This window comes from Vulpes lagopus, chromosome 5 (genome assembly GCF_018345385.1).
Source record: "Vulpes lagopus strain Blue_001 chromosome 5, ASM1834538v1, whole genome shotgun sequence".
Classification (NCBI taxonomy): Eukaryota; Metazoa; Chordata; class Mammalia; order Carnivora; family Canidae; genus Vulpes; species Vulpes lagopus.
In genome coordinates this window covers 13,338,701-13,482,879 of record NC_054828.1, presented here as the reverse complement: position 1 = coordinate 13,482,879, position 144,179 = coordinate 13,338,701, and positions in this window count along the sequence as shown.

Genomic DNA, 144,179 nt, shown 5'->3' with positions numbered 1-144,179 from the left:
ATACATTCTTTATGAATTTCTCTTGGTAGCAAATACTTTTTTTTTTTGGTTTCTGTCTGCAAATGTCTTATTTCACTATTGTTCTGGAAGAAAATGGTTTTTCTGAATATGCATATTCAAGATTGACAAGGCTTTTATTTTACTACCTTTAAAAAAAAGATTTTATTTATTTATTTGACAGAGAGAGAGAGCACAAGCAGGGGGAGCAGCAGGGGAAGAGGGAGAAGCAGGCTCCCCGCTGGGCAGAAAGCTTGATACAGGACTCCCGGGACTCTGGGATCATGACCTGAGTCAAAGGCAGACACCCAACTGACTGAACCACCCAGGCGCCCCTATTTCACTACTTTTAAGATATTATTCCATTGACTTCTGGCTTCCATTTTTGTGGATGGGAAGTCAGCTTACAGTCCACAGCTTCTTTGATAGTAACATGCATTCTTGTTTTCCGGGGTTCATTAGATTGGGTGCACCTATGAAATTATGCCTTTCAGTGATTCTGAAAATTTCTCAGACAATAATCTTTTTTTTTTAATTTTTATTTATTTATGATAGTCACAGAGAGATAGAGAGAGAGGCAGAGACACAGGCAGAGGGAGAAGCAGGCTCCATGCACCGGGAGCCCGACGTGGGATTCGATCCTGGGTCTCCAGGATCGCGCCCTGGGCCAAAGGCAGGCGCCAAACCGCTGCGCCACCCAGGGATCCCAATAATCCTTTTTTTTTTTTTTTTAAAGATTTTATTTATTTATTTGAGAGGGAGAGTGAGAGAGAACTAGAGAGAACACAAGCAGGGGGCGGGGAGAAGGAGAAGCTGACTCCCCACTGAGCAAGGAGCCCAACACCAGGCTTGATCTCAGGACCTGAGTCAAAGGTAGATGCTTGACTGACTGAGCCAACCAGATGCCCCTCCAACAGTAATCTTAATAAGGCTTCCATCTCTCTGGTCTTTCTGTCCTTTCCTATGCATGGGCACCAGTTGGTTGTTTCTTAGACCTTCTTGCTTTGTCCTCTGTGAATCTTTTTTCATATTTCCTTTCTTCCATCTTTATTGACTGCAATCTTGGTAATTGATTAAAATTATTTCAGCAAGACTTTCTTCATCTTTATATAATCTGCCGCTTAATCTATTCAGAGTTTCTAATTTTCATTTGTTTATTATTTTCAAAAGTTCCATTTGATAATTTTTCAACATTTTCTGGTCAGCTTTGATAGCATTTGGGGGGGGGGATGGTCTTTTGTCATAGTTTCAATAACTTATTTCTTTAAATATATTATTTATACTTATTTTTATCTCCTTATGTAAGTTCCAACACTGAGAGTCTTTATGAGTCTAGTTCTGCAATTTGTGGTTTTGGTGTTGTTTGTGATTTTAATCTTAATCATAGGGACTTGGGATCCCTGGGTGGCGCAGCGGTTTGGCGCCTGCCTTTGGCCCAGGGCGCGATCCTGGAGACCCGGAATCGAATCCCACATCAGGCTCCCGGCGCATGGGGAGTGTCTCCGCCTGTGTCTCTGCCTCTCTCTTTCTCTCTGTATGACTATCATAAATAAATAAAAATTAAAAAAAATTTAATCATAGGGACTTGCTTCTACATATTATGTAATTTGTCATTATCAGTGACTGTTCCTCAAAACATCATTCCTCAGGGGCCTTTCAGAAGAGGATTTGACTTCTCTTTGGCTAAGACCCTGGGGTACTACAACATTGGACTACTTTCAGCTACATTTTTGGTTTGGGCTATTTTTTGGACTATGTATCAGATATGGATTCTGGACCCAAACCCCTGTGTAGATTAGGCATATGGATAGAGAGCCTTGAGGAGGTTTTAATCTGCTTTACTCTGAGATAAATAAACATTCCAACCTTGCTTTCTGGAAAGCAATTTTTTTAAAAAATATTTTTTCTATATCATTTTTGAGAGTCTTGTCTTTAGATAAGGTTCCAGTTCATCTCCCCCAGTACTCTTCCTCCAATTGCAAGTCCTATGTGTTGTCTACTGTCCCTTGGGATTGTTAAAATCTAAGTTCTTGGTTGCCAAAAATTGACAGGTAATCCTAGAGAAAGCAATACTTTCTCTTCTAGACCCTCTTTCTTTATTTTCTTATCATTTCTAACCCTGGAAAATTAACTCTTTTTCTATGAATTCTGTGCCAGGAAGGTTTCTGTAGTCACCCAGGAATGAGTGTTTCAGTCCCTGTTCCTGGATGAATATCACAACCCAAGGCCCAGATCCTAAGTCTCATCTTTTGTTTTAATACCAATTTGGATGTTGACCTCAGTCCCTGATCACTTCTTGGTTTTAAATCCACTTTTTTTTTTTTTTTTTGGCAGCTGAGGATTATCCCTATGCTTTCAAATGCCACTCCATTTTTGGTTTTGTTATCATTATTTTTACCCAAGAATTCTTTATGAGAGGCTGTGAAGTGTAGTAGTTAACAGCTGCCTGTCTCATGCTGGACTGCCAGGCTGTCCTGGCTCTATGGCCTCCAGCTGTGAAAATTTGGAAAAGTAACCTCTCTGTGCCCTAAATCTCCTCAGGAATGGAGTAGACATAACATTGTGCTTACCACATAGAGTTTCTGTGAGGGTTCAGTGAGTCAGTCTACATAAAGCACTTAGAACAGTCTCTGGCATATGATTTGTGCTGCATAATTGTTAACTAGTAGTACATTTAGACCAGGAGCCAGTCTTCCTGCTTCACTTCAGGTTTTCCCAAGCAAACCTAACTCCTTCCAAAGCCCATGTTCTTTCCATCACACAGTGATGTCTACCCAGGGCTGGGAGATGAGCTATGTGAATCTGGTGAGACAGGATGGAGACCTGTTTGCTAAATTGGGGATGTAAGGTAGAGAGAGGATTGGCTGTTAAATAATGAAACAAAATACCACTTCATATAATTAGGGGAATAAAATTGAAAGCAAGAGGCTAGGTATGTTTGGAGGGATTTTTGTGATGGACCACTTACTTGGGTAATAAAAACTGGTCTTCATGTTCGAAGCAGAGTGGACCTGTGGGTAGGAGTTAATTGCCTACAAATTTAGGTTAATTTAGGTTGGAGGGAGAGCAGAATCTCAGGAGCTCAGCACATGTGCCCTCATGTCTTTCATAAAGATGTGCACAGTGCCTCATACATCATATCAGTGAGTACTCGCTAATCAGATATCAAACACTATTTGAACCTATTCCTCTATTCCAGGGACCAGACGGATTTTTTCTAGACTCAGATTCTTGCAATTAACTAAAAGAACATAGGCTAAGTTAGATGAACTGTCTTGTGAAATTCCCCTGGGTGTAGAAAAGGACTCTGCTACTCCATTTCCTCAACGTTTACCATACAGGAAATGTAAACCAAGTAGCAGACAACAAAGGTATCCAGTAGGGAGACACCTCTCGTGGAGTGCCACCAGGGAGGCATTGGGTAATGCTCTATTTTAGATTTTTAATTAGTTATCTGAAGGAGAGATTCGGTAGTGCTATAGGGCCTTGCAGGTATATTTTACAGGAAGGATGGCACATGGCACAGGGGAGGAATGGAACAAAAGGGGCTGCAGTCATGGGTGGGAGTGACAGTAAACCAGGGGAGGGGAAGTGGATAGATGCCTTCTACCAGCTGTGGTCAACATGCAACCCTTAATGGATGAGCACTCAGTGAGATAGAGTCTTGTTCCTTCAAGATGTCTGGTCTACCAGTTGGTCCTAGCTCTTTGGTGAGACCTCCACTCTATTTCCATGGTATTTGCATCACTCACACTTGAGGGAGCATTATCCAGTGTTTAAGGGTGAGTCTGACAAACTGGGTTTAATGTCAATTTTCAGGAATGTAATTTTAGATAAGTTGCACCCTCTGTGATTGTCTCATCTATACAATCATGGTGATGATCATGGCTGGGAGGAGGCAGAGGTGAATGAGGAGCCTAGTGGGTAAAATTTAAGGAGGCACTCACTCTCTGTGTTACATCGGTACAAGAATACCACTGGCTCAGCGCTGAGGATGGGTGCCTCCTTAAATTTTTAGTCCTAGGAACCCTACTTCCTCACCCCTGCTCCCCAGCCGTGGTGATGATGTATCTGTGTCACAGCCCTGCAGTGAGAATTAAATAAAATCACACACAAAAAGTAATTAACAGAGTGCCTGATTCATAAGAAGTGTGAACATTCAGGTCTCTTCCTTTCGTAGCTCTAGTGTGCCAGTCTCACCAGACTCTGGGAAAGTGACCCTAGGAATCTTAGAAATTTCAAGCCTTTTGAAGGGAAAAAAATATCATCCTAGAGAAAATAGATGCCTGTCCTTCTGCAAGCAAAGAGGAAAATAGACTCACAACATGGACCTCTGATTAGCTGACATTTGTAAACAAGAGTATACATTGTTGGATCTAGAAATGGGGTATTTTATTGTATGTTTTTAACTAGTAGTAACTACATATGGCGAATACTGATTGCTTCTGCTCAGTAATCGTTCCCTGTTCACTTCCTTCTGAAAGAGACCATGTCTCACAACAGAAGCTCAAAATTATAGATGCTCACTTCCTCCGATTCCCTTGCAGCTTTAGTAGGAGTATATGAACCTATTTTAGGGTGTTTCTGGGGAGAATTTTCTTCCCTAATGAAGAAAGATGCCTCCTTGTCACATGCCTGGTAGGTGGCCCTGAGTTAGGTTTGTTAAACACAGTACCTGTTAATACCATAGCATCGCTCTGCAGAATAATAGAATATCTGAGTTGGAATCTAATTTAGAAATTAAGTATTACTCTCTAGGAAACAAAATAGACTCAAAACCTATTTTTTTCTTTATACTTTTGCATTTGTTTTATTCCTCACTCTAGTTTCTGAGTTTTTCTTAAGAGAGAACTTTGTTATATGCAACTGAAGAATTATTGAAAACTGTATCTGAAACTGGTGATGCACTATATGCTGACAAGTTGAATTTAAATTTAAAAATGAGAGAATTTTGTCCTACTATAACTGGTTAGGACAGAGAAGAGTTTTGACCACTGGTGAGTAGCATGAAGGTGCCTACAGGAGACCAGCCAAATCTGTAGCCACCAGCAAGGAAGGAAGGAGGGGAAGTGAAGGTGGGAGGATTTGGCCCAGTTGTGGGCCTGCCTGAATCTATTTCCCTTATTCCCTTTGAATGTGAGTCTGGTGATTACATGGTCAAAAAGCTTCAGAGGGCAGTCCTTGGAAGCAACATTGAACAAGCACCGGGGGGTTTGTCAGCAGAAGCTCATGCTAGAAGCAGTCATGGACACCTACATATGGACAATGTGAGAAATGATGAATTTTTTTAAAGATTTTATTTATTTATTTGAGAGAGAGAGAGAGAGAGAGAGAGAGAAAGGGAATGCATGAACAGAGGAAGGGGTAGAGGGAGATGCAGACTTCCCACTGAGCAGGGAGCCCCAGGTGGGGCTCAATCCCAGGACACTGGGATCATGATTTGAGCCAAAGGCAGATGCTTAACCAACTGAGCCATCCAGGCACCTGGAGATGGTGAAAATTAACAGCATGGTGCCTTCATTTGAGGGTGCAAGGCGGATGAGGAAATAATCAACAAAACCTGAGCTGGATGAAGTCAGTTACAGAAGGTAACACAGAAGAGGTGAATTTAAATTATTTATTTATTTATTTATTTATTTATTTATTTATTTATTTATGATAGTCACACACACACAGAGAGAGAGAGAGAGAGAGAGAGGCAGAGACACACGCAGAGGGAGAAGCAGGCTCCATGCACCGGGAGCCCGATGTGGGATTCGATCCCGGGTCTCCAGGATTGCGCCCTGGGCCAAAGGCAGGCGCTAAACCACTGCACCACCCAGGGATCCCCAGAAGAGGTGAATTTAGAGCTGGGAATCCAGAAAAATCACAGAATGTGTTTGAGCCAAGAAAGGATATGAAAGATCTTCACATTTAGTGTTTTCTAATTTAAATTATACCTTAGAGATAGGCAGTCATTTTCTGAAAAAGGCCCAATAGTGAACTTTGGGCTTCGTGGACCTCTGTCTCTGTTGACTACTCAGCTGTGCCCTTGTAGCATGAAAGCAGTCAGAAACAATGAATAAAGGAGCAGGCATGGCTGTGTTCCGATAAAACTTTATTAACAAAAAAGATGGTGGGCCAGATTGGCCTGGGGCTCCAGTTTGCCAACTCATGCTCCAGTATCCCAGAAAGACAGAGGTGTAGCCAATACTTTCTGCCAGTCACTGTCTGGGCCCTGGGAATATACAGAAGAAAAAAAATCACTGACTTTTTCTAGGATTTTACAGTGTCTCCTCAACTGCTTTTAAAATTCCTTCTCTTTTATCTCAACCACTACCATCATCAGCCTCCTTCATTAAACGTTTTCAATGGGTCAGATCCAATTTTAGGAGCTTTATGTATGTATTATTTTTAAGCTTCAAACAATCCCTCAATATAGGTATTATTATTTATATTTTGCTGACTAAGGAAATTGGGGGTGCACCTTGTCCAAAGCTCTGGAGCTTTTAGGTGTCAGAGCTGAAATGTAAGCTTAGATCTTTCATATTTCAAAGTACCTGCTGATTCTAAGACACATTATGGATTCAGAAGAGGGAATCTGGAGACACGCTACCTTGAAGTGAATTCTCACTGTGACTTTGGGCAATTTATTCAATTAGTCTGTGTCTCATTTTCCTCATCTATAAAATGGGGACAAAAAAGCATGTCCTTCATGGGCTAGGTGATGAAAATGAGCTAATATAAGTGAATCTTGTACGGATATGCTGGGTATGTAATGAGTGCTACCTAAGTATTAGGTATGATTGTTCTTATTAATAGGGGATCTGGACTGTGGAGCAGAAAGTTACAGCATCATCCACTTGGGTGGATATCCCAAAGGCTCTTATAGTTAATGTAAGGAAATACTTCTTCACTGTAGGCAATTTTGCTCCCCAGGGGGGCATTTGAAAATGTCTGGATACATTTCTTTATTGTCATCACTGGGGGAAAGGGGACAGCTACTGGCATCTAATGGGTAAGGTCCAGGATACTCCTAAAAATACTACAATGTACAGGGCAGCACCCCCTCACACTAACAACAAAGAATTATCTTGCCCCTAGATGTCAATGGTGTCAAGGTTCAGGAACACTGCTGTAATATTTTGAACAGTGAAAAAGAACAGATGGACCATGCACTGATGTATCTGGGCTCAGTCCAAGAATTGTTTTGGGGCGGGGGGAATGGGATAAGATCCTCTATCTATACAATCCATGTCGTGAGTGCTTTCTCCAGGGAGAATTGTGGAATGATCAGTGCCAAGCCAGGCTGTAGGAACCCTATGTTCAAAAGCTTAGAAGCAGGGAAAATAGACCACAAACTTTTGGTCTGGGACAGACAATTCATTTGATGTAGACAATCTCTGTGTGTGTGGGAGGAGTCATGAGAGGCAAGGGGGAAGATGGGAAGGGTCCCTGGTGAAGAGCTCAGAGTTGGTAGAAGAGGCAGTAGGGAGCCCTGCTGGGCATTTGAGTAGAGGAGTGATGCCTAGCTATTAGGACCAAAGAAGTTCTGTGCAAGAAGATACTAGAATCTGGTGGACCGGATGGCAAGTGATACAGTACTCTTTCTGGAAGGTCCAGGGCCCCAAACAAGGTGGACAAGAGGGAAGAGATGACCAAGAGACCTGGACGATGGGCTACTGTGGAGCTGGGACATGATGTGTGCTCTGCCTTCAATCAGAGACAAATGGGAGCTAAAGGCCTCTGGCCATGCATACAAACGTTTTCCTGCACAGCCTTGATTCGGTGCCTGCTAATGAGGTTTTCTGGAGGGCTGTTAAAGATCATTAAAAAGCAGTTTTTGCAAACTCAATATTAGTTTTTAAGTGGTTAGCAGGAGTGAGCCCTTACTGCTCAATGTTAACCAAAGCAAGTGATGAGTTGCCATTCAGGAAAACAGAAGGAGGCAGGGTAATCCCTCAGGTCTCGTGGGCAGTGGGGGTGGGAGGCATGCTTCAGAATCAGTGCTCCACCATTTATTTCTATTTGAGTCACAAAAAGCTTTTTAAGCACCCTCTCCATTTCTAGAACTCTGCTAATCATTATACAGTAATACTAATAGTGATAATAGGATAACAATAATTATAGTAATGGAAATTTATTGAGCACCTACTGTAGTTTAGGAACTGTGCAAAATCCTTTGTAGAAACATAAAACATTCTCCCTAATCCTGCAACTCTGCTGCAAAATAAATATTATTAATCCCATTTTACATGGGGATTTTGAGATGATAAAAAATCAAGGTCCTTAGTCTCTCATGATCTAATAAGACAAAATGCTTAAACAAATCAATGTTATGTCATATAAGGCTAGAAATCAATGTTCTATCATATAAGACTACAAATTATCATAATTGCCAAATCACTCTCAGTGTGCCAGGTACTGTTCTATTCTCATTCCAGAAAGATGCTCATTTATTACTCACAAAACACTAGGATGTAGCTACTACATCCATTTTCCAGATCAGGAAGCTGAGGCAGAGGACTTTTAAGGAAACTTGCCTAAAGGTAGATAATGAGTCAGAGAAAGAGCCAGATATAAGCTCAGGTATCGAGTTAGTTCATCTAACCAACACTTACCTTATTCACCTTTATAAGGACTTAACAACAATATTGATCTTGAAGACTTGTTGCAAGGACCCAACCAACCTATTGTCATAAAATCTTTAGTGGAGCACCTGGCATATATTGCATGCTCCATAACAGCCTCATCCGGTGTTTTGTTTACACCTTTATCCCCAGTGTCTAGGACTTGCCCCACACAAAATAGGCAATCATAAACATTTGTTGAATGCATGTCACAACATCAGCTGTCAAACTATCCATTATCGTTCCTGTGGAGAGACAAAGGGTGGTTTTACATCATCGTGTCTGGAAGAGTTTGAGATGGCTACGAGGAGTAAGGTGGTTCAGAGAAGGCAAGGACAAAGTGGAGAAACTCCTCTGACATATAATTGTAGGCTGGCTGAGACACTACAGGTGCAAGCCACGCCCCAACCTTGGGAAAGGTCAAGGGGGAAGAGATTGTGTGTTTAGAGGAAGTGGTTGCCATAGAAGCCGATGCATCCCCAGCTGGGGAGGTGGACACTTGGGGAAGAAGACATCTCTGTGCTAGAACAAAGGCCAGGGTTCCTCTACAGCAACCACTCCCTGTGTCCTTAGGTAGAAGACAGCCCATGAAGGGGAAGAATAGGGAGTTTTGTCAGAAAATGGGGAGGTCATCTCAGAAGCCCAAGGTAAAGGCGGTAGGAGGTCATCAACAGTGTCAGATGCTGTGAAATTCTGTTTCAGTACTCTGCTGGATAAGGGCTAACCCACAATGCATAGTCCAGAATAGGCATATGTACATGTTGAGCAAACTTGCTGAAGATCAGAGTAAGTGAGTGTCCGGGACTTGGACTCCGGTGTGTGACTGCAAGCCTGAACGACCATGCTCTCCATAAGTCACCTCTTAACACTTCTTTGCAAACACGCCAAAATTCACCTCGCATATCTCCTGAGTGTATCTGTGTCCCTGTCCTTAATTTTTCCCAGTGTACCCATCATCTACCCATATCAATCAACATTTCTGCATTTTGTTTTAAAGGATTCAATATTCTTTCATCATAAGTCATATCTAATTCTTCCCAGCTCTAAGTCATCACAGATTTTTCTCTTGATTTTTCTTCTCCAAAATTGTCTCGTGATACTGAGCTTCTTCTACTTTTATTACACAATTAATTGTTGTTTTTTCAACCTGCTTGGGGCCCTTTAGGGTAGGATAGTTTTCTTTAGTATCCCCCTTGACACTTAGCACTGTGCTTTTGACACAACACAGGATCGATACCCTTGTAAATTGAAATAAGACATAAATGGGATGTATTCCTCTCCATGTATTACCTCCAAACTGGTCTTTTGAGATTCCCATTGTCTATAGAGCCAAAGTTTTCATAAAATTTACAGGAGGATCTAAAAATGCCCTTGGGCAAAAGGAAAGGTGTTCAAAAGAGTGGAAAAAGCTCAATGTACATCAATAGGGCACTAGTTAAATAAACCTTGAGATATCCACACAGATTCAACATGGAATATGTTTTCAGACAACTGTGGAGAGGTCTCTGGAATGTATTCTGGACCAAAGCAAGTAAATTAAGCAAAGTGGAGAAAAGCATGTGCAATTTAAGAAAATGGGAGTGAGGATATAGATTTTATATGTGTATATGTATATAACAATAATGATGATAGGAAGAATAACCAAAAACAGATAAGATGATCACACATACCTATAAGGTCAGTGAAGAAACAAGATGAGGGAAACAGGTGAATCGTGGAACCAGGAAGACATTTACATAATTATGAAGCAAAATCAAATTTAGAAAACAGCAGTCTCTGAAGATTGAAGGCAAAGTGAAAGCAATGAATTTGTGTTAAACAATCAAATAGAAAATTGTTTCAAGTGACTTCAAAACAACAGTTTGACTGCATCTCTAGCGGCATATACTCTACAGATAAAAACACTGGTAAAAATAAATGTAAACACCTGTAGTGGTCCTAATGTTGGTGTAGTGTGGATGTGGTTCTTCTGGGAGTTGTGAGTGTATGCCGTGCAATAAATTAAGTGCTCATTTTTGTAACCTTGAGAACCAGAATTATTTGAGTGGCAGAAAGGATGTGAAGAGATTAAGTCAAAGCTGCTTGGTCCTGAATTTGATTTGGAAGTTCGTGACTCATAATGAACTTCTTCCTATGAGAAAAGAAAACAAACACCCTGTTTTTCCAGCGTGGCCCACTGGAAACATCTAGATACAATAACCCTGCAGCAATGAGCACCCCAAGTCCCTGTCGTGTGGTCTCCACATACTACTTTCCAAAAGAACAGAGTAGGGCTCTCTATCACCATATAGCATATTCTATATTTTATTCACTAAAAAAAAAAGTCTACCTTCTTCCGCTGATACCTGAGCTCCTAGAAGGCAGGCATATTTTGTCTCTCATTCACTGCTGTATCGGTAGTTCTACTAGGCACTTAATAAAAATATGTTGAATGAACAAAAGGATGGTGTGGAAAGCTAAGTGTTCTGGCCACAGATGCCAGCTTTGTTTCTCTGGGTTCTTTGCAGATTCATATTAACCTAAGCACAGTTTCTCCTACCTGAGAAAAATGTCTGAGTCCCCACAAATAGTAAAATTACTTTCTATTTCTTCTCTCAGGTCAGTGTGTTTGGTTCCTGCCTAGCCACTGTTGTGTTCTCAATTAGTTTTCCCCACAAGTTTTAGTTGTCTTAGTGCATTCACACTGACACTTCATACAAAGAATGAGAGGATCATCACTGAGACTGGAGGAGGAAAGGGGTCTCATCATTTTGTTTTTCTGATTGATAACAGTCACTAGTTCTCACTGGAAAGAAGAAAAACCCAAGCTTTTTCGATTCTTGACTACCTTGATTTCTACTACCACCACTGCCCCCAATTCCTCACACCAGTGCTTTTGGCAGGTAGAGGCACCAAGATGCTCACATGTGGCTAGGATTCACTAAAATATATATATATATATATATATATATATATATATATATAATAACAGAAGATGTTCAAATTATGTCAGAAAGTTTCAGTAGGTATTGATTCCTAAAATTTTTGTTTTGGAGTTTGATTTGTCAACATATAGTATAACACCCAGTACTCATCCCATCAAATGCCCCCCTCAGTGCCTGTCACCCAGTCACTCCATCCCAACTCCTGGTTTTGTTGATCTGTTCTACAGTTCTTCTGGTCTCTATTTCATTGTGTTCTGCTTGAATCTTTATTAACTCTCTTCTTCTGCTTGGTGTAGGTTTTATTTGCTATTCTTTCTCCAGTTCCTTTAGGTGTGAGGTTAGCTTGTGTATTTGAGTTTTTTCCAATTTTTTGAGGGATGCTTGTATTGCGATGTATTTCCCTCTCAGGACTGCTTTTGCTGTATCCCAAAGATTTTGAATGGTTGTACCTTCATTTTCATTAGTTTCCATGAATCTTTTAAATTCTTCTCTAATATCCTGGTTGACCCATTCATCTTTTAACAGGATGTTCTTTAACCTCCATGTGTTTGAGTTTCTTCCAAATTTCTTCTTGTGATTGAGTTCTAGTTTCAAAGCATTGTGGTCAGAAAATGTGTAGGGGACAATCCCAATCTTTTGGTATCAGTTGAGACTTGATTTGTGACCCAGTATGTGGTCTATACTGGAGAAAGTTCCATGTGCACTTGAGAAGAATGTGTATTCCGTTGTGTTCAGATGCAAAGTTATGTATATATCTGTGAAATTCATCTGGTCCAGTGTATCATTTAAATCTCTTCTTTCTTTGGTCATGTGCTTAGAATATCTGTCATTTGCAGAAAGTTCCATGTTGAAGTCTCCTACTATTAGTGTATTATTATCTAAGTATGTCTTTACTTTGGTCATTAATTGATTGAAATACTTGGCAGTTCCCACATTAAGGGCATAAATATTCATGATTGTTAGGTCTTCTTGTTGGACAGACCCTTTAAGTATGATATAGTGTCCCTCTTCATCTCTTACTGCAGTCTTTGGGATAAACTTTAATTTATCTGATATGAGGATTGGTACCCCAGGTTTCTTTTGAGGACCATTTGAATGGTAAATGGTTCTCCATCCTTTCATTGTCAGTCTGGAGGTGTCCTTAGGTCTCAAACGAGTCTCTTGCAGATAGCAAATAGATGGGTCTTACTTTTTTTATCCAGTCTGAAATCCTGCATCTCTTGGTGGGATCATTTAGCCCATTCACATTCAGAGTTACTATTGAAAGATATGAATTTAGTGTCATCATAATACCTATTCAGTCACCGTTTTTGTGGATTATTTCTTTGGGCTTCCTCTTTCTTTTCCAAGGTACCCCCCCCCTTAATATTTCTTGCAGAGCTGGTTTGATGGTCACATATTCTTTCAGTTTCTGCCTATCTTGGAAGCTCTTTATCCCTCCTTCTATTCTGAATGAGAGTCTTGCTGGATAGAGTATTCTTGGCTGCATGTTCTGTCATTTAGGACCCTGAATATATCTTGCCAGCCCTTTCTGGCCTGCCAGGTCTCTGTGGAGAGGTTTGCTGTTAATCTAATATTTCTCCTCATATAAGTTTAGGGATCTCTTGTCTCTTGCTGCTTTAAGGATTTTCTCTTTATCTTTGGAACTTGCAAGTTTCACTATTAAATGTCTAGGTGTTAAACGGTTTTTCTTGATTTTGGGTGGGGCAGAACCTCTCTATCTCCTGGATCTGAATGCCTGTTTCCCTCCCCAAATTAGGGAAGTTCTCAGTTATGATTTGTTCAAATATGCTTTCTGGCCCTCTTTCCCTCTTGGCACCCTCTGGAACCCTAATTATACATAGATTTTTTCCTTCCGAAGCTATCATTTATTTCCCTTAACCTTTCCTCATGGTCTTTTAATTGTTTTTCTTTTTTCTTCAGCTTCCTTGCCATCAACTTGTCTTCTATGTCACTCACTCTTTTTTCTACCTCATTAACCCTCATTGTCAGGACCTCCAGTTTGGAGTGCATCTCATCTAATTGATTTTTAATTTCAGCCTGGTTAGATCTAAACTCTGCAGCCATGAAGTTTCTTGAATCCTTTATGCTTTTTTCCAGAGCCAATTGTGCTTCTGAATGGCTTCTGACATCGAATTGTAATCCAAATTCTGTAACTCTGTGGCAGAGAGTACTGTTTCTGATTCTTTCTTTTGTGGTGAGTTCTTCTTTCTAGTCATTTTGCTCAGTGCAGAGTGGCTATAAGAGTGGGCTGAGTCAAGAATATCAAACAGGACCTAAGTGAGTTTCACCCTAGATGATTCTGCCAAGGTCAGAGACCAGAAATTGAAAACAAAGATCAGAACAAAATAAAACAAAAGGACCACTAAAGTGAAAAACAAATTTTAAAACAAAGTAGTAAAAAATAAAAGGCCAAGAATCCCAAAGAAGAAGAGAAAGAGCAAAAGAAAAAAGTAAAAACAGAGAGAAGAAAAAGGGGAGAGACGGTGGTGGTGACAAAGTTGTAGTGAAAGGAGAATGTAACCTGCCTGAGGGGTCCTAGAGGGTGATCCCCTTGGTCTTGAGTTTATTAAGTTCTGTTAGAAGATGCTCAGTCCCAAATTTATATAAACCAGAAATACTTGTAGAGGGCCCCAACACTGACCACCAAAACATAAATGAGATAAAAGAGGGGGGCAGAATAAGAATGAAGAGAGAATATAATCTCACAGAATGAACTAGCACGATATACCACTTGGTTCTGGGTGCATGCTGGTCGTGTTTTAGAAGGTATTAACTTCCGCCGTTGTAGAACAAAATGAGGCAGAGAAAACAAAACACAAAACAAAACAAAACAAAACATATCTTGTATATCTCCCAAAATTAAGTTGAGTATGTTGAAGGGAATCTAGAAGTGGAAAATATATCTAGGACCTGTAATTGTAGAAATGTGAAAGTCAAAAAGGAAGAAACTTAAAAATGAAGAGGTGGTAAAATATTGTAGTTAAGGTGGGAAAAGAGAAAAAAATTGGAAATTTACGGTCTGATATAAAAATGAGTTGTACTGGAAAAAGGAAGAGAATAAAGTAGGAGGGGTACCCTCTGGTTCTATATACTGTAAATCCCTCAACTTCCCCTGGAGCTTTCCAGCGCTGCTCGGCCAAGAGCCTGCCCTTCCCCTGTCCTTCCAGCTGGTCTCTGGGGGCGGGGCCTGCTGTGCTGCTTCTCAGGTGTGTGCACCTGGGGAGCTGCCCCGCCCCCTGCCAGGTGCCGGGCTCAGTGGGAGCTGTTGACCCCGGGAGGCCCCTGTTCCCTGGCGGCCCCGCCCCTCCTAGGCACACGGTGACACCAGGAGGAACAACGACAGTGACAGCAGCCAGCTCTCCAGCCCTGGAGTCAGCTCCCGCAGTAACCACCGCAGCTCCCAGTCCGCAGGGGCCTAGGTGCTCCGGGGGCAGGGGGTGCCGATCTGCACAGCCTGGGGGAGCCCGGGGCAGGAGTGTCCTCCCTGTCCTGGGTGCTCCCAGCCTCCACCCGTCCCGGGGGAGTGCAGGGTCCTGGGCTGTGTCCCCCGCGCCCTGGGTTCCGGGGCCTGCGTCGCTGGAATCTCGCTCCGGGCCGCGGCTCCGAAGGCAGCAGGTGCAGCCGCCTCCCCGAGCCCCCGCCTGACCCCGGCTTCCCCCCGAGGCCCCGCCGCACGCTCCAGCCCTTGGGGAGATGGGCCGGGTGTGGGTGCGCTCTCCCCGGCGCACCTCCTCTGTTAGTGACCCCGGGAACCTGGGGGCTCCACTGCCCTCCTGCGACTCTGCTCGAGTTCCCTGCTGAGCGCCTTTCGTCCGGGAAGAATCCGGTGCGGATTTTTAAAAGTTCCCACTTCTCCGGGGTGGGGCTCTCCTGTCCCGAGGCTCTCAAGCCCGCTGTGCCCGGCTCCTGGCACCACCCCGCCCCCCGGATTCTTTCGTATCTTATTTGTTCCGACTTCCTACTTTGTTAGAAGTGAAAACCCTTCTCTCTGTAGCATCCCGGCTGTTCTCTCTTTAAATCTCAGGTCAAATTCATAGGTTTTCAGCATGGTTTGAAAATTATCTAGGTAAGTTTTGGGGGACAGGTGACTTGGGGACCCTACTCCTCTGCCATCTCGCCCTGCCCCTAAAAAGCATTCTGTATATTCATCTATCTTTCTCCTTCCCTTCTCCTCCTTCTCCTCCTCTTCTTCCTCCTTTTCCCTGTGTCTCTCTTCCGAATCACAGGAGGATCTTGTTAAGAAAGGATGTCTGATTCTTCACTTCTCAGATCTCTTAACAGTGCTTCTTGTCATCCTAGTTCAAGTTAGCACCTGATCTAAATGTCAGTGAACAGAAGGTGCATCTGGGGAGATGGATGAGAGGCGCTTCCCAGGCCCCATGCACCCTTGGGACACCGACCTGATAGGTCAGAGTTGAGGCTCAGCATCAGATTTTTAGCTAGCTTCCTGGAGATACTAATGCAAAGTCAAGACCGCACTTTACAAATACCCAGTGAGCAGGAGGGTGCAGGTGTTTATATTAATGCTAATGAATTGTGCCTGACTTGTTCAATGGTACCCATTCTTCCTGGGACCATAAGTGGCTCAAGGCTGACATACATATGTCATGTCTGAAGAGATGAAGAAGACTCTTTACACTGAGACAGCTTCCTCTTTTCATGGAATTACCTATTCATCACTTCCTCCTCCTTTAGTGAAATTCAACTGTCAGTAACTCACGGAGGACTCATTCCCAGGCTTTGTCTCATGTAACGACGTTGTGGCCCTGCCTTCAAAGAAACTGTGCCGCTTGATTGTCCAGCAGTTGCCCAGCAATTTGGTAAGGCTCTTGTGAAAAGCAGAGCCCACAGACCATATGGCAGGCTGTCTCAAGAAGGTGGGATGCCAACATGTGAGGGCTGTTCTCAAACCCTCAGCCAGCCTTTGAGGGGGTACAACAGATGTGTTCTTGTTTTCTCTGCACACAAAGGTACATTCTGATGATAAAGCAAAGCACCAACATGGAAAAATCACCTACCTATTTTAAGGCTTAGAATTTAGCAGTCTCTGTGGCAGGGCTGGTTGGGAAAATGGCTGGGGAACACTCCCAGGTTCTCCAAAGAAAACTGTTACCCAAATACCTTGTACTGGTGATGTTATGAATATATTACATCTGCTTCACTGGCTTATAGTCTAAATTCTCCACCTCTTTGATTAATGATTGCTTACTTAACAGATATGTGTTACCACTCAGAACACCAGAAAGCAAGGGGGGTCCAGCATTGATCAAGGCTCATCTTGGACCTCAGGTAATGGAAACCTATATCATTCATTATGAATATGAGTCAGGAACCATTGTAAGCTGATAACACGTGTTGATTCATGTAATTCTGCTGTGGCTCTAGAGGAAGTACCATTATTTTCAATATTTTAGAGCTAAAGAAATTGAGCACAGCGAGGTTACATGACTTACTCAAAGCCACAGAACTTGTAGTCATGGAGTTGGGGGTTGACCACAAGTAAGTAATCTGGCCGCAGAGTCTGTGCTACTAACTGCTGTGCCACATTTCCTCTTAAAGGAATTTACAGTCTAGTGAGGGAAGAGAGGAGACTTTTTCCACGGTAAATAAAGTATCAAATGTTGTTTTGGATGAAGAAGGGGAAGTGGTAAATACATAGTATGGATGGAGCATGTAATTAGCCAGTCTTAAAGTTTCCAAATTAGAAAATGTATAATTTATTTCTGTGGTTTTATGATACTATTCTGACAAAGTGGTTAATAATAGATCATAGCTATGTAGAAGTGTGTCAGCTTTTGCTCACATTTCTGATGGGTGGATCTTCTGGGTTGGCTGGACTCCGTGAATCTCAGCAGAGTTTGCTCATATATTTGCATTCAGTCAGAAGACTGTTTGGTCCCAGAGGCCAGCTGGTACCAGATGATGCTAGCTGGTACTCAAATGTCTGTGATTTGCTGGTGGGAAGCAACAGGGCAACTGTGCTGTATGTCTATGACCATCCAAGGGGCTAGCTCAGGATTTTTCACATGGCAAGCTAGCCCAGGCTTATTCAAAGGATGGCTTATTCAAGGGGAGCAAGAGAGGAAAAAGCCCAGTGTGTAAGCCTTTTTAAGAAGAATCTTTGGGTACCTTTACAATCTACCTCTTACAAAGTTGCTTACATTCCACTCACATGTAAGATATGTTTGTGCCATCTCTGAATCCTCTATAACATCATCCAGTTATAGCATCAGGACTAAAGTCTAGGATTTCCTGATCTACATCAGGTCAAGATATGGATGAGGCTTGTTGACTGTGGACCTTTGAATATGGAGCCCATTCATCTTGAGGACTTGAGTTAATAAAGAGTTATCTGACCCCAACCCGTGCCCCCCCCACCAATACCATAGTAATACAGGGTACAGGATAGCCATAGAGGTGAAAATAATGGGAAGCACATAGCAATCCTCATTCAGAACAATTCTGAGATCCCTCTAGGCAGATGTTGCATTGTCCCCCTACTGTAGACACAAGAAATGTTCTTTGATCAAGACTAAGTTTAGCTCCTTTCTTTAAATTAGAAGAGATGTTCAGAGACAGAGGGAGAGACAGAAACTTTTTAAGATTTTTAAAATTTTTAAAAAGATTTTATTTATTTATTTGAGAGAGAGAGTGAGAGAGAGCACTAGTGGGGAGAAAGCAGAAGGAAAGGGAGAAGCAGACTCCCTGCTGAGCAGGGGGCTCAAGGTGGAGCTCGGTTCCAAGACTCTGAAATCATGACCTGAGCTAAAGGCAGACATTTAGTTTACTGAGCCCCACCCAGGCACCCAACAGAGAAAGAGAGATCTTAAGCAGGCTCTATATCCAGCACAGGGGCTCCATCTCACGATGGTGAGATCATGACCTTAGCCAAAATCAATAATCAGACACTTAACCAACTGAACCACCCAGGTGCCCCAGGACTCAGTTTAGCTCCTTGATAGTGACGTTGAGTTAATTGTCTTTCAAGGGTCCATTATCTCAGTTCTCAATCCTACCTTTTGAGATATATTTCCCTTTCCATAAGAAATGGCCTGGTTGGCAGCTGAATAGTTTTGCTGTTTGCTTTATGCTGATATAGAGTAGGGAGCCTAGAGTGTTTTTTTGCAATTTGAGCAACATACGTCTTACTCAGTTAAAGCTGATGCTCCTTTTAGTGATACAAGACCCTCAACACTTTGTGGGTTTCTTATGTATCAAATTGTAAGTCCACTCCAGTTGACAAAAGCTTTCTTCTACTCTGGAACAGTTGCCCTCAGATTCTGATAAGCCCCTTTCTCTAGCTAAGAGTGTCTGACAGGCAGTGCATTAAGTGTTTGCAAAAGGTTTATGGTTTATTGGAGTCACATCTTATTTTATCTTTACTTTGAGGCTCTTACTTTGAGAATCTTTTACCAGCTCAAGATAGGGATTGAGAAAAAAATTATTATTCAGAGAACTCTTCTATGCCTTCAAAATTCTTCTTGCCAACTGAACAATTCTTCCTTTAACTACCCTCTTTTATTGTGTCTTAACACAGGCACCTAAATAAGCCAACTGATTCTTTCCACATTATGCTTGGAAATATTTTTACCAAGGTCCAGAAGTTTAAGTACATTTGCTATCATATATTACCACAGATGACAGCATTGCTAATTGTTCCACTGCCATATATCACAGGTCAACACTTTTTCCTATTTCTCTTGCAGTTTCCTTGCTTCTTTTCCAGTTTCCACTAACAATTTGTTTATCATTTTGATCTCTTTTGTTAATATTTTCCTTGCCTCTTCTCCAGGCTCCATCCATTGGTAGTAAAGCCAATGCCACCTGTATAAGATTTTACTTAAGGCAGCACCTCAACCATTAGGTATCAATTCCTGTACCAGTTAGCTATTTTGCTGTGTAATAACACACTCCAAAACCTACTGGCTTAAAATAACAACCATTTGTTCAGCTTCTGATTCTGTGGGGGCAGCTATTTCTTTGGGTTTGGGCCAGCATGTCTGACTTCTGCTGGGCTTGCTCTTGAACCTATTGTCAGCTGGCAGATTGGTGACTGAGTGACAAGTCTATGACCTCACTTACATACCTGGAAGTTGACAGACTATGAGCTGGGGCAACAGAGGTGACTTGTCCATGTGTCTGTCATCATCCAGCTAGCTAGCCCAGGCTTTCTCTCATGATAGCAGAGTTTTAAGAATGTGTAGAGCAAGCCCCAGTATGTAGGCACTTTCAAGTTTCTGCTTGCATTCCATTTTATGTTGTCCCACTTGTCAGTCGAGTTCTATAGCCAAGCCCAAGTCAGCATTGGAGGAGATAGCCAAGGCTGTGGTTACAGAAAGGGTAACTATGGCAGCCAGTTTTGCAAACTATTTACCACAAATATAAATATGGAGAGGTAGAAAAGATGGAGAGATTTACTTAAAATCCTATCTGAATTACATTGTCACTCACAGATTTATCTCAGTGCCTAGATGGGAGCAGCCAGTTGAGGAGAGTGAACTCTTTGAAATCTTGTTCAGTGGCTTTGTAGATGGTGCCACTCACTTTCACTTACTTTTGAAAGGCAAGACATACAAAGTGCTGGAACTCTAATAACTTGAGATTTAATACAACTTTTGGATTAGAATATCTGAGTCAATGCTCCATTCTGGACACCCTTGGGAGTGACTGGCATGGAGAGTTACTTCTTCTCATGCAAATACACAGAGTTGATTTCAGTTAAAATGGAAGGGTTGAGAGTTACAGCGACCTGGCTGGAGCATCTAACCTGTCTACCTGTGAAGGAGGGCAATTGACAGGGACAGTGGAGGCAGAGGTCACATGTTTACAAGGAAAGCAGGTAAAGTCATCTCTTGGCACCTAAAGCTGTATTTGGAAATGCATTTCCTTATTGATGCAGGATCAGAAGTGGTGGTATGGTACAAATGAAATCAAACCTAGCATACTTCAAAGATAATGGAAAGATAATAGATGTTGATGGGGGTGAAAGTACTACTCTGGAAGCCTACAAATCTACAAATCATCATCATCATTGTGTCTCTAGATAAATGTATTCTCTGTTCCAAACAAAAAATGACTTGGAAGCTAACTTTTAAGTAGAATAGACCCTAAATTGGTGAAAGTCTGTCCTTAAATGTTCTTCTCCCAAGGAATGGCATATTAAATTGTTCCTCTCCAAAACAATGGGATGCCTAATTATTTCTCTTCCAAATAGTTTCATGCTCAATTGTTCCTCTCAAGCAATGAAACATTCAATCAGCCCTCTCCCAAACAATGGAGTGCGCTCAATTGTGCCTCTCCCAACAGTTGAATACTCAATTGTTCCTCTCCCAAGCAGCAAACCATTCAATTATTCAGGTGAATGCAGCTGAGAAGCTTCCATTTCTAGCAGTACAAAGCAGAGCTGTGACCAGGGCAATGTTTTGGGCTCAACTTGCTTCATTGGAGTCAGGCAAGTTCATGATTATTATCATGATCCTTTGGATGATTTCAAAACTTTCTGAATGAGAGATTTTGTTGTCTCTCTTCCATCACCCCCACCAGAAGAACCTATTAGATTTTCATGTTCTCTTGCCAACCATGCGGAGTAGATAAGAATGGCTTCTCCATTTACCCTATGAGCTGTGGATACCACTAGTGATATATCATAGCCAAGGTAGAACTGAACAAAACATATCTGATCTGTATTTACAAAGATGAGTTAGTACCACCCATGCTCACAGAAAACTCATATTCTACTTGTCTGGGAAGATGCATCACAAGAGAATCAGTTGGGTAGTTGCCAGTTGGCCTCCAAGGATGGGAAACTTCACTCTGCTTGGTGAATTGGAAAATCTGCACAGAGATGACAATCAATTTGGGCCTTAAACAACTAGGAAATATTTTGACAAAGGAGGAAAACTAGGAAGGTCTAGGCAGAGATAAAAATCACAAACGTGATCTCAGTGTTCACAGCATGGGATGGGGCAAGCTGTAGCCTTGTATGTTTAGATATTGGACATCTGGAGCAAGGTGTGGATACTTGAATCCGAATTGTGACAGACCTGGAGTGACATTCTCTGGAGCTTTGGTTTTCTGAAACCCTCCAATCACACAGAAGCCGAGAGAGGGGGTGTGATTGACATGGAGAGCCCAGAGATTAGTACTGTCCTGGAGGTGTTGAACTGAGCCCTGATTACACAGAATGTGGGGTGAGTTTCCTGATGTCACTGGAACTGATTGTTCACACATAAAATTGCCAGTTTGTCCATGAATGGCAAAAGCCAGCTCTCTTGACTGACTTTTATTTCCTTGAAGTCTCCAGGTCTCTGTTGCTTCTCAAAATTCTTCTGAATTCAGGATGTGAAACAAAAGCTTCAAGTCATGCCCATACTAGAAGGACTCTTTTTCTGTCTTAGATGTGCAGATGAAGTTTCTGGGGGATGTAAGCAGTGCACAGAGAGGGAAGGCTGCCTCCCAGAAGGAAAATGGCATCTCCAGTTAATGGGGAAGTATAAACAGGTAATTGGTTGCAGGTATGCTCCCATTGAACAACTAAAATCATCATTTAGGGGTGAAACTTATTAAAAATAACACATATCCATAGTGATTCAAAGGGGCACATGCACCCCAGTGTTTATAGCAACAATGCCCACAGTAGCCAAAATATGGGAAGAGCCCAGATATCCATTGATAGTTGAATGAATAAAGAAGATGTGGTATATATATACATATCTTTATAACCATATATATAATGGAGTATTACTTTATATCCATATATATATATAATGGAATATTACTCAGCCATCAAAATGGATGACATCTAGCCATTTATGGTGATGTGGATGGAGCTAGAGGGTATTGTGTTAAGTGAAACAAGTCAGAAAAAAGCAAGTAGCATATTATTTCACTCATATGTGGAATTTAAGAAATAAAACAGATGAACACAGGGAAGGGAATGAAAAATAAATTAAGACAAAGTAGAGGGAGGCAAATAATAAGAGACTCTTAGTTCCAGGAAACAAACTGAGATCTGCTGGAGAGGAGGTGAGGGGAATGGCGTAACTGGGTGACAGGCATTGAGTAGGGCATGTGGTGTACTGAGCACTGGGATATATAACTGATAAATTGCTAAATTCTATTCCTGAGATGAAAAATGGGCTATAGGTTAACTAAATTGAATTTAAATAAAAAATTAAACACACACAAATAGCACATATCTTTTTTCAACACTGGCAAAAGCAGAAACATTAAGACAAATGAACATATAATATTATATAATATCATCACCCAGAACCCACCAGGTTAACATTTTGTCACTCTTGATTGCATGTTTTCCTTTCTATGCGTAGGAAGATATACATAGTTCTTAAAAAGTATATTTCAAGCAAAATTGGAATTATATGCATAATGCCTAGTTTTGTATTCTGTATTTTCATTTCACCTTCTCTCATGAATTTTTTCATGTATAAGTATACTTTTAAAATATGTGGGCTCTTTATCTTGTGAAGCACCTATTACCACGTCATGCTTATTATGTGCCATTGTACGTGTATTAACTCATTCATCTCTCACAGGGATTCTATGAAGTGCATACTTTTTCCCCCATTTCTTTAATTGTGGTGAAATACACATAATATTTATCATTTTAACCATCTAAAAGTGTACAGTTCGGTAGCATGGAGTACATTTTCATTGTTGTGTGACCATCACTGCCATCCATCCATCTCTAGACCTTTCTGTCTTCCAAACCCAAACTGTACTCATTAAACACTAATCCTTTATCTCTCTCCCCCCAGCCCCTGCTAACCTCCATTCTACTCTCTGAATCTGATGATTCTACATCCCTCATATAAGTGGAATCATACAATATTTGTCCTTTTGTGACTGGCTTGTTTCACTTAGCATAATATAACCATGTATAAACCATGTTATAGCATGTGTCAGAGTTTCTTTTTAAAAAAACCCCTGAATAGTATTCAACTGCATGAATAGAATACATTTTATTGATCAACTGATAGATAAATGGACACTTGAGTCCCTTCCACCTTTTGGTTATTGTGAATAATGCTTGTTGTGAACATGGAAATACAAATAATCTGTTTCAGTCTTTGCTTTCAATGCTTTTGGTATATACCCAGAATTGGGATTGCTGAGCCATATGATAATTATATTTTTAAGTTTTAAAATGAATTTAAAATTTATTTTTAACATTTTATTCCCACTTATTGGGCATACTGTTGTTTTGTATTTGTCAGAGTTTTCCAGAGAAATAGAACCAATAGGCAAATGATTGACTGATCAATTGATAATGAGACAGGAGGAGGGGGACAGATTTATTATAAGGAATTGGTTCACACAATTATAGAGGCTGACAAGTTTCAAGATGTGCAGGCAGCAAGCTGGAGACCCAAGAGAGCCAATATTTCGCTTGAGTCAAAAGGCAAGAAAAACTTAATGTCTCAGCTTGAAGGCAGGCTGGTAGGAGGAATTCTCTCTTATCTGGGGAAGTGTCAGCCTTTTTTTGTTCTATTCATGCCTTCAGTTGATTGGATGAGCCTCACATTAGAAGGACAATTTACTCAGTCTAAACCTACCCAAAAATACCCTCACAAAAACACCTAGGATAATATTTGACTAAGTATCTGTGCACCTGTGCCCCAGTCATGTTGACATATAAAATTAATCATCACATATTTTGAGGTAGGTAATATTATAGCCATTTTACAGATGAAGAAGTTGATGCAGAGAGATTGATGCAGAGAGATATTAAGTGATTTGCCCATAGTCATGCAGCCAGTAATCAACACAACTGGGATTTGAACCCATCTAGGTTAGACCCATCACTGCTCTTGGACTTGGACTATACTGAATGCATTAAAATATGCATCACCCCTCTCTCCACTATGTTGAACATTTCAAGGTGAAACACAACACTGTCTCAGACAACATTGTATATACACATATGTGTATATAAACATATGTTTACATACAACATGTGTATGTAAACATGTTTCTTTTTTTTTAAAGATTTTATTTATTTATTCATGAGAGACACACAGAGAGAGGCAGAGACACAGGCAGAGGGAGAAGCAGGCTCCATGCAGGGAGCCTGATGTGGGACTCGATCCCAGGACTCCAGGATCACACCCTGGGCCAAAGGCAGGTGCTAAACCACTGAGCCACCCAGGGATCCCCATATATTTCTTTTTAAAATTAAATTTAATTTTATTTAAATTCAGTTAATTAACATATAGTGTATTATTAGTTTCAGAGATAGAGGTCAGTGATTCATTGGTTGTATGTAACAGCCAAAGCTCATCACATCACGTGCCCTCCTTAAAGACTGTCACCCAGTTACCTCAGCATGTGTTTCTGTTAGGATTTATTTCAAAAAATAGAATTAAGAAGAAGAAGGGGCAGGAACATTTTAAGGATCTTGAGGTGGACAGTATTGCCATACAATCCCGAATGGTCTTACTAGTTACTCTTCCACCAGCTATTATTTCACTATATCCTTATGCACATTGAGTATTTGATATTTAAATATATCATTGACAATGTCCTAGGTTAATATGCTGTCAGTTTTTATCCTGTGAATTCTTAGTGCAGTTTAACATTTCCTTCCCCATTGGTGTACAAATGTAATGCTCCCATGTGTTGATTTGTCTTTATTTTTCTAAATGGCTTCTGTCAGGGACCTGTGTGCAGTGACACCTTCATCAGGAAATGACAAGGTAAAAGTCAAAGGCAACATCTGATGGTAAACCTCAGGATGAACCCACATGCCCAGGACGCCTTCATAATAAGATTTTGTCACTTGGTGGGGAATGGTGTCTTGTAGACCAGTGTGTCAGTAGGCTAGGCAGCTGTGGTTTGGCATCTTCTGGACCAGTGCTACTCAAGTGTGATCTGTGGACCAGCAGCATCAGCACCACCTCAGAGCATGTGAAAAATGCAAATTGCCCTGAATAAGAATTTCCGGGGCAAAGCTGAGGGCAGTCAGATGTGTTCTTTTTTTTTTTTTTTAAAGGTTTATTTATTTATTTTTATTTTTATTTTTTTTTTGAGAGAGAGAGGGAGGGAGGGAGAATGTGTAAGCAAGGGGAGGGGCAAAGGGAGAGGGAGGGAGATAATCTCAAATGGACTCCCTGCTCAGTATGGGGCCTGACATAGGGCTCCATCTCACGAGCCCATAAGATCATGACCTGAGCCCAAATCACAAATTGGATATATAAGCAACAGAGCCATCCAGTCCAAAGTCCAGGTTTAAACAAACTCTCCAAAAACCACTCAGTTAAAAAGGATCAAACTGCAGGCAAGTGCTATGTCATGGACGATCTTCAAAAACGTGATGTTCAGTGAAAGAAGTCAGACACAAGGGACCAGTATTGTGTAATTCCATTTCTATGTAATGTCCAGAAAAGGCAATTATAGAGACAGAAAGTAGATTAGTGGTTACCTGGGGGCGGGGATGGGAATGGGAATTAATTGTTAGTGGGCATGAGGGATCTTACCGGGGTGGGGGGGATGAAAATGTTCTAAAACTGGTTTATGATGCTGTTCAGTTAAAATAACTAAAAAAAAAATCATTGAATTGTACACTGGAAATTGGTGAATTTTATGATATGTAAAATACACCTCAGTAAAGCTATTTAAGAAACAAGCTATCCAAGTGATTCTGATGCTTATTGTTGTTTAGATGCACTGATCTAGACACACTGATCTACATGGTGTTTCCCAAACCTGGGATTAGCATCATCTGGAGTGCTTGGTGAAAACAAAAACCAACTACAAAACAAAGCAGATTCTGGGGCCCCAACCTAACCCTACTGAATTATCAGTTCCATTGGATGAGCATGGATAGGCATAGGGACTTTTGACATTCATTTGGCATTGTTGGGGAAACACTGAAGAGAACTTGAAATAATTGTTCTCAACCTTGGCCATACAAGGTAACCCTCACTATTAAAAATACAGATGCCCACAGAAGTTCTAATTTGGGGAAACATTGGGAGTTTTAAATTCTGCCCAGGTGATTCTAATGTACAGCCAAGTTGGGGACCACTGCTAATGGTCATTACTTCTGAATCTTTTCACCCTTGTGTCTGCCACTGCTGGGATAAATTCAATCCTCATGGTTAGTCCTCATCATCTAGGATAGCTGCTCAAGTTCCAGCCATCACATCCATATTCCAGGAAATAGGGTTGAAGTCAAGGAAATAACAGGCATATCTTTTTCCTTTTCAATGGTGATTTCCCAACAACCGGGTTGGGAAGATGATGATTTCCATCTTCTTTGGATAGAACTTAGTCACTTGGCCACAACTTCAACAGGGAAAGGTATGCTACCTTTTCTTGCTTTTCTTACCCAGTGATACCTTTTGGAAAGCTTTCCAAGACCTCAGGTAGCTTTAATTCATTTTCTACAATGGACTACCTAATATTCCATGGTGTTGAATGCTTCACAGTTTGGTCAGCCATTTCTCTATTGACAGACATTCCCTTATATTTCCATTACACTGCCACTTAGAACACTACTGACATAAACACCCTAGAATTCATGTCCTCGTGTACTGATGCTTTTATTTCTTTGAGGCACAATACCCTGAATCAAAATGTCTGGAGGAGAGGAAATATGTTTTATGAAATCTAATAGATGCTGAACACACTGTTTTCTATGAACACTATGGCCTTCACATTTCCACCAACAACATGTAGAAGTACACTTCTCAGTTCATCCCCACTGGTTACTCTCTTACTAATCAGAAGCCATAATATAGTTTGATACTTAGTGTTCTTCTTCCTTTTTTTATGGCTGTTCCTAGGCGTTTATTCTTTCATATGGTTTTGAAATTGGTATGGAGATGGTAAACTTATCAATGGAATGGAATAGAGAATCAAGATATCAATCCCAAAATATTTGAGAAGTTCAGTCAGTGGAATAAAGAAAGGTAATTTAAAAGGGACTGATTATGTTCTTGGGAGAAGTATGGATTTCCCTAACAGGCTGTCTTAGCCTTCTCAAGCTGCCATAACAATACACTATAGACTGGGTGGCTTACACGAGAGAGATTTATTTCTTCACAGTTCTGGAAGCTAAAAAGTCGAATATGAAGGAAGAGTTTGGTTTCGGTGGGGGTTCTCTTCCTGGCTTGTAGACAACCACCTTCTCATTGTGTCTTCATATGGTGGAGAGACAGATCATGTCTGTCATGTCTCTTCTTGTAAGGGCAATGATCCTGCAGTGTCAGAGCCTGATTCTCATGACCTCATGTAACCTTAGTTACATCCATGTGGGGCCTATTTTCAAATAGGTTATTGGGGGTTAGGGCTTCAACATATGAATTTTGGAGGGACATAACAGTCCATAGAAAACCCTATGAATAATAATAAGTTCCATATAGATTAAAGTTTTAAATATATGTGAATATATTAATATACATACATATGAATAAATAAAAATCTTATAAAATGCCTGGGGGGCTACATGTACAATGTGATATTGAGAACCTCCTAACCATAGAGGCCCAGAAGCTTTAAAAAACAAGGATGTTTATCTATATAAAACTTTAAAACTCTGTGTCTATAAGCTATCTGGAAGTCTTCTTTGGAAAAGTTTCTATTCATGTCTTCTGCCCATTTCTTTAGTGGATTATTTTTTGGGGACGTGTTGGATTTGATAAATTCTTTTATAAGGATTTGATTTATTTATTCATGAGAGACACAGAGAGAGACAAAGACATAGGCAGAGGGAGAAGCAGGCTCCATGCAGGGAACCTGACGTGGGACTCAATCCGGGGTCTCCAGGATCACGCCCTGGGCTGAAGGTGGCGCTAAACTGCTGAGCCACCCGGGCTGCCCATGATTTGATTAATTCTTTATAGATTTTGGTTATTAACCCTTTATAAGATACGTTGTTTGCAAATATCTTCTTCCATTCTTTAGGCTGCCCTTTAGTTTCACCGTTTCCTTTGCTGTGCAGAAGATTAATATCTTGATGAAGTCCCAATAGTTCATTTCTGCTTTTGTTTCCCATGCCTCCGGTGATATGTCTAACAAGAAATTGCTATGGCTGAGGTCAAAGAGGTTTCTGCCTATGTTCTCCTCTAGGATTTTGATGGTTTCCTGTCTCACGTTTAGGTCTTTCATCCATTTTGAATTTATTTTTGTGTATGGTGTAAGATACTTAACATCACTCATCATGAGGCAAATACAAATCAAAGCCATGATGAGATACCACCTCACACATGTCAGAATGGCTAAAATTAACAACTCAAGAAACAACAGATGTTGGTGAGAATGCAGAGAAAGGGGAACACTCTTGCACTGTTCATGGGAATGCAGTACTCTGAAGAACAGTTTGGGGAGGTTCTTCAAAAGGTTAGAACTATCTTATGATCCAGCAATTGCACGACTAAGTATTTACCCAAAGGATACAAAAATACAGGTTTGAAGGGGGGTACATGCACTTTATTGTTTATAGCAGCATTATCAACAATAGCCACACTATAGAGAGAGCCCAAATGTCCATCAGTGGATGAATGGATAAAGAAGATGTAGTATATATACAATGAAGTATTACTCAGCCATCAAAAAAGAATAAAATCTTGCCATTTGCGATGATGTGGATGGAGCTAGTGTGTATTATGCTAAGTGAAATAAGTGAGAGAAAGACAAATATACCATATGATCTCACTCATACTGTGGAATTTAAGAAAACAGATGAACATGTGGGAAAGTGGAAAAGAAAAAAAGGAGAGAGGGAAACAAGCCCTTCATTAAGACTCTTAATGAAGAGAACAAACAGGGTTAATGAAAGGATGTGGGTTGGGTGGGCTAGATGGGTGAGGGCACTTGTGATGAGCACTAGGTGTTGTATGTAATTGATGAATTACTGAATTCCACTCCAGAAACTAATACAGCATAATATGTTAACAAAATAAAATTAAAATTACAAAAAAGTTTAAAACTCTGTATGATTTAAAATACCATAACAAAATCAATGGGCAGAATCAATAAATAATAGATCTGAAAAATTCAATATTGCTAATAGATTAAGATGATATCTATAAAATAAAAATGTGCTTACAATTTGACAAGGAAAAGATAGTATAACAGGAAAATGGATTTGAAAGGGCAGTTCATTACTTCTTTCTTTTTTACTGAAATCTAATATACCATGAAGAACTCAAAGAGGAGCACCTGGGTGGCTCAGCCCGTTAAGCATCTGCCTTCAGCTCAGGTCATGATCTCAGGGTCTTGGGATTGAGCCCTGCATTGGGCTCTCTGCTCAATGGGGAGTCTGCTTCTCCCACTCCATCTCCCTCTGTGTTCTCCCCCTTCAAATAAATAAAGAAAATCTTTGAAAAAAAAAAAGGTACTCAATGGATCAATTTATCATCTATCTATCTATCTATCTATCTATCTATCTATCTATCTATCTATCTATCTATCTATGTAGTTGCCATATTGATCAAATCAGAATACCATCAACACCCCAGAAGATTCCTTCCTACCTTTTCTGGTCAATACCACCACCCCAGAGGTAACTTCTGTTCTGGTTTCATTCACCATAGATTGATCTGACCTGTTTTTGAATGTCTATGAATTGGGATCACATAGTACATACTGTATCTGTCAGAGTCCAACCAGAAGATGGAAACTAAAACCTGTAAGTTTCTTTCATTCAACCTAATATCTGTGAGATTCGTTCATGTTGTTCTATGTTTGGGTGGATTGTTCTTTATTATTGCTGTGCGGTATTCCATACCAAATATACCAAATTTTATTACTTTCTCTGTTGTTGGACATTTTTATCATTTCTAGGATTTGGCTATTATGAATAAACTGTTATAAAATTTAGGTACATACCTTTTGGTGTACATTTGCACTCATTTCTCTTGTGTACGTACACAGCAGTGGAATTTATTCATCACTTATGATCCTTGACAAAATCTAGAATTGCCTGATGTTGAATAACTTTACATGGGCTCACTGGTCATTGGACGTTCTCATTTGTGAACTGCCAATTCAAATTTTTGGCCCATTTTTAAATCAAATTGTTCGAAACTTTTTAAAAATATATTTTCTGGGGTGCCTGGGTGGCTCAGTCAGTTAAGCATCTGCCTTCAGCTCAGGGCATGATCCCAGGGTCCTGGGATTAAGCCCCTTGTTGGGCTCCGTGCTCAGCAGGGGGTCTGCTTCTCTTTCTCCCTCTGTCTCTCCCCCTGCTTGTGATCTCTCTCACTCACTCTTTCTCTCTCAAATAAAGAAATAAGGTCTTTAAAAAATGTATTTTCTGGATATGAGTCCTCATCGGATACATATGTTGAGAATTTCTTCTAGTCTGTGGGTTGCCTATTTACTTTCTTGATCATTTCTTTTGATGGATAGTAGTTGTTAATTTTAATGAAGTAAAAACTACCTAATTTTTCATTTATGATTAGTGTTTTCTGTGTCATGTTTAAGGAAATTTCACATTTCCCAAGGTCATAAAAGCATTATCCTACATTTTCACCCAGAAACTTTATACTTTTGCCTTTTATGCTTAGGAATGGTATCACCTCAAATGAACTTTTGATGTGGGATGGAAGTCAAGGTACTTTTTTTTGGACATACGAATATATAGTTGTTTCAGAACCATGTATTAAAAAAACCCATTATCCTCCTATTGAGTTGCATTAGATTTCACCCCATAAATTAATTGCAAATTTGCTGAGGATTTATTTCTGAATTTCTGTTGTCTTCCACTGTTGTATTTATCTATCAGTGGACCAAGACCACAAAGTCATAATTACTGTAACTTAAAGTAAACATAGAAATGTGATAGTTGAAGTTCTCCAAATTTGGTCTTCAAGGTTTTCTTGACTACTTTATGTTCTTTCCACTTTCATATAGATTTTAGAATTAGGTAGTCAATTTACACATATACACATGCACCCATGCATGTATCCCATCTGGTATTTTGATGGGGATTATTCATTAATCTATGGATCAGTTCAAGGGAAATTGCTCTCTTTACTATGGTAAGTCTTCTAAATTATAAATATGAACTACCTATTTATTTAAATACACTAATTTCCTTCAGCAATGTTTTGTGGTTTCCATATGAAAGTGCCACACTTGCAGGATTTGATATTTTTGATGCTGTTGTAAATGTTTTAATTTTTAAAGATTTTATTTTTTGTTTGCTGTGGAATATAGAAATACACTTGACTTTCATATACTTATATTGTATCCATTGATTTTATTAAATTCACTTATTAATTCTAAGAATTTCCTTGTGTTGGATCCTTTGGATTTTCTGCTTACACAATTTTATGAATTATTTTCATAAATAAAGGTAGTTTTAGTTCTTCTTTTCAATCCTTATACTTTTTATTTCTATTTATTTGCTTTATTGCTCAAAGACTTCTAACAAAATTGAATAGATGTCACCATAGTAATTTTTGTCTTGTTCCCAATGTCATATTTCACTGTTAAGTTTGTTAGTGGTAGTATTTGTTGAAAACACCCTTTACCAGGTTAAAAACTTTCTAAAATTTTAGTTACTGAGTTTCTCTTTATTTTAAGATCATGAATGGGTATTGAATTTTATCAAATACTTTTTCTTCATATTTTGAGATAATCATATAATTTTTGTCTTTCTTCTGTTTTTGGAAATCAGTGTTCCCTTCTTGGAATACATCTTACCACATGATTTTCTCCTTCCTCTCCCACTCCTTCCTCCTCATTCTTCTTGCTATTTATGATTTTTACTTCTATGTTCACAAGAGGGATTGACATGCAATTTTTAAAAGTGTTTCCTATAACCTTTAGTTCTTTTATGCATTCCTGGAATAAATAAAAATAGCCACTGAATTAGATTTGATAATGTTTTGTTTTGGATTGTTGCTTCCGTGTTCATGAAGGACATTGAATGTAATTTTTGTTTCTTATAATGTTCTTGATAAGTTTTAGGACAAGATTATACTGAATTCGTAATGTAAGTTAATAAGCGTCCTCTGTTTTTCTATTATCTGGAAGAATTTATAAACTATTTATATTATTTATTCCCCAACCATCTGATAGCATCTATCAGTGAAGCCGTTTAGCTATAGGATTGCTCACATTTTCTGTTTCTTCTAGTAAGAGTTTTTGTCGATTGTGGTTTTCAAGGAATTTGTCCATTTCGTGTTTAAAAAATTTATTGTCCTAAAGTTGTTCATAGTATACTCTTACCTTTAAATGCCAGCAAATTTTATAATAATGTACCTTTTTATTCCTGGTATGTGTAATTCATGTTTGCTCTTTGTTTTATTTCTTTTTCATGCTATATTTTTATTTATTTTCTTGATCTATTCAGGAATGAACTTTTGGCCATGTTACTTTCTCTATTTTATGTCTTATATTTTATACTCTCTTGTGGTTTTTCCTGCTTTATTTTTGCTCCCTTTAACTTTCTTTGGGCTTCATTTTGTGGGCTTTTTTATTTTTCAAGTTTATTGAGTTAGAAGCTTAGATAATTGATTTTCAACTTTTTTTCTTTTCCTAATATATGCACATAAATATATACTTTCCCTCCAGGTCCCACTTTAGCTTCATTTCACAAATACAGATATTTCGTGTTTGAGATATTTTGTATTCAGATGAAACTATCTTCTAAATTCCATTCTGATCTCCATTTTGTACATGGGCTATTTGAGATGTGTTATCTAATTTTCAATCATTTGGAGATTTTCTTTCTTTATCTTTCTGTCTTTGAGTCTTAATTTAATTCTGGTCATCAGAGTATACCCATTAAGTTATTGTCTTCCTTGGAGATTTTTTGAGACCTGACTCATAGCCCAGAGTATAGTATGTTTTGATAAATGGTACATGTGTACTTGCAATAAGTATGTATTCAGTGTGGTTGGATGTATTCAGTTTGGCCATATTGTGCCACTCTTCTATAACCTCACTAATGTTTCCTGGTTGTTCTGTGACTTACAGAGATACACGTATTACAGCTTCTGACCTTATTGTGATTCTCTCTCTCTCTCTTTCTTTCCTATTGGTTCTGCCAATTTAAAGTTTATATATATTAAAGATATATTATTAAGTACTTTTTGGTGGGGAGAAGAGCAGAGGGACAGGGAAAGAGAGAATCTTAAGCAGGCTTCATGCCCAGCACAGAGCCTGATGTGGGGTTCGATCTCAAAACCCTGAGGCTGTGACCTGAGCCAAAATCAGATGCTTAATCAACTAAACCACCTAGGTGCCCCTTATTAAGTACTTTTAACTTGAGGATAGCTGTCTATTCCAATTAACTCTTTTGTTAATATATGTTCCTCTTTTTTCACTCATCATAACTCTTTCCTTAAAATTACCGTTCTCTCATATTTATATAGCCACACACATCTGTTTTCTCTTGCTTAGTGTTTGTTTAGCATTTGTGTATTATATGACATATTTTCCATCCTTTTACTTGTGACCTATCCTTAATGTTTAAAGTGTGTTTCTTGGGCAGCCTGGCTGGCTCAGTCAGTAGATCATGCAACTCTTAAACTCAAGATTGTGAGTTAAGCCCCACACTGAGTGTGGCAGCTACTTAAAATAGTAATAATAATAAAATGTGTTTCTTGTAATCAGCACATAAGCAAGTCTTACATTTGTTTTTTTTTTCACTCCAGTCTGACAACCTTTTAATTGGAGTATATCATTTTAATTTAATACTGCTACTAATATAATTGATGTTGAGTTTATCAAATTTATCATCTTGCTATTTTTTTTATGTGTCCTTTCTGTTCTTTGCTTTATTACTCCCTGTTGACTACTTTTGGTATTATTCATGCACATATTTTCCTTAATCTGTTTTATTTCCTCTTATTTTTTTTGTTCTTTCAATATCATTTTTTTGTGATTATCCTAGAAACTACAAAATGCATTTTAAACTTATTATGGCCTACCTGAAATTAATATTTTTATCACATCTAGAAACCTGCATCATTACTGTAGTTGGACTCCACTTATATCCTTCCTGTTTCTTTTTTTTTGTTGTTATATATTTCCCTCGATGTATGTGGTGCTTTTTACGAGGCATTGTTATTATTGTTGCTTTAAACCATAAATAGATTTCTTAAAGTGACCCATATATTTATCCTCTCTAATGCTGTTTGTTCCTTCTTGAACTTGCATACATCCATCTGGAATAATTTTCCTTCATTCTGGAAAGCCTCATTTCTGGTGGTGTAAGCCTGCTGGCCACACATTTTCTCAGTATGTGTTTGTCTGGGAATGTCTTTATTGTACCTTTATTTGTGAAGGACAGTTTTTTTTCTGAGTTGAATTCTAGTCTGGCATTTTTTTTTCCTTTCAGAGCTTTAAAGAGGCCATTCCTTTGTTTTCTGGCATTCCTTGTATCTGTTGATAAGCGAGTTATTTTTCTCATTTTCATTTCTCTGAAGGCAGTTTCTCTTTTTTATTTGGAATTTTTGGATTTTTCACTTCAGCAGTGGTGTTTAATGTGACGTTTCTTTTTCTTTTCTTTCTTTTTTTAAAAAAAGATTTTATTTATTTATTCATGAGAGACACACAGAGAGGCAGAAACGTAGGCAGAGGGAGAACAGGTTCCTGGTGGAGGGCCCAATGCAGGACTCGATCCCAGGACCCTGGGATCACAACCTGAGCCAAAGGCAGATGCTCAACCACTAAGCCACCAAGGTGCCCCTATTTTTCTTTTCTTTAAATTCAATATGCCAACATGTAGTAGAACACCCAGTGGTCATCTCAGGGAGACATTTCTAAGGAGGCTTGAGGTGGGAGAGGAGAACCCTGAAGTAGCAATGTGGTTGTTCTTGTCTGTGTCACGGCTACCTCTCTTTGTGAGTAGTGGGATGAGGTAGGTGGTCTCTCAGTCTCTGCAGCTCTAAGGGCTGTGAATCTCTGGGCTAGCAGGATGGTAGAAGGAGCACTGGACTGACAGCCTAGGGACTGGGATTAAAGCCTGACCTCCTTCCCTAACTCTACGTCTGATGGTGGGCAATTCAGTTTCCTCTGGGAGCCCCAGTTCTCTTGTCTTTAATAAAAGAGGAGTGTGGTTGCCCGTGCCCCTTGCACAGACCCATCTGTGGTCTGAGGGCAGAGTCATTAGAGTGGTCCAATTGATAGGGGACTTTTGCAGCCCTGGACCAGCAATCACAGATTCTGGATTCTGATCTTGAAGTGTAGTAACTGGAAGTTAATGATGCTGCTGCTGCTGATGGCAACTATTCATTACGTGTTTGTGGTGTTCAAGGCTCTGTGCTGTGCACTTTGTCTGCACTATCTAACTTAATCCTCAGAAAAAATTTCAAAGTAACTTTTATTATTACTTTCCATTTTATAGATGCAATCAAAGATTCACCAGGAAGCCAAGTAACTTACCTCAGGCCACAGAGTGAGGAGGAGGAGAAGCAGAGAAGGGACCTGGGGAGTATCACCCTAGGGTACTTACTGCCCTTCCTGCCTTTGCTGACACTACATTGCTTCAACTGGAGCCACCATTTCATAGTAGAATCACTATCATGGATCGATGTATATAGTATTTTAAAATTTATAAAGCATTTTAAAATTATCTTCATTTGATTGAGTCCTCCTAACACTGGTTTTATTACTTTGATTTTGGAGCTGAGAAAACTGAGGATTGAAACAGCTGGGGGACTTTGCACAGATTCACAAATTGATTAGTAGCAGAGACAGGTGCTCCTGACTCAGAGTTCAGGATTTTTTTCTGCAGCATGGCAACCAGTTCTGTAAAAAGAGAAATAATCACCTCCCGATGGCCTGCTTCACATGTGAGAGTGTGAGAAAGTGTTTTGGAAGGTGTAAAATGTCTTACAAACATGCGTCCTATGGCCTTAGGCTCAAAAGCAGGTCCCCATCCTCCTTGTACATGGATCTGTCCACAGCACTTCCCAGCATGCTCCTTACTGGGCTGGTTGTGGTACTACAGATAGATAGAAAGTGACGCAGGCGGCCAATCTTCTATCCTTCTGGCATTTCAGCTGCTTGAGGCTCTGATACCCTGTGGGTCCCCATGGTGGGGCGGACATGATAAGTTAATTCTGCAGCAGGTGGGGCTGGAGCAGGCCTGGCAGCCATGTCATAAGAGGGGCCCATGTTGCTGCCACTAGGAAGGGGAGAGAGTCACATATGACAAGTAGATTATCAGAGACAAGCTGTATTATGAAGGAAGGAAGTGCTAGCTCTGGATTCCCGTGGAGAACTGTTCTGTCCACCTAGCACGATTTGCAGAAGGTGGGGCTGATCAGGGAGGAACCTAGCAAGCTGGTGACTGCTTTCTTCTCAGAAGATTTCAGGAAGATTCGAGGTTGATGACTGTACAAAATGAATAGCAAAGACGATTGCCCCTATGTTTTCAGTGTTTACAGAATCACACAACCCATAGGGGTTTTGCAATAATGGACACAGAATCCTCTGTAGCTCTTGTCCACTTGTACCCTGATTCTTTAATCTAGCCCTTCACCACCTGGTCCTTGTGAACCATGCAACCAGTGACCGATAAGGGGGAGCGGAGAACATGGAATCTCCCTTGGTAACAATGGTGTCTGGAGGAAGCAGTCCAGTTCACAAAGCTTGAACTGGCAATCTTCCTAGAATTTTTCCTTCCTCTTGCCCTGCTTCTGTTCTGTTCTAATTTGTGCCTGAATTGTGACTCAGCTCTTCACCCTTAGACTTGCTGGTTGACTTCAGTTTGCATGGGTTGGCTAACTATGAACACTAAAGGCTTTGCTTTGACTTGCTCATCCAGCTGTTTTCTTTCCTAATTCCTCTGATAAGAAACATCAGTTTGGCCATCCCCCTTTGTCACCCAGATAACGCCTCCCTCCACTGAACTGATGCTTGGCGAGGTCTTCTTCCCAGGCACCTCTTAGATCCCGGGCTCTTCCCCAGACGTAGGGACTATTTGATACAGAGTTAACTGACCTTCACCCAGTGACTTAACCCAGGCCACAGAACAAGAAGCAAATGAAGAATTTGCCCAGAATCAGAGTTGAGGATAACAATACCAATACTAATCCTGTTTCTTACTACTTACGTTAAACACAAGTACTGATGTATACTGAACACTCGTGTGCTGGCCTGAGCACATTACAAGTGTTGCATCTGTTATTGTCCCATTTCACTGATAAAGAACCAGAGATATAGAGGTTAAGTAATCTATCCAGGGTCAGAAGGTAGTCCGCACTCCAAATGGAGGGAGGGAGGAGTATGGTGACATGACCTTCCTCATTTGGGCCCTTGTTGATCCAAAGTGTGAGAAGAGTAGGAACCACTAAATAGTAAGTCAGGAAGGAACACTGACGTTTTCAAGTTCTGAAAATCTGACGCAAGCCGGCTTCCTGGCACTGATCCAGAAGCAGAGTTGATTTCAGGGTCTGTTTCATTTAGAGACTCACAATGGATGTGGGGCCGCAGCTCCAACTCCCCCCACCTCTCTTGGTTCTCCTCTCCTTTGTAGTTTGCCTTTGGTCTCCAGCTGACTTCTCATGTTAATGATAGAGATGCTGACAGCTCCTGGGGCTACTTGGTTCCTCACTTGCATCCAGGAGTGGGGAAATGACTTTTCATCTGCCAGCCACTGAATACAAGTCTTGAACCTCATTCTCTTTTGACAGCATAGGTCCGGTGCCCACAGGAGGTTGCTGTGTGCTGGGGCACAGGCCTCAGAGAGTGTGGTTGTCTGGCCTCAGGACAAAGGAGCACAGGATTGAAGTGACAACATTTGAGTTTGCAATCCCTGGATTTTGTGATTTAATGCCCCTTTCAGTTCTGGCATTATAAGTATCTAGAAAAAAAGGGTGAATCTGTGCCAGATGTACCTCCTTCTCGGCCCTTTTGTCATCTCTGCCCCTGTAATTCCTAAGAAGTGACTGTCATCTGTCTACCTCCTCCTGTGCGAGGTGGAGAGAAGAGAGACAATAGTAAAGGGGAGAAAACCAGGCTGGAGCACATGGGCTTTGAAAGGCTTGCTCAGGATGGGATGCAGCAGAGGTCTTACTCCACTTAATTTTTAGGGATTGAGGAAAAGAGCAGATAGAGAAGGTAGATAGAGCTTATGGGTTGTACCCAGAGCCACTGGTGAGCTATTGTGGCTCAGATTGAATGAGTCCATAGAGAACTTCAACATCCCAGGACAAACATCCCTGCTGCCTCTGGCTGCTGGACCAACCTTACATGCTAGGGAAACAGAGCTGATGGGCAGGCTTCCTTCCCAGCAGGAAAAATACAAGAATGCAAAGGCTGGAACATGACTTGGTCTCAAGCTGACATCTTTCGAAAGCTGGGGCCTCTTATCTCCTCTTTGTTCTGTGCTTCCGCTTCCTATAGTCCTCCTGATTCAGATCAGTCATTGGGTTTGAATCCATGGCCTGGCTTCAGCCCCGCCCCCAGTGTTGACCCAATTTTCTTTTGGTTCCCTTCATTCAGCCACTTTAGGCTCATCTTTGACTTCCGAATTCTGATCCTCTGCTGTTTTCACTACTTATGGCTAAGAATGACCAGAGGCACCATTTACTGAGTCCCCACTCTTGCCTTGAGTTTTATAAGCATTGTTCCAACAATGTGCAACTTGGGTACTATTATTTACCACTAAAGCACGGAGGCTCAGAAGGGTTATATAACCTTCCTGAGGCCTCTTAGCTCATTAAGTGGCAGCATTAGGGGTCAAAGCCATTTCTGTCTGACACTCACGTCCTTTCTCTTTTCACAGCACTTTGCTGTCTCTTGCAGTGCAGAACCAGGTGGGAAGGCTGTCTGCAGGTTGGGGGGCACAGATGTACAGACCTCCAGGGTTTCACCTCCCATTTGGGTCTCTTTCTGGCTGGGTCCTTCTGGGACACCATGTCAAGCCCCCAAGGGCCACGGCTTCCCTTTCAACAGTAGAGCCCAAGCTTGACAAAACTCTCTTTTCCTCCATCCCTTTAACACAAACTGAGACAGGCTGATATTTTGAGAAAGATTTTTTTTTACTAAACACTAAGGGAAACTGGAGGGAAATAGTTACAGCAAATACAGGCAGTACAGAAATAGCCAGCTTCCCGAATACGCATTGCTGGCTCTAAGAATCGCAGTAGAAACAAGCAGAGAGCTTTTCTACTGCCCAAACCTGATGCTAAGGAAGCTACCTTTTCCCTCCCCAAAAAAAGCTGCCACAAGTATACATCTAGTCAAGGGTCTGGCAGGGAGGAAGAATGAGTAGGCAAGGCATGGCTGTAGGACCCACATCCCCCTGTGTAATCTTATCTGGTCCCATGGCCTTGATTGGCACCTGTATGCTGATGCTGCCAGCCCAGACTTCTCCTGGAAGACTCACTGGACATCTCTCTGTTTGGATGTCTCATGGAGTCCACTCCAACCCATCACTGATCTTCTCTCCAAATGCCTTCCTACTGTTGCAGTAGATGGCACCCCCATCCATCTACCCAGCTGGGCAACATCAATCCCAGGAGGAAAGCCATTCTTGACTGTTCACCCACGTCCAGCGGGCCACTCAGTTTTGTTAGATATTTTTCCCCCCGGACCTCTTCACTTCTCATCTCCTGAACTACCTCTCACATTCAAGTCACCTGTATCTCTCACCTGGTCCATTCGCTCCACCTCACCTTTGACTAGTTTTACTACTGTTCATTTTACCTCCTTTGGTCTAGTTTTTGTGCTAAACATGAATCGGATTATGCCATTTTTCCTGCCTAAAACCCTTTAAGTGGTCTCCATTGGCTCAGAACAGAATATCAAATGTAGTCTGACCCTGCTATTCCTCCAAGCTTATATCTCAGATGTTCCTGTACTTCTTGTACATGGTAACTTGGACTTGATCCTGTCATTCTGAACCATGTTGGTTTCCTATGACTTGCTACTCTGACATCACGGCTTGGAGTCCATTCTTCTCTCTGCATGGAATACCCCTGTCTCAAGTTCTCTTACCTGCTGTCACCTGTTAGTCTTAACTTGGTTGTAACTAGCTCCAGAAGATTTTCTCTATCCCATGAAACTGGGTTAAGTGCTAACTTATACTTATCACTTATAATGTCTTCTAGCTTTGGGGATTTCTACCCAAGAGCAGCAGCATGTGGGGTAAGTGACCACATCAGTAAATATCTGGTGAATGGATGAGCCAATGGAGGCATGAATGAAGGTGGAGTGACCAGAGCCCTGGAGGGGAATGATGTGGCTGGTGTAGGAAACAAAAGGCGGATCCGTTTCACAATAATAAACATTTCCAGAACACCTCCTCTATTTCAGGCTGTGTGATAAGCAGTATGGACCCAAGAGACAAAGGCCAGACTTCTCTCGATTGGCAGGACCTTGACCTCAGACCACTTGGCTCTTGTTACACTTTTATTGCTGTGAATCTCCCTTAGAGGAGGGGACCATTTGATGACCATTCACATAGGCTCATCTGGCCCACTTTATAGCCATAGAATTAAGTTTTAAAAGAAAAAGTATTCATCCCTTCCTTTCCTCTTTTCTTCCTTCTCTTCATTTTTCTTACCTTTTATGTCCTGTCTTCTCTTTTCCTATTTAAATGAAAACCTCATGTCGTGCCTGTGTTTCCCTCCACTTTCATCTTCCTCTTTTAATTCATTTGTGATGCTCCAGATCTCACTTTTATTGTGATTTATTTAAGAATGTGCTGGTGGGACCAGGGCTAATGCATTTCTGAAGGTGGTGTGTTAGCATCCTAATTGATTACCCAGCATCCTCTGTGACTAACCCACTCCTGTGGTTGTCCAGGCGAGGAGGGGCTGGTGAGCAAAGCTGCCTAAGAGTTGGAAAGGGATTAGTGTTAATTCCTCCCAGACACCTCCCTGTGATGTTTCTCGGTCAATAAGAGATTATGTGGGGAGAAGGTTTAAACACACCCGTGCTTCCTCTCATCACCTGCTAATCCCCTCTCTCCATTCCCACAGCAAACATGGGCATGGGGCCTTAGGTGTGGACACGCTGACGTATGCAGGGCCCTTGAGGGCCTTCCTCCTTGTCCTGGACCTGTTGGGAGAGCCCTGAGCAGCAGAGCCTACTGGTGGTGTTTCCAGGCAAATGGGCCCTTGGGAGGTGTGATCAGGAGCTGCTGCGTGGTCTGATGGGTGAGGTGAGCAAGGAGTGGGTGCATAGGTACAACATGGAGAGAAAGTAGGAAGGCAGGCGAGGTTCTCAGCAGCATGGCATCACTATTGTGTTGGGCAGCCTCAGAGGTTGTGGCTGACAGATGTTCACAGGTGTTCCCTGTGAGCCTCACATCTGGGTGTTTTCAGTTTAGTGTGATGCCCTTCTTCTCTGTGGATGGGCCCTGTCCCTTATTTCTAACCAATCGTACGTGGAAGGTGATGGGGCATCACTCCTGGGATCACATTGTGTTATGGAAGTCTCATTTTGTAAGCCGACTCACTCAGTCTTTTTTCTTCATCCTTTATGTGTGTGTGTGTGTGCACGCGCATGTGTACGTGCACTTGTGTGTGTGGCTTTGAAGAAGCAAGCCACCATGAGTCCTATAACTAACTGCAAGGAACTGAATGCTACTGACAACCTGAATGAGTTTGGAAGAGGTCTTCTAGCCTTAGATGAAAATCTGACTCTGGCTGCTGCCTTGGTGCAGCCTCATGACCCTTAACCACAGGACCCTGAGCCATGCTGGGACTCCTGATAGAAACTTTGTGCTGTTTAAAGCTGCTAACTTTGCTATAAGTTTTTTCTCGTGATAGAAATCAATTGTGATATAAAACAAAGGGTGGTCCCTTTTCCTTCTTGCCTTGAGCACCAATGGATGCTATTATCCTTTTCCATCACCAGAAAAGTCTCTCAGAAAAGGATAGTAAACCCATTCATACAAGCATGAACTTGATCGACCACAGCTTACGTTGCTTCTCTCTCAATAGGGGCTTCCACACTCCGATGAGCCTTAACACCTGGGGCTTCTTGCAAAAAATGTCTATTGGGTATTACTAACTCCTTATCAAAAATATAAGGAACTCATACAACCCAATAGCAAAAAACCTAAAGAATCTAATTTAAAAATGGGCTAGAAGGATGCGTGGGTGGCTCAGTGGTTGAGTGTCTGCCTTCAGCTCAGATTGTGAGCCCGGGGTCCTGGGATCAAGTCCCACATCAGGCTCCCCACGCTGAGCCTGCTTCTCCTCTGCCTGTGTCTCTGCCTCTCTGTCTGTTTAAAATCTTTAAAAAAAAAAATGGGCAAAGGGTTTGAATAGATATTTTTCCAGAGTATGTCAGATGGCCAACAGGTACAGGAAAGGGTGCTCAAGATCACAAATCATCAGGGAAATGTAAATCAAAACCACAATGAAATATATCACCTCACACCTGTTGTGATAGCTATTATCAAAAAGACAAGGCATAATAAGTGTTGGAGGATGTGGAGGAAAAGAAACCCTTGGGCACTGTTGGTGAAAATGTAAATCGGTGCAACCATTATGGAAAAACAGTATAGAGGTTTCTCAAAACATTAAAAATGAACTACCACATGATCCAGTAATCTCACTTCCGGGAATATTTCCAAAGGAAATGAAATAACCCTCTCCAAAGAGATATATGCCCTCTTGTATTCATGGCCACATTATTCACAGCAGGCAAGACATGGAAACAACCTAAGTGTCCACTGATAGATAAATGGATAAAGAACCTGTGGTATGTACACAATGGAATATTATTCAGCCACAAAAAAGGAGAATCCTGCCATTTGCAACATTGATGGACCTGAGAGCAATATGCTACATGAAGTAAGTCAGACAGAGAAGACAAATATTGTAGCATGTCACTTACATGTGAGACAGCCTAATTCATATAAGCAGAGAGTAGACAGTGGGGAAAATGAGGTCTTGGTCAAAGGGTGCAAACTTCAGCCATTGGATGAATAAGTTCTGTGGAATCTAAGGTACAGCAGGGTGACTGTAATTGTCAGTGCTCTACTGTATACTTGAAAGTTGTTAAGAGAGTAAATTTTTTTTAAATTTCATTTATTTATTCATGAGAGAGAGAGAGAGAGGCAGAGACATAGGCAGAGGGAGAAGCAGGCTCCCTGTAGGGAGCCTGGTTCGGGACTCAATCCCAGGACCCCGGGATCACCACCTGAGCCGAAGGCAGATGCTCAACCACTGAGCCACCCAGGCGTCCCAAGAGAGTAAATCTTAAATGTTCTTGCCACACATAATTACACAGAGGTAATTATGAGAAAGGATGGAGGTGTTAACTAACCTTATTGTGATCATCATTTGGCAATTTATACACACATCAAAGTAGCACATGCATACCTTAAACTGCATGGTCTGCATGTCGTGGATACCTCAGTAAAGCCGAGGGGAAAGGCATATTGGCTCTTTCTAGTCAGTTGAGATAGTTCACTATGTTTGAACTATGATGTCCCATTTCCGGGGTGGGCAGTTTGTGACAGCACTTTGAATTTTTCCCTCTTTCTTTTAAACTATTCTTTACTTGCCTAGGCTTTCAAGATCTGCTATTTAGGCTCCATTAGAAGGGAAATGACTTTCATTGTCAACTTCAAAACCCCTTTCTCAAAGCGAATCCCCTTTAGGCCAGAGTGACTCCGCCCCAGGCCAGGGGCTCCCCACTCCCTCAGTAGATTCCCAGTTAAAAGACAGCCTGGCACCAGAGTCTCTCTGGAAATGAAGGCAGCTTTCTGGGAGAGCAGGTCTGGGCGCTGGTTTTGGACATCTGGGTGAGAACAGCTCTTACTGTTTCCACTTAATTTGAAGGAGCATGGGCTCTGAAATCAGACAACTAAATTTTACCGTCTGTGAGCTGTTTGCTGGCTGTGAGCGACTTATTTAACCTCTCTTGTCCTGCCTGTTTCTCTTTTCAACATGACTTTTGTGAAAATTGAATAAGGTAATGCGATAAAGAGTTCTCAGTACCAAGTCTGCTCCCAGCTGTCATCCAATACCTATAGGGGGTTCTTCCTCCTGGGTCAGTGTTGGGGGAGGAGGTGGGAAGGGGAAGAGGGCAAGGACACAAGTTTCTCAGGGATGAAATGCTCAGTCTCAGGGAGGAGGGGCTGCTTCTCCTTCACTCTTCATTCTTTCCCTCTGATTCTTCTCATCTTCCTTCCTTCTCTGTCCTGAGTAAATCCATGCAAGGTGCTTAGGACAGTGCCTGGCTGTAAATACCCATCTTGCTGCTGTTGTTGTGTTTCTATTATAATTGTTGTTGTTGTATTTCTATTATAATTGTCATCATCACCATTGTCTTCATTATCATCCTCATCACCTCCTGTCTCCCTGCTTACTCTCCTTTCTCTGGTAGAGGTAATAGACTTATACCTTTTTTTCCCCGTGATGCCGAGGCTGGGAGCCTGTGTAAATTGCATTTCCTGAACTCCCTGCCATCTGGCTCCTTGTTCAATTTTGCCAATAAGGAGATACCGTCAGAAAGAGAAAGGCCTCCTACTGGTTTCTTCTTTCTCTGCTTTTGGCAGCGTCTCTGGAAGGGGCTGCTTCCCTTTGGGATGATCCTAGCATCAGCCATGGCACCCCCCTCTGGGTGTTCATAGCTTCAGAAGGGAGCCTTCTTTGGTGCATGCACCAAGCGGCAGCCCTTCTCCACAGTGGGAGCACGGAGTGGGGCCGGCTCTCCCAGGCAGTTCCAGCCCTGACCAGGGGCATCGCAGCAGCGCTGCCCTGAGTGCACCCTGGGCTCTGCTAGCACCACCTCCTCCCCCTCTTCCTCCCGCCCTAGGGTGGTTGCTGCTTCCTGCAGTTACTCATCTCCAGGCTGTCACACTTTTTGCTCTTTGCTTTCTCAGCCTTGGCAACACTTTGTAACTAGATCCCCGTGTTGCATCATTTCTTTTTGAATTTCCTACTTGGATTTCTGTTTTCCTGCATGGGCACAGACTCTTACAGGCAGTGACTTCTATCTATTCATTCCATAAGAAGAGGGATTACAAGTAATTTAGTATCAGAGCCTTTAGAGTTAACTGCTTTCTAATGGCTTCTGGTGATAGAGCATCGGCAGATGGGAATTAAAGCCACTTCCAAACTCACTTTCTCAAGGTTGTAGAAGGAGAAAGTGAGTATATGCCTCTCCCTTTTGCCCTCTCCGCCTCACCTCCGGATGTCTGTGGAGATCCCTGAAGCTGATTGTTTCATCCACTTATATCAGTGTAGGTCTTCAGAATGCCAAGAATCATTTCACCCATTCTTGAATTCTAAATGATCTTTTATACTTTTCCTCCTCTCTCCTCACCTCAACATCTGCCTCCTCCTTCTCCATCACTGCTGAAGCAATCTCGAAAGAGGGTACTTCAAGATCCAATAAACTAGCTCCCACAATGGTTTTTGAAAAGCTAATATTACTGAATATTCTCTTTCATGATGTAGGTAATATTTTTCAGATGAGAAAACTGTGGTATCGAAAAATTTATCATCTGCCCATGACCACAGAGGTGGTAAGTGGTGGAGCTGGATTCCTAACCAATTCTGTCTGATTTCAAAGCTCATAAATTTAGTAACTATACAATTCCATCATTCATCCATCCATCTATCCAATAATTAATGAGAGTTGAGTGTATGCCGAGCACAGTGACAAGCACAGTACCTGAGAGTGAGAAGGCCTAGCCAACATGACCTAACACACCACACACCAGAGTTAGTTATGTCTAGAGCCATCCCTGAAAGAGTGGACACTAGGATTGAAGATGGAGTGATGAGGAAGGGGTGCTGGGGGTGCTGAGAAGCTAATAAGCAGAGAGAAGGGACAGGATGAAAAGTAACCCTGAGATGAGAGCCAGGTCCAAGTCAGCTGCAGTGATGCCATAGAGGATGTTGGTCTCCTTTTCTGCTCTCCAGAGAACTGGCCTGAAAACCTCCAACAATGTTTTAGACCACCAAAACCAAGAGCATATTCTATTTGATGAGAGACCAAAGTTCTCTCAGTATCTAATTTCTCTTTTTTCCCTCAGGGTCTTTTTGTTGCTTTAACAAAAACAACAATTAAATAAACCGAATAATGAAATATGTAGCTTAACTACTGTATCTTTGACCAAATTTTAAATTTCTGGGAGAAATACTTAAATTGGCCCATCTTGATTCAGTGTAACATCACTTGGAGGAATCATAAGTGTCACTCTGTTAAGTAATGGAAGCCATTTAAAAAAAATCTAGATAATATTCCAAAGGGTATAAATTTGGAGAGCAGAAACTCTAACTCACCTTCATGAATCTTGACACAACACTTAACATGGGGTCAGGGATTTTAACTCCAATCTGTCTGATTCCAAAGCTCTGAAGTACCTTCTGCCTGAGTTGTTCTTTCCCTGTATCTGTACAGAACTTATTTATTCTGCTCTGTATCAATCAGCATAGGCTACTATGCTGTGGTAACAATTGTGCCCCTAAGTCTTGGTGGCTTAGAACAGTGATCCTCAACGTGTGGTTCCTGAACAGCAGCATCAGTATCACCTGAGAAACTGTTAGAAATGCAGATTCTTGGTTTCTCCTTTAGACCTACCGAGTGAGAAACTTTTAGGATGGGGCCCATCAGTCTTCCTTTGCCAAGTCCTCTGGGTGTTTTTGGTGTACACTGAAGTTAAAGAACAATAAAGAGTTGTTTCCCACTCACCTTACTAGAGCATTTGGGGTTGTCTGTAGGTCTGTTCTACATCACCTTACTTTGCCATTGTTTGGAGCAGTCCCTACTGAGACTGAAAAGAGAGACATGATGAACCAAGAACTATCTCTTAAGACTTTCCTCTGAAGTTACACATACCACTTGATCTCATATCCCATTGTCCTCAGCAAATCTAAGGGAAATGGGGCAGAAACAGAATCCTGTCACAGAGAGGGCATACATAGGAAGGGAAATAGGACCATAGTATTAGTTTTATTTTTTCATTTTTCTATAGATTTACAAGTGCTAGTAAGAGGTACTGTTTTGACAAGCATTTTTCAAGGTCATGGAACAATAATAATTTTTTTCCATTGTTAAGTTGGCATTGTTCAGCTTGCGTGGTCATTTTTATGGTTCTGCTCTACTGTGCACAACAAAGTTAACAAATTAATCTATAGTATGTCAAGTGGTAAAAAGCAACATGAAAAAAAAAACTGAGCAGGGTAGGACAGATGGAGCTATTTTATATAATGTGACCAGAGAAGACCTTTCGCATCAGATGAGCCTTAGGAAAGATTGAAAAGAAGTGAGGGAATTAGGTACCTGGTGCAAGAGAATTCCAGACAAAGAGTGAAGTCCTCTAGGTGGTGATATGGTTGGCATGTTGGGGAAACTAAATAGTGATTGGAACAGAGTGAGCTAAGGCTTAAACTTTTGAAACATTATTCATAGTGAGATGTAAATTTTATATAGGGACCCAGTACACACACACACACACACACACACACACACACACTCAGTTGCACACATGCTTTTGCTGAATTCTAAGTTCTACAAGATAATACTTACCTTTACTGTGTGCAATGCACTGTAATAGAGTCTATTCTATTTTATTAAAAAATTCTTATCCTAACTACCTAAATTGATTATGTAATCTGCCGGTAGGTCAGAACCTACAGTTACACTAAGGTAGACTATGAGTGTTAGGAATTAAGACCAGAGAGGTAGTGGGGGTAGGCCAGAGGATGGGCTTTTCAGGTTCTTGAAGGGAGCTGAGTGAGCAGGAAGGCTACAACACTTATTATGAGGAATAACTTGTGTTTTTACATGACCCTGGCTGCTCTTTGGAGAATGTAATATGATAGGCCAAAGGTAGAATCACAGAGAGGAGCCCACAGAAAAGGTGGGCTTGGACCAGAGGGGTAGTAGAAGAGTTGGTGAGAAGTAGTCTGGTTATAGATTTATTTCAAAGCTAGACCAAATGGTATTTTATGATAGACTGGATGTAGAATGGTAAAGCAAGGTGGCAGCCAAGGATGATTTCAGTGTTTTGGACTGAGCAACTGGAAGAAGAGAATTGTTGTTTATGGAGAAGGGTCGTCTGAGGAAGAATGGGAGGAGAATGGGATCAAAAGTTCAGTTTGGTGTGTGTAAACTCTGGAGACATCTAGGTGGAAATGTCAAAAAGTCACCTTTATATTGAGGTCTGGAATTTAGTGCTGGAGACATACACTTTGATTAATTTATAAATGGTGTTTAAAACCCTACCAGATAGAATTACCTAGGAATTGTTCTTGACCTACAGGAGAATGAGCCTTGAGACACACTGACAGTTGGGAGTTGTCAAAGATGAAGAAAAGCCAGCGGGGGAGTGAGATGGATTGACCAGAAATGTGAAAGAAGACCAAGAATGAGCATTGTCCTTCACAAAGGAGGGAGTTGTCAAGTGTATTAAAGGCCACTGATGAGTTAAGAGTCAGGATCGAGAATTGTCAGTTGGATCAGGCAATGTGGAGGTCATTGGTGACCTTCCAAGGAGCTATCTTAATGGGGTTGGTGCAAAACATAGCATGATTGCATTGGGTTCTTGAGAGAATGACAGGAGATGAAGGAGAAACAGACTCTTCTGAAGAGTCTCACTTTAAAGGGGAGCAGGGAAATGGGCGGTGGCTCTTAGGGTCGGATGTTAGACTTGCAACTGCCACCAGGGAAAGGCCAAGGGAACTTCAGAGGCTTTGGCCAGAGACTTTACACTGATGAGATGCTGATGTTATTCAGCAAATACTGACTACCTTAATACCACCTAACTCTCAGGCAAGTAGTTTGTTACCTGTAACCACATGCACCCTAGAAGAAGTGGCATGAAGTATATGCTTCCATTAGGCTCTTGTTCCTGGAAGCATGGCCATGTAGTTTGGGGTGTGGGCACTGGAGTGAGTTCCTGGCTTGTTGGCCAACTGTGTGTTCTTGGAGAAGTTACTTAACACACATGAGCCTTGGTTTCTTCATCAAAGCAATAGGTATTATAAGTATTCTGAGTCCATAGGGCTATTTAGAGGAAGAAACTAGATAATTCATAGAAAACATTTATGTAGTGGCTTTGAAATTAAAATTTTCAATACATATAAGTAATTATTATTACTATATATAACTTTTATTTAACAGTGCTGGTTAAAGAAAACCCTTTGCACACACCCAGTTTTTGGAAGACCTAAAAAAACCAGCTCTCCTCGGCTTCCTTGGTACAGTCTTGATGACCTTAAATAAACTTCTAGATCAAGGCCCAGCAGAGGAACATTTTTCTGACAGAACAATAGGGCAGCACAGCTCCAATCCCGGCTGTGTCTCCACCCCTCCCTCGGCCCGCCTCCTTTGATAGAGTTATTCAGTTGTTCATCATGCCACAGTGGCCACCAGAACCTCTGAGTTCTCTCGAACCTCCTCAGTGTATTTACTGCTGAGCAGTGCTGCCTCAGAACAATGAAATCAAATGACAGTTGTCAAAAGTGTTGGCACTTCTTTGGCCTGTGAGTGCCAGACTCCACTTCTTGTGTAGGTTGGCACCTGGAATTTATAATAACCTGCCTGGCTCCCTGCCCCCCTCTTTCTCTGATTCTCTGCAGCACAGGCCATTTATCCCCACAGCAGGCCTGACTTGCCCCAGGCTCTGGAACTAACCAGCTTCTTCATCAGAGGGGAAAAAAATTCCCTGGATACACAGCCTTGTTGAAGATCTCCTGGTGACCTGTCCTCCAGCCCTAGAGCGAGCTTGCCACTTCTTTCTGTCTTTCTAAAGATTTTTATTTATTTATTCATGAGAGACACATAGAGAGGCAGAGACATAGGCAAAGGGAGAAGCCCAATATGGGACTCGATCCCAGGACCCCGAGATCATGCCCTGAGCCAAAGGCAGACACTCAACCACTGAGCCACCCAGGCACTCCTGCCACTTGTTTATTGTTCCAGTTTTTGTCTTATCATCCTCTCGAATCTGTCTGAGACCAATACCTTCTCACTAGCCTTCCTTCTTTCTGCGGCCAAGGCCCCCGACTTCCATCTTCTGCTCAGACTTCCCCCTAATCTCTAGGGCCTGTTTTGATCTGAGTTAGAAAAGGTACCAAGGCACCACCTCGGTAGAGTTCAGGCATTGCTTTAGAAACTTTCTGTATTTTATTCCTTTTATTGTTCATGTCAACCATCTGAGCAAGAATAAAGCAGGACCAGTGACTTTCCCAAGAGCATACAAGTGATAAGAGAGAGAGTTGTATTTTGAAGCAGGGTAGATTTTTAAGGTATGAGATACATCCAAACAATTTGACACTCACCTCCTAAACTTTGCTTTCTTTTTCACCCTCTACTTAGGAGTTCTTCATGTGATAGGTAAATTCTGGAAATCTGATGAAGCTTGGCATTCTACCAGGCAGGTGACTGTAAGACAAAGGGATGATAATGGCTCCTCTCTGCTCTCTCTATTAGACTTGAATGTTGTCATCTGGTAAATATGGGGTTTGGGCCTATTGGGTCAGAGCAGATCCATCCCTCATAGACATCAGGTGAACATCTCTTCATTCTCCAGGTAAATTTACCAAAGAGCTCTGCATGTGGCTTTGGGTACAAGCTCAACTACTAATAAAATTTTACTGAGTTTTCCCATTTGTCATTGTCCCTTGTGGGTATTTCTCCCTTGGGATGAAGCCGGGATGGCTAGATCTGAATATTCTTTTTGGGTTCCAAAGACCAAAACTTACAATGGATTCCTGAACAACACGTCTGTCAGGCTTCCGATCCAGGGCTCTGAATGTACAGAACTAAGTATAACAAGGCATTAAATACAGCAATAAAGGCCTTTCCACCACCAAACAAAGCCCCAGTTCTGATGGGATCTCCTATGTACAATAAAATGCTAAGCATTTGCTCAAACATGCCTTTAATCCCAGGCAGAAAATTCCATTTGCAAACTTCCTCTGGATATTCTACAATGGCTTCAAATTTCTTATGTTTGACTGAATGAGACACCATCACTTCAATACTGGGAAATACAAAGGCTTTTCAAAGGAATGTACTCTACAAGAAGCGCTCTTTTTATTTTATTTTTTTTTCCACTCCAAGAGTTGACTTAATATCTGATGTTTGAATTTGTAGTTAGCGAGTCTTTGCATCAGGCCCGTGCATTTCTGTGGCAGGAGAGAGAAGAAAGGGCTGAGGTTTATTGAAAGAATGGTAAAGCATGTCTGAGGCGTTGCTCTGGCCCCAGCTGGCTGGGCGGAAAAGGAAGAAGTGATCCGTCTGAAGGAAGTCACTCCGTGTTTCAAAGACATCTCCCCTTTGTAGAAGTGGAGATATTGCCCGTCCATGTGGAGAATTCCCTTTAGATCTGGCACTGAGCCCCCCTCAGTCTTCAGGCTGATAGGCCCCGTCTGCATTATCAGTATGACCCTGTGCCCCAGTTTAGCGGTGGATTTTCTGCACCACATTCATAAAACACTATTTCCTCGAGAGCTTTAGATAAGCTCCCTTCCAGGCAAACACTCATCTTTGCTTCTGGGATGGAGATTCTGGTCCAAGTCCAGATCCCGTTCCCTTTTGTATCTGAGGACAGGAAAGTATGGTAGGAGAGTGTGGGGCCGGAAGGAAGAACATGATTGTTGCATGACCTTGGGTAGGATGTCATTCGGCTCTGTGCTATGTGTGCTATGACATCTGTGCTATGACAAAGCCCCAGCACTTACGTGACCATGTAGCAGATGCTTATTTCTTGCTCATTTACCAGTTTTGCCATTTGTGCTCCTTCTAATTGTCCAGCCTTCCCTGTGGTGATTCAGGGACTCAGACTCTGCCCATCTTGGGGCATATCCTCCCCTAGGCCCTCAGAGTCCCTTTCCTTCAGTTTGCATGGGAAGATAGAGGCCGGTGAAAGTATAACCACTCCTTAGCCAACTCAGCCAGGAGGTGATGCATATTCCATCAGCTGGATCTTGCCACAGAACCCCAACTAGATGAAAAACCAACTTGATATGTGAACTTTGGCTGGTGAGCAGCTTTCATGCAATAAGCTCTAGTATTGAAGAGATAACTAAAATCTTTGGTGGGTAGCTAGCTATTTCTAAACCTCTGGAAATTTCTATTCCTTAGCTCCTGAGCTTCTAGAGACTAACATTGATTATTTAAGGTCACACAGTTGGTAAATGATGAGGTTAATACTAGAAGCAATATCTCATAGCTCGTGTTCCATATTGTTACTAACTACATCTGACAACACCATAAAAACGTTTCAAGTCAGTCTAGATGCTGTCCCCTTTCTTTTTCCTCATATCCTAATGTGAGGCTTCAGAAAGACTATTTTGAGTAGACCAACATCAAACCACTTTTATAAAATAAAGAAATAGATGATAAGGACCAGGAATAGGTTGAATAGTGTCTCCTCACAATTCATGTCGATCCAGAACCTCAGACTATGACCTTATTTGGAAACAGTATTTCTTCACTTATATTTAGTTAAGGCTATTAAGGTGAAATCATCCTGGATTTAGGGTGGACCCAACATCCAGTGGCTGGTGTCCCTATGGGAGATCACAGGCACACAGGGAGGAAGGCCATGTGAAGACAGAGCAGAGATAGGAAGGACATGGCTACAAAGCAGGGAACACCAAAAGCCACCATAAGTTGGAAGAGGTGAGAAAGGATTCTCCCCTCGAAACTTCACCCCGATATTTATAGCAGCAATGTCCACAATAGCCAAACTGTGAAAGGAGCCTCGGTGTCCATCGAAAGATGAATGGATAGAGAAGATGTGGTTTATGTATACAATAGAGTATTACTCAGCCATTAGAAATGACGAATACCCACCATTTGCTTCGACATGGTTGGAACTGGAGGTATTATGCTGAGTGAAATAACTCAATCAGAGAAGGACAAACATTATATGGTCTCTTTCATTTGCGGAATATAAAAAGTAGTGAAAGGGAATAAAGGGGAAAGGAGAAAAAATGGGTGGGAAATATCAGAAAGGGAGACAGAACATGAGAGACTCCTAACTCTGGGAAATGAACTAGAGGTGGTGGAAGGGGAGGTGGGCAGGGGAGGTGGGGATGACTGGGTGATGGGCACTGAGGGGGGCATTTGATGGGATGAACATTGGGTGTTATTCTATATGTTGGCAAATTGAACACCAATAAAAAATAAATTTATATATATATATATACATATATATAAAAGAAACTTCAGAGGGAGCATGGCCCTTCGGACACACCCTTTTTGTTTGTTTGTTTGTTTTTTAAAGATTTTATATATTTATTCATAAGAGATGCAGAGACACAGGCAGAGGGAGAAGCAGGTTCCCTGCAGGGAGCCCGATGCAGGACTCGATCCCAGGACCCTGGGACTATGACCTGAGCCAAAGGCAGAGACTCAACCACTGAGCCACCCAGGAACCCCTCTGCTGACACACCTTGATTTGGGTTTTTTGTCTCCAGAACTGGAGGACAATAAATTTTTGTTATTTAAAGCCATCAAGTTAGTGGTACTTTGTTTTGGCAACCCTAGGAAATTAAGACTGGCTCTCCTCAGGAACAAATGGGGGAATCTTCCATCTCACACATGGGGGACCTGGGAACGGGAACTCCCCAAAGCAAGAGGCTTTAGTCTGAGGCAAGAGAAGAGCAGCACATATGTTTAATCTGTGGTAAATGGTGTCCATTTCAGCAAAGCTCAGTATCAAATGAGGAATTTGCTTTAGCTGGCACCAGAAATTTGGGAGCCAGTCAGTTCTTCGGGCTCTGGATTCAACGTCTTAAGCAAACCTTCACACTGTAGCTCTTGTACTACTACTGAAAGATCCCACACTTGAGGTTAAAAACTCAGCTCTATCCCCTTTCTATACTCTTTCTGTGATCCGGGGCCAGTCAGTTGATGCCCTTGGAAAGCAGTGTGATCTTTGCCCCTTCCTTGTAGAGCTCGACCCTATCCGACATGCAAAGTGTCCTTTGCAGTGTTGCTAAATAGGGGGCCACTCAGATTACTCCTTTCCTCACTACTTATCTAGGCCCTGATCTTAGCCGTGGTTTTTCTCATTACTTATTTTCAGGAGCTTTTTAGATTTTAACCTCCAGGGACCCCTGGGTCACTCAGTGGTTGAGTGTCTGCCTTGGCTCAGGGCATGATCCTGGGGTCCTGGGATCGAGTCCCACATCAGGCTCCCTGCAAGGAGCCTGCTTCTCCCTCTGCCTGTGTCTCTGCCTCTCTCTTTCTGTGTCTCTCATGGAGAGAATAAATGAATAAAATCTTAAAAAAAAAAAGATTTTTAACCTTCATCTCCTTAAGGACCATGTCTTTCCAGGTCACTGTTCTATCTCTCACACCTGACAATATTTGTGGGATAAATTATTTAATTTCCCTTGCCGCTGATCTAAGTTCTTTGAGAAGAGGAGCCCCATTCTCTTATTTACTTTGTATGTATTCTCTCCAGGGCTTTCTTAGAACAGGGTGAGAAGGGATCCCTGGGTGGCGCAGCGGTTTGGCGCCTGCCTTTGGCCCAGGGCGCGATCCTGGAGACCCGGGATCGAATCCCACGTCGGGCTCCCGGTGCATGGAGTCTGCTTCTCCCTCTGCCTGTGTCTCTGCCTCTCTTTCTCTCTCTGTGACTATCATAAATAAATAAAAAAATTAAAAAAAAAAAAAAAAGAACAGGGTGAGAAAATATACTCAGGGAGTATTGTTTTGATGGAATTATTAGGAGAGTAAGTGAGAAGGAAAGGAAAGTTCTTTGGGTTCACACACACAAAAAAGAGTTTGAGATGAATGCATTTCTGTGTCTTAATTGTTGAGGACTGCTGGTCCTCAGAATCAGAGAGCTTTATTATCTTTTTAACTTGTACATATATGGATTTATGAGAGTCTGTTTCAGTGAATGTATTCAGGATCATTGACTCCAGAGAAATTGTGAAGCACAAACCATTTTCTCTTTGGAAGGACAGATTAAAAGGTCAGTGCTTTTAAAGTCAGTAAAATAATGTGTTCTCTCTCTTTTTAAAAACTTTCTGGGAAGAAGATTATCGGAACTCGAGGGGACAGAGTTGAGTGTTGCAGTAGCTGGTTCCTAGAATTTGGGTTCTGACTTCATGATCCCTGAAGGGCTCTGTCCATCGTGTCCATGTCTGTTCTTCCCTCTGAGCCCTGGGCTCCGTCCACCTGATGTGCCCTGCTGGCTGTTGCAGAACTTGATAGCAGCATGAGGGAGAGCTGACTGGTTGGCAGCCACTGGTGGAGAAGGGTGGGGGCCCCCCTCAGTGTCTAACTGGGTGGATATGGGGGTGGCAAAAATCCCCAAATTGATGCCAATCCAACCCCTGGGATTTGTTTCAACAATGCTGCTCTCCCACCTTCAAAATAATGGATATTCTAATCATTATACAATGTATACGAACAGCAAAACAACACCCTATACACCTTAAGTATATACAATTTTTATTTGTCAATGATACATCAGCAAAGGTAGAAAAAAATAATGCATTAGCAAACATCTATGGGGGTCTTATAATGTGCCAAGTACAATGCTAAGCATTTTAAACCACCTCTTTCACTCAGTCATCATTACCCACTAAAATAGGCACCATCACTATCATCTTTCTTAATTTTACAGATGGGAATCTGGGGCTCAGAGAGGTTAAGTGACATGCCCAGTGTTGCACAGCCCAGAAGGGCAAAGGCAGACCTTGAACCTAAGTGTTTCTACACTGAGAAAAGGGGCATCTCCATGCCAAGAGCTAAGCCCATTGCCCTAGAGGCCTCAATTCAAATGGTTTTACATCCCACAAAGTGGCTAAAGTTGGAAGAATAAAGCAGCACTGCCTCCAAGTGTCCTCATGGCAGCAGGGTAAGGGAAGACATTCGCACAAGCAGATCTGGCCACCAACTCCACTTCTCTCCTTCCTCAGTGACTGCAAGGGCTGTCCCATTTGAAGTGGGTCATCCCGGGTCCGTAGGCTGCAGATTCATTGTCTTCTCCTTCTCTGTTTCCTATAGTGGGGCCGCTTTGTCCTCACACCAGACTGTACTGAATGGTTCAGAGTCCAAGTTGAAACTGTAGGGGACCCAGCATCATGTCTTACCCCTTTTCTTTAACAGCTTGGAGTCCAAGTCCTAGGACGCTGGCTGCTAACTGAGTCTGGAGAATGGGGTTCCTGGAGCACCTGCCCATGCTGCGAACTGAATCACTCTGGCATGGGATCCTCTGGAACTGATTTTGACCTTCTTGACTGATGTTTCTTCACCTGAGTCCCAACTCCTCTCTGGCCAAATTCACCTTCCCCTGCAAGCTATCACTTCAATCCCTCTACCTTCTGGACCTACCCATTCCATGACAGCTAACCTGGTCTGAGCTAAGGAAGATCTGAGGTGAAGCTTTGGTGTGAAAATAGAGCAGCCTCGAGTCTCGTTGGCGTTGGTAGCACGTAAACTGATTTTAGGGGAGAAAGGATGCTGTGCTGCCCTGTCCATCTTGGCATAGGTCCTGGACTCCCAGCCCAAATCGCAGCTAATAAGTAAAGGGTTATTTTGCTCTTGGTTAGCTGGGCACAGCCTATGCATATTTCCACCATCGAGGGCTTAATGAAGTGATTATTGGCCGTGAGCTGAGAGAAGAAAGTCAGTGTGGCACACAGAGCTCAAGACAGGAGTTCTGGAAGTGGACTGTCTAGATTTAAATCCTGGCACTGTCACCAAGTTAGTGTTTGAGTCACTCAGGTTTTTTTTCATCTGCAAAATGGGTATAAGTGTACCTTCTGCTTTCTAAAAGTTCACATCATGCCCTTTCACTTTTACAAAAGACCTATATTAGTACAGAAATGACTTTTTTTTTTTTTTTGTAAAAGCAAAATCCCCTTCAGATTTCTTTTGGCTAGCAAAAGCAGGTAGTAATGTAGGTCCTTTGTGAAAGCCTGGTTCCTGCCCTCGGCATAGCACTTTGCCTGGGGAAAGGGTGCCTATTCTTTTTCCCCCATGCAAAATCCATTGAAAGATGGAGTTCTGATCATAAAACCTATTCTTGTGAAGTGGGTCTTAGCTGCCTTTGCAGAGGATGCCCAGATGCTAGCCATAAGCTGTGCTCCTCCCAGCCCCCGCTCCCTAGTGCTATCCCCACAGGGACTCCCGACTCTTGTTGAAACTGCCAGAAACATGACCTGGGCTTGCCTGGGGGACACGCTTCTTGATCTGAGCCTGGCAGGTCTAGCCCTCGTCTTCTGTTCTGACACATCTCTGCTCCGTGGAGAGAAGGAGACACAGACACAGCAATTGCTAGGAGGACGAAGAATGACTTTTTGCCCCCAGTAGTTTTGATGTCAGCATCACCAGGCCAGGATATTCTGACTGGGAGGACACCCAGATGTCATCTCCTTTGTCACTGGGATAACATTAAAGAGCCTTTGCCTCTGGGGAGTGCTGCTTTTTTTTTTTTTTTTCTTCCTCAACATTTTCTAGTTGTTTTGTTTGGTTTTTTATTTCCGTTTCACAAAAGCCTTGAAGAAGAGGAAGGGACAAGTGGTCTTATTGTGGAAATGGAGTCCAGTGGTCAAGCTGTCCTGCTCTCTTCTACATTCTGACTCTGATAATGCGTACTGTTCCCTCTGCACACACCATCTCTCCTGACTTCTCCTCTTTGTGTTTTATCTCTCCATTCTACTCCACCTCTCCATGCCTCCATTCCACCCCATCCCATCCCAGAACCTCTTACTGAAGTGACTGTAGTATCTTAGAAAAACCAGAAGCTTTTATGTCAGACCTATGTTGAGACACCAGCTCGACCTGGCATGAGCTGTGTGACGTCACATTTCTCAGCTTCTGTTTCTTCGTTGTAAAATGTGGAGAGAAATACCTCATCCATTCAGGGATGGTTAGAGCTGAATGATGGTACAGAAATGAAAGACTGTCCCCTATACACGTCACGATTATTGCTATCATGTGCAAAGCACTATGCTAGCCACGGGGGCAACTTCAGACCCTAGAGTCCAAAGGTGTCTGTCTGTGGAGACTTGCATTTCATAACAAAGGACACTATGCATGCCCTTATTGGCTGTATATGGCAAAATGTGTTAAGTTTTATGCGAAGTATAAAATATAATGAAAGGAAATATTACAGCTAACCTGAAGTGTGTGTGTGAGTGCACATGTGTGTGCATGAGTGACGGAGAGCTTCACAGAGAAGGGAGCATTTGAACTAGACCAGGAAGTAGGGTGTGTCAGGCAGACAGGAAGGGGCCACAGAAACTTTAAGGTAAGCTACTGCACTTCTCTGAGCCTCTGAGTCCTCAGATATAAAATGAAAGGTAAAATGTATAGATCAAATGATAAATAATAATTATGAAAGCACTTAGATAGAACTTAATTTTGCTTGGACCTGTTCTAAGTGAAGTATATACATTATTTCTTTAAATTGTTATAACTTTCTGGAATAGGTACTATTATAAGTTTGACTAATTTTATAGCCAATGCAACAATAGCACCAAATGGTTAAATAAATGTCCATGGCTACATAGTGTTCATGGTGAAATGGAATGAATAGGAAATGCTTACGCAAGGCCTGGGGGCTCCAGTAGGGAGGAGAGTGGGGTAGATCTAGAATCCCAGAACATGAACAATCTTACTCTGGTCACACAAATTTTTGGTTTTCCCCTCACACGAGCTCTTCTTTTTAAAAATTTTATTTAAATTAAATCAATTAACATATAATGTATTATTGGTTTCACAGGTAGAGGTCAGTGATTCATCAGTTTTATAGAACCCCCAGTGCTCAGTACATCATATTCCTCCTCATTGCCCATCACCCAGTCACCCCATCTCCCCTCCCCTCCAGTGACCCTCAGTTTGTTTCCCATGATTAAGAGTCTCTTACAGTTTGTCTCCCTCTCTGATTTCATCTTGTTTTATTTTTTCCTTTCTTCCCTTCTGATCCTCTGTTTTGTTTCTTAAATTCCCCATATAAGTGAGATCATATGAGAATTCTTTCTCTGACTTATTTCACTTGGCATAATATCCTCTATTCCACCCACATTGTTGCAAATGGTGAGATTTCGGTTTTTTGATGGCTGAGTAGTATTCCATTGTGTGGAATACTTCTTTATCCACTCATCTGTCAATGGACATCTGGGCCCTTTCCATAGTTTGGCCATTTGTGGACACTGCTGCTATAACCACTGAGGTGCTAATGCCCCTTTGGATCACTGTATTTGTATCTTTGGGTTATAACCCAGTAGTGCAATTGCTGGGCCATAGGGTAGCTCAATGTCCAACTTTTTGAGGAACCTTCATATTGTTCTCCAGAGTGGCTCCACCTGCTTGCATTCCCACCAACAGTGTAAGAGGATTCCCCTTTCTCCACATCCTCACCAACATCTGTTGTTTCCTGATTGGTTCACTTTAGCCATTCTGACAAGTGAAAGGTGGTATCTCATTGTGGTTTTGATTTGTATTTCCCTAATGCTGAGTGTTGTTGATCATTTTTTCATATGTCTGTTGGCCATCTGTAGGGCTTCTTTGCATAAGTGTCTGTTCATGTCTTCTGTGCATTTCTTGATTGGATTATTGGTTTTTGGGTGTTGAATTTGATAAGTTCTTTATAGATTTTGGATACTAGCCCATTATCTGGTATGTCATTTGCAAATATCTTCTCCCATTCTGTCAGTTTTCTTTTGGTTTTGTCGACTGTTTCCTCTGCTGTGCAAAAGCTTTTTATCTTGTTGAAGTTCCAATAGTTCATTTTTTGCCTTGTTTTCATTGCCTTTGGAGATGTGTCTAGCAAGAAGTTGCTATGGTTGAAGTCAAAGAGGTTGCTTACTGTGTTGTCCTCTAGGATTTTGATGGATTTCTGTCTCATATTTAGGTCTTTCCAGCATCCATTTTGAGTCTATTTTTGTGTATGGTGTGATAAAATGGTTAAATTTCATTCTTCTGCATGTGGCTGTCCAATTTTCCCAACACCATCTGTTGAAGAGACTGTCTTTTTTCCATTGAATATTCTTTCCTGCTTTGTCAAAGTTTAGTTGACCTTAGAATTGAGGATCCATTTCTGAGTTCTCTATTCTGTTCTGTTGATCTATGTGTCTGTTTTTTGTGTCAGTACCATACTCTCTTGATGTTCACAGCTTTGTAATACAGTTTGAAGTCAAGAATTGTGATGACACCAGTTTTGGTTTTCTTTTTCAACATTCCTTTGGCATTCAAGGTCTTTTGTGGTGCCATACAAATTTTAGGAGTATTTGTTCCAACTCTGTGAAATACGTTGCTGGTATTTGGATAGGGATTGCATTGAACGGAGAGATTGCTCTGTGTAGCCTAGACATTTAAACAATTAAACAATATTTGTTCTTCCAATCCACGAGCATGGAACTTATTTTCCATTTCTTTGTATCTTCCTCATTTTCTTTCCTAAGTGTTCGCCCACATGAGTTCTGATGCCCCATTCCAGAGACTGGTGTGGTATATCAGCACAAGGAATAGCTAATGAAACATTTTTGCTAAACTCTGTAAATGTGCAAGGTCTCTCTTAATGCTGATTTGTAATTAGAGTACTTCCAAGAAAGAAGATTCGTCACTACCTCTTAAACAAATGTGCTCTGTGAGCAGTTCTGCAGCCAAGTAGGAAAGGAAGAACAGGAATCAATAGCCCCAAACCCATTCCAATCATAGCTATCCTGAGGTGCGAAAGCTATCCCTGTAGCTTTACCCAGTGGGAAAAGAAATGAAAGTGAACCCCGTAGATTTCTGCTTTGGGTTCAAATACTCACTTGGGCTGTTCCCCTTCCTTCTGTTCCTAACCTGAATGAGGTTAGGAGTTGACCTGATTGGGTAGACTATGATAGATAATTTCAGCAGGAAGTACTTGAAACAGGGCAATTGAGTATTGGAGCAGCAGCGGACAGTCTGGGGCTCTGCAGAAAAACCTGGTGGAACCAACCTGCCCACAGAGCTGCTTCCTCTGCCCGCATCAAGAATTTGGGAAATCGATAAGTACTGGTGTTGAAACTATTGACTCCAGTAACAAAATGACTGAGTTACTGTCCAGGGCTCAGCGAACTGGTTGCAGCTGCTGCTTCTGAGCCTGCACAGAGGGCCTCTCCCGGTGCTGGTCTTGCGTGCCTTTCAGGTTCTGAAACTCTGCCCTCTGATTTTGACTGTATTGCTCCCTCATGAATGAGCTCATGGAAGTTACTCTACATCTCCACCCCTCAGTCTCCCCATCTGCAAAGTGTGCCTAAGAATACAACTTGTCAGGTTCCTGTAAGACTTCAGGGAGGAAAGTCACGGAAAGAGCCCAGCAGAGTGCTGACCTCTGCTGTTATTTCTTCCTTCGCCTGACAACACGGTGTGGTTTCAGGATTGTTGAGCTCTGCTCCCAAATCCTGAAATACTCTCTTCTGCCTGTCAGAGGCTTACCATTTCCACATGATGCTCATAGATCGTTAGAGCCAGAAGGGAATTAGTTAGGATTTCATCATTTTTAACACCCAAGCAGCCCTGTAGCTATTTCCCCCTGGGATCTAATGTTTTAGAAGACTATGTCTAAAACAGTGCATCTGTTAAGCAATAATTAATTTGTACTCATGCTTTTTAAAAACCAAAGGCATTCCACAAAAAGACCTTCTGACAGGCATGAATTAATCAGTTTTCCTACATTGAATGAATATAGTTTGAGTCTTAAAAAAAAGAAAAGAAAACTTGACATTTCAGTTTGCTTGAGTGGCCTCACTTTGGGTTCATGTACAATTTGTATTTGGCTTTTATAACTGAATGTGCACACACACACATTCTTCCTGTGAGAACCACGTCATCTAGGGGCTGTGCACACCAATTGGCTTGGGGCCCCTTGAGCCACGCCTACTGAGGTGTACGAACAGAGAGTGGGGAGGGGGAAGCATCTCAATCGGAAGTTGAAGTGTAGTTACTCAAGGAAGGTAGAAAGAATGCTGGGAGGCCATAATCCAACAAAGGCCCTCTGTTCTAGAACTTTCCATTAAATCTTCACAATAAGCCTGTGAGGTTGGCCCTATGTTATTGCTATTTTAAGATGAGAAGACTGAGGCCTTATGGGGCTCTACATTTGCACAGCAAGGTTTTGAAGAGGTCCACATTTGGTAGCTACACTTGTGGTGAGCACAGCATAACCTATGGAGATGTCAGGTTGCTATTATACACCTGAACCTAGTGTTACATTGCATGTCAACTATACTCAAATAAAAAAGAGGAAAGGAGGTTCATATTTGCACAGGAGTCCAAATTAGTTGCAGAAGTGGGTCTCCTGGCCCTGTGGCTGGTGTTCTTTCCACAGGTTAATATTCTCATGGCTGATGCCCTGGCCACCAGTTTGGTCTCCTTCGGCTCTTTCCTTCCTTTCTGGAACTCTTCCTCCCCCTCTACCCCTTTCATCTCTAGGCTCAGCCTTTCTTACCAGAGAGACTCTAAGGTCCAAATTGCTTCACAACAGAGACACAGCCCAAGTAGAGACCTTTGGAATTTACCATAGCCACAAGCTCAACAGCTTCCCACTGTGGATTGAGTAATTAGAACTAAAGTATTCTTGTGAAAACACACAACATCCCAGAACCAGCACTGTGGCATCTTAGATCCCTCTGTCCCCATTGTCTCTCTCTCTTTCTCCTCTTGGCTGAGACTGGTGTGGCCTCAAGAAATTCCCTCTATATTCTGGACTCTAGGCATCAGTCACAGTCACCCCAACTTTAGACCTAATCTGTATGAGTTGAGGGGATTGGATTTCTGAGCTCCTGTTTCTCTAGATGGAGAGGCAGAAGGGAAGCTGGCTGCTCATGGCAGTGAAACAGAAGGAAACACAGATGCAGGTGGAAGGGCTGTTGAGCTCCACAGGACCTTACATTTGGTGGAGGTGTCCTGCAATTCCACAGACCTGAATAAAGACAAGAGTGAAAGATAGAAAGAAAGGAAGTGAGGAGGGAGGGAGGAAGAAACGGCTTCTATTGTTTCCTTCTGATTATGGCAGTACTATAAGTCAGTTTCAGAAAATTGATAAAATAGAGAAAAGTATATAGAAAGAAATGAAAATCATCCCCAAAACCAATATGCTGGGGCAATTTGTATTCATGTTTGGAGTATTTTCTTCTAGTTAGATTTTTATCTTCCTCTGTCTGTCTGTCTGTCTGTCTCTCTCTCTCACACACACACATGCACGCACACACAAAAGATAATTTGATTCTTCCCTAAGCTCATTAGGAAGTACTAAGTAGTATATTATTTTGCTTCTGCCACCAGCAAATGAAGGGTTGAATTTCACTTGCCCCGACATGGAATGAATGAAGATTTTTCCCCCAAGGATGGTCTTTAGGGCTGGAATTCCTGCAAAAGAGAGAGGTGCAATTAGAGGGAAGCTGGGGACATGGTGCCAAGAGGGAAGAAAGAAGAGTGCTCCCTGAAACATTTTCTGTACTGATTCTATCACTTTGAACTATTGGATGACCCTTCGGAAAGGAACCAATATCCACCCATTGCCCTAGAAGCCAGATTCCATTTGGTTTAAAAAAACAATGTATTATGAAATATTTTTTAAACCTGAAATTTGTGGAGTAAATTCATGCTTACTACCCTGATGTTCTCATTGTGTGACAATCATTCTGAGTGTACAGGGTTGCGGTGTGCTGGCTTCCTCTGACTGTGACAGTGCACCCTTCCTCATGCTATTGCTGGGCTCTCCCAGTCCTTCCCCAGGAGCCTTATCTCAGAAGGTTGCTGGGCAAGTTGGGACACACAACTGTGGCCTTAGGAAAGAAGGGCCCCCTGGGAAGCCTTTTGGCTCCTTTAAATCTCGTGGGAACTCCTGGGGCTGACAGAGGATTTGCTGCTAGAGTGAAGGCCCAAGACTGATGATAACTATTGCTGCTTCTGTGAAGCACAGGAATCTTACGTGTACTTGGCTGCTGTTAAAAAGAGACAACAGACTCAAAATGGAGTCACTAGTGCTAAGCCTGTGTCACCAAACCAAGACTTCATACCTAACTCAATTATAGTTTCAAGCTCTCCCAGGAGTGGGATCTTAAACCAGTCAACCTGGAATCACCTGGTCAGTACTAGTGAAGTCCTCTGCCTGACAGATGCCTGGATCCCTTAAGAGAAGATAGCCTTGCCTGAAACAATCCACTCTTTGCTAGTAATTAGTGTGTCCCATCCCTTTCTGCTTGTGAAACTCTTTCCTTTTGTGTAGCGCTTTGGAATTTTTTTTTTTAATTTACTGGATGGGGGTGCTGCCCAATTCATAAATCATTCAATAAAGACAATAAGATCTTTAAAACTGAGTTGGATTTTGTTTTGTTTGTTTTTAGCACTCTGCAATTTTTGTTTTAAAAAATTATTTATTTATTCATGAGAGACACGCAGAGAGAGGCAGAGACACAGGATGAAGGAAAAACAGGCTTTCTGCAAGGAGTCTGATGCAGAACTCAATCCCAGGACCCCGGGATCACACCCTGAGCCAAAGGCAGAGGCTCAACCGCTAAGCCACCCAGGCATCCCATAGCACTCTGCAATTACTAGTAGGGAAACCTTGTAAAGTTTACTTACCTGCTCTGTGCCTCAGTTTCCACTTCTGCACAATTGGGGCAATAGGAAGGCCAACTTCAAAAAATGAGTCTAAGGATGAGATGAGAAAAGGCTACTAGTGCATGAAACATAGCACATGCTCAAAAAAATAAAGGCTGCTGGACCATAATTCTCTTTTTTTTCTGCCCCAGGAAATGAAGTGAGTATAAACCGTCACATGCCTATGATATGTTAATGGGAGTAACCAGGGAGGTTAGTCATTTCTGTGCCCTGTTGTAATTCCGGTGCTTTCTCTCCCACTACAAAAGCAGCCTCATCCCAGGCTATTTGATGGCTCACCCTCTAACCCTCCAACCTTCACTCATCCTGGAGATCATAACTGTTACTTCCTAAGGATTGCCTTTCCTGACCTTCCCACCCCTGTCAGACCCTTGTAATAAGCTCTCATACCTTCTTCAATGCTCTCTGAATTCCTTCCAGACATGAAACAGCTACTAAGCAAAGCTGAGTGATTACTTGATAAATGTATCACTAGACATAGAATTGATATAATAGAGACCACTTCTTTTTTCCTCACCATTTGTACCCATTGCTGGGCACATGGTATATGCTGGAGAGAGTTAAATACATGGTGTTGGATTGTAAATGAGAGGAATATTCCTATAAGGAAAGACTTGCATCTTCTCTCTATTGGAAAAGGGAATCCCTTGGAGACTGGTCCTTTAATTATTAGGAACCAACTAATTTTGCAACCTGCTTCAATGTTCTTATATTTAAGAATCTATGCTTCATACCACAGTTTCTCCCTGTTCTTCCATTTAAATAATAAATACTGGACAGAGACCCAGATCCAGAAGCAGAAACTAAGTCATCTTCCTTGGGCAAGAGAGACAGGTAATGGGAGAAGCTGAGATGCTGTCAGGGCATAAGTAATGGATGGTCCATTTAATAAGGGTTTCTACTGGCTCCCTGCTTCACATTCCAGCTCCAGAGGACCCCAAGCAGGGGCTTTCTCATTACTCTTGATACAGATGTTCTTGCCCTTCTGTTAACTGGAAGTTGAAGGTAATTACTAGCAGAAGCGCAGCTCCGCTAGGCACATTAGGCTAGTGGAGACTTCACTGGACCACAAATCGTGCCTCTAATTAGGCAATTGCTGATACAGGGAGCTCAGAATCTAGTTTACAGGCTTGCTCAGGCCTGGAACAGCTTCCAACTGTGAGTGGCCTGAAAAGGTGTGGGAAGGGAGGGAAAGGATGGGGATACAGACAGGTTGAGCAGGGAGTTTAGGGGATGGAAAAGGATGAGAGAGAGAGAAAGAAAAAGGAAAGAAGAGATAAGGAAGGAAGGAGCATTCCATCTTTACTCTCAATGACTAGAGAGAGCACCAGACGTCATTTTAGAAGGCTTGAGCATCAATCCTTGGTGTAATAACTTTGAAAAACTCTATCTACTTAAGCTACTCAAACATCTAATCTATGATCCAGGTGATCCACAGCAAGGTTTCTAAGAGAAATGAAAACCTGTGCCCATCCAAAGACACATACAAGACCATTCAGAGCATATCTATTCAGACCAGACCCAGTGGCACAGCCCTGATGTCCATCAACAGCAGAATGAAGAGACACTTGGGGGTGTTTCCTGCAATGGGGTACCACACAGCAAGTTTAAACAGAAGACAAGGCAACTACTGATAAATGCAACCCCCATGGGATTTGTTGAGCAAAAAAGGCAGGTACAGAAAAGATACATTGTGTAAATTTTTGTTGTTATCAAGTTCAAGAACAAGCGAAACTAATCTTTGAAGATAGAAGAATAAGGGTTGCTTCTTCTAAGGGGAACGTGAACTAGGGAGAAGCACACGGAAACCCCCAGGGGTTTTATAGTTTGATCTGGGTGGGGTTACATGGCTATAAAAACTATGAAAAATAAGCCTGCAGTACACCAAACATTGGCATACTTTGTGTAAATTGTAGCTCAATGAAAACATTTCTAAAAGGAGAACACATATTTACCAAAGCAATAGGTGAAAAATGCTATCTTGTAGTTCAAACTTTCTTCTCTTTGACGAAGTACGGAACAAAATCTTTCACACGTTTATCTATCTTAAGCATTTATTTGGTGAATTGCCTGGGTGTCTTCCAGACCTGGGTGCCAACAGAAATCTGTGTTCTTGTCTCACTAACTTGAACAGCCTTGTTAAACAGCAGTGCCTTGGAATCCTTGTCTAGTTGTTTGTGGCAAATCCTCCCCCCATCCCGCCCCCCTGCCCGGTTCATCATCTGTCATCAGCTTACTCATGATGATTTCTTTAAAGATGGTTTTTATGTAGAGAGGGTTTAAAGTTTTAAGAAATCAAATCTATCAATCTTTTCTCTTGGCTCTTTCTTTCATTTGCCTGGTGTGGTTTTCTTCCCAAGCGTCTTGCTTTTGAGAAACTAATGAAGCCAAGGTAGCTAAGAGCAGCAGAGTGAGTGAGGGGACACCAGAAAAACTGGGACAGGAGAGGAGTGAGGGGATCAGATGACCCAGGTTTTTAGAGTGTGGAATGTATACTAAGTGCAACTCGTTAATCAGGAAGGGAAGTGACGCAAAGTGACACACAAATTACCTTGTGTGTGATGAAGGTCACTTTGGCAGCCGGTGGAGAATGGATTGGAGGAATGTAAAACCAGAAGGACTGTGGAGACTACAGTAGTGTTCCAGGGGAGACAGAGAGATGGGGATGCATCAGAGACAAGCATTAGGACTCCATTCCATGGGCGTGATGATGGGCTGGATCTGGCGGGTGGGGAGGGAGGCAGGGCTTGGGGAAGACATCTTGGCTAAAGAAAAGACAGCTGAACACTCGCCCATATGTGTTCCCCTAGATTTCTGATTTCTGGGTTTATAGATTTGCTTATTTGTGCTCTTACGTCAGTGTAGGATGCATTTTTAGTGGCTCAGTTGAGGCTGACATTTTTTTCCCCTCACCCAGTAGTGAATCTCTCCATTACAATGTCCTGGGCAACCTCTCACTTCCTTGTTGATTTGTGGGCTTTCCCTGCTCTGTGAGGAACTCATTCTATTTCTCAATCTCCTCTTACAGCATTTCTTCTTTGGCTTTTATCACACAATTCTGGTGTTTGTAAGGGTTTTTTTTTTTGTACATATTTTTTTATTGGAGTTCGATTTGCCAACATATAGTATAACACCCAGTGCTCATCCTGTCAAGTCCCCCCCTCAGTGCCCATCACCCAGTCACTCCATCCCCCTGCCCACCTCCCCTTGTTTGTTTCCCAGAGTTAGGAGTCTCCCATGTTTTGTCACCCTCTCTGATTTTTCCCACTCATTTTCATTTATTTTTTTGTAGGAAAGCTCTTTCTTTCTTTCTTTCTTTCTTTCTTTCTTTCTTTCTTTCTTTCTTTCTTTCGTTATTTCTTTCTCTTTCGTTATTTCTTTCTCTCTCTCTCTTTCTTTCTTTCTTTCTTTCTTTCTTTCTTTCTTTCTTTCTTTCTTTTTTTCTTTCTTTCTTCCTTTAAGATTTTCATTTATGTATTTGAGAGAGACAGCAAACAAGAGAGCATGAGGGGGGAGGGACAGAGGGAGAGGGAGAAGAAGGCTCCCTGCTGAATCATGGGCTTGATCCTAGAACCCAGAGATCATGACCTGAGCTGAAGGCAGACACTTAAGCAACTGAGCTACCCAGGGGCTTCAGGAAAATTCTTTCTTAATCACTGTTTTTACAAAGTTCTCAGCTGTTTTCTTATGAATTTATTTTGTTTGTAATATTATCACTTTCCCCCCAAGGTAAACTTAAGAATCCAATAATTAATTTCCAAACAAATTCCATTAGGAATGTAACTGGGATTTTATTAAGCCCATAAATTAATTTCAGAAGAATTAATATATTAATTTCTCATACATAAATATTTTTAGCTTATATATTAAAAATGTTTATTGTTATTTTAAAGCAAATTTGGGGGCATACGCTGTAGATCTTACCTATTCTTCAAAAACGTTTTTTCCCCTCAGAATTTTATGTTTTGGATACCACTGTAAAATTATTTTCTGGTTGTGTTTTCATGGATTATTATTGATATATATGAAATATACAGATTTTTAAAATATCCTTGGGGCACATCGATGGCTCAGTAGCTTAAGTGGCAGACTCTTGACTTCAGCTCAGGTCGTAATCTCAGGGTCGTGGGATTGAGCTCCAGGCTCAGCACGGAGTCTGCTTAGGATTCTCTCTCCTTCTCCCCCTGCTCCTCTCTCTCTCAAACAAATAAATAAATACTTAAAAAAAAATCCTCTATGAAGTTAGTTTATAAAACTAACTTAAAATATATGTTTTAAAAATAGATTCTCTGGGGTGCTAAGGTGGCTCAATTGATTGAACACTAGACTCTTGATTTCAGCTCAAGTCATGATCTCAGGGGTGTGGGATGGAGACCTGCATTGGGCTCTATGCTGGGCAGTCAGTCTGCTTAAGATTCTCTTTCTTCCTCTTCCTCTGTCCCTTGCCCCTCTCTCCTCTTAAAAAAATTCTCTGGAGTTTTATAAAAATACAACAGCATTATTGTACAAAGTGATAATTTTCTTATCCTTTCAATGATCATATCTCTTCATATCTCATGCTAATTGCATTGCTGAGAGTTTTTGAAAAATGCTAAATGGTAATAATGATGAATATCTTGTTTGCTTGCTTTTGATACTGGTTTTAGTAAGAATTCTCTTTAGTTTTTTACTTTAAAAGATAATGTTAATAATTAGCTTAAGATATAAAGTCTTAACCATGTTAAAAATCTCCTATTTCTAATTTTCCCCAAAAAACATATTTTGGGATTTTAAAGTGTACTTTGAATGTTATTGACTGCTTTTTTTCTTCTTCCATTAAAATGATTGTTCCTATTTTCTCCTTAAATATATTAATATGGGATGTTGCATTAATAGATCGTATAATGATGATCTTTGCATTTCTTGGCTAAATCCTACTTGATCATTGTAAATAATTCTCTTAATTCTGCTGCTGGTTTGGTCTAATATTATATTATTTAGTGTTTTACATAACTTTCCAATTTTACTACACCCCCCCCCCCCACTTCTCACATTTTGGAATCAGGGTTATGGTGGCTTTACAAAATGAAAAATGTATTAATATTTTTCTAAGCCTGGAACAATTTTAATAGCATACGGATTTTACTCCCTTGAAATTTTGAAAGTATTAAATCTCAGAATTGTCTGGTGCAGGAGTTTTTGCAAAGTAATTCTTTGATAAATTTTTTAGTCTTTCACAGTAATTTGTCTGTTCAGGTTTTCTCCCTTATCATGAGTGAATTTTTTAAAGTGTATATTTCCCCAGAATCTTCCCCATTTCAGTGAAATTCTGAAGTTTAAATTGTTTATAGTCTTTTACTATTTTATTCTTTCCTCCTTATCAGTAGCAAGATTTCTTTTCACATGTAATTATTTTTCCTGATTTAATATGCTAGAGGTGTCCACATCACCAGTCTTTGAAAGAATTGTTTTTTTACATTTAAAAAAATAATAAAATATATTCTACATACAAAAAAACTGCATTTATATGTATACATGTTTAAATGCTAAAACTAAACATTTTGTTCTGATCTTGAGGTGAGAGGACAATACTAGTCACCAGGAGACCTCCTCTCCAAACTACCCCTCCCTCCCTTGCTAAGAAATAACCACATCCTTGAACTGTCTATGAGTCCATGGCATATTTGTAATATAGGTACTTTAAATAAGATTTAATTTAGTTTTGACACTTTTGATCTTTTTGTGAATCTACGAAGCTATATGATTTTTTGTTGTTGTTCAGTTTCAGGTTTTTGAGATTCACTATGGTTTATACAGGTAGTGAAGTCTATCCTTCCCACTGCAGTATGGTGCTCACATGAATGGATTATAATGCGGATTATCCATTCTGCTTTGGAGGGACATCTAGATAAAGTGTTTGCTATCACAACTAATACAGGCATGAATATACTTGTACACATTTTATAGTACCCGTGCATATTTTCTCAGATACATAAGAAGGAGAGAAACTTCCAGATCATAGAATATTTGGAGTTTAACCTTACTAGGGTCTTTTCTTATGGGATTAAGTCAGTTTATGCAGACACTGGAAATGTGTTGGAATACCCCGTGCCCTCACCACACTTAGCATTTACCCAGCTTTTTAATTTTTGCCAAATTGGTGGCCATGAAAGAGTACTGTAGTCAGTGTGAAATTCCAGTAGCATTTTAGAGATACACTTATGTTATTGGGAACAGGTAATTTATGCACATGGTTCAAAGGCAAAGTCTTGCTTTTACCTTTGCTCTCACTATATGTAGTTTCTACCATCCCCAAAGTTAACCATGTTTTGTTAGTTTCCATAACTTCCAGACCTTCTTTATGCAAATACACAGATATGATTGAATATTTTTTCTTCTTTTTATACACAAAGTGCAGCATATTATATACATTCTTCCCTGCTTTTTTCATTTAACAGTATGACTTGGAGATCTTTGCAAATCAGTGTGTAGATAGCTTCGTGCTTCTCTTATTTCTATTCTTCTGAGAGGAATAGCTTATTTCATTGTGTGGATTCACCATACTCTACTTAACCAGTCCGCCGTTGAGGGGTATTTCATTGTTTTCAGCCTTTAGCGATTGTAAGCAATGTTCCAGTAACTTACCATCTGTAGAGGTTACTTCCCTGAGTTGGGACTGCTGGATCAAACAGTCCAGGCATTTGAAATTTTTCCCCACAAACTTGATCATTAACATGTGTACTTCATTTAACAAAATCTATTGATATTTCTGTGGAGATTATGTTCAAGTTCTAAACTACAGAAGAATTAAAATCTTTGATGTTGAATTAGAATATGCAAAAACACAGTAATTCCGTTTATTTCTACAAGTCTTTTTTTTAAAGATACATTCTGAATGACTTTTGTTATTCTATTTTCTAGGTAGCTCATCTTTTGTATTGTGATTGTATATGGGGTCTGCTCTTGATTGCTGATGCATGTTGAAAGATACAAAGAGTTTGTTGTATGAGTGTCTGACAACTATGTTAATTTTCCATTAAGTGTTAACTCTAAGAAGCAGATGCCAAGATAGGAGTCAGGCATGCCAGAGCCTGATTAGTGGAAACTCTCTGAGAGTGAGGGAGGCTGCAAGATGCAAGTATGACACCCAGCAGAGCAGGGAGGGTGGAGGAGGGGAGCACATCAGCCTCCAGTGCAATTCTGGGAAAGCTCAGCAAGACCACTGGGGAATCCTGAAGCCAATGATGCCTATCAAGGGGTTCCTATGTCTTCCTCAACCCTTAGCGGGAGCAGCCTATAAACAGCATGGTGTGTATAGGCAGTAGTGATGCATTTTAAGCAGTGGGGCTTGCTGGTCAGTTATGCACCTTGAAGTCTGAGAACCCGTCCTTTGGCCACCACAGTCCACCCTTGGCAGTGTACTTCTCCACATGGAGTTGGGAGCAGCTCCTCTATGGTTCCTGTGGGTCTTTATTCCTGTGGAAAAATACAGCCAATTGAAATGAGTGGAGCCCTTGTCGCTGTAGCCCTTGTCGCTGTAGTGATCTTAGGGCTGCAACTGCACTCACCTGCTCCCCACCTCCGTCCACTCTGAATTCCCTTAACTCCCTTTGGCAAGTCTTGATGGCTTCTCTGGTATTATGACCCAAACCCCATTGATGAGAATATGAGCTCTTGGTAATCATATCCTTCTTGGTCAGTTATAGTGAGGCAAGGGAAAGGCAGGAAGTGCCTGAATTTCATGTTCTACCTCCCTCAACTCCTTGTGTGAAAGCCCTACCTCCTCATGCTGATGGAGATCCATGACTCCTGACAAGGACTGCTCTCTTCACCTCTGGTCCCTGGTCACAGGAGTCCTAAGTATGGTGATAGCCATGCCTTGTAGCTCAGGGGAACCCCTGCTACTTTCCTGGTAAGGTTCCTGCTTGGGAGATCAGGCCCTCTAACCCTGTAGAGCCCATAATTGAGAGAATGGGAAGCACAAAATACCCCTGTGGGTCATTGGGTGAGATGGTCAGTATAGCCACTCCTCCTTCCACCCCTTCTTCCATTCTGGGCCCATTCTTCCATTTTGGAATCTAGTACCATGCAGATATTTTTGATTTAAGATATGCACTGTGCATCCTGAAGAATGGCACCCCCTTCCTTTCACAGTGTCAACCCTGGTATGGCACTCCACCTGAGCTTTAGAAAGCCACTGCAGTGTTCTTTGAGATAGCCTGTCTCTGGCTGGTTCAGTATGTGAGCTGACCCCTGGAACCCATGATCATGGGTACCCCCCTGCACCTCCCTCACCTTGATGTGGGCACCCTGGCCAGATGCTATTCTGTGCAGAGTTCTGTTCCTATGGATCGGCCATTCCAGAAGTCTCCCTCTCCCAGGAATGATCCTGTCTTCCCATCCCTGCCACACTTAGCCATTTTCTAGAAAACCTAGCCTCAGAACAAATAAGGAGATGAATTCCAGAGCCCAGCAGCTGTGTCCATAGTTACATTATCAGAGTCACTGGTAGAGTCATAGATCTGAGAGGCATCTACCCATGATCAATACTAAGCTACCTTCCTGCAGTTTCTTTGTATTTGTAGTTCCTTATTTGATTTTTTCCTGGATTACCATAATATAATCTAAAACGAAGGATTGTTTCACTTCTCCATTTTCATTGCTTTTTGTTCCATTGTGGCATGCCATATGTCCAGTGCAGTGTTAAGTAACAGTGAGGATTATGAGCAGACTGGTCTTAGTTTCAACTTTTGCCAGTCAAAACACCCTAGGTTTACCCTTTCTAATTCTTAACTCCCAGTCTACTCCTACGGTAAGAATGTAAAGTGGAAATTGGGGCCACTGCCTGGTCCTTCATAATCTAGGTTGGATACCAGTCATTTAAAGTTAGAAATTCCTGGGTTGATTAGTGGTTGAGTGTCTGCCTTCAGCTCAGGGCATGATCTCGGGGTCCTGGGATCAAGTCCTGCATCAGGCTCCTTGCAGGGAGCCTGCTTCTCCCTCTGCCTGTGTCACTGCCTCTCTCTGTGTATCTCTTATGAATAAATACAATCTTAAAAAATAATAAAAAAATAAAGTTAGAAACTCCCAACAGGATTCAGAGGCACACACAGAACAAAGTGGTCCCACAGTTGAAACCCAGCAAATATCATTCCTCTCCCCCAGGCCTCAAAATCTGATAAAGTCTATGCTGTTTTCTCCATCATGGACTGTTTGCCACAGACACAAATGCATGGTGGGAAAGCCTGCATCCTGGATCCTCCATAGTGCTGTAAGTCTGTGTATTCCAGAAGCTTTCCTCATTGCTGTAGACCAGTGGTTCTCAGACTTTGTTGTGCATCAGAATTCACTGTAGGGCTTGTTGAAACCAAGATTGCTGGCCCTCCCTACTGCTGGAGATTCTGATTGGGTAGCTCCAGGGTAAAGCCAAAGAATTTGCATTTCTAGCAGGCTTCCAGGCCAGGCTGGTTCTGCTGGGCTGGTAACCTCATATTGAGGATGAGTATGATAGACCCACCTGCTGAAAAGAGAAGGTCAGTGCCTCTGTTTACCAGGCCATCTGCGTAGCAGACATTATCCTTAATGAGGTCTGTGTGGCCCCCTTGCTTTTACTTATGGCCCAATGTAAGGAACTTAGCTTAGAATGGTGGTCACAAATGGGTGCCTCTCAGATCTGCGATAGTATCAATGACTCTTACAATATACCTCTAGACCCAGCTCCTGGGCTCCAGATTCATCTCCTTATTTGTGCTGCTTTTATAGAAGGAGCCACTTGCCTATGGATAAAGTTGCCGTAGCTGAATTTGCCAGCCAACATCAAATACCATGTGCTCTCAGGCTTAAGGGCCCAAGCCTTAGCTGTGAGAATCTGGCCCTATGCAAACCTCTGTAAACTGCCAGGTCAGAATGCCCTGCTCATGCAGTAAGGCTCAGTGCCCAATGTCACATGTTCTGCTTGCACCAAAAAAGCCTCTCAGGAGTGTCTTTATAATTTAGCCTGGTGACTCTATCTTTTATTGTGAGGGGTTAATCAAGTTTTGTAGGTGGTGATTACAATATTTGGATTTTCTTCTCTTTTGTAAAAATATTTAATTAATTTATTTGAGAGAGAGAGCACACACACATGAGTGAGGGTGAAGGGCAGAGAGAGAAGCAGAAGCAGACTTCTTGCTGAGCAGGGATCCCAGGACCCTGGGATCATGACCTGAGCCAAAGGCAGATGCTCAACCAACTGAGCCACCCAGGTGCCCTGGATTTACTTCTGTAATACCTTTTCTGTGTACCTCTTCCTGGCCATCCTTGCCATCTTTTGGATTCATTATGCTTACCTCTGTTTCACTTCTCCCTTCTAATAATCTGGAAATTCTGTATTCTGTTTCTATTCTGTAATGATTACCGTAGAACTTTTAACACACAACAAAGTCAAAAGTTAATCAGTATCGTTATTCTCCTTCTGAACAATGCATTTTAACTCCTGCACTCTTCTGCCGATGTTTATTTGCTCATTAGCTGACACATTAGTTCTACCTTATTTTAAATCTAAAATTTAGACATTATTTTTATTTAACCAGTGTTTGTTTGGATTTACACATATGCTGTGAGATATTTTACTTCTTCCTAAAATGAATCCTCTAAATTTGTTCTTTAGAAAGTTTAACAAGAGTCTATGTATAAAAGATTGTTTGTTTTTCCATGAAAATGTCTTAATTTTGCCACAGTGTTGAAGTGATATTTTTACTGGGTATACTTCCTAAGTCATCAGTAATTCTCTGTCAGAAATTCAGAAATGTTATTCCACCGTCTTTGGGCTTTCATTTTTAGCTGGGAGATGTCAGCTGACACCCTAATTGTCTTCTATGCAATTTATTATTTCTCTCTGTCAGCTTCTGCCATGTTGTACAGTTTGATCATGACCAGTTTAGCTTGTAAGTTTATTTTTTTTCATCCTGCTTATGTTTCACTGGGCTTCCTAAGTCTGAGCAGTTCAATTTTACATGTATTTGGGCAACTTTCAGCCATTACCTTGTCAAATATTGTACCTTCCCTTTTGACTTTATCACCTTCCTGTGAGACTCTGTCTGACTGGACACATAATAAACTTTCTCTCTTTCCTCTATTCTTATAAGCCTCTTTTCTACATTTTTCTCTTTTTGTCCCTCTGTGCTACATTTTACATAATTCTACATAATTTCTTCAGTTCTATCTTTGTTTACTAACCATCTGTTCAGATGTGTTAATCTGCTCTTTAACTTGTTATTATTATATAGACATTTTTTTCTAGAAGCTCTTTTTGGTTCTTTTTCAAATCCGCTTGGTTATTAGTGATAGCGACCTTACCTCTCTGTATCATACTTTCAGAAACTTGGTTTGGTTTGGTTTCCTAATATTTTTAGTTAGCTCTAAAAATAGGATAATATATGTGTAGATCTAATCCATATTTTTTGTGTTGTGGTAACATATAAACAGTATAAAATTTGCCATTTAGCCATTTTTAAGTGTAGACTTTAAGGGCATTCCTATTGTTGTGCAACTATCACCACCATCCACGTCCACAACTTGTTCATAATTCTGAAACTGAAACTCTGCACCCATTAAACAATAGCATCCCACTGCCTCTTGCCCTCTCTTCTTGGCCCTTGGCAAGCACCATTCTACTCTGTCTCTGGCTACTGTAGGTACCTATATAAATGGAATAATACAATATTTGCCCTTTTGTGTCTGGTTTATTTTACATAGCATAATATCATCCAAGGCTCATATCAGAATTTTATTCCCTTTTAAGGTTGTATAATATTTCTTCATCTGTCTATATGTATATATCATGTTTTATTTATCCATTCATCTTTTTATGGACATTTGTGTGGTTTTCCACCTTTGGCTATGGTGAATAATGCTGCCATGAGCATTGTTATAAAAATATATGTTCAAGTCTCTCAGTGCTTCTGGGTGTAATATTCAAAAGTGGAATTGTGGGATCATATGGTAATTCTCTGTTTAATTTTTTTGAGGAATCAATGCATTGTTTTCCAAAGCCACTACACCATTTTACATTCTCACCATCGATGCACAAGCATTCTAATTTCTCCACATCCTAAACCAACACTTGTTATTTTCTGATGTTTCTTTGTTTGTTTAATAGCTGTCCTAATGGGTATGAAGTAATATTTCATTGTGGTTTGTTTTGCATTTCCTTAATGAAGAAATGATGTTGAGTATCTTTTATTGGTAATCCATATATCTTCTTCGGAGTACTGTCTATTCAGGTCCTTTGCCCATCTTTCAATTTCTTGTTGTTGCATTGTAGGAGTTCTTTACATATGGTAGAGAGTAATCACTTATCAGATATATAACTGCAAGCATTTTCTCCCATTCTGTGGGTTGTCTTTTTACTCTGTTAATACTGTCCTTTAATGTACAAAAGTTTTAAATTTTAATGAAGTTGAATGTATCAACTTTTTTTTCTTGCCTGTACTTTTAATATCATTGCCACACCAATGTCACAAAGCTGTCCCCATATGCTTTCTTCTAAGAGTTTTAGAGTTTTAGCTTTTACATTTACATGTTTGATCCACTTTGAGTCAATTTTTGTATATGGTATAAGGTAGGGTCCAACCTCATTATTTTGCATGTGGATATTCAGTTTTCCCTGAAGCATTTGTTGACAAGATTGTATCTTTTCCTTTGAACGGTCTTGACACCTTTGTTGAAAATCATTATACCACATATGCAAGCATTTGTTTCTGGGCTCTCTATCCCATTGGTCTCTATGTCTACCTTTATGTCAGTACCACACTCTTGATTATTGTAGCTTTGTATTAAGTTTTGAAATCAGGAAGTGTAAATCCTCCAGTTTTGTTCTTCCCTCTCAAAATTCTTTTGGCTAATTAGAGATTCCATATGAATTTTAGGAAGGAACTTCCATTTCTGAAAAAAAAAGCCATTGGCATTTTGATAGGGATTATATTGAACTATAGATCACTTTGATTTATTTTTTTTTGGGGGGGAGACTTTATTTATTTATTTGAGAGAGAGAGCATGAGCTGTGGAGAGAGGCAGGGAGAAGCAGACTCTCTGCTGAGCAGGGAGCCCAATGTGGGGCTCAATACTAGGACCCTGGGATCATGACCTGAACCAAAGGCAGATGCTTAGCTGACTGAGCCACTGAAGTGACCCTGATTTATTTAGTTTTAACTAAATTACATAACAGATTATATCTCATCTATCTGATAATTCCTTTATCTACAGTTATTGTAGGTATGAGTAGTTGTTTCTGCTGCTCCCTTTCATTAAGATGCCTCAATTCCCACATAGGTCCTATGATTTATGATTATGAGATGATGGTTTGTAAAACATTACTTGTGGGAATTTTTGAGGCATGAATTTAAAGTATATTTCTCCAGAGGGGAATACATCTGCTATTGCCAGTGCTTAGGGTGGATCATCATTCCTGGACACTTTAAATTATAGTTTTATTTTTGAGGGCAATGGTCAAAGTAGTTAAAATGGATGGAAATGTAAACTTGGTATTAAGGATTCACTGGGAAAAACATTTTATCTTTTGCTTTTGTTTTTATCATTGATTTTTTTCAGAAGCCTGAGACAGTGTAAACTAGAATGCATATTGTCTATCTCTTAAGGTGTGTGTGTGTGTGTGTGTGTGTGTGTGTGTGTGTGTGGCGCGCGTAATTTTAATTCATTGAGGATGGTATAGCCATTAGAGGGGTTGGCTTTATGCCAGAGTCTCGCATCTGTGTGTGCCTCAGGTTTTGTCCTTTGATTATGTGTATTCCTCCCATCATACATGGAATCCTTTAAAACTCACAGTGCAGGGCAGCAGCAGATGACCTAAGTCCTGGGGGCAAATGATGCTACAAGGCTCACTTATCTCTCTGCATCTGTTCTTTTTATTCTGGGTTTTTTTGTTTTTTTTTTGTTGTTGTTGTTGTTGTTTTGCCTTTTACAATTTCTATTACCTCCTAGCCAGGTGAATGGTGCATTTTAAAGCTCAAGCCCCATATTTCATCTAGCATTTTGTATGTTATTCTGAGATGTCTCTCTGGACTTCTACTGTTGTCATAGTCTCATTGTTAGAAGTCTGGGAATTCCTTTCAGAGTTTAATTACAAATTCTATTTTACTTATTTGTAATTCACAAATATCTACTTTTAACATGATCGTTTCTTCCTTTCCTGGTGTTATTTTAGTTTGTTTTTAAATATTAAATGCTTAGTTACTCTAATTACATGATTTTCTATTTAATAATGACAGCTTTTACAGGGCTTGACTTTAGGTAAAGGGTAACCTTTTTCTAGTGAGTTCGATAAATATTGTTTTCATTTTTGCTATTTTCTAAATAGCATGTAATTATAATTTTTATTTCCTCTTTGAACCAATCTTTATTTAATAGAATGTTGTTTAATTTCCAGAGGTTTTTTCACATTGTTTTGATTACACTTTGTGATTACACTAGCTTTAATGCAGTGTTGCCAGAGAATATGGCCTCTACAATTCCTACTGTATAATTAAATTCTGTAAACGCCACATGAATGCTTACAAAGGTATATTTTCTATTTGATGTTCATATAATAGCATATATATTTTATTAATTTTAGCACTTTGTAAATTATTAACTCTGTATCATTTTCTTCCTTTCACATCCTATTCTCTCAAAGGCTGAGAGAAGTGTATTGAAGGCTTTCCCAAGAATTGTGTATTTGCAAATTTCTCATCTACTATATAAAAGTTTCTTCATATTTTTATCTTATTTTTTCATTTTAAAATGTATGATTCTTTTATCTTAACTCTGGAATTAATATTTTATTAATTTAAAATGACTTTTTTGAAATGACTTTTGCTTTGAATTCTTTTTCTGATACTATATTGTCATGATTCTTTTTTTTAATAATAAATTTATTTATTATTGGTGTTCAATTTGCCGACATACAGAATAACACCCAGTGCTCATCCCGTCAAGTGTCCCCCTCAGTGCCTGTCACCCATTCACCCCCACCCCCGCCCTCCTCCCCTTCCACCACCCCTAGTTCGTTTCCCAGAGTTAAGAGTCTTCATGGTCTGTCTCCCTTTCTGATATTTCCTACCCATTTCTTCTCCCTTCCCTTCTATTCCCTTTCACTATTATTTATATTCCTCAAATGAATGAGACCATATAATGTTTGTCCTTCTCCGATTGACTTATTTCACTCAGCATAATATTGTCATGATTCTTGAGGGATTTTCCTTTCTATGGGCTCATTTACATATCATACAATTTACCCATTTAAAGTGTAGAGTTCAACAGGTGCCATATGTTTACAGTCGTACCACAATTTTCATAATCTATTTTAGAGTATGTTTATTAACCTAAAAAAAGAAGACCCACATCCATTAGCAGCTCCTCCCCATTGTCTTCCCCCACTCTGCACCCCGACCTTAGACAATCTAGGTCAATTTCTTATTTACTGTCTCTATAGAGTTGCGTATTCTGAACATTTCATGTACATTGAAGTACATACTGTGTGGTCTTTGGGACTGATTTCTTTCTTTTACTTCACACAGTGTTTTCAAGGTCCATCCATGTGGTAGGATGTATAGGCGCTTCAGTGTTTTTTATTGCTGAATAATATTCCATTATATGGATACCACATCTTACTTACCCATTTATTGGTGGACATTTGAGTTGTTTTTACTCTCTGACTATTACAAATAAGGCTGCTATGAACATTTGGGTACAGACTTTTGCATGAACAAATGATTTCATTTCTCGCTGTGTATACCTACATAGCCATGCATCCCTACAGTATTGATTCAGTTGAGAAGTATCACTTGGTGCTGCCACAGCTATGTACTTCCTTTTCTCATACTCTTGGTTGCTGTTTATTTAAATGGCATCAACCTTGATTGAGTTACTTACAATTAATCCCATCTCTCTCTGGGTCCTTCCCATTTCATAAAGGTAAACGTCATGAGACCTTAAACATATAAAAATATATTTTATATTAATTTTGAATTATAATTCAGTGGAATGTAAAACAGAAATTCACAATTCCCTTCATACTACATTTAGATAGATCCTGACTTCTAGTATTTAGTGCTATTTTAAAAATTCTGATGTCAAATCTTAGCAGCAAACACTCACATATCACTTATTACATGCCATGTATTATTCTAAGTATTTGGTGTGTATTAATTCATGCACTGCTTATAAAGAGCCCCATAAAAGTGGGTATCACTAGTATTATGGCCCTAAAGGAAACTGAGACACAGGGAAGTCACATAGCTTCTATATATATTTTATATTGCTAGCAACATGCTATATACCAGTGTAGCTTGATTTGACTCTAGTGAGGAGCTAGAATTTGACTGCTACACTATAACAGCATACACACAAACACACACATATTCTATTATTTCTGTTTCTCTGGAAAACCTGACTAATGCATTCACAATTTCTCCAAATGTTTCCAATCCTCTGTTTCTTTTAAAGTCCAATTTGGGAGTTCTGTTATCCCTCTTGTATGAGTCAATAATTATTATATTCATGCTGCATCACTGTCCACCCCCAAATGCAATGGTACCTAATCATCATGTATGTCTCACTCAAGGGTTCTCAGATGGGCTGGGATAACTCTGCTTAGTCTGCAGCTCTGAGTTTTGGTCATATCAGCTCTGTCCCACATATTCCTTTTTAAGGCATGGCTTCCTAAGACATTCCTTCTCTTTAGCGATGTGGTTGAGAGAACAAGAGGAAGATCCAAACAAGCAGGCATATTTCAAATCTTGACCATGTCACATATGCTAATATTCCATTGAGTGAAGTAAAGTCAAGGCACAGGGGGCCTGGATGCCATCTACCTTGATGCCATGGCAAATGTGTGGATGCATAACTGCTAACGCTTCCATTTCTCACAGCCAGTCTTCTTGGTCACACATGTGAAATGCACTCACTGTCACCTGAAAAGTGTCATCCAATCCAGATCAAGCTCAAAGTTCAGAAAGTTGTGTTTTTTATTTTTAGAACCTGAACAGTACCTTTGTTTTCCTCGTCTGAGTACAGACATGATTGAAAGATTGTACAAGGAATCAGAAATATTAGTTTCAAGCACAGTGGGATCAAGAAATAGGGCTTCAATGTAAGCTTTTGGGGACATCCCTTAAAAATGCTGCACACCTCACTCCAGAGAGTCTGAGTTTGCCACATGTTTTACCATGGAGAGGGGGAGCTGCCTGGAAAGAAACATCCCTTCAGGCTGGTGGGACTGAGAGGTGAGTGGCAAGATGAGCCCCACACTCCAACACAGTGGTTCTCAAAGTGTGGTCCCTGGGCCAGCGGTATCAGTAGGAACCACCTGGAATCTTATTAAAAGTGAAAATTAACTGTCTCCTCTCAGACCCATTGAATCAGAAACACAAGTGTGTGTGTTGGGGGCAGGGAGGCAGCCATCTATTTTTTAAATAAATTCTCCAGGTGATTCTGCTGCCAAAATTTAAGAAACACTTTTCTAATTCCAGTAGCTCTCAACCTGGTTGCACATTGGAATCACCAGGGAAATATTTAAAAGTGTTTCCTGCTATTCCATGAGATGGTGTTTGGGTCCAGCCTGATATTTGTTCCTTTGTAGGTCCGGTTTCTTTGCTGTCCACCTAGGCAGGCAGGCTTATCATTGCTGGTCTCCTATGAAGGAGCCCAGAACATGCTGCTCATAGTCCCCAGGGTCCTTGAGTTTCAAGTTTTGTGGGGACATTGATGGTGGGCAGAAAAGGGCTCTGGGTTTAGAATCAGATGACATGAGTTTGAGCCTCAGCTCTGCCCCTTACCTGGCAATGTGACCTCATGAAACTCATTGAAATTTTGTGCCTTGATTTCCTCTTCATTAAAATCTGCCTACTTTCTCGAGCTTTTGAGAGAATCAGACGTGAAGCAATATAAGGGAAGTGCTTTGCCAACTAAAAAGTGTTTAGGGGGATCCCTGGATGGCGCAGCGGTTTGGCGCCTGCCTTTGGCCCAGGGCGCGATCCTGGAGACCCGGGATCGAATCCCACGTCAGGCTCCCGGTGCATGGAGCCTGCTTCTCCCTCTGCCTGTGTCTCTGCCTCTCTCTCTCTGTGTGTGACTATCATAAATAAATTAATTAATTAATTAAAAAAAAGTGTTTAGGCCCTGTGTAAGCACTTACTCCCTTTTATGCAAGAAATTTGACTTGTCAGCAGCTTCTATGTGTGCACAGGAGGCTTGGCCATGGAGGCCCTGCTCTCCAGATCACTAAAGGTTCCCCAGGGAGTTGTCTGTTTGTTCTCCTAATTTGAAAGTAGCCTCAGGATGGCTTCTGCCCATCTCGCCACAATTCACCTTTCCCCTTATTATAGAATCCTCACCGGGGCTTTTTAATTACTCAGCCTCCACTCAGCCCTGCGTGTCTCTTTAGCTTTGTCTCTGACTGCTTATTTCTGCTGGTTTGAATAACCAGCTGTAGGCTCAGGGCTTCTTTGAGCCATTTTGCATGGCTGCGCTGCGTGGTCACAATGCAGAACTTTCTCCCCTTACCTGTTGTATGAGTAGATAGCAGGGGAGGTGGTGAGAGTGTAGTTCTCTAGAACCACCTCATCCTCTCAGTGGCTGTGAGGACATCCCCACCCAGCACACAGCACAAAGGGTTTGTGAACAAAGATGAGCCTCGAGCACCTTCTTATAGTGGAAGAAACACTTCATGGATAGAATACTAAGAGAAAGGCCAGAGGCCCAGAGTGTGCAGCCAAGAATTGAACTCGGGTATTTGGGCTACCAAAGTCCACATTCTCTACATCTTCCTCTTTAAGTTACTCTCCAGGCCTATGATTTGATGTGGAGCCCGTGGTCCATATATCCTCAGTCAGGGTGCCCCCAACAATGTGCAAACCCAGGATAAGCAGGTGTCCTTCCTGTGGGGTTGGTCAGTATCGCCGAAGCAGGATTGCTTGCTGTGCAGATGGGCCACCATATACGATCTATGGCGATGAGTAGTGGGTGCTTGATAATTAGCTTCTGATAGGGTTGGTGAGATGGTTGACATCTTTTCATTCAGCAGACATTTATTGACTCAACAGTGGGAAGGAAGCATGGTACCACTGAAGAAAGAGGTCAAGAAAATTGCTCCTGCCCTGCAAAGGATTGTTGGAAAATATGTATGATAAATCTCTCTCTCACTCTCTCTCTCTCTCTGTTTTTTTTCTCTCTCACACACACATATGTATATGTATATATTTGTGTGCATATGTATGTACAATCAGTGGTAGCTGTTCCCTCCATGTATGCATACCTATGTCTACACTCACACCTGTATATGTGTGTATACACATGTACACACATATGTATACATGCTGGATATATATGTCTACAATTGATTCCTATTATTCGCAATAATATCTATAAAGCCATTGCAAGGGCTCAAACATCAATACATGACCTTGTTTTTTGTATGTGTGTCTGTGTCTGCTTTAAGACATCTAATTTACTATATGTTGTTGATCCATTAACATTGAACTCACAGCCAACAGCGCCATAACTCTTGCCTGAATGAAGCTTATGAACGCACTGATTTTCTCCCTCAGGTATATCGCTGCCTTTCTGTGCTTGGGAACACCAAACAGCACTTCGTGCCAGGCTTAGGGTCACTGTAAACAGCACATTTACCAACAAAAAGTACAAAAATGTGAAAAATATAGCACTACCTAGCCTATGAGAAAGACACTTGTTTACAATAGGAGAGCAGAAGCGCGAAGGCAGAGTGTTGTCTTGTTCGACCTTAGCCGAGAACATGCGTGTCAGGAGACACATTTTCTTCTTTCTGCACATCTGCACATGTCTGCTAATTACTGCGGAGGTGCGGTGAGTATCGATTTGGGGTTACAAATAAATTTTAGCAACTAGGCAAATTTGCAAATACAGAATCCATGAATAATGAGGATTGAACGCACGTATGTGCCACAAGATGGGTGGATAGATATTATATTAAGGTAGTTCAGTTACAGTAAGGGAACGTAGCAAGGCAAAAAAATAATTTGTTGCAAGGGTGTCCTGGTATCAGCTGAACTACAAAATGGCAGGCAGTGTAAGGGTGTAGCTCAGTTGACACAGAGGATTTGAGTATGCTGGGATTTCTCTGACTCAGTCTCAGTCTCTGCTTAGTCTTTTCCCAGGCACGCTGCTTTCCCCACAAGGCCCCAGGACACAGCCACCGATGGGATGGGTTCTGCATTTTGCATATAGTTGGTTCTGCTATCAGTCTCTCTTTTGTTTATTTCACCATTAAGCCAATCAACTGAGAGTGGAAAAAGGATGGGAGATGTGGCCTCATCATTGGCTGGCTTGAACTTGATGTAATCAAGGAGATTGGGTTCCTAAGAAGATAGCAGTACCCATTTTAGCATCATGGCTAGACCTATAGGAGGAAAAGCTCCAGGAAAAGAAGATGCTACTCCCAGTGGAATGGAGGGATTCTGGGAAGACCTTATAATTTATATCCATTATAGACACAAACAAAATGCTTTAAAAGGAACTAGTATATTTGAGGCAAAGGGAATGACAAGATTCCCCTAACTGACTATAACCCTGGCATGTAAAAAACAGAGGGATGTCACATGTAGCTGGGGGCACAGGCAGCATCATGAAAGAGGCAGTGTGAGACTTCTCCTGGGTTGATGAGCAGGATAGGAAGGGTCCTAGTGTGGAGACAAGCCCCTATTCTTGCAGTTTAGAAGCAAGACCAATGATCTCTTGGAGACAAGGATATGGTCCAGGGTGCCTGGGAGGCTTAGTTGCTTGAGCGTCCAACTCTTCATTTTGGTTCAGATCATGATCTCAGGGTCATGAGATCAAGCCCTGCATCAAGGCTCTGTGTTCAGCATAGAGCCTGCTTGAGGTCCTCCCCTCTCCCTCTGTTCCTCCCCAACTTTGTGCTCTTTCTCTCAAATAAATAATATCTTTTTTTTTTAAAAGAAGGATATGGGGCAAAGCCACTCTGAAGAGTTTGAATCCTCCTCTATTTGTCATCTACTAGCTATGAGTCCTCTGAGCTTAATTTTTACTCCTTGTAAATTGCAGTGGGGGCTGTGGCATGGGATACTGTCTCTCTCGTGGTGGCATTAAAGAGATGAAATAAAATCATGTCTTTAGGGGGCGGGCAGAGTAAGCAGTTGGTAGTGCTGGTTTCTTTCTGCTGTCAGAGTTTATCCAGTTAGTGGCAGGACTTGAACTCAGATCTTCTGGCTTAGAGGCTAAGACTCTTTCCACTGCAGGATCTGACTCCCTGAACTATTATTTTCTTAGATTCACTGTCTCCTGACCTGATTTGTACCCCCTGCCCAGTGGCTCCCAGGAGTGGAACTGCCTTGAAGGGCACACTAGGCCCTTCCCTTGCTCCTTTCCTCCCCCTCTTTAGACACATTAGTGATGAGGCTGGAGATAATCGAAGTGTTGACTCTGAGGCCCGCATAATTAATTATAAGCTGGTACCGTTGACACCTTCGCCAATCAATGCAGAACTGCATGAGGACTCTTGGCACACGGAGGTCCTGTCTCTCTTGATTAAAGGTGATCACTTAAAAAAAAATGATTAGGACTCTCACAACATCACATAAACTTAAGCTAATTTGGCATTACACTAACAACCAGAGGAAAGATGGGCAAGATGTCAAAGCCAACAGATGCAAATTGTGAAATGAGTGTTTGCATGAGCTACATAACCTCTCTGGGTTTCATTGTCCTTCTTACAACAACAAATTAACAATAGGAGATTGCAACAAAACTGAAGAAACAGCAAACCTAGATAAACTTCACTGAGACCTTACGAATGCCAGAAACTAAGTACTCTCCTGTTATCTCATTTTATCCTCCAATAAGCCTATAGGAGGGTGGCATGGCTATCTATTATCCCTGCTACATAGGTGGGGGAGGTGCAGCCCAGAGAGGGACCTAATCTGTAAAAAGGGTCAATAAAGGATGCTTATGCTCATGAGGAGGTGTGGAATGGTCTTAATTCCTGTTTGGCAGTCTTGTGATGGTGCTAGTTTCATGTCCCGGTCCAGAAAGGAAGCAAGGATTCTCTCCCCACCCCCAACATTAAAAGGAAGGGGTGTTTGACAGCTGGCATCTAGGGATGCTCTTTGTGTTCTATCCAAACAGCCCATGTTTGCTCCCTTCCCTTAGCTGGTGTCTGCTCATGGGTTAGAAACTGGAAGTAGTTGTAGTTCTTGAGGGTTGTTGGCAGCAGTCCACCCATAATTCCCCCTCTTTCCCCTGCATGAGTTCTGAACTGATTGAGAAAGAAAAAGGAATCCCACAGATGGCAAATGAGGTATTACTACTGGTAAAGCTAGAGCAGTGTGTGGCTTGGATGAGTTTTGTGTGGGCTTCCTGATACTCAACTTCAGGATGAGACAGACTTCTCCACCTCAGACACGGCATGGTGGGAAAAGGTCCCACCAACAGGAGAGAGGACTTTATGGAGAAACTTACCACATGGTGGAGAGCAGGTCAGTCCCAAAGAGAAAGCAGTGGGAAGAAGCTGATTACACACACCTGGTTTGTGTTCTCAAACTCAACTGACAGAGCAAACACTGCCTCCAGCACCTGGGGGAGGAGTGAGTGAGGCATGCCAGAGGAAAGGGTCACACTACGGGATGGGAACTCTTGTGCAAGGAAGCTTTGGCCTACCAGAAAAAAAGATGTCTTCTCCAATAATTCTAAAGTAGAAAAGGGAATATAAAAAATAGTGAAAGGGAATAAAGGGGAAAGGAGAGAAAATGAGTGGAAAATATCAGGGAGGGAGACAACATGAGAGACTCCTAACTCTGGAAAATGAACAAGGGGTGGTGGAAAGGGAGATGGGCAGGGGGTTGGGGTGACTGGGTGACGGGCACTGAGGAGGGCATTTGATGGGATGAGCACTGGGTGTTATGCTATATGTCGGCAAATCTAACTCCAATAAAAAATATATACAAAAAGTAAATTCAATAAAAAATAAAGTAGAAAAGGATGAGACAGGAATGGCTGTGAGTGTGTGTGCGTGTGTGTGTTGCATATAAGCATGTGTGAACATGTACCTATGTCAATAGTAGTTGGCTAATACTTACACTATCCAAGCAGTCTTTCTACTAATATCCTCCCTTGAGAACAAACAGAAATTAAAACATCATCACAAAAATTATCATCAAAGGACAGAAACTCTTAAAACTATGAGCATGCGGGTCAGTCATCTGGAAGACAAAGCTTTTGCAGTGTATAAACATTGTCTTTTCTTTTTAATTTTTTTTTCAAGATTTAGGCCCAGCCTACATTCAGTTGAGCTAAAATCTTGATAAACCTGCTCATGCTGATCTAAGAGTTTGACTGAAGTCTTTGTACTCTGGCCAAGGTCTTTTGGAAAAACCAATGGACTCCATAAGACTCAGCCGTGGTGTGAGCACTCAGTGATGAACAGAATTGTCGAATCAATATGTTCTATACTTGAAACGAATATAGCATTGTGTGTTAATTATGCTTCAATAATAAATAACAGAAGAATCGACTGGGGTGTGGAAAGTGATTAAACCATGATGGAATAGCTTGGGTTATAGTGAGGAAGATAGGAAGGGCAAGAAGCAAACACTATGGTCCTCTCCCCCATCATCCCACATCCTCAGAGAGAAGGCTGTTTTGTCCCTATTCTTTTTTGGAATGAGAAAGAATAACAAATATACCTGATAGCACTTCCAGCATCTTAAGACAGCTTCTTAGGAGGAGGGAGTTCAGCTAAAAGACTCATTCATTTCAATTAAGTAAAAAAAAAAAAAAAATCCATAGTAATGCAATATTAGCCTTGTAGTAAAGTCAACATTTCTGGAAATGGGAAAAAGGATACTCCTCAAAGAAATACCATCTCCCTCTCGACATGGCTTCTAGAAGGCATATATCGAACAGATAAACTGGAAAGCAAAATTCTGCCTTTCTCAGCGAGCTGGAGAAGAGAAGGATGATAAAACATGAGCCTGTTTGTCTGGGGTTTTGCACACATTTCCTTCTATCGCTGCACAGTGAGTGGAGAAGGTACCAGCTTGGTAATGAGGTAGAAATAGGTTTGAGTCCTGGCTCCCCTCACAACTCTGTTGCTTGGCAATTAGTGCTAGAGCTCTGAAACTCTCTTTCCTCACTGATAGGATAAATGTGATGGTAATTGTATGTTTTAAATCAACAAGCTTCTAAAACAGAAATAAAATGAACAGAGACCCTTGAGGACAAGTGGTTGGATGAAAAGAAAGAAAGAAAGAAAGAGAGGAAGGAAGGAAGGAAGGAAGGAAGGAAGGAAGGAAGGAAGGAAGGAAGGAAAAAAGAAAAGAAAAAAAGAAAGAATGAAAGAAAGAAAGAGAAAAAGCCTTGCTTTCTTTGGTTATCTATTTATGATGCCTTGAACTGTACTTTGTTATTAAAGTATTGTTGAGAAGAACATTACAATGTTAATGTATTCATTCATTGCTTGACAGTTATTGATTGCATAACTACTGTTTATTTGGCAAGATGGACATCGTGGCACAATTGCACTTCTGAGAGCAGCTCAGGCTTTCCTCAGTCTTGTTTTTACTCCAAAGAACAGCTCCCTGTTTGTCAAAGACATAATCTTGAGCTGTGAACTTGGCAGTGGGTGGAGGGCAGTGGTTAGTGATGGTGGTGTAGAATTTTGGGATGGAAAATCAACTTTTTTTGTATTTCGGTACCTTTCCATTTTGGATTTCTTATTTCAAATGTGAGGGATTTATGGTGCCACTTTCCTTGTTTTGTCTTAGACTTTTCTCTTTCTCTCTTACCTGGATTTTTCTTTTTTTCCTTCCCATGTGGGTGGCTTAATGAGACAGGTCAGGGGATACCTCTTTTGGGGAGAAAGCTTCATCCTAAGCGACCCAAGCAGGAATGAGAGTGTGGTTCATAGAAAAGGAAGCTTCGTTCAGGTCATTTAGATCTCCCCTCTGGCATTGGATAGAGGTACCAATGGACTCACTTTGAAACTAGGGTGAAGATCTAAAGACCTCAATGAGATAATTTCCTGGGACTCCCGACCTTGTAGGGAGCAGGGTTCACAGACACATCAAGTTCTGTCTGGCTTCAGAACTTATACAGGATGGGAAGAGAATCAAGAAGCCTGTAAGTAAAAAGAGAAGCCAGGACAGAAAGCAAAGAATGAGAGAATGTTTTAGCGAAGAGGAAATCCGGAAATGATTTAGTCCACCAACTTCTATTCTTTCCTGTTTTGTCTGCCATTTTATAGAAAGAGGCGGTTCGAAGTCCAGGAAGATGAATTCATTTTGCACAAGTTAGTGACTGCCAGGTCTGAGAAACCAAGTTTCTTGAATTGTTCCTAAATGTGCTCTCCACGGACTGACTTCGGGATATTTCCCATGGAGGCTTTCTCAGAGACTCCCCTGTGTGTCTCTCAGGCCAAGCATTCTTGTGAAATTGGTTTCTTCTCATTATGGAGGATGGGGTAATTATTGATGACATATTGAAGGGGCAAGATCAAAGCTGATTCCTAAGTTGGGTGAGTGGAGGGGCCGCCGTCAGAGGCAATATGGATGGAAAGCAGGCTTGGAAGGAGGTGAAGAGTTTCAGACACATTGAGCTGAAGTCCTGATGGTTGGCCAATTTGGAGGGTTTCACAGGAATAAAGAGAAGCAACAATCTAGAAGGCTCTCCTCTTACCTGTAACCTTTCAAAGTCTGACCAAGTTCTTAGACCTTGTGTCCAAAGCTTCTCTATCTGGGAAGTGATCCCAATTTCCCACCTTCTCCAGATTTTCCCTCTGTGGCACCCACAACACATTGCTTGTGCCTTTGTAAAGCTCTCCTCCATCCAGTGGTGTGAGAATTGTTTTCACAAATGTCCTAGAAAACATAGGTGGCACCAAGAGACCATATGGTGTAGGAGTACAGCCTCTTGGTCCAAACTGCTTGGATTCAATCAGAGCCCTACCAATGTTTTTGACTTTGGGTGACTTATATTTAACCTCTTCAGTTAGTCAGTTTCCTCCTCTGTAAAGTGGGGATGAAAATCTGTTATTTGCCCAACTAGACCATCGTGATGTTTAAATGAATGAATAAGCGTTAAGTGTCTTCGAATAGCACTGGACATGGCACATGCAGGACGGCGGGGCTCCCTTCCTTTTCTTCTTACAACAATTCTCTTGGTTCTCTGACTCCTCATCCATCTGCTGGTCCCTATGTAGCATCTCTTCAGGTGAGGAAGTTCCTTTATTCAAAATCATCTCCTTTTTCCTTTGGCTTAGGGAGCATCTTGTGCCCTCAACCAAGATTTTCTAGAGGCTGTTTAATGTTTGAAACTCTAAACAATTTCAGGGGAAAAATCCTGTTTGGAAAAAGCTATCTGCTAAAGACCCAGCGGTGACAATGGGGCAAAATGTCCTCCTTGCTGACCTGTGGGAGACCTCTGGAGAATTCCCTGAGCATCTTCATGCCACAGTCACAGGAACTTCAGATTCACTTGGAGAACAATGGTGGGGAAAAAAAAAGTATCTTTTTTTTTTTTTTTTTTTTTAAATCCTTCTCTGTCAGTTCTGACTGACTGAGTTGGGGCTAAAACAGAAATGGTTTTGAACTATAAGTGGCATGTCCATAGCTGCAAATTCGACAGTAATACACTTGTTAAACTGAAGGAGAGGTGCGAGCTGGCAGCTTAGAATAGATTTTATTTTCACTCTTGTCGGCTGCCAGGAACACTGCTCACCTGTCTCCCGTGCTTTATTTCCTGTGGGATCCACCCCGTCTGCATCTGCTTTTCCAACCCAGAAGCTGACTCTCTTAACCCCTTGGTGGCTACAGAGTGGTTTCATCAGCATCTTCTGTCCTGCTGTGGTTGATCAGGACCCAGCTGGCTAGCTTTCCTCTGGCACTGACAGGTGAGCAGCATGGTGTCAAGAGGTGGAAATTTTGTGTCATTCTGGATGTGGAAGAGGTTGAGCTGGAGCACTGAACCATCACTGAGGTTTGGGGTCTGACCTGGATTAGAATGTTGGCCATGCTGCCTTGAGTTGAATGACATAGCCTTTCTTGGCCTTAGTCTTTTTCTGTAATAGGACATTATAACCTACCTTGCCCGACTGTAAGGATTAGGAGAGTCAAAGCACTTAAGTATCCAGTTCATTGCCTGACACTGAGGATGCTCTCAGTAATAGTCTCTGGAAAGATCTCTCAATTTCTTACCGGCAAACAACCTTGCAGAGAAGACGGGTGGGTTGCTACAAGCTACTATTGTACTTTGCACAAATTATAAAAGGGTGGAATCTCCAAGACAACCTGTGTATCTCAGCTTTGGTCCCTGGTGCACAGGCTGGGTTTCAGGCCCCACCTGTTGCTGCAGCTAGGTTCCTGCGTGCAGTGCACAACTTCAACAGTAGTGCCCAGTCACTCTGAAGACGTATTTGCATTTTGGCCTGATTGTGGTTTAGCGGCATTAATCTCAGGACATCACAAACAAGTTCAGACTTACATGGCATTGAAAGGCTTTTAGGATATATCCTACAAGCTGGTGTTTGTACCTTTTCTTCCATTTCTTTTAATAAGAACTTTTGCTCCAAGCAAATGGTTCTCATTTAACTCTTGTTAACATGACCTTGCCCCTGATCACGGTTTTGCGATGTGGCGGGCTTTATCGGCAATGCCTGATTGACCATCAGGGGGCAGTATAGCGTAGCAGCTAAGAGAGTAGCTAGGCTGCCTGTGTTTGTAGCAAGGCATTGGTGCTGATCACCTGTGCCGCTTGGCCATTACTGAGTCCCTTTGTGCCTCAGTTTCTCATGGCCATAACGAGGAGAAGAATAACACCTGACCTCAAAGGGTTACTGTAAGAACTAACTAGTTAATACATGCAAGACACTAAGAACCATGCCAGGCACATGGTGAGTGCTCAGTTAATGTACACTCTCAAGTTTTCTCTGTCCACTGTTGTCTCCTGCCTATCTCGGTATTGTTGCTTTCTCTCTTCCACGGAGCCTCTATAGACGACCCCATGCACACGCAGCACCGAGGGTTGGTAACATCCATAGAATGATCATTTTAAGTCTGTGTCTTACTTCTCTGTCTCCCATTTAACAAAGAACTTCTAGGAATATTCTCCGTTTCCACCCCTTAGCAATCAGCTTCGTGCCTCAGTCTAAGCCCAAAAAAGATTTCTTGAGTAACCTCTTAAATCAGAGCTCTTTGGTTGCATGCGACAGAAACCTAACTTGTACAAGCTTAGGCCATAGAAGTTTCCCAGCCTAGAGAACAGGAGGTAATGGTGACAACAGTGCATACAAATGCTAATAGGATCCTCTCTCTTCACTGCCTCCTCATCTTTGCTACTCTCTTCATGTCGATATTACCTGCTCAGCTCTGCTTTATCCATAAGACTGGGACCATGGTTGCAAATAGCTACAGGCACATGTTTTTCCAGATAAGAAAGACCCTCTTATTCTAGGTCTAGGCATGAAACTTCTAGGGAAGCATTCTGATTGGCTCATTCTGAGTCAAGGTTTTATTCATTTTCTTTGTGATGATTAGCAAGTGAACAGATAATACAATACATCACATGAGAACTATTTGGTATAGACAGTGTTTATGGGAACAGGTTGGAGCACTGGAGAGATGGCAGTGCCACCAGCTGAGGCTGGGAACACAAGAAGATTGAATGGGAAAGAGGAGCAGTACATGATGAGTTCACTTTTGGATACTCTAAGTTAGAACCATACATAGGACGTTCAGGTTGAAAGGTCTCAGGGCAGTTGAATATATGAATTCAAGGCTCAGAGGAAAGTGCAGAACTAGAGATAGAAATTTATGAGTCTCGAGGATATAAGAAATGGTTGAATTTTTTCCAAAGAGGACTTTTATTTCTAAGTAATATGTGGTAGATTATAACAGCCTCACTTTCCCATTGCATCAACTAGAAAAAAATTTAGTAAATTGCAAAAACATTTTCAAAAACATGTGGGAGCTGTTAAAGCAAAGAGCAGTAGATGAATGAAAATTCCAGAGACAGAAGAGCCTTTTCTAGGTGAGCTGGTAATTGCCAGCCATTTGTTCTCCGAGGGTCCTGCCTCTCGAGATTCGGGCTGAGGGTCAGGTGTGGCACACACAGATGGACTCTCCTGGGGGAGAGACTAACAGAGGATGCACTACTCATGTGGTGCTGGTACAATGGACTGGAAACTAGAGAAGCCTCAGAAGAAAGGCTTATTTTCCCCCGTGGAAGAGTATTAGAAATACATGACTAATAGAGACATAAGAGTCAGGAACACTACAGGGATGTCCACTCTCACCACTGTTATTCAACATAGTACTAGAAGTCCTAGCCTCAGCAATCAGACAACAAAAAGAAATAAAAGGCATTCAAACTGGCAAAGAAGAAGTCATACTCTCTCTCTTCACAGATGACATGATACTCTATATAGAAAACCTAAAGCCTCCACCCCAAGATTGCTAGAACTCATACAGCAATTCTGCAATGTGACAGGATACAAAATCAATGCCCAGAAATCAGTGGCATTTCTGTGCACTAACAATGAGACTGAAGAAAGAGAAATTAAACAATCTCATTTACAATTGCACCCAAAAGCATAAGATACCTAGGAATCAACCTAACCAAAGAGGTAAAGGATCTATACCCTAAAAACTACAGAACACTTCTGAAAGAAATTGAGGAAGACACAAAGAGATGGAGAAACATTCCATGCTCATGGATTGGAAGAATTAATATTGTGAAAATGTCAATGCAAACCCAGGGCAATTTACACATTCTATACAATCCACATCAAAATATCATGGACTTTCTTCAGAGAGTTGGAACAAATAATCTTAAGATTTATGCAGAATCAGAAAAGACCCCGAATAGCCAGGGGAATATTGAAGAAGAAAACCAGAGTCAGGGCATCAAATGCTGGATTTCAAGTTGTAGTACAAAGCTGTGGTCATCAAGACAGTGTGGTACTGGCACAAAAACAGACACATAGATCAATGGAACAGAATAGAGAACTCAGAAATGGGCCCTCAACTCTATGGTCAACTAATATTTGACAAAGCAGGAAAGACTATCCACTGGCAAAAGGACAGTCTCTTCAGTAAATCGTGCTGGGAAAATTGGACAGCCACGTGCAGAAGAATGAAACTAGGCCATTCTCTTACACCATACACAAAGATAAACTCAAAATGGCTGAAAGATCTAAATGTGAGACAAGAATCCATCAAAATTCTGGAAGAGAACACAGGCAACACCCTTTTTAAACTTGGTCACAGCAACTTCTTGCAAGATACATCTCTGAAGGCAAGGGAAACAAAAGCAAAAATGAACTATTGGGACTTCATCAAGATAAAAAGCTTCTGCACAGCAAAAGAAACAATCAACAAAACTAAAAGACAACCTACAGATTGGGAGAAGATATTTGCAAATGACGTATCAGATAAAGGGCTAGTGGGGATCCCTGGGTGGCGCAGCGGTTTGGCGCCTGCCTTTGGCCCAGGGCGCGATCCTGGAGACCCGGGATCGAATCCCACATCGGGTTCCCGGTGCATGGAGCCTGCTTCTCCCTCTGCCTGTGTCTCTGCATCTCTCTCTCTCTCTGTGTGACTATCATAAATAAATAAAAATTAAAAAAAAAAAGATAAAGGGCTAGTATCCAAGATCTATAAAGAACTTATTAAACGCAACACCAAAGAAACAAACAATCCAATCATGAAATGGGCAAAAGACATGAACATAAATTTCACCAAAGAAGACCTACACATGGCCAACAAGCACATAATAAAATGCCCCATGTCACTTGCCATCAGGGAAATACAAATCAAAGCCACAATGAGATACCACCTCACACCAGTGAGAATGGGGAAAATTAACAAGGCAGGAAACCACAAATGTTGGAGAGGATGTGGAGAAAGGGGAACCCTCTTGCACTGTTGGTGGGAATGTGAACTGGTGCAGCCACTCTGGAAAACTGTGTGGAGGTTATTCAAAGAGTTAAAAATAGAGCTACCCCATGACCCAGAAATTGCACTGCTGGGGATTTACCCCAAAGATACAGATACAAGGAAAATCTGGGACACCTGCACCCCAATGTTTATAGCAACAATGTCCACAATAGCCAAACTGGGGAAGGAGCCTCGGTGTCCATGGAAAGATGAATGGATAAAGAAGATGTGGTCTATGTATACAATGGAATATTCCTCAGCCATTAGAAATGACAAATATCAACCATTTGCTTCAACGTGGATGGAACTGGAGGGTATTACGCTGCGTGAAGTAAGTCAATCAGAGATGGACAATCATTATATGGTTTCACTCATATGGGGAATATTAAAAAATAGTGAAAGGGATTATAAGGTCAAGGGGAGAAAATGAGTGGGAAAAATCAGGGAGGTGACAAAACATGAAAGACTCCTAACTCTGGGAAATGAACAAGGGATAGTGGAAGGAGAGGTGGGCAGGGGGATGGGGTGCCTGGGTGACAGGCACTAAGGGAGCACTTGACGGCATGAGCACTGGGTGTTATACTATATGTTGGCAAATCGAACTCCAATAAAAAAAAACATACAAAAAAAGAAACATAAAAGTCTATTCTAAGAATTCTTAACTACAATCCTACAGTATTGTGGAATAAAACTGAAGTGTTACACAGAAGGGAAGCATTGTTTGTAATGCTTATAGTCCAGAATAGATGGACATAAATCAAATAATAATCCAACCAAAGAAGTCTCAAATAAGGTAAGTGCAAAAACCCAAAGAAAGTAGAAGGAAAGGAATGCCTGGGTGGCTCAGTAGTTGAGCATCTACCTTTGGCTCAGGGCGTGATCCCAGAGTCCTGGGATCGAGTCCCACATCGGGATCCCCGCGGGAACCCTCCTTCTTCCTCTGCCTGTGTCTCTGCCTCTCTCTGAGTGTCTTTCATGAATAAATAAATAAAATATTTAAAAAAAATAAAAAGAAGGGACGCCTGGGTGGCTCCGAGGTTGAGTGTCTGCCTTCGGCCCAGGGCGTGATCTTGGGGTCCCGGGATTGAGTCCCACATTGGGCTCCCTGAATGGAGTCTGCTTCTCTCTCTGCCTATGTCTCTGACTCTCTCTCTGTGTCTCAGGAATAAATAGAAAATTTTAAAAAAAAGAAAGAAAGAAAGAAACAAAGAAAGAAAGAAAAGAAAGAAAGAAACAGAAAGAAAGAAAAAGAGAACGTAGAAGGAAAGAAATAATGAACACAGGAAGAGAGAAAATGGAATATAATACAAATATACAGAAAAAGAAAATCAGTCTCTGTAAACACTAAATTAATTGTCAACCTCTGGCAAGGCTGCAATGTCTTTCCCATAAAAGAGGAGGCAAAGGTCTCTGTGACAAGAGACTGTGACTAGAAATAACAACAATGATCTGAAAGAGAGTATTATGAATAACTTTATGCTGATAAATTTTAAAACTTAAGTGAAATCAGACTCTCACTCCCAAATATATATTACCAAACTGACTAAAGGAGAGAGAGAAAAACCAAATGATTTTATGGTCACTTCAAAACACATGAGCATGATGAGATGAGCACTGAGTGTTATACCATATGCTGGCAAATTGAATTTATATAAAATTTTTAAAAATTGAAAAAAAACCCCACACATGAGCAGTTAAAATCTACCCACAAATACTCACACAATCTTACATGCAATTTCTATAGAACATGAAGGAATTGATCATACCAAACTTGGATAAAAACATTTTGAGAATAAAAAGACTGTCTCTTGGTACAGTCTGAGGTGGAATTAGTTATTTATCGTCTATCTCTCCTGCTGATTATAACTAAAAACTTTAGACAAAAAAAATCAACTACCTGAGGATTTTGAAAAATAATTAATAATATACCATTTGCAACAGGAAGTTGACACTTTTTTTTAGCGATTAGAATATTTATTTATTTATTTATTTTAAATTGATTTTTTATTGGTGTTCAATTTGCCAACATATAGAATAAAACCCAGTGCTCATCCCACCAAGTGCCCCCCCCTCAGTGCCCGTCACCCAGTCACCCCCACCCCCCTCCCACCTCCCCTTCCACCACCCCTAGTTCGTTTCCCAGAGTTAGGAATCTTTCATGTTCTGTCTCCCTCTCTGACATTTCCCACTCATTTTTTCTCCCTTCCTCTTTATTCTCTTTCACTATTTTTTATATTCCCCAGATGAATGAGACCATATAATGTTTGTCCTTCTCCGATTGACTCATTTCACTCAGCATAATACCCTCCAGTTCCATCCACGTTGAAGCAAATGGTAGGTGTTTGTTGTTTCTAATGGCTGAGTAATATTCCATTGTATACATAAATCACATCTTCTTTATCCATTCATCTTTCCATGGACACCGAGGCTCCTTCCACAGTTTGGCTACTGTGGACATTGCTGCTATAAACATCGGGGCGCAGGTGTCCCGGCATTTCATTGCATCTGAATCTTTGGGGTAAATCCCCAGCAGTGCAATTGCTGGGTCATAGGGTAGCTCTATTTTTAACTCTTTGAGGACCCTCCACACAGTTTTCCAGAGTGGCTGCGCCAGTTCACATTCCCACCAACCGTGCAGGAGGGTTACCTTTTCTCCGCATCCTCTCCAACATTTGTTGTTTCCTGCCTTGCTAATTTTCCCCATTCTCACTGGTGTGAGGTGGTATCTCATTGTGGTTTTCATTTGTATCTCCCTGATGGCCAGTGATGCAGAGCATTTTCTCATGTGCTTGTTGGCCATGTGTATGTCTTCTTTGGTGAAATTTATGTTCATGTCTTTTGCCCATTTCATGATTGGATTGTTTGTTTCTTTGGTGTTGCGTTTAATAAGTTCTTTATAGATCTTGGATACTAGCCCTTTATCTGATATGTTATTTGCAAATATCTTCTCCCATTCTGTAGGTTGTCTTTTAGTTTTGTTGACTATATCTTTTGCTGTGCAGAAGCTTCTTTTCTTGATGAAGTCCCAATAGTTCATTTTTGCTTTTTTTTCTCTTGCCTTGTTGGATGTACCTTGCAAGAAGTTACTGTGGCCAAGTTCAAAAAGGGTGTTGCCTGTGTTCTCCTCCAGAATTTTGATGGATTCTTGTCTCACTTTAGAACTTTTATCCATTTTGAGTTTATCTTTGTGTATGGTGTAAGAAAATGGTCTAGTTTCATTCTTCTACATGTGGCTGTCCAATTATCCCAGCACCATTTATTGAAGAGACTGTCTTTCTTCCAATGGATAGTCTTTCCTCCTTTGTCGAATATTAGTTGACCGTAAAGTTCAGGGTCCACTTCTGGGTTCTCTATTCTGTTCCATTGATCTATGTGTCTGTTTTTGTGCCAGTACCACACTGTCTTGATGACCACAGCTTTGTAGTACAACCTGAAATCTGGCATTGTGATGCCCCCAGATATGGTTTTCTTTTTTAAAATTCCCCTAGCTATTCGGGGTCTTTTCTGATTCCACACAAATCTTAAAATAATTTGTTCTAACTCTCTGAAGAAAGTCCATGGTATTTTGATAGAGATCGCATTAAACATGTAATTTGCCCTTACAAACATGTAACATTGACATTTTCACAATATTAATTCTGCCAATCCATGAGCATGGAATATTTTTCCATCTCTTTGTGTCTTGCTCAATTTCTTTCAGAAGTGTTCTGTAGTTTTTAGGGTATAGATCCTTTACCTCTTTGGTTAGGTTGATTCCTAGGTATCTTATGCTTTTGGGTGCAATTGTAAATGGGATTGACTCCTTAATTTCTCTTTCTTCAGTCTCATTGTTAGTGTATAGAAATTCCACTGACTTCTGGGCATTGATTTTGTATCCTACCACACTGCAGAATTGCTGTATGAGTTCTAGCAATCTTGGGGTGGAGGCTTTTGGGTTTTCTATATAGAGTATCATGTCATCGGCGAAGAGGGAGAGTTTGACTTCTTCTTTGCCAATTTGAATGCCTTTTATTTCTTTTTGTTGTCTGATTGCTGAGGCTAGGACTTCCAGTACTATGTTGAATAGCAGTGGTGAGAGTGGACATCCCTGTCTTGTTCCTGATCTTAGGGGAAAGGCTCCCAGTGCTTCCACATTGAGAATGATATTTGCTGTGGGCTTTTCATAGATGGCTTTTAAGATGTTGAGGAATGTTCCCTCTATCCCTACACTCTGAAGAGTTTTGATCAGGAATGGATGCTGTATTTTGTCAAATGCTTTCTCTGCATCTATTGAGAGGATCATATGGCTCTTGTTTTTTCTCTTGCTGATATGATGAATCACATTGATTGTTTTACGAATGTCGAACCAGCCTTGCATCCCGGGGATAAATCCTATTTGGTCACGGTGAATAATCTTCTTAATGTATTGTTGTATCCTATTGGCTAGTATCTTGTTGAGAATTTTTGCGTTCATGTTCATCAGGGATATTGGTCTATAATTCTCCTTTTTGGTGGGGTCTTTGTCTGGTTTTGGAATTAAGGTGATGCTGGCCTCATAGAATGAGTTTGGAAGTATTCCATCTCTTTCTATCTTTCCGAACAGCTTTAGTAGAATAGGTATGGTTTCTTCTTTAAACATTTGATAGAATTCCCCAGGGAAGCCATCTGGCCCTCGACTTTGGTGTCTTGGGAGGTTTTTGATGACTGCTTCAATTTCCTTCCTGGTTATTGGCCTGTTCAGGTTTTCTATTTCTTCCAGTTCCAGTTGTGGTAGTTTGTGGTTTTCCAGAAATGCGTCCATTTCTTCTAGATTGCCTAATTTATTGGCATATAGCTACTCATAATATGTTTTTAAAATCGTTTGTATTTCTTTGGTGTTGGTAGTGATCTCTCCTTTCTCATTCATGATTTTATTAGTTTGAGTCTTCTCTCTCTTCTTTTTAATAAGACTGGCTAATGGTTTATCTATCTTGTTAATTCTTTCAAAGAACCAACTCCTGGTTTTGCTGATCTGTTCCACAGTTCTTCTGGTCTCTATTTCATTGAGTTCTGCTTGAATCTTTATTAACTCTCTTCTTCTGCTGGGTGTAGGATCTATTTGCTGTTTTTCCTCCAGCTCCTTTAGGTGCAAGGTTAGCTTTTGTATTTGAGATCTTTCCAGTTTTTGGATGGCTGCTTGTATTGCGATGTATTTCCCCCTCAGGACTGCTTTTGCTGTATCCCAAAGATTTTGAATGGTTTCATCTTCATTCTCATTAGTTTCCATGAATCTTTTTAATTCTTCCTTAATTTCCTGGTTGACCCTTTCATCCTTTAGCAGGATGGTCCTTAACATCCACGTGTTTGAAATCCTTCCAAACTTCTTCTTGTGATTTAGCTCTAATTTCAAGGCTTTATAATCTGAGAATATGCAAGGGACGATCCCAATCTTTTGGTATTGGTTAAGACCTGATTTGTGACCCAGTATGTGGTCTATTCTGGAGAAAGTTCCATGTGCACTTGAGAGGAATGTGTTTTCAGTTGCGTTTGGATGTAAAGTTCTGTAGATATCTGTGAAATCCATCTGGTCCAGTGTATCATTTAAAGCTTGTTTCTTTGGAGATGTGCTTAGAATAACTATTGAGTGTAGAAAGAGCTACATTGAAATCACCAAGTATAAGTGTATTATTATCTAAGTATGTCTTAACTCTGGTTATTAATTGATTGATATATTTGGCAGCTCCCACATTTGGGGCATATATATTGATGTTTGTTAAGTCCTCTTCTTGGATAGATCATTTAAGTATGATATAGTGTCCCTCTTCATCTGTCACTACAGTCTTTGGGATAAACTTTAGTTTATCTGATATAAGGATGGCTACCCCTGCTTTCTTTTGAGGACCATTTTAATGGTAAATGGTTCTCTAACCTTTTATTTTCAGGCTTTAGGTGTCCTTATGCCTAAAATGAGTCTCTTGTAGACAGCAAATAGATGGGTCCTGCTTTTTTATCCAGTCTGAAACCCTGCGCCTTTTGATGGGGTCATTAAGCCCATTCACGTTCAGAGTTACTATTGCAATATATGTGTTTATTGTCATCATGATACCTATTCATTCTCTGTTTTTGTGGATTGTTCCATTGGACTTCCTCTTAAAGAGGAATTTTAAGAGTCCCCCTTAAAATCTTGCAGAGCTGGTTTGGTGGTCACATATTCTTTCAGTTCCTGCCTATCTTGGAAGCTCTTTATCTCTCCTTCTATTCTGAATCAGAGCCTTGCTGGATAAAGGATTCTTGGCTGCATGTTCTTCTCATTTAGGACTCTGAATATATCCTGCCAGCCCTTTCTGGACTGCCAGGTCTCTGTGGAGAGGTCTGCTGTTAATCTGATATTTCTCCCCATATAAGTTAGGGATCTCTTGTCTCTTGCTGCTTTAAGGATCTTCTCTTTATCTTTGGAATTTGCAAGCTTCACTATTAAATGTCGAGGTGCTGAATGGTTTTTATTGATTTTAGGGGGGGAATCTCTCTATTTCCTGGATCTGAATGCCTGTTTCCCTTCCCAGATTAGGAAAGTTTCCAGCTATGATTTGTTCAAATACATATTCTGGACCTCTGTCCCTTCCGGCGCCCTCAGGATAGGAAGTCAACACTTGAAGAATGATCAGTATTGAAACGGCAAGGGAATATTTGTAAATCATGTATCTGATAAAGGACTTATAGCAAGATTATGTAAAGTATTTTAAAAAATCAAGAATAAGAAAACAAAAAAATTCAAGGAAAAATGATTGAAAGATCTGAACAGACACTTTACCAGAGAGGATATATGAATGGCACATGGAAAGATATATAGAAGCATTACCACTTACTGGTTGAGGTGCCATCACATGTCTTTTCGTATGGCAGCTGAAATAGAAAAAATAAGCCCATACCAAATGTGCATCAAAAAAATGAATTTTACTATTATAAATTTAAAGTAATTATTTAAAAAGTAAATTAAATGATGAAAATTTCCCAGTGCATCCTTAAGTCTTAACCTAGACATCAAAATTGTACCCTGCTATTATAATAGAAAAATTATAGCTCACTCTCCTTCCTGAATGTCCACATACACTCCAAATCTAACTATACATTAAACAGTTATATAACATGATCAAGTTGAGTTTCTTCAAAGGATGCTTGGTTTGTCCAAAATTAGAAAAAGTTATTATTATAACAAGTTCATGGAAAATTATTAATAAATGATCACCTCCATAGATTACAAAAAGAAATTTATCCAAGTTCCATATTCAATCATGATAACATGAAAGCTCTTCTCAGACTAGGAATTGAGAAAAAAATTATTCCTACATAGACACAAAAACCCTGAAGTAAACATTATAGTTGTTATAAAATATTTAATGCACTCTTATACAGAAAAACAGATGAGAATGATAGCTATCACTAGTTATTTCAAGTATTTCACTGGAAATTTCTAGTTAGCAAAATAGAACAAGAAAAGGAAATAAAAGATAAATGCACTGAAAAAGCAAGAATCAAAGTGTCATTACTAGAAGATGAGATTTTCTATATGAAAAATTTCAGACTCTATAGGATATTATTATAATGCATAAGAAAGTTTAGCAAATTTTCCAGATGAAAAAAAATCAATATACAAAAATCTCTTGCATTTTATACATTAGCAACAGTCAAGTTGAAAATGAAACACAAAATAATATTTACAAAAAATGAAAAAAATCACCAAAATGTAGGAGAAGTTGTTTAAGACTTACGGTGAAAAATGTAAAATGTTATAGGAAAGTCATTAAGGAAGATCCTAATGCAGAAAAAGGGATACTATGCTAGTGGGTAGGAAAACTCAATGTCATGAATATGTCAATCCCTTGCAAATTCATCTCTAAATTCACCAAAATTCCAATCAATATGCCAAGAAGAATTTTCATAGAATTTGATAAACTTACTCTAATAATCACACAGGAGAACTGAAAGCCAAGTAACAGTCAAGATACTTCCCAAAGATAGAGAACCAAGCCAGGAGATTCACCCTGCCAGATATCATGGCTTACTATAAATCTATGATAATCACTAGTATGTCATACTGGTGTGGAAAGAGACAACTACTCTCAGGGAGCATAGTAAAGTACCATAGACATACCCTCATCCGTATGCAGTCATGATATATGATGAAGCTGGTGTTTCTGACCAGTGGAAATGATGGTCTGGCTTTCAATATATGTTGTTCAGTGGTAGGTAGATGGAAAAATAATAATTTTTTCTGCACATCACCCATAAAAATCACTTGCACATGGATCTAAAGATTTAAATGTGAAAGAAAGCTTTTAAAATTCCTAGAGGACAGTATAAGAGAATGATCTCAGAAAAGGTAAGATTTTTTAACAAGATATAAAAATGTGGAACCCATAACGAGAAGTTTGATGGTTTTAATTACATTAAATTGAAGAATTTTTACTTATTAAAGGACATCACAAACATATGCCTCAAAGTTGAAGTAGGTATTTCACAACATATATGATCAAGGAAGAATGTACAGTGAATGTACTCCTGATATAAGATAAAAAATGAGTAAGAGACAAAATAAGTCATTTCCCAGAATAGGAAATGTGAGTGGCCAATAAGCATATGACAAAATGTTCTTAACTTCATTATTAATTAAGAAAAGGCTAGAGAAGTATATTGAATTAAAAAAAATATTAGAAGTCTGCTAATACTAAAGATGTGGTATTCACTCACAGAGGAAGTAGAAATTGGAAATAGCTGCTTGATAAACAACCTAGCACTACTTATATAGTGGAACATGTGCATGCCATGTGGAATGTCCCAGAATTCTGTGTCGAGTCTACACTGTAGAAATGGCATATTTATGAATACTAAGAGGCATAGAAAGAATGTTCGCGGCAGCACTGGTTTTAAAATTGCAAAAACAATGGCTACCATATCTGTCTACTAGGAAATGAATAAATAAATTGTGCTTCACTCAGACAACAAATAAATAAGCAGTGAAAATAAATACAGCTACAAGCATCAACATGGATAAATCTCAAAAACTATACTGTTGAGGGAGAAAAAAACAAGTTGAAAAGAATATATTCAATTTGGTGTCATTTATTCAACTTTCAAAAGCAGGCAAAACTAAATAATATGTATTTTAAGAATACATGCCTTTGGGTAAAATTATCAAGGAAAGCAATCAACTTGATTTTTAAAAATTCAAAACATCGGGGACCTCTGGGAGGAACACAAAGAGAAATAATCAGAGGAAAACACAGGGAGTACCGACAGTGTTAGAAAATTTTACTTTTCAATCTGAAGAGTGAGGGCATGACTTTTGTTCTATTTTCACTTTTTAACAGTTCAATAGCTCACTTTTTGTCTTTTACTCATAGGTTCTTTATGCAACAAATGCTAATTTTTAATTTGTGTTATTTTCATTTTTTAAACTTTACATCTATGTCACATCCCTCCTTTGCACCTATGGCATATTTCTCAATAAAAAGTTTTGAGAAGAGTTCACAAGGGGATCGAGGGTGATGGGTAAGGGATGTGGGATTCTTTTTGATGCAATGAAAATGTTCAAAAATTCATCGTGGTGATATTTACATAACTGTGAATATACTAAAAGCCATTGAATTGTAAACTCTAGATGGGTGATGTGTGGCATATGAATTATATCTCAATAAAGCTGTTAAAAAGAAGCAGAGAAATGTAGATAACATTTTTGGGAGTTTTAGATGAGGAGGGAAGGAGAGGATAGTGGTAGCTTGAAAGTGGCATGGAATCAAAAGTGTCTGGTGGTTTGTTTGTTTTGGAAGTTTGGCGATAGGCTGAATATATATGCTAGTCAATAACTTAGGAAAATAAAATTACATGTGACAGAGCAGGATTTCAACACAGGCTTTTCTATTCAAAGTCTAGGACTCTTGCTATTTCATGAAGCGTCCTCCCATATGGCTCTTTCAACTTTAAAGGGCAGGTTTATCACCAGTTTAGTGCTCAGCCCTCAGCCCTGTGTAGTCATAGGTTCCATTCAGACTCTTGGGATAGCCTTACAGAAACATGGGGTCCTGGTAGTGCTGTCATTCTTGTCTCGGTGATGAGATGTACTGAGCCACCACGTGGAATTCTGCATGTGTGAATTCCAACCAGGTCAGAGTGCTTGAATGACTCAATGGGGTTAGGCTGCCATGATAGGATGGGCTTTGGGACTAGGCAAATGCAGCTGGACAGCACAAGATCTGCCTACTTCTTTCTAACTGACCCATTCCTATAAGATCCATATAGTGCCTGTAAAATTGTTCTGACCTCTGGGGTCTCCCAAACTCATTCCAATCCTTTGTAGACAATAACACAGACCAGGTACACACATCAAGCAGTGATGCAATGGAAAGGCATCCCTGTTGTCAGTGCTTTGGCACCTACACCCCATTCCCCTTGGAGAGCAAAGATAGAATCAATAATAAATTGATTGACCCACCTCTAAGGAAGTGAGCAAATAAAAAAAAAAACATGATAACATGAGAATCAAGCAAACCCTATTCTAAATACAGTTTAGCATTAGGTATTCTAAACACCACTTAGACGCCAGCTTCCATTTTAGTTCTTCCTCATTTTAAACTAGGATTCTCCATTCTACCTCTCTCCTAGGGTGTAACAGCCGTCTGATTTGGATGGCACTTTATTTTTTTACTTTTTTTTTTTTGAATGGCATTTTTTTCATGTACAGTTACAGGGGTAGGCCTTAACGGGTCCCAGCCAAGGAGGTTAATCTCACTTTGCTTTCCCAGTGATTGGTTGAGAATATCATAGGTCTAAGCCAGTTGGCACATGGGATTTCCCTGGTCAACTGGATTGGTTCAGAAGTGGTCCAATCACCAGAGTTCAAGATATTGTTGGATGATTATAAGATGGAGCTCTCTGCTTTCAATTGGACATGAGATTTCTGTTTGCCACCATTCGGTGACCACAGTCGGGCCAGCCCTAGGATGCCACTGGCACTGCAGAGCAGAGCTGAGTTACAAGAGAACAGGTCTCTAATATATCACTGAGCTACTGGATTAGTTTACACTAAAGCTTGTCAGTTTTCACTCTTTTCTGTCACATGAGCCGACAATCTCCTCTACTGCTTAATCTAGTTTATGTTGGGACTTCTACTCCTTGCAATTTAAAGAACTCTTACTGTTTCATGGACAGAATGATATTTGCCATAGTTTTTTCATGGGGTCCGTAAAGTAACACACATGCAAGAGCATGTGAAATTGTATCCTTCGAGTAAGTGTGGCATCTGTTTATTTTCTCCAAACAGCTGGATGGACTCTGAAGGGATAATATAGATTCAGAAAAGGGTCAGGGACAACAGACAGACTAGGATATAGAACCCTCTTCTAGTCACAGTCACATCTAATTCAACTGATTTTGTTAAATCTACCTTGAGCAAATCACTCTAAATCTCTGAGGTCAGGCTCCCCGCCTGTAAAAGGAATTGGAGCCGGTGAGATTAAATAACATGTCTAAGCTTGTGGCAGAACAGGGATCCAAATTTGGCTCTTCTAGATCTACAGCATATGCTTTTAACTGCTGAGTAAGGTGTAGTTGTATTCATTCACTAAGCAGGATGTGTGGGGACCTGTTCTATGCCAGGCCATGACACAGACCATGCAGAAGGAGAGATGAGCATTTAATTTAAATGCTTTCAATATCTAGAGAGGGAGATTGCCCAGAAAACAAATATACACTAATATATATTCATGCCTTGTATCCTCTGCTTAAACACAGAAGCCACTTAATATATATTTAATAAAAAACCGAATAAGTGAAAGGCTATAAAATGAATATATGACAATGAAAAGTTTCTAAAAATCTAATTAAATTTCTAGGACAAAACTTGATCTTGAAAGAGTAACAGAATAGTTAAGAACCAGGAGCTCGGACAAGAGTCTTTTCGCAACTTTCAAGGCTTCTCTGGTTTTCTGCCCACGATCACAGCAACTCTGTTGCCAAGGATGCTCCCTAGGGGTAAGCAAGGCATTGGATGTCCCAAGATGCCCTTCAAAAGGTCAGAGAAGGGATGGAAAGATGCAAATAGTCAATACAGTTTGTTTTACCAGAACATGTTTCATTGAATGAATCATCTCATATGTGATCAGTTAAGAGGGATATGTTGGTGTAGTCTGGAAATCATGGTGGTTCATTCAGTTTTTCCCAGAACATTAATGCTTTAGTGTGATCAGGAGCAAGTTTTCCAATTAATTAAAGAAGACCCTCCAACAGAGGACAACATTTCTTTCTCTAGTATGTGCAATGCCTAGTTTGAAGGTGCCTGTAACTACTGCGCTTTCCACATGTTAAGCTTCTAGAGAATCTGGGAGGACATATCCCCCATATTAAAGCAGTGGATTCCAGAAGAAGGCTACCATCTGAGTCCTGTTTTTAATTTTGATGAAATTGTTAGTCAAAGGAGATAGAAGGCCCAGGGTATACAGCTGTTGAGGATTAAGTGTGGTCTGGATGCATTTGCAGGTGCAAAGTTAACTGTGTTAGAATTTGTAGTAGGGTTTGATTGTTTTTTAAGGTCTCTGGTTACAAACTGTTTTGACCCATCTTCCAGTGCACACTTTTATTTTTAGCACGTGGTATTTATGACTGAGCAGAAACATTTTGATGAGTGTTTTAATTTATAGGTGTCCCATCCCTTGTGAGCTCAATGGGATGTGTTTTGGCGTCCATCCTAGTCTGAAAATTCAAAGTATTGTCCTGGATTTCTAACAATTCCCAGGGGCTTTACACTGGGAGTAGCTAGCTGTCTTTGGCACTGGTCTGGCTTCCTTGCTTTGTGGGATATCTCACTCTCTGGTTCATGGTGCCTCAGTTGCATATGTGCTTAGCCCAAGATAGGAGCTCAGCCTCCCCCCTACACATACACTCACATACCATGTGAAGTCTGAGGCTCAGGTGAAGTCGTCCTTGTGCTGGTTGCCTTTACTGAAGAAATGTATGTAAGAGAAGAAAGTTGGAGCACCGTTTACAATTTGAACACATCACTTTGCTCTCTTAATCACCTTCCTTTTCCTTGAAACAAAAAATTTTTTTTCGCCTTTATATTCTTCTATCTCATGCACAATGGCTTCTTTTTTTCTTTGTTACCAGAACTCCTGCCAACAGCCATGTTTCCAGAGTCCAATCTTCTACCCTAAGAAACTTAAAAGGTATTCCCTTTAAAAGACCCCACAATTTCCTCCTTAAGAAAAATTCTGATACCAGCTATCCAAAGACTTGCCTTCCAGGTATTGCACAAAAGATTCAGATCCACTGGTGCCAGCTCAGACCAGAGCTCAAATGCATGTGATTCCCCATGCTCTTCCTATTGCTGCTGCACCCCAGAGTCTTGTGTCAAGATGGCATTGTTATACAGTGGTAGAGCCTCTGTTAGCCTGGTGCCCCAGGGGTTCCAGGAAGCAGGGACTCTCTGCAGACCAGCACTGCACAAATACCAGAAGTGGAAATAAAACTCCATTGATCTAAGTAGCGAGTTGTTTATTTTTGCTTTCTCCCCAACAACACAATCTGGCCAAACCTTTCTGAAGATATTCAGTTGGCAGCCACAACTGTGCTTCTTTTCTATGTTTTCATGGGTTGCTACATGGTAAGTCCCTTTATCATAGACGATCTTCCTTGAATGTTAAGTGTTTGCAAGAACAAACATTGCCTGGTGTTTTTGCACATGCTTGGCAATTGCATTTCCTATCCCTACTATTTTTGCACCTCTCACCCCCCCGGAAAGTGTCATTTGCTCATCCAAAAACTATTTATTTCTTGTCTGTGAGAAACCTGAAATTGTGCTAGGCCCTGGGAATTTTAAAGAAAACATGATAGATATTCTTGGAGGGGTCTGGTGTCACTTCAGTGTTTGTTGAAGATTTTCAATTCATTGATTGATTCACTCATTATTCAAAATCTATTCAGCCATTGATGTGCCCCACTAAGCAGTCATAATTCAGCAGCAAACAAGACAGACACACTCCCTGAACCTCTGGGATCTTGAAGTCTGGGAGCAGATGTGGATATTGAACAAATTACTCTGAGTGTCAAGAGCGCAATAAAGAGGAATCATAATACAAATGACAATAACTGATAGATACAGAACTTTTGTTAGATGGCAGGGACTGTTCTGTGTGATTTACTGCCATAACTTAATTAATGCTCATGACATTACTCCCTTAATTTAATTCTAAAAAGGGACACTGAAGCACAGAGAGGTGAAGTAATCTGCCCAAAGTCCTCAGCTAGTGGTAGCTATGGATAAAGATCCACACCTAGGGATCCTAGGACCCATGCTCTTGACCACTCCACTATTCTGACAAAAATCTGAGGGTCAAAGAGAGGCTTCCTGGAGGAGGTGATATTTTGGCTGAAACCACAAGTCCGGGCTGCAATGAAAGAGACCAGGGAAGCACATGTTGAGAATAAGAGAGTAATAACGATGAGAGCTCCTGAGGCACATTTGAGTCTCTAAGGGAAGTCCTGGAGTCTGGGAATCCTGCCTGACTCCCCATGCCCAGATACCTCTACACCCCTGATGCCAGCTCCTTGGGGGAACCCCATGGTGTGCTCAGCAAAAATGCTCAACATCCCTTTCCATCCTAATCTTGAGAACTCTACTTCTTGAGGAGGGCTCTGGGTCCCCATTTACCTGTGTCAATAAGATGGGGCTCTCCCAGTGTTGGGTCATGTCTTGCAGTGACAGTGTAATTACTGAGGTGACAGATCAAGCCTTCTCTTTGAAGGAGAGGGGCCCCCAAGCTTGTGACTTGAAGGATAGAGAATCTCTTGTTTTTTCCACATCAGTGGATATTTGATAGTTTTGTGGACCTGTGGGAAAGAGCTTGAGAGTTTAGGATGAGCAGAGGGAGGCAAAAGAGGTCACTATTTTATTTCTTTTTGAATTGACAAAAACTGTGTCTCAATCCCAAGAATGGATGAACAGAACTGAACAAGACTCTGTCAACCCCTATCCCTTGCCTCCTCCCTCCCACCCCTATCTGAATTCCTCAATCTGCTTCATTAGTCAAGCAACACCCTGGAAACTGAAAGGTACTTGAGGTTCTTGCTTCTTCTCAGACCCCAGGCACTCTCAGCTCATAGGGTTGGGCAGCTTTATGGCATTCATGGGTATGATAAGATCATGTCTGCAGGGCAACATTTAGGCTCCACTTATTTATTTACTTTCACATGCAAACATTCGCATATTTACTCTTACATTCATTTTGTGGATGTGTTTCAAAGTTAGGTCTTTGCTCAAATCTCAACTGCGTACTGCTTTTAAACTGGTTTCAGCTTTTTCTTCTGTAGGTTAAGGGATTTGCCTGAAGATAGCTTTCTCTGGCTTTATAAGCAAAACCCTCATCCAATGAATCCTCCTTTATGAGGCTGAATGCAGATAGCCGCCTGGCCCAGGTCAGTATCCACACAGGCTGTTTGTACCTCTCTCCTGCTAGCGGAGCCCTGGAAGCATATCCCTCTTTGCAGCAGCCCTGCCCTGGCTTCTGCTTCAGACCCAGTTGGCTGCAGAATGGAATAGCATCTCTCTACATGCTCTTTTCTCAGCTTTTCCTCCTTTTAAGGATTTCACTGCTGGTCATTGGTATGAAAACACCAATGAAAAAAGTGTCAAATTTTAACAAACTCCCATGTTTCTCTTTCCAGGGTCCTTTATGACCTTCTTACTGAGACGATGATTCCAGCTCTTTGCCCATATTTCCGAGGAAGGATCATCAATTTCCTTTCCTTTTAGCCTTATCTTGAGAGCTGGGGCCATATTGATGCCACCTTCCTCTACAAAGGGCCTCTTCCTAAAACTTCAGCCTCAAGAGCCAGCCCAGGGAAAAACATAGGAGCTTCTTCATCTAAGCTGGATTCTTAATTTCTATGTCAACTTTCAGACAAGGAATCTCCACGTCACTGAGCTTTGTCGCCCTTCCATATCCAGTCTTCTCATACCCCTTCCAAGGGCAGGCATATTTTGATCTTCCCCTTGGCTTGCATATCCCATTCAGTACACACACACACACACACACACACACACACACACACACAGTTTGTTTATTTGTTACCAACTCAGATAGTTAAAATAACTAGTGATCATAGCATTCAAGGAAAAGATAGGAGGCGACCAAATGAGATTTCTTTTAAGAAGCTCTCAACATCCAGGCTGTGTGTCTGCAGGTCAGCACCGACCCAGTTAGGAGAGTGACAATCTCCCTTCTTCCATCCATGATATCTCCTCCATGCCAAGTGCATTATCTGACCATTTGTAGATACTCAATAAATATTTGTTAAATGAACAAATAACAATTGAAAGTCACTCAGATGGATTAGGAATATAGATTTCCATGAATTCTAGCATCAAACATGTATCTATCTCTCTGAGTGGATTTTAAGTTCCTGCGGGTCGGAAGCTCGCTCTTTATAGCAGTGGTAATGACAGCTTGTGCTATGTAGCACTGCTCATTATAAATCACTTTCTCTTTTACTGCTTACCACAACCTGAGGCATTACTGTTATTTACACATCAGAAAGCTAAAACCCCCAAAGGATAATTTATGCAGTTCCTAAAGTCTGTAATCTGGAGAGTGAATTTGAACCCAGGTTTATCAATGTGCAACACAGGACTCTTTCCTTTATGCCTTGCCCTGCTCATCCTCTTCATCTTGAGTTGAATTTGTGGTTTTTTTTTTGTTTTTTTTTTTTTTCAGTAGAAGCAGGTACAGAGCCATGTTGACCTCTATTCAGATCTGATTGTGATGTGCTAATGACTTGTATCTTCCCAGGATGGGGGTTTGGGGTGAGAAGCAGTGGGCAGGACTCATATCACTGCCCAGAGGCATTGCCACTGTTTTCCTACAGCTGCATATTAAGTTTCCATCTTGGATTGCCAGATCGAATCAAGTCTCTCCAAGCCTACCATCATAAAGTTTATTTCCCCAGGTGATCTTTCTTATTATTTTTCCCTTTGTTAACATATTTGAGAATAATCAGAGATTATTCCAGAGAATAATCCATAGGAACTTAAAATCCAATCAGAGGTAGATACATGTTTGATGCTGATGCAGTGTCAAGTCAGGTTTCAAGGATAATAGACTTATTGATTTTGACTTTGGACAAAATGTCAAGAGGAAGAGGCTGACTCCTGAGATTACTGCCTTTATTGGAAGTTATGGCCTTCCTGGGGCCTGAGCTTCATTCATTCATTCAATAGATATTTGGTCTATGTAAGATATGCCTCATGTTTGTAATTATGTACACTCAATCACAAGCTTGAATGGAGACTCCATATTATTGTTGCCCCAAACCATGAATTTATTCATCGTATATAATTATTAGTACCTTCTATGCATAAGGCTATGTGTGAACACAAGAGGTGGTATCCAGATTTAATGGCTACTGGGTGTGTGGGGGGGTGGGTTTTTTGATGTCCCTTTTTAGATGACTATTTCTGCAACATTTTCTGTTGTTTCCAAGCTGATGTTTGGGGTAGTGGGACAGTATGTGTGTGAAGGGTTCCTTCTGATCAAAAGCAAGATGTTCTCCTGACCCCTGAAGGTCAGACAAAGGTTATTCACTAGGGAACTCCTGGGGTTTGCCCCACAGCATGTGTCTTCTAAGCAAGGATTATGGGGGATCCTGCTGAGATATGGCTCTCGAGCTTTTCTATTATAGTTTTGCTATCTGAGTGATCTCTCTATTGTACCACATGGATCAATTCTACTCCATTTATATCTACAAATACAAGATCTTTATAAGGTGGAAAAATTCTTAATATATTTGCAGTTAAAACTTCTCTTGTCCACCCCAGTGATCCCCTAAGAAGCATGTTAGAGTAACTGTTTGGCATGCAAACTACTTTCTAAGGAAAATGGTTGAATTCAGGAAACCTATTATAGAGCACATCAAGCAAACATGGTTGAAAAGGATGGGAAATTGGGACATCTCAATATCCTGTGCTTGCCCAGCTCTCACACCATCCTAATGCCAGAGGGAAATAGACCGGTTCCTTCTATTCTAGAGAAATCTTTCCTGAGGAAGGCTAGAGAGAACAAATTTGATGGGTGTGTTCACAGAAAAGGAACTCTCTCCTTGTCAGGTCTGCATGGTTTCAATCCTTATAGAGTTCATAGTCTGGCATGGGATACAGAGAGGCAAACAAACAAGTTTCATATTATATGATAGGAGGGGATCTGGGCGCCATGGGAACATATTTTAGGATCATTTTACATGGCCTCAGAGGATTGACAAAAAGCTTTTAGTATGAAGTTTCATTAAATGCTAAAAGATGACCAGAAGCAAATCACAAGAAGCAGAGGAGGGGAGGGTAGCAGCAGAAAAAAGGGAGTCTGAGACTGGGGAAATAGCATGTGCAAAGGTCTGGAGCTATAAATAACCATGGAAGAGACAGGGAATGCAATCAGTTCCATAATTCTGGATTATAAGATAAGGTTGAAATGAGGCAGGTAGGAGGCTGGAGGGAGGAGATGTGGTTTAGAGTGGAAAAGACTAGCTAGTGAGCATGACCCCAAATCATTCAAGGGCTTTCAACTCATGTTCTTTTCTCACATTGACTTGGCTTAGCCATGTGACTTCCTTTGTTTGGGTCAATGGAATGGTAGCAAAGGCATGAAAGTCACCTTCACATTAGAGCTTGTTCTTTTTTTAAGAACAAGCACCCTATGTGATTAAGCCACCGTATGAAGGTATTCAGACTAGCTAGCTAGAGAGAGACATGTGGCCCAGTTGCCCCCATTACCCCAGTCAATCCTAAGGCATCTAGAGCCAGCCAGCCCTTGGCTGATCCACTGAGAATCAGAACACAAACATAAGAATAAGCCCAACTGACACCACGTGGAGCAGAAAATGAGCCATCCCCGATGAGCCCTATTCAAATCGTCAACCTGCAGAATAGGCAAATAAATGGTGATCATCTTTAAGCCACTAGGTTTTGGGGTGGTTTGTTATGCAATAATAGAAAATAATACAACCTCCATCTCTACCAAGTTCCTAGGGAAGCAAAACATGTAAGAACCAATAGAAAGGTACGTCAAAGCTCTACTTTATAATTTGCAGATCCAGTACCCAACAACCCCAACATAAAAGGTTGTAAAAGTTGTATTGAGCTTTTGGACCTGGAGGCCCAAGAGAAACTCCTATTTTCTTCTGAATCAAGACTTTAGGAGCAGCATGTTTTCTAATTTCTGTGGGGAAAAGAGAAAGATCATGAAAATGCCTGATTCAGTACAGAGTGGAAGTAGAGATGCAGAAGAAGGCAAGGCTCCTGGGTATCCTGACCTCTATAGAGAATATTGCAAAACCAAGATGTTGGGTACTGGCCAATCAGATTAGTAGGTGTCTCTCCTCAGGGGGACAGAGTCAGAGTTAAGGAAGCAATGAGGAGTGGTGGTAACAAGAAGACAGAATTGTTTTCCTTCATTCAGAAGACATTGGGTGAATGCCTATAATGTCTTCTTTTCTCTAAGCGTTCCTTCTAGTGGGAAAGATGTAAACAAATGAGTGTCAGTAAGAGGAGCCAGTCAGGACACAGAAGGGACTAGATATTTCAACCAAGAGAATGTGACTTCCTTTGTTTGGGTCAATGGAATGGTAGCATGCAGTGACTTCATCCTTAACTCATGGACTGAGGAACCATCCTTAGGGTCCATCTCCTAGATTTGATACTTCCCAGAGCCTAATGTTAAGGCCTGCAACAAGCAAACTGCCTAGGAACGGCTTTCTAGAAGTGGCACCGATGGGACTTGAGATGAGTGTAGGTGGTATGAGATGCATTCAGGTGGTATGCAGCCGTGGATTTACATAACACTGAGCAACAGACTGAGATCCTTAGTATTTTCAATTTCCATATTTCTGATTAAGGCAAGCAAAGTCCCAATGTAGTGTCAGCAAATCTTTAGCAGGATTCTAACTCTTACTATAATACATTTGAACAAAGACAGAGGAGTCCTCAGGCTCAAAATCTTTAGCAGGCAGCCCGTTAGAATTTAATAACATTTTGTCTGAGTGATATTTATTCCCTATGCCTACTTTCTGGTTTGTGGAAAGTGTTTCCGCTTTTTTATTTACTAAGATATACTTGTTTAAGTAAATTTCTTTGAAGCAAATGTGAATAGATTTAAACCTATAGTGAGAAAATAATAAATACACAGGTATATAGGTAGAGCAAAAAAGATACAAAAAAAAAAAAAAAAAGTCTTGAAAGTGGTGTGGAAATCGCCCCCCAGGCAATACAGAGACAGCTTTTGATTGCAGATTAAGCATTGATACAATTAGAATGAAGAATGGTGAATATTGCATAATGGTGGATGTTTGGTTAGTAATTTTGAGCACTGGGCTTCTTGCCCTGCATGGGAGAAGGATACCTGGACTAACCCATTGGAGCCTATTATGCCATTAGGGAGCTCCCCTCCCCAAAAGCAAGGCATTTGGAGCCAGATGGGCACAACTCCTTGAGAAACCTGACAGAGATTTGGCTTCCACACCCTGATTTCACATGTTCTCCAAGTGGCAGCCAGACTTGGTTTTTTAGAACTGATCCTCTCAGGGCTCCTGGGTGGCTTAGTCAGTTAAGCATCTGCCTTCAGCTCAGGTCATGATCCTGGGATCAAGCCCTGCATCGGACTCCCTGCTCAGAGAGAAGTCTGCTTCTCCCTCTCCCTCTGTCTCTTTCCCTGCTCATACTTTCTCCCTGTCTCTTTCTCTCTCTTAAATAAATAAATAAATAAATAAATAAATAAATAAATAAATAAATAAATAAAATCTTAAGAAAGAAAGAACCAATCCACTAGTGAAATAAAAACCACGTTCCCTTCTGTTTCGGAATATAGCCCCACGAAGCCCAGGACATCATCTGTTGTCTGTCTTGGTCACTATTGTATCCTCAGGGTCTAAGACAGTGCCTGGCATATAGCTGGATAGAATAAACATGTGTGAGTATGAGAATGGATCAATGGGAGAGCTTAAGGATTTTCAAACTTGGGAAAAAAAGCAGTTGGAGTTGCTCTGGACATTGTGGAGTAGAGGCCCAGAATTTCTGTTTGGTTTCTTGGGACCCCTTCATTGGCAGAACCATATTGACTCAAGAAACACATTTCTTAAGAATTTTTGGGGGGTGAGGGAGAGGAGCAGGTTTTAGGTTCATAGCAAATTGAGAGGGAAGGTACAGAGATTTACAATGCCCCCACCCCTACACATAGGTAGCCTCCCCCACTATCACCATCCTCCACCAGAGTGGTACATTTGTTACAACTGATGAACCTATACTGACACATAAGAATCACTCCAAATCCATAGTTTACCTTGGGATTCACTCTTGTACATTCTGTGGATTTGACAAATATATAATGACATATATCCATCACTATAGTATCACAGAGTACTTTCACTGCCCTAAACATCCTCTGTGCTTCACCTACTCGTTCCTCCCCCACTGCCACAAAATCAACCCCTGAAACCACTCCTCTCTTTAATGTCTGCATAGTTTTTCTCTTTCCAGAATGTCATATAGTTGGAACAACACAGAATATAACCTCTTCAGGCCGGCTTCCTCTACTTAGTAACATGAACTGAAAGTTCCTCTGTGTTTCTTCACGGCTTGATAGTTCATTTCTTTTCATCACTAATGTTCCACTCTCTGGGTGGATCACAGTTTATTTATCCATTCACCTACTGAAGGACATCTCAGTTGCTTTCAAATGTGGCAATTATGAATAAAGCTGCTATAAACATCCCGGCACAGATTTTTGCATGGACATAAGTTTTCTGCTCCTTTGGGTAAATACCAAGGAGTGTAATTGCTGGATTTTATGGTAAAAATATGTTTAATTTTGTAAGAAACTGTCAAACTGTCTTCCAAAGTGGCTGTACCATTTTGTAAGGAAACACATTTTGAAAATCAGATCTTAATTATTCTTCTAAAAGCTCTACAAGGTGTTTAAAAATTTGCTGCTATCTTAGGGATAAGGAAATGGAAAGTCCAGTGTATTCCCATGACAAGCCCAAGGACATAGAACTATGAGGGGTAGGGATGGGGCTGCAGTGTAGGATTTCATCATGAAGGTTTGCTTTGTCTTTAAGTAGAAGCGCCAACAGCAACATCCAAGACTTTGCATTATTCTCCCTCCCTCTGATAAGCATTGGAGTTAGTTTAAGTCAATTCACAGAGAATAAGAAGTCAACCTGGTTGTTTTGGGGTTATATAAATGGTCAACTTTTTTTTCTTTTTTCTTTTTCTTCTTTCCTTATTTAGAAAGAGAAGGAATGGGGAGGGACAGAAGAAGAGGGAAAAAGAGAATTTTAAGCAGGCTCCATGCTCAGCACAGAGCCCGAGGTGAGGCTTCATCTAAAAACCCTAAGATCGTGACCTGAGCTGAAATCAAGTGTTGGACACCTACCAACTGAGCCACCTAGGTGCCCCAATGAGTAACCATTTGTTGAATGCTTTTTTCCTGTTCATGTTTTTAGTTGACAGCTGGGACACTGTGTAATCTCCACTTTCACACACTAAAGCAATTAATTCGATGGTGTCTCAAGGAGGTAGACGCCCTTGAGTTTAAATAATGTCAGTAGAACTTCCTTCTCATAATGAAGCTCAGATGTAAGGATCTTCTTTCTCTGGGTCATAGGGATGTCTCACTATGAATTCCTGTGATGCCTTTAGAAGCATCCAGTTTCTCTGTTAGGGAATTTAAAAAATTCATAGTGACTTTTAAAGAATCTTGAATTCTTTGAATTAAAATGACATTCAATTCAACTTCCTATCTCATCATCTTTTAAAATGGCCATAAAAGCAGATTATTGGGCCCATGGCTGACCATTGTCAGCAAAGCAGGAGACAGTAGGAGGTGGGCGATTCTGCATTCTGTGAAGCTGTCTGTTTCATTGTTTGGAAACCCCTATTATTAGAAAGTTCTTCCTAACATGGGGTGAAAATGTGCCTGCCTATAACCTCTACCCATCAAATCATAGATTCAGAATGTTACAGAAAAGGGATGGGTGCCTGGGTGGTCCAACCGGTTAACTGTCCAACTCTTGGTTTCTGCTCAGGTCATGATCTCAGGTTTGTAAAACTGAGCCTTACATCAGATTCCACACTCAGCTCAGAGTCTGCCTGAGATTCTCTCTCCTTTCCCCTCTGATCCTCCCCTTCTGCCCTGCCCCTTCTGTCCCCCATTCACACATATGCACTATCTTAAATAAATAAATAAATAAATAAATAAATAAATAAATAAGATATTTCAAAAAATAAAAGGGATCTAACACTTTTGAGTGCTTACTATTTCTTATTATGGCTATGATTTTACATTCAATCTCCCTTCTATGAGATAGTGATCACCATTCCCATTTTGTAGTTGAAGAAATCAAGACTAGGCCAACTTGAACAACCTTTTACTTTCACTAATAAAAGATCTAATTGGGGCTTGAATATTACTTCTCCAGCATCTAAACCTGTGCTGTTCCAATTGCCTCACTTCTGAGAGCTTGCCAAAGTTCTCAGAAGTATTGTAATCAGTTGTCCTTAACATTCTCCCCTACCCATGCTATTCATACCCTTATAAAACTCGTTCTCAGTATTGGGAGTGGGGGGAGGGAGAATTACACCATTTCTCTCTTTCTCTAGGAGAGCAATGATCAGGATCCCCAAGAGGCTTGCACAGTTTGAAGAAAGCAAACCCACCCTGAAAACATTGAGGACTCCCCAATCCTCTTTCCATCTATATATTTTTTCATTCAGGATCTCTGATCATCTTGACTGCATTTTACCAATGAGAAATGGCTGTCCAGATGGGTACATTTCAGAAGAAATGTTGGTAAATGGATATTCACTTAAGGTGGTTCTACACAGGGAGGAAGTTTGAGTGTCTCTTAAAAGTCAGCTAGATTAATTCAAAGTCGCCTTCCAACTAGCACTTCTGTAGGTAAGATAGACACATGTTTTGGAACTTCAAAAGCAACTTTTACTGGAATCCAAAGGCTATAACCAAGGTGAGTTATCACAGGACAACTTCAGCATCATTTATCTGCATGAAAGGGATCTGAGATGGATGAGCCCGTGACTCGAGTTTAGGGTCAGTGTGGGAGAAGACATTTTTCAGAATCTTCAAATCAGCTTAGACAAATTAATGTCAGGATAAATCATAACTAATCTATTCACTGGGCTTTAAAGACAAATTCAAAGCCAGCTCTCATTTCAGTTTTTTCCTTCCTCCCTCCCTCCCTCCCTCCCTTCCTTCCTTCCTTCCTTCCTTCCTTCCTTCCTTCTTCCTTCCTCTTCTTTCTTTCTTTCTTTCTTTCTTTCTTTCTTTCTTTCTTTCTTTCTTTCTTTCTTTCTTCTTTCTTTCTTTCTTTCTTTCTTCCTTTTTCTTTCTTCTTCTTTCTTTCTTTCTTTCTTTCCTTCTTTCCTTCTTTCTTCATCTCTTTCTTTCCTTTTTTCTTTCTTCTTTTTCTTTCTTTCTTTTTAGAGAAAGAGTGTGTGCAAGCAGGGATAGAGAGAGGCAAAGAGAGAGGGAGAGAGAGAGAACCTTCAGACTCCATGCCCAGCCCAATGTGGGGCTCGATCTCATGCCCCCGAGATCAGAACCTGAGCGGAAATCAAGAATGGGACGCTCAACTGACTGAGCTACCCAGACGCCTCTCATTTCAGGTTTTTTTTTTCTCTGATAACTATTTGACAAAAATTCTCTATGTGTTTTTCTTGTTGGGCTTACATTCTTAATTCAGGACATGGGGAAGAACCAATGTTGGCTGATTTCTAATGGAAGGAACAGAAAATTATTGCCTCTCTTCTGTATGATGGGCAATTTACAAACATCATGGTGTTAAACCCTCACAATAACCCTTTGAGTGCATATTATTGCTTTTATATTATAAAAGACAAAATTGAGGCTAAAATGGGTATGTTCCTTGTCAAAGACTAAATGGACATGGAGGGGTAGAACTAGGATTTGGGTCTCTTTGATTATCACTAGACAAAATCTCCCAGAGTTTAGAGAATATAGACTAGAATTTCAAAACGGTAATCTAATTTGAAATATAACAACAATTAACATTACATAGCTTTTCCTTTGAACCAAATCCCAGTTCTAAGCACATTATATACATATATATTATATATATATTATATATATATATATAATAACTCATTTAATCCAGCAACACTTTAAGGTAGGTACTTACATTATTCCCCATTTTACAGATGAGGAAACAGGCATAAAAAGCTTATGCCCACGTTTTAGGTCCCACAAGTAGTCAGTGGAGAAGCCAGGATTCACATCCACATAGTCTGGCTGCATGCTTTTAACTGCTAAGCTATATTGTATTTGGGTGAGAAAAAATATTTTGTTAATGGGAGCAGATTACCATATGGAGCCTAGAATATGTCCTTCATTCATGGAGGAGTAGGGTGCTCTGACAGACAATGATGCAGGCCACTGAGTAATGTAAGATGAGTTGTATGATCTTGAAGAATGTTACCAAAACATGCTTGTTTTGACATCAGAATCAGCAAGCAGTTTCCTGGGAGAATTTGGTCTCCCATGTGGCCTCCTAAAGGCAGAGACTGGCTCATGTGGATCCCTCTACATCACTACCCTCTGCCTATAGGCTGAGTCCAAGCTCCCCATACTTATGGTCCTCCCCGATGTGGCATCTCCCTCTCCCTTTCCCTTTCCCTTTCTACTCTACCTTCCATCACTTGCATCTTGCCCTTCATTGCCACTCAACTTATGTCTTGAAAGGGCAGTTCCTAGAATGGGCAGGCTATTTCATGTCTCCCTAGCTTTATGTGTACTTTTCCCTCTGTCTGGAGTGCTCTTTCTCACCATTTCCATATGACAAACTCCTACTTTCCCTTCACAACTCAGCTCAAGCAATGGCTACTCTCCAATCTCTCCTGATTTCCTCCAAGCTGGGTGAATTTCCCTCTCTTCAGTGGCACTGAGGTCCCAAGACTTGGATTTTTGTTCTCATCTCTAGCTTCATGTGCATTTACCATGCTGATCTCATGAACAGACTGTCAGCTCCAAAGGCAAGAGCTCATTTTTGTTCATCTCCATATTCACAATATCTGACATGTAATGCAACTAAGCATTGAATGAATTACTGAATAAATAAATTTAACCTGTTGAATATTATCATCAGCAAACAGGAAAATTTTTTGAAAATATATTGGCGCCTATGTTACCTATCAGATCTTTTATAACTTTGGGCAGTGTTAGTATATCCCCTTGAGTTATATCACTTCTAGGTATTCAAAATTGAGAACCCAGATCTACAAAATTGGAGACTAAACTATAGAGGAAAATTATTCTGAAAAGATGTTGCTCTGCTCTATGGGAGCAGGCCATACTCCTAGTGTGATACTTTGGTAAACAAAAAGAGAATCTTCCCAGAAGGACAACAATATACTACCTAACAATATACTATACTACTATACTAACAATATTACTAATGAGTCATAGTCCTAAATTATAGTTCTTAGATACTTTTATGGAAGAGCATTATTGTCAGTAAACATACTTAGATAAAGAGCATTTATTGAGCACCTGAGCTAGGTGCTAACATCTTCTCATATGTATTCTCACTGATATTTACCTAATATGATTTGATTTCATTTGACTTGATTTTCACAACAGTCCAAGAGATATGGCCAATTATTTCCAATTCAGACATGGGAAATCTGAGGCTAAGAACAGTAAAATATTTATTCAAGGGGGTTTAAGAAGTAAGTAAAAGAGCTGGCATTTGAGTCCAGTTATTCTAACTCCAAGCCCAGTGCTCTTTTTGTCCTCATAGAACAAAGTATTTGAGGCCAAAGGACAGACTTTGCTGATTCAGCTTGGTTAGGATGAGGTGGTCTCTCACTTGGATCAGGGTGTGTTGTTTATCTGTTTTGGAGCAGATAAGACAAAATCTAAGAACTGGGTATAGAAAACATCCATATGCTCTGACCCAGTCACTCAAATCTCTCCCATCTCTCTCTCTCTTTTGCTTGTGCTAGGAGGGCCCCAGAATGAGTTGCCTACATCGGCATCTCCTACTTCTTCAACCCCCACTCATTGCTCAATGTCCTGACATTTGGATTTTATTGGAAGAGAGCATTATTTTCCCCCTCTCATTTTTGTTTCTAAAAAGGGAAGGCAATTTTCCTTCCCTTTCCAGAAGGGAGCTTTGTGAAAAAGGCAACTTCATTGTGGATGGATAGACATTCTCTCTCTGGAAGGATAGACTCATCTGACTGATGATACTGGAAGAAGCCTGAGGTTTACCTGTTTAATCATCCTCCTCCTTCTTTGGGGCTTATCTGTTCATACCTATGCAGTGAGCTTACTTGGACACATCCCACCCTGCAACCAAACTGGGGAGGAGAAGGTCATCACAAGGGAGAAGAAGTAGTAAGTCCACTTGACCACACATCTCAGCCACATTTTGCTTTCCTTCTGATTTTTGTGTCTTGATTTTTCTGGTGATTCCATGCACAGGCGGGGAAGGGAGGGATACTATTGATCAGCTCCCACAAACTGGTCACACTCAATTGCAAACACTCTTCTCATCTGTGACTTCCTAATGGCCATGCCAAAGACTATTACAGTAGCATTTGGTAGTAGTGACCAAATACTTCCTTCCATCTTGAAACTTCTTTCTTCTTGTCTTTTCTTCCCTGGCCATTCTTTTCCTATTATCTCTTATCTGCTGTGTGACCTCCTCCTTCCCTTCGGCTCAGATTCTGGGCATGCGCACTTATCTCCTTTTATCCATCTTTGAGTTATCCTTGAGCAGTTGCACATGCTTCTGTGGTTTTAAACTACCTCTAAGAAGAAGAGAGTTAATTAAAATTCGAGCAGAACTCAATGAAATCGAGACCAAAAGAACTGTGGAACAGATCAACAGAACCAGGAGTTGGTTCTTTGAAAGAATTAATAAGATAGATAAACCATTAGCCAACCTTATTAAAAAGAAGAGAGAGAAGACTCAAATTAATAAAATCATGAATGAGAAAGGGGACATCACTACCAACACCAAGGAAATACAAACGATTTTAAAAACATATTATGAACAGCTGTATGCCAATAAATTAGGAAATCTAGAAGAAATGGACGCATTCCTGGAAAGCCACAAACTACCAAAACTGGAGCAGGAAGAAATAGAAAACCTGAACAGGCCAATAACCAGGGAGGAAATTGAAGCAGTCATCAAAAACCTCCCAAGACACAAGAGTCCAGGGCCAGATGGCTTCCCAGGGGAATTCTATCAAACGTTTAAAGAAGAAATCATACCTATTCTACTAAAGCTGTTTGGAAAGATAGAAAGAGATGGAGTACTTCCAAATTCGTTCTATGAGGCCAGCATCACCTTAATTCCGAAACCAGACAAAGACCCCACCAAAAAGGAGAATTACAGACCAATATCCCTGATGAACATGGATGCAAAAATTCTCAACAAGATACTAGCCAATAGGATCCAACAACACATTAAGAAAATTATTCACCATGACCAAGTAGGATTTATCCCTGGGACACAAGGCTGGTTCAACACTCGTAAAACCATCAATGTGATTCATCATATCAGCAAGAGAAAAACCAAGAACCATATGATACTCTCATTAGATGCAGAGAAAGCATTTGACAAAATACAGCATCCATTCCTGATCAAAACCCTTCAGAGTGTTGGGATAGAGGGAACTTTCCTCGACATCTTAAAAGCCATCTACGAAAAGCCCACAGCAAATATCATTCTCAATGGGGAAGCACTGGGAGCCTTTCCCCTAAGATCAGGAACAAGACAGGGATGTCCACTCTCACCACTGCTGTTCAACATAGTTCTGGAAGTCCTCGCCTCAGCAATCAGACAACAAAAAGACATTAAAGGCATTCAAATTGGCAAAGAAGAAGTCAAACTCTCCCTCTTCGCCGATGACATGATACTCTACATAGAAAACCCAAAAGCCTCCACCCCCAGATTGCTAGAACTCATACAGCAATTTGGTAGCGTGGCAGGATACAAAATCAATGCCCAGAAATCAATGGCATTTCTATACACTAACAATGAGACTGAAGAAAGAGAAATTAAGGAGTCAATCCCATTTACAATTGCACCCAAAAGCATAAGATACCTAGGAATAAACCTAACCAAAGAGGTAAAAGATCTATACCCTAAAAACTATAGAACACTTCTGAAAGAAATTGAGGAAGACACAAAGAGATGGAAAAATATTCCATGCTCATGGATTGGCAGAATTAATATTGTAAAAATGTCAATGTTACCCAGGGCAATTTATACGTTTAATGCAATCCCTATCAAAATACCATGGACTTTCTTCAGAGAGTTAGAACAAATTATTTTAAGATTTGTGTGGAATCAGAAAAGACCCCGAATAGCCAGGGGAATTTTAAAAAAGAAAACCTTAGCTGGGGGCATCACAATGCCAGATTTCAGGTTGTATTACAAAGCTGTGGTCATCAAGACAGTGTGGTACTGGCACAAAAACAGACACATAGATCAATGGAACAGAATAGAGAACCCAGAAGTGGACCCTGAAATGTACGGCCATCTAATATTCGATAAAGGAGGAAAGACTATCCATTGGAAGAAAGACAGTCTCTTCAATAAATGGTGCTGGGAAAATTGGACATCCACATGCAGAAGAATGAAACTGGACCACTCTCTTTCACCATACACAAAGATAAACTCAAAATGGATGAGAGATCTAAATGTGAGACAAGATTCCATCAAAATCCTAGAGGAGAACACAGGCAACACCCTTTTTGAACTTGGCCACAGTAACTTCTTGCAAGATACATCCACGAAGGCAAAAGAAACAAAAGCAAAAATGAACTATTGGGACTTCATCAAGATAAGAAGCTTTTGCACAGCAAAGGATACAGTCAACAAAACTAAAAGACAACCTACAGAATGGGAGAAGATATTTGCAAATGACATATCAGATAAAGGGCTAGTTTCCAAAATCTATAAAGAACTTATTAAACTCAACACCAAAGAAACAAACAATCCAATCATGAAATGGGCAAAAGACATGAAGAGAAATCTCACAGAGGAAGACATGGACATGGCCAACATGCACATGAGAAAATGCTCTGCATCACTTGCCATCAGGGAAATACAAATCAAAACCACAATGAGATACCACCTCACACCAGTGAGAATGGGGAAAATTAACAAGGCAGGAAACAACAAATGTTGGAGAGGATGCGGAGAAAAGGGAACCCTCTTACACTGTTGGTGGGAATGTGAACTGGTGCAGCCACTCTGGAAAACTGTGTGGAGGTTCCTCAAAGAGTTAAAAATAGACCTGCCCTACGACCCAGCAATTGCACTGTTGGGGATTTACCCCAAAGATTCAGATGCAATGAAACGTCGGGACACCTGCACCCCGATGTTTCTATCAGCAATGGCCACAATAGCCAAACTGTGGAAGGAGCCTCGGTGTCCATCGAAAGATGAATGGATAAAGAAGATGTGGTTTATGTATACAATGGAATATTACTCAGCAATTAGAAACGACAAATACCCACCATTTGCTTCAACGTGGATGGAACTGGAGGGTATTATGCTGAGTGAAATAAGTCAATCGGAGAAGGACAAACAGTGTATGTTCTCATTCATTTGGGGAATATGAATAATAGTGAAAGGGAACATAAAGGAAGGGAAAAGAAATGTTGGGAAATATCAGGAAGGGAGACAGAACATAAAGACTCCTAACTCGGGGAAACGAACTAGGGGTGGTGGAAGGGGAGGAGGGCGGGTGTTGGAGGGGAATGGGTGACGGGCACTGAGGTGGACACTTGACGGGATGAGCACTGGGTGTTTTTCTGTATGTTGGTTAATTAAACACCAATAAAAGTTAATTAAAATAAAAAAAAAAACTACCTCTAGTCTGTGACACGCCTCTGTGTTTTTCCCAACATAAATGCTTGTGGATGCAGCTACTTAATGGACATCTTCATTTAGATGTTCTATGAACATCACAATTTCAAACATATCCTAAACCACACTTACTGTGGTCCCCATTAAATCTGCTCCACCCATTTCTACAAACTCATTTAATGGTACCATTAGTCTCTGGAATCAGCAGCCTGAGAGTTATTCTTGATTCTGTCCTCTCCCTCAGCTCTGCATTCAATCAGTTGCCTATCTGGCCATTTTTACCTTATATATATTTTAATTAATTCTCCTCTCTCATCCCTCCTAGAGCTCTGTCTTTATTCAAAACCTCATTATCTTTCACCTGAATTATTGCTCTAGCTTTCTATTTCCTACATGCGGGTTCACCTCTAATACATCATCCATACAGACAACATAAAGATATTTCTGAAACAAAAATAAGACCATGGCACTCCACAAGGCCCTTCAGTTGCTCCCTAACAACTGCAGGATAAGATACCTGTTCCTTAACACATACCACACACTCTCAAGATATTTCCCCCTCAACAACCTAATTTCCACCTCACACTTCACCCTCTAATAAAAGAAATCTTTAAATAATCTCTACACATATTATGCTGCTTTATCACAAAATGGCCTTCCTGCATTTCTTTGCTTGGGTAATGCCAACTTTGCTTAGTGATTACCTCCTCTAAGAATTGGACTTGAAATACCGTCTTTGGCTGGGTTTGATACCACTCTCCCGTTCTTCCAATTCACCTGTGTTTCCCCTGTCATGGCATTCATAATGCTGCACTGTATTTACCTCCTTCATTCCTTGAAATTACAAGGATCATGTGTTACTTATTCTCACATCCCAGCTCCTAGCATAGGACCTGGCACAGAATAGGGACTCTGTGAATTTTAATAGAACAAAATTGAACGATGCTATGGAATATTTACAGAATAAGAATAAAGTATTTTAATTGAATCAATAAATTAAGTGAGGGATAGTCAAAAACAGAGCTGTCCTTTCTTTCTTTCTGGCAGGACTCACCAGATAACGTTAAATGCAAGAATCTGGTGTAGAAGATATCTCTGCACTCTAGTCAAACAATTCAGACCCCTCCATCTCCAATCTCTTTGTTCCTACCCTTCCCATCTTTCCTTAAAGCAGGTCTGGATAGACCAGGACAATAGACCAGGGTCCTATAGGCCAGGACACTTGGGTGATGAGACACTAACAATAAGCTCTGCTTTCTGGATAGCCTTTGTTTTGTTGGAGTCCTTCCATTCTTGAACTCTTCTCAAGGGGAGTGAAGGAGAGGCTGTAGGATCAGAGTGACATAGGATGATGGAGAGAGGCAGGCAGGACAGAGAAGTCTTGAGCCTGTTCTCTGTACTTAAAGGATCTAACAAAAGACCTTGGCATCAATGATAGCCTGAGGCTGCCCTTGCTTTTGGAACTGACTGCTTAAAGGGTTTTGCCTCACTGACCTTTCCATCTTAGGCCTTGAAGCTGTCTTGAAGGCTTTGAGGGAAAATTTCAGCTCCTAGCTATTTGCACCTTGCCCATTTCTCCTTGTACTGGAACCAGCTTCATGACTCTTATTATTTCCTCTTATGTTTGCATACAGCTCTCTGGGTTACAAAGTACTTCTACATACTGCATTTCTTTTAACTCTCCTAGCTGTCCTATGAGCCAGTATATCATGCCCTAGAACACGGATTTGGAAACAGAGGGGTTCTGGATTTGAATTTGGGCACTTATGAGTGCTGGGTGTTGTATGTAAGTGATGAATCACTAAATTCTGTGCCTGAAACCAATATTACACTGAATGTTAGCTAACTGGAATTTAAATAAAAACTTGAAAAAAATGAACTCAGGTCTCATTATTCTAGAAACTATATGTTTCTATTCCTCAGTGTGGGAAGAAAAATCAAGAAAATCTCTCACATTCATCTCTCAGCTATGTGTGGATGCGGGTAAATAAAACATTAATATTTACTAAGTTAAGTGCTGGACATCTCTGAATTTTTATAAGAAAGTTCACTTTACCACCCAATTTGCAAGCAGTTCTGTCATCTGGTCCTAAATACCTGGAAAAGGAAGTGAGTAGAGACATCTGTTCCTGTCATCTGCGTAGCACCCATTTTACCACTATACCTCCTTTTCTTCTTCTCTTATTTCACAAGGATATCCTATTCTCCTTGCCAAAGTTATTTGTTTAGAGATTTGGAAATATAGCCTGAGCCAGACCAGTTACAGTCTTCCATGGGGCTTTCTGCTGGAATTTTTGGATGGACTTGTTTCCATTGGAAATAAACTGTGTGTCTGGGGTTGCTGGTCACCATCTTTTCCTTCACGTGGAAAGACCCTCTGTGAGAACTGAAAAGAGTAACAGAATCTCAGCTATTTTGACTGATTCCCAGGATCTTACTTGCCTAACTTTTGTATTTTTTTAGACTTTTTAATGATGTAAGTCAATGAATCAACAAATTCCTTTTTCCTTAGGCTTCATTAAGTTGGGTTTCTCTTACTTGTATCCAAAGTACTTTAATTTCTATTTAAAAGATAAATCAAGGAGGTTATGTAAACCTATAAATGTTTCATAGTTTATAGTGGTATAAATAATGTTGAAAAATTTCTTCTTTCAGATGATAATATCTTCTTTCTACTAATGCACAGGTGCCTCTGTAGAAATATGTATATTCATGGAGATCAACCCAGGGCACTGAGCCACACTCTTGGCCAAACGTATTATATGTAACCCTTCTTGATTCAGACAGATGACCTTGACACTGAGTAACTCTCATCTGGCTCCACCAGCCAATTTGGCCCAGACCCAGCATTGATCCTCCAGTTTGTCCTTTACCATATCTGAGCCTTTTAAGATTGGTTCCAGATTGGACAGCTCCTCTGTCAAGTGCTCTGTACACGTGTTCACAGCGAGGTTGATGTTGTTTGTATCTGATCTTTCCTAGACATTCAAGAACCCATTGATCAGTCTTACTTCAGGTCAATCAGGCCACTCATATTTCTGCTGTATCTCTACCATCTGTGGACATCCAATTCCGAAGGACCTTGCAGAGCCAGCTTTAGAGGTAATTTGTTTCAGGGCAGGCTATGACCTGACAAATAGTGTGACTCTGTATTGAAAGCACTCACTTCCAGCTCAAGTCCAGGGCTACACCCGCACAGGTTTCTAGAGAGAAATTCTTTTGGAAAGTGAATGCTTATGTTCAAATATTTTGAAAAATGAATAAATGAAAAGACTTTCCATGAGAGTCTTTTGTTTGCCTGGCTTCCTTAAGATATTATGTCCCTCTTGTTGTTATGCCAAATAGGAGCTAGCACCTAAAAATAAGCCCCTGACACTCTGACCTTTGTTACCACTTTAGTGTTAAACCACTTGACAAAACTTACCTTGCATCTCTGAACCTTTTCATAATTTTTGAAGATGCCCATCCTTTTTTCTATCATGTTTCCTGAAATAACCTGAATGCACCTGATACAATGCAATAAAAAGTGAGAAGCTAGAACCCTTGGCTTGCAGTACTGTGGTTTACCTTCAAGAGTTGGTCTTGAGTCTTTCCAGTAGTTGATGGTCTAGCAGTTGCTACTGCCCTGAGGTTTGAGGACAATCCTGATGTTTCTTCCTTGGTAGAAATTTGGATTGTGCCTCTGGCCTTACTCTTCTCCCCTGACTTCCCTCCACGTGTCCAGTCCATTCTGCCCCTGTACCTTGCATTATTAGAATAATGTTTTTGTTCTGTTTACCATGGCTTAGGTCTCAGTGTGAGTGTTTCAAGAGGGAGAATTTCTGAATATTGGCTTTAGAAGTAACCATGGCATATTGGTCAAGGTTCTCCAGAGAAATAGAAGCAAAGAAGAGAGACAGAGAGGGAGATTTAATTTATCACAAGGAATTGGCTTATATGATTATGAAGAATGAGAAGTCCCAGTGTCTCAGCTGGCCCCCCTGGAGATTCAGGAGGGCCAATGGGTAGTTCCAGTCTGAGGCCAAAGTCCAGTCTGAAAGCTACAGGCTCAAGATTCAAGAATGGTTGATTTTTCAGTTTCAGTCTGAAGGCAAGAAGAGAACTGATGTCCTAGTTCATAGGCTTTCAAGTAGGAGGAATTACCTCTTATTCAGGGGAGAGTCAGTCTTTTCTTTTATTGAAGTCTTCCCTGGATTTGATGGTGTCTACCCACATTGGGGAAGGCAATCTACTTTACTCAGTCTACTGATTCCAATGTTAATCTCATCCAGAACTCCCTCACAGATACAGCCAAAATAATGACCAAATGTCTGAACACCCCATGACCTGGCTGAATTGACACTTAAAATTAACCATTGTGTAAATAGTACATTTCAATCTTCAAGACACTTGCACCTTTTTTGGTTTTTAACCACATTTTGTCCTCAAAACCATGCACTGAGATGAGATTTCCTATCCCCTTTGCATGTATGAGGAAACTCAAGCTCAGCAAAATCAAGTCTGAGGTTCGTGTATTCACGCAGTCATTTGCCTTCTATGTGCCACACACAGTTCTGGCCATTGGAGGTTCAAAACTAGAGTCAAACTCAGTTTCCCATCACTTCACCAATGGCCACAGGAGCTCAGGCTCCATGCCTGGTTGGCTGGCAGGTCTAGAAATGGCAGAGCATGAATAGTGTCTGCCAGAAAGGTTAGCAAAGAAGGGGAAGTGTTGGTTGGAAAATTAAGGGTGACAAGAAGCTTGACAGGGAGATGAATCATCTCGGGGTCTGCAGTGGTTACAGAGGAATGCTGAGGGCCATGGGTGCCCTGGCATGTGGGGGAAGCTTTCACAGTTTCAAGATGAGAAAAGTTGAGGTTCCAGCTGGGAGGACAGCTAAAAGAGCTCTGGAGAGCTGTCACACCTGCCATTTCTGGCCTGACAGCTCAGAGCTAGCAGCTAAGACTCTTTTTGTCTCCTTCCCACTTTTGCTTTTATCTAATAAACCCTGTTTATTCCAGCTCTCATTTTTATAAACCATGCTTATTCCACCTCTCCTCTCTATTTTCTTCTTTCCCTCCCCTTGGCCACTTCTTTAATTCAGGCCTTTGTGCCTTGATGGATGAAGTAATATTCTGCTTCCTTTTCCACCTCCTCTGAGCTTTCTGCACTGAATGTACAGCAGTCCTTCAAAAATGTGGTACAAAGGTCAGACTTCTGAGGGGGCCAGACCTAGATGTCCATTTGCTTATTTTATTATATTAGAACTTCTTGATAGGGTTGGGATGGTTTCCTAAGCAGGATCCAGGCATTTCCTGGTTCCCTCACTGTAATACTATGTGATATTGTCAAGCATTTCCCTTTCATCTATAACAGTGACTTTATATGAAATGTATGTAGATTGTTTAGCACAGGGCCTGCCACATTATTTTGGGCTCACTAAATGATTGCTGTTTTAATTACAGATTTTTGTTTTGCTTGTTTATTATTTAATGGCTCCTGGTGGCCTGTAGTTTGATGCCCTGTAGAATCCTACACCTTTTGTAATCTGACTTCAAATCTATGTTTCTATCCTAATCTCCCTCTGTCAACCCAGCACTGCCTGTGTCCCAGCCATGTTGAAGAACCTGATAGTTACTTGTTTCATTGTGGTGGCTCAGGCCTCCAACATCTTTGTACATGTTATGGCCTCAGGCCAACCTTCTTTCTTTTTTTATTTATTTATTTATTTATTTATTTATTTTATTTTATTTTATTTTTATTTTTTTATTTTTTTGCTAACCTTCTTTCAATTACTATTAGTATTATTACTTTTTGTGGTTGAGGACATGTGTGGAAGACTCACATTGAACCATAAAAAAGACACAATTCAAATTTTACCTCCCTGAAAAGCCTTTCTTGATGGCTCTAAGAAGAATCAACGACTCCTCTGTTACCATTCTACCATATGTATGGTGTTCGGATATAAGATTGTCTTTCCTAATGATGTTTTCTGTATTTGATTTTATGTCTTTCTACCCTATTACATGGTGAACTCTGCTAAATAGGGAGTATTGATCACAAGGGAAATGTTTTGTATCAGATGAGAAAAAATTATCAGTATTAGTTGATGGAAGTAGAAGATGCATGAATGAATGTAGAAAAAAAGCACAGAGGTAGATGGGGCATCGGAAAATAAGGAAGATGAACTGCTGCACACTTATACCCTCATGATCACAAAAGCAAGATCAGCTGTGTATATATTCAGAATTTGCCTGACTGAAGCAGAAGGTACAGATATAATAAAGTTGTATCCTGGGAGTGGAGCCACCCCGTGATAATGATATTGAAATTAGGAACCCATCCATATGTTGATGAAATAAATCATAGCTAGATACAAGCAGCCAATGTTCTGCCCAATTCAATTTTGGGAACAGGTCCAGGGAGGTATTTGGGAAGGATTTGTGCAACAGAGAAGATGCTCTGGAGAAGAATCTGAGCCAGGTGTAACGGTAGTTACACGGGGCCAACGTTTTCAGTCTCTTCTTGGTTAAACCACTGGCTATCGTTATGGTTAGTACTCCTAATAAAATAAACATTTTGAGAATCCTCATGCCACAAATGCATCACCCAGCACCACCACTGTGTGGGGGCGATGTTGAGCTGTTGATGATCCTTCTCCTGGTCCACCAAGCTGCTCAGGAGTGGATCCACTGCAGGGGCCTGTTTTTAGTTTTTGTTTTTGTTTTGTTTTGTTTTGTTTTAAACCAGGAGTATCTGGACCTCTAGGAGGAGATAGAACTACAGAGATGAGTCAAAAGTTTTAATCTTCACATTTCTCGAAGTTAGCTCAAAAGCTGACTCAGATAGGGACTTAGTAAAAATGAACATTTATGGCCAAATGAATGAATAATATATTACTATCTAGGAAGGCTAAAACTCAGATGTGTTGATTCTTACATAAAGAAGTATCTACCATTTATAGTACTCTGCTAATTATCAAGGACCGTCTGAAATACTTTACACCTAACTGACTCAAACGTCTTCATTTGTGACTCAAAGTAATTATTATCTTTGGAGGATGGGCATTATTATTCCTATCTTGTGGATGAGAAAACTCAGGCTGTATGTAACTTGTTCACGGCGACGGAAACAGCAAATGGCAGAGTTAGCATTCAAGTTGAGTCTGTATGCTCCCAAACCCTTGTTATATAAATGGACATAAGGATCATATCCTAATAATAAAATCAAGGAGAGGATAATGGAAACCTGAGGGTCAGGTTTAAGTTGATAACAGAGAAATCCTTGCAGTTCTCATTCTTTTTTTTTTTTTTAAAAGATGTTATTTATTCACGAGAGACACAGAGAGAGAGAGACAAAGACACAGGCAGAGGAAGAAGCAGGCTCCTTGCGGGGAGCCTGATGCAGGACTTGATCCTAGGACCCTGATATCACGCCCTGAGCTGAAGGCAGATGCTCAACCATTAAGCCACCCAGGCATCCCACATGCAGGTCTCATTCTATTTTGCTTCTGCCTTATCTATTGCATGGTGAGTTGACTAGAAGCTACTTGCTAAGAAGAAAAAATGAGCCCGAAAAACACTTGAACTCTAAGTAGATATTTGTCTATTAGTTTCTAATTAGATTTTCCTTACACATGTGCATAAACATGTGCAAAATCCATTGCTATAGAGAAAATTGCTCATGGTGTTTTTAAGCTACAATATGTTTAGCAGCTAAGAGAGCAGGTTTGAGATCTAAACAATCTGAATTCAAACTGTACCCCTGCTGTGCCCCAGCCCTGTGAACCTGGGTGGGTTATTTCATCTCTCTGAGCCCCAGTGTCCTGGGAGGGTAAATGGGTATAATAGTACACAAACAGGATCTGTGTATAGATTTAAGTTCAAAAACTATAGAGAGAATGGGAGTATGTGCTATGTACCATAGTAAATGTTCAGTATGAGCTATTATTATTATTATTTTGTAACAAGATTCATTTTGATATCCATAGCAGACAAAAAGAGGTCTTAGGAAATCCTAATAAAAATCAAGATCCAAGATAGCATCCACAGAGTGATCAAAACTATGTAGACATTGAGAATAAAAATTGGAAAAGACTGCAGAGAAAAATATTGGAGGGGAATATATCAAAGTTACTTAAGACTTTAGATTGTAGAAGGGGTGTTTCTTTTCACAATTTTGTATTTCCTGAATCTTCTGTGATCAGCATGTAATATTTTGTTAATGGAGAAACTTAATTTTATATACTTTTTAAAACTGTATGCTTAAGGTAACTTAATCCTTAAAGGAAATGAAAAGTTTGGAAAAGTGTTTTTTGGGGGGCTTTTGTTGTTGTTTTTGTTGCCAGCAAAATGTCAGTTTGACTAAGTGTAAGCACATTTGCCTGGCAACTCATTCATGGAGTATTACAGGCTCCTGAAGTACCCCCTAGGTGAGTAGTGGAGATGACTGGAGCTGGGACCCCAGAAAGCACTTCCCAAGAGTCCTAGAAAGATGGAAAATGCAAATTCATCTTTGTGCTCAGTCCCCTGTGATTGAACTAAGAAACCCCTGGGCTCTGAAGAAGTCTGGATGGGTGCCACATCCTTGTTCTGACACAGTTGAGACTGCAGGAAGCAGAACTCCTGAGCAGCAGCAGTTCTGCTTTATCAGCACCGATAGCTTGAGCAGCCATTAATTAGGCTGAGATTAGCTTAAGTACAGTAGTTAGTTAATTGCGAGTTTGACACAGAACTCCCTGTGTCACAGCATGCAGCCTGGAAGCTGAGCCAGAACAGTGGGAGGCTTTCCAGGAACATTGCGAGTGCATCAAGTGGAAATGAATACACAGCAAGGGTGTGGAGTATAAGCGGTCCATCCTGGTTTTGGAGTCCTAGTTCAGTGTGGCTTGAATCCTGAATGGCTTTTTTAAAGAGTCTGAGTTGGTTGTACAAGAAGACTTGCTGGAGGTGGTAATGTCAGGCAAGAGTTCTGAATGTTGAGTAGGAAAGAGTCAAGCAGATGTTTTAGAAGACTTTTGAGATCATAGGGCTCACTCAGAGACTGGGATGCCAGAAAGGCAACTGAAGTACAACAGGTAGGTCAGAAGATCAGGTGTGGAGCATAGTGAAGGACAAGTTGGGAGTGGCAAAAAAAAGCACAAGAAAGTAAAGAGACAAGACATGCAAAATGATAGGTAAAAGAATGACAGTCGGTCCTGCAGGGACAATTGAGAGAGAGAGGTCTCTGAAGGAAGGGAAGGGAGGGGAAGTGAAGGGGAGAAGAGGGCAGAAGTCCATCCAGGAATTGAAAATAATCACTCACTCATCCATCCACCCATCCATCATGTTCTTCCTCTTTTTTCCCCCACAAATAGAAATTAAGCATCTACTTTGTGCCTAGTATTATCCTATGACAGTTAAGCAGGGAGAGGGGAACACACACTCAAATGGATGGTCACAATGTATTGTGATCAGAGCTAGAGTGAACATCTGTACAAGATGACATAGAAGTGAGGAAGAAAGACAAGTTGAGAAGGAGTTCATGGGGGCAGGGCACTTAGATAGGGTTTGAAAAGATGGGTTGGAGATTAACAAGGCAAAAGGAAGGACATCTTAGAGAGAAGAGGGAAGTAAGGCACTCATATTTGGGGAATGAGGGGCAATCACAAGTAGATGGACGATGGATAGAGAACAAGAGAAGGGAAAGGGAAGTGGTGTTGAAGTGGGAAGAGTTTAGATTCCTGTGGTAGGAATTGGAAAGAGTTCCGTGGACCAGTGGCCTCCACGCTCTTTCAATCATGCATATTATCATTCATTTGAGTAATGCCCCCAGTACTCACTCATTCATTCAATGAAACATCACTTGAACATCTGGTATATATCACACTGCTTTCCCAGCTATCCAATCAGGCTAAGTTTCCTAGATAATAGGTATAGAGAATCATTTATTTTTTGCCACCTTTTATTATATTCTAAAATTAGTGTAAAAAAAAAACACATAGCAAATTTATATACTACGTAAATTATTATATATGACATATCATATAAAATTATGTATCATTTATACCAAAATTTTAGAATCTGAATAAAGATATAAGAATGTGTAAAAAAAAAATATATATATGTACATACATATGTAAAATATATAAATCATATATAAATCATATATATATATAAATTTGGGGGAACATCTTCTGTGTCATAGACAGAAATTGTTTGTGTGATTTCTCCCTTTTAATGGAGCTTATAAAGAAACAATCCTCTATATTTATTTTCTGCCCAGTCAATAACCCCTGCCTATTTTTAGCCCCTTTTTCCTGGTAATTCATTGGTGTTTGATTTACTTGTTGTTTGCTTCATGTATGTGATGGAATGTGTTTTCTGTATATATGCAGTAATCTCATGACCTGATAAAATGCCTTTTGCCCAGAGACACCTGCATGGCTCAGAGGATTAAGCATCTGACTCTTCATCTCAGTTCAGGTCTTGATCTTGTGGGTTTAAGCCTTGCATTGGGCTCCACACTGGGTGTGGAGCCTACTTTTTAAAAAATGCCCTTTTCCCAAAAAAGTTGATACTGTTTTGGAAGTGAAGACAATATAATGGTTACTAAATCCTTATTTATGCCAGACATTATCCTGAACATTTTTCTCATTTTCAGCAACCACCGTGAAGAAGTTTGCATTGTTATCACTATGTCATGGGTGGGCAAGGTGAGATGCAGAAGAATCAAGTTATTGCCCAAGGTTGCTTGCTACACTGTGGTGACCAGCAGAGCCAGGTTTTGAGTTTGGTTTGGTTCTAGAGCCTGCACCCTTGATCAATGTATCTAACAACATGCTTCATGATAATCACAGGTAGCATACATCAAGAGTTTACTGTGTGCCATGAATGATGTCAATTGCACGAGGTGCATTAGCTCAGTGAACTCTCATAACTCCCTAGTGGTAGAGGCACTTTTTTATTGCCCATTTCACAGATGATGAAACTAAGCCTTCAAGAAATTAGCTTGCTGTAAGCCATATACCAAGTGAGTGGTTGGATTAGACAGAGAACCCAGATAACTTATGCCCAAACCCCACTAGCTGTACCACTTCTAACACCTGGACAAGGCCTTTCCTTTCAACTGTATTGCTTACAGAATGTGCTGCTGTGATGCTTGGCATCTGATTATAGGTAAACCACTTACAACTAATATTAGTCTTATCATCATCAGTTAAGAAGGAAAAGGGGTTGTCTCCAACGAGCTTTGAATGCAATCATTTGCCAGGCACTGAGCTAGTATTTTATTAAACACAATTTTACTGAATCTCCTTGACAACTTTCCAAAGGAGATATTACTTATTATCATCTAATTTTCCTGTGGGAGGTACCCCGTGTCAGCAGTTTGATTGAGAGACGTTAAACAACTTCCCCAGGGTCACATAGCTCATAGGAGAAAGAGCCCAGATTTGGACCTAGTTTTCTCTAATTCCAAAGCCTGTTATCCCTTGGAGCTTCTGGGGATAGTCCCTGGGTCGCTCCCTACTTCTCCACCTGAGAGGAGAACACAGGACACTCTTGTCACACATAGATTGCTCTGTCATGAGCTACCTTGGCTCCCAGGGAAAGCTCCACCAGTGATGTCCCCAGTCCAGGTGATGGCATCCCTCTCCTCTGCTTGTCAGATGCAGTCTCCCAGGAAGAAGTGTGTGCTCTAGAAGAAGGATTTATGGCTCCAGCTTCATCAACTTGGCTCCAAGATGCCATGCCCTAGCCCAGCTGCCTCTTCCCCATTCATCTTCTCCAGCATGAGCAAGGCTTGAAAATTCACAATGCCTTATGATTAAGCTTTAGAAGTCGGTCCCTCTCCTCATCACTCACTCACACACACACACACACACACACACACACACACACACATGCACACACAGACACGCACATCCTACTCAAATCTCTAAATTTCAACTATGTAACACACATAGTTTTTCTCTACTGTAGTGGTCAAAGCTATGGACACTGAAGGCAGACTACTTGGGTTTATATACTGACCATGACATTTACTAGCTACATGATCTTGGGTCACCTCTCTGTGCCTCAATTTTCTTACCAGGAAAATAGATATACAGATCTTCCTTGATTTATCATGGAGTTGAGTCTTGATAAACCTATTGTATGTTAAAAATGTCAAAAAAAAATGTCCGAAGTAAAAAATGCACTTTAATACACTTAACCTACCCAAAACATCATAGCTTATCCTAGCTTACCTTAAACATGCTCAGGACAGTTCCATTATCCTACAGTTGGGCAAAATCATTTAACACAAAGCCTATTTTTTAAAATAAAGATTTTATTTATTTATTTATTTATTTATTTATTTATTTATTTATTTACTTTTTATTTACTTATTTATGAGAGAGAGAGTGAGAGAGCAAGCGAGCAGTTGGGGAAGGGCAGAGAGTGTAAGAGAGAATCTCAAGCAGACTCCATATTGATCTGGTCATAGAGCTCGATCTCATGACCCTGAGATGATGATGATCTGAGCCATGAGTTAGAGGCTGAACCACCTGAATCACCCAGGTGCTCCAAAAAGCCTATTTTATTATTTTATTATTTTATTATTTTATTATAAAGTGGTAATAGTCTTGTATAATTTATTGAATACTGTACTGAAAGTGAAAAACACAATGGTTGTATAGGTACAGAATGGCTGTAAGTAAATCAGTTGTGACTCTCATGATTGCAGAGCTGACTGGGAGCTCTGACTGCTGCTGCCCAGCATCATAAGGGGGGATCGTACCACATATCACTAGTCTAGGAAAAATGAAAATTCAAAATATTAAGTACAATTTCTACTGAATACATATCACTTTCACACCATTGTAAAGTTGAAACATCATAAGTTGGGCACCATCTGTCTATTAGTACCAATCTCATAAGGTTGTTCTGATTATCACATGTAAAGAACTTAAAAAAAATCCCTGTAGCATATTAAATTCTCAATCAATGTTAACTATTTTATGATTATATCCTTGTCAGTGTTGTTGTTATCACATTATTATGCCTTGCTTCTCAGTCAGTCTAGTTCTCAGGAGTATTCTTCAACTAGAAACCAGAGACACTGTCCTGGAAAGTGACCTTGAACCTAATGGTGAGCCTTACTCTTTCTAGAGGTTTTTTTTCCCAAATAATAATAATCTCCATTTTTTGAGCAACCTATTTTAAAAAAGATTTTATTTATTTATTCATGAGAGAGAGGCAGAGACACAGGCAGAGGGAAAAGCAGGTTCCTCGCAGGGAGCCCCACGTGGGACTCAATCCCCCAAACCCAGGATCATGACCTGAGCCTAAGGCAGGCATTCAACCACTGAGCCACCCAGGCCTCCCTGAACAACCTACTTTATGCCAGATACTATAATGTTGTCATAGCTGTGACAGATTCATGCTTACTTCCACTCCCCTGCCCCCCACCCTGATCCATTCCTTGTTCTTCCCTTGCTTATCTCCATATCACAAGGAGACTATAATTCCCAAGATCCTATATCAACTGGCTTCTGGCTTGGTGCAGTCAAATGGGAGGCATGGATGGAAGGCTGGAGAGCAGGAGGAAGGGAGCAGCTAGGTGCATCCATCAGTTATTGCTACATACTAGCACAACTCAGTGTCATGCTATGGCAAACACTTCAGGCTCCCATGTCCATGAATCTGTTGGAGTGGCTCTGTTTTGACTTGTAGAGCTGAGGAAATCAGGCTCCATGCTTCAATTCTGCAAGTTTTCTGGGGTATCTCTTAGTGTGTCTCTTAGTCTTCAAACACTAGTTGGCTACCCAGGGCATGCTCTTTATGTGGCAATGGGAAAAGGACAGGTGAGAAAGTCTAATTGTGCAAGCACACTGTAAGCCTCTGCTTAATGTCCTGTCTTCTAATATCTCTTGGTCAAAGCCAGTTATATGATCAAGCCCAACATCAGTGGAGTGGGAAGGTTTACTTTTTCCATGATGGTGGAGGTAGGGAGTAATATTTTTGAATATTGGGTAATCTATCACACCAGAGTGTTTTCTTCCTTCTCTCTGCCTTGCCTCTGCTTGGGGCTGTATCTCTTTAATGACTCCAACTTCCCCTGGCAGGCAGGTTTGGGTTCCAGCTTCTAGTAATGACTCGGGCCCATGGGCTCTGGTAATGCTACCCCTTCTCTTTGTGCTTCCAGCCTAGAGCTGGTAGCAGCTTTCTGCTTTTTTTCTAGTTTCTACTTAGTCTTCACTCTTTTCTGTCTTTAATTTTTTTTACTTCACTTGTTTCGTGATATTGAAAGCTCACACAAATTTTACAAAGCACTAAATAATGTACAAGGAATATTAACCTCCCTGTCATCCCAACTCCCAGTCCCTTTCTGAAGAGTTGGCACTGCCAGTAGTTTTTCACATTTGAGCCAGAAAATTTTGCAACAACTCTTATAGTTTAAAACTCATTACACCCCAAGGAGGGAGGTAATGTCATTCCCAATGTACAGATGAGTAACCTGGCTGCTCTGCAAATTTGGGAAAGTTCCTGAGTTTCTCAGAATCTTTATGTCCTCCTGAATTATGGAAATTATAATAGTAACTGAGTCTAAGATTAACATAAAGAGACAATGTGCAAGGAATGTTTAGCACAGTATGGGGTATTTTAAATGTTGAGTAAGTAATAATAATAATGATAATAATATTACCATAGTAATAATTACTAGTGGTAGCATTTGTTAAGGTCATTCAAATCCAGAGACTTAGTGGCAGGTCTGGGCCCAGAACATGTCTTCTGAATTTTCATGTAAACAGTAGCAGTTCTCAAGGGGAAGTGTTGGGGCTTCTGAGGAAAATTTTTGAAGGCTTCTTCACTCTCCTGGACAACTGAAGGAGATGTGAAATGGCTATTATTGTCAACCCTTTTGTTACCTGGGTGCATTGGCTTTTCTTTGACTTCCATCCTCAGATCCATTTTTAAGAAGTCAGATAATAAATAGGGCACCTGGGTGGCTCAGTTGATTAATCAGCTGACTCTTGATTTCAGCTCAGGGTCTTGAGATTGAGCCCTGCATCAGGCTCTGAACTGTGTGGAGTCTACTCTTTCCCTCTCCCTCTGCTCCTACCCCAGCTCACACTTGCCCACTCTCTCTCTCTCAAATAAAATAAACAAATAAAATCTTAAAAAAAAGAAGTCAAGTAATAACTCTTTTTTCAAGAAGCCTGCCCTAATTACTCCATTCCACCAAAGTATTCTATCAGGGCTGTATTAGCCAGTATGCATTTAGTTATCAGGCTTGAAAGTAAGTAAGAATTCCTGGGTGTCTTGCAGAAATGTACATTCTTGGGGATTGTCTCAAACTACTGAATTTGGAGACTTCCAGGTAGGGCCCAGGGTTGCCATATTCCAGAAGCATGCTGGGTGATCTTCTGCAAGGACTTAAGGACACGGTTTCAGCCACGCTTCTCTATCTTCATTCAGTCATTCAAGAAATGCTGATAGAGTGCCGGCTCCATTCTGGGCACCAAGAGAGTAGTAAAAAGATGGTTTATAATAGAGGGCAATAAATGTTATGGCAGAGGCAAGTACAGGTGTCTGTGAAAGAACAGACTCTGGAAAATGGTCAGAGAAGGTTTGGTTATTGCTTTTGTAAAAACTCTGGCAAGCAATTAATCCTAAGCTTTGTGGAGCATGTCAGGATACACATCAAGAGGGTTAGAGCAGGGAGGAGCTAAAGTCTGAGATGGAACACCTTCTGTGAGCCTCCTATTGTTCCCTCACCTATGGTAGTTATCTGGTATATTAACAGCTGTTTCTACTGGCTCAATTTCAGTTTACATTTGGGAAATGAGACTAGTAGACACATTTATTTAAAAAAAATTTTAGTAGACACATTTAAATCATGGAAGATGCTGAATAAAACACATATACTCACAAACATACACACATATACCATAAACTGACATCAAAGATACTCTACATTTGGAAAGCAGTTCTTTTTTTTACAACAGGATGCTACAAGGTTAAAGACAAAAAGAACTACACACAAATACTGTATCCTTATAGTGTATGCATTACAGTTCTATTACTGCATGTGTATACTGTTTTGGAAACAAGTGAATAAATTGTAGATAATGAGCAGGTATTTTGTCAGAGAATGAAGTCACAAGGAAAAGAAAATAGCTAGAATAAACATAGTGGCATGGGATTGGAATGGGAGGTATCCGTATGAACTTACAGTTCTACAATATATACAGATAGAATAATATTACAGAGAAGTAAATTAGATATGTATGAATGCATGCATACATTTCCTATCTCTGGCCCCTGACATAATTTAAGCAATGTCCCTGAATGCAAACTAGTCATAGAAAACATCAGACAAACCTAAATTGAGAGACATTCTACAAAATAACTGATCAGTACCCATCAAAAACATCAAAGTCTTGAAAAACAAGGAAAGAATGAGCAACTTTTATAGATGTATGGATACTAAGGAAAGATCACTAATAATATATGGAATGTGGGATTCTAGATTAGACTCTGGAACAGAAAAAGAACATTAGGGAAAAGACGGTCAGACTTGAATAGTCTAGAATGTTAATTTACTGATTTCAATAACTGAACTATGATTAAGTAAGTAGTTAATATTCGGAAATGTAAAACCTTTATGCTGTTTTTGTAACTTTCCTATAAATCTAAGATTATTTAAAAATAAAAGAGCTTTTTTAAAGGAGAAAAATAGAGGGGATGCCTATGTGGCTCAATCATGTAAGGGTCTGTCTCTTGATTTTTGGCTCAGGTCATGATCTCAGGGTCATGAGATAGAAGCCTTCATTGCATAGTCTGCTTGAGAAGCTCTTCCCCCTCTCCCTCTGTCTCTCCCCTTGCTTGGGCACACACATTTTCTCTCTAAATAAATAAATCTTTTATTAAAATGGGGGTGGGTGGGTAAAATAGACAATCTGGTTGCTTCCACCACAGTGCCTGGCATATAGGAGAAATATAATAGCACAGCAGCAGAACAGCGGGGACTCCACACACTGGCTGGCTCAGTTGTGGGCAACTCTTGATCTTAGGGTTGTGAGCTCAAGCCCCTGTTGGGTGTAGAGATTACTAAAAAATAAATAAACTTTAAAAAACCCCACAACTCCCCCCCAAATACTCCACTCTTTGAAACAATAAAATTATTTTTTAAAAGAATGTCATGTATAGCTCATCCAATTTTTTCTGCAACATCCAGTTTCATGTTGCTATGTGTAACCGTGAATGGTTTGATGTTGATGTGAACAACTGGTCAGTGTCATTAAGTATTCCGGAGTAGGAAGCATTAGAGAAGAAAAAAAGGTGGATATGGGGTTTGAAAGACACTGCCATGTCCTTCA